At 31.6% G+C, this 137,123-nt stretch overlaps 7 protein-coding genes across 17 annotated transcripts; 4 read left to right on the top strand and 3 right to left on the bottom strand.

Annotated features, from left to right (window-relative positions):
* Window positions 1-16,498: 16,498 nt before the first annotated feature.
* Window positions 16,499-18,596, bottom strand: LOC119610587 (tripeptidyl-peptidase 2; the record flags this gene model as incomplete). Its single annotated transcript, XM_037965880.1, has 5 exons — window positions 18,158-18,596; window positions 17,933-18,067; window positions 16,946-17,147; window positions 16,707-16,876; window positions 16,499-16,631 (listed from the first exon to the last, which is right to left on the bottom strand). Coding segments are annotated over exons 1-5 (823 nt in total), but the record flags the coding sequence as incomplete, so codon positions are not given.
* A 2,354-nt stretch (window positions 18,597-20,950) lies between these two features.
* Window positions 20,951-26,444, top strand: LOC119610588. Its single transcript, XM_037965881.1, has 3 exons — window positions 20,951-21,192; window positions 21,411-21,497; window positions 26,290-26,444. Exons 1-3 carry the CDS (start codon window positions 21,094-21,096, stop codon window positions 26,317-26,319), a joined length of 216 nt encoding a protein of 71 aa, XP_037821809.1. The 5' UTR covers window positions 20,951-21,093; the 3' UTR covers window positions 26,320-26,444.
* A 583-nt stretch (window positions 26,445-27,027) lies between these two features.
* On the top strand, window positions 27,028-33,984 carry LOC119610589 (tyrosine-protein kinase transmembrane receptor Ror2). Its single transcript, XM_037965882.1, has 6 exons — window positions 27,028-27,232; window positions 28,136-28,431; window positions 28,507-28,786; window positions 30,891-31,133; window positions 31,202-31,680; window positions 32,666-33,984. The coding sequence occupies exons 1-6, from the start codon at window positions 27,205-27,207 to the stop codon at window positions 33,473-33,475; spliced, it is 2,136 nt and encodes a 711-aa protein (XP_037821810.1). The 5' UTR covers window positions 27,028-27,204; the 3' UTR covers window positions 33,476-33,984.
* A 2,548-nt stretch (window positions 33,985-36,532) lies between these two features.
* On the top strand, window positions 36,533-51,032 carry LOC119610590 (apolipoprotein D). Of its 2 annotated transcripts, XM_037965885.1 has the most exons (5): window positions 36,533-36,606; window positions 40,177-40,517; window positions 50,200-50,354; window positions 50,417-50,489; window positions 50,557-51,029. In XM_037965885.1, exons 2-5 carry the CDS (start codon window positions 40,347-40,349, stop codon window positions 50,827-50,829), a joined length of 672 nt encoding a protein of 223 aa, XP_037821813.1. In that variant the 5' UTR covers window positions 36,533-36,606; window positions 40,177-40,346; the 3' UTR covers window positions 50,830-51,029. The 2 variants fall into 2 exon arrangements, with proteins under 2 accessions (XP_037821813.1, XP_037821811.1); XM_037965883.1 differs by lacking the exon at window positions 36,533-36,606 and having other exon boundaries at window positions 40,159-40,517; window positions 50,557-51,032.
* A 345-nt stretch (window positions 51,033-51,377) lies between these two features.
* On the top strand, window positions 51,378-54,750 carry LOC119610586 (odorant receptor 45a-like). The gene is made up of 5 exons (XM_037965879.1): window positions 51,378-51,705; window positions 53,736-53,916; window positions 53,975-54,425; window positions 54,481-54,636; window positions 54,694-54,750. Exons 1-5 carry the CDS (start codon window positions 51,378-51,380, stop codon window positions 54,748-54,750), a joined length of 1,173 nt encoding a protein of 390 aa, XP_037821807.1.
* A 7,695-nt stretch (window positions 54,751-62,445) lies between these two features.
* On the bottom strand, window positions 62,446-111,584 carry LOC119610585 (probable ascorbate-specific transmembrane electron transporter 2). Of its 10 annotated transcripts, none has more exons than XM_037965869.1 (6): window positions 110,442-111,584; window positions 94,964-95,155; window positions 65,632-65,855; window positions 65,330-65,558; window positions 64,983-65,159; window positions 62,819-63,243 (listed from the first exon to the last, which is right to left on the bottom strand). In XM_037965869.1, the coding sequence occupies exons 2-6, from the start codon at window positions 95,077-95,079 to the stop codon at window positions 63,102-63,104; spliced, it is 888 nt and encodes a 295-aa protein (XP_037821797.1). In that variant the 5' UTR covers window positions 95,080-95,155; window positions 110,442-111,584; the 3' UTR covers window positions 62,819-63,101. The 10 variants fall into 10 exon arrangements, with proteins under 10 accessions (XP_037821806.1, XP_037821805.1, XP_037821797.1 ...); XM_037965874.1 differs by lacking the exons at window positions 94,964-95,155; window positions 110,442-111,584 and adding exons at window positions 84,269-84,436; window positions 87,603-87,707; XM_037965871.1 differs by lacking the exons at window positions 94,964-95,155; window positions 110,442-111,584 and adding exons at window positions 84,269-84,436; window positions 87,537-87,706.
* Window positions 111,585-115,836: 4,252 nt separating this feature from the next.
* On the bottom strand, window positions 115,837-126,045 carry LOC119610584 (glutaminase liver isoform, mitochondrial). Its single transcript, XM_037965867.1, is given in 8 exon segments — window positions 115,837-116,158; window positions 116,221-116,967; window positions 119,003-119,283; window positions 119,350-119,465; window positions 119,948-120,205; window positions 120,270-120,294; window positions 120,297-120,508; window positions 125,597-126,045. Coding segments are annotated over 8 exon segments (2,100 nt in total). The 5' UTR covers window positions 125,941-126,045; the 3' UTR covers window positions 115,837-116,041.
* Window positions 126,046-137,123: the final 11,078 nt, after the last annotated feature.

The following is a 137,123-nucleotide window of genomic DNA, read 5'->3' as shown; positions in this document are numbered from 1 at the left end:
GAGTGAAAACATAAAAGTCCATTTTCTGGCTAAACTAGAGGCCCAGGGCAAAAAAGCTTTAAAATCTGTGATCACTTTTATTTCCTACCAAAAATGTTTTTTGATGAAAACATAAAAGTCCATTTTCTGGCTAACTAAGGCCCCAGGACAAAAAAGCTTAAAATCTGTGATCACTTTTATTTCTTACCAAAAATGATTTTTGAGTGAAAACTAAAAGTCCATTTTCTGGCTAAACTAGAGGCCCCAGGACAAAAAGCTTTAAAATCTGTGATCACTTTTATTTCCTCCAAAAATGATTTTTAGTAAAACACAAAGTCCATTTTCTGGCTAAACTAGGCCCAGGGCAAAAAGTTAAAATCTGTGATCACTTTTATTTCCTACAAAATGTTTTGAGTGAAAACATAAAAGTCCATTTTCTGGCTAACTAAGGCCAGGGCAAAAAGCTTTAAAATCTGTGATCACTTTATTTCCTCAAAAATCGATTTTTTGAGTGAAAACATAAAAGTCCATTTTCTGGCTAACTAGAGGCCCCAGGCAAAAGCTTTAAAATCTGTGATCACTTTTATTTCCTACCAAAATCAATTTTTGAGTAAAACATAAAAGTCCATTTTCTGGCTATAACTAGAGGCCCCAGGCAAAAAAGCTTTAAAATCTGTGATCACTTTTATTTCTACCAAAAATCGATTTTTGTAAAACATAAAAGTCCATTTTCTGGCTAAAACTAGAGGCCCAGGGCAAAAACTTGAAATCTGTGATCACTTTATTTCCTTCCAAAAATCGAGTTTTTAGTATAAAATATAAAAGTCCATTTTCTGGCTAAACTAGAGGCCCCAGGGGCAAAAAGCTTTAAAATCTGTGATCACTTTTATTTCCTACCAAAAATCGATTTTTGAGTGAAAACATAAAAGTCCTATTTCTGGTTAAACTAGAGGCCCCAGGGCAAAAAGCTTTAAAATCTGTGATCACTTTATTTCCTTACCCAAAAATCGATTTTTGAGTGAAAACATAAAAGTCCCATTTTCTGGCTAAACCAAAGGCCCCAGGGCAAAAAGCTTTAAAATCTGTGATCACTTTTATTTCCTACCGAAAATCAATTTATGAGTGAAAACATAAAAGTCCATTTTCTGGCTGAACTAGAGGCCCCAGGACAAAAAGCTTAAAATCTGTGATCACTTTTATTTCCAATCAAAAAATCGATTTTGAGTGAAAACATAAAAGTCCATTTTCTGGCTAAACTAGAGGTCCCAGGGCAAAAAACATTGAAATCTGTGATCACTTACATTTCCTTCCAAAAATCGAGTTTTTAGTAAAACATAAAAGTCCTTTTTCTGGCTAAACTAGAGGCCCCAGGGCAAAAAGCTTTAAAATCTGTGATCACTTTATTTCTTACCAAAAATTGATTTTTGAGTGAAAACATAAAAGTCCATTTTCTGGCTAAACTAGAGGCCCCAGGACAAAAAGCTTTAAAATCTGTGATCACTTTATTTCCTTCCAAAAATTGAGTTTTTAGTAAAAACATAAAAGTCCATTTTCTGGCTAAACTAGAGGCCCCAGGGCAAAAAGCTTTAAAATCTGTGATCACTTTTATTTCCTTCCAAAATCGATTTTTGAGTGAAAACATAAAAGTCCATTTTCTGGCTAAACTAGAGGCCCCAGGACAAAAACCTTTAAAATCTGTGATCACTTTTATTTCCTACCAAAAATCGATTTTTGAGTGAAAACATAAAAGTCCATTTTCTGGCTAAACTAGAGGGCCCACGGCAAAAAGCATTGAAATATGTGATCACTTTTATTTCCTTCCAAAATCGAGTTTTTAGTAAAAACATAAAAGTCCATTTTCTGGCTGAACTAGAGGCCCCAGGACAAAAAGCTTTAAAATCTGTGATCACTTTTATTTCCTACCAAAAATCGATTTTTGAGTGAAAATATAAAAGTCCATTTTCTGGCTAAACTAGAGGCCCCAGGACAAAAAGCTTTAAAATCTGTGATCACTTTTATTTCCTTCCAAAAATCGATTTTTTAGTGAAAATATAAAAGTCCATTTTCTGGCTAAACTAGAGGTCCCAGGGCAAAAAACATTGAAATCTGTGATCACTTTCATTTCCTTCCAAAAATCGAGTTTTTAGTAAAAATATAAAAGTCCATTTTCTGGCTAAACTAGAGGCCCCAGGGCAAAAAGCTTTAAAATCTGCGATCACTTTTATTCCTACCAAAAATCGATTTTTGAGTGAAAACATAAAAGTCCATTTTCTGGCTAAACTAGAGGCCCCAGGGCAAAAAGCTTTAAAATCTGTGATCACTTTTATTTCCTTCCAAAAATCGATTTTTTAGTGAAAACATAAAAGTCCATTTTCTGGCTAAACTAGTGATCCCAGGGCGAAAAACTTTAAAATCTGTGATCACTTTTATTTCTTACCAAAAATTGATTTTTGAGTGAAAACATAAAAGTCCATTTTCTGGCTAAACTAGAGGCCCCAGGACAAAAAGCTTTTAAATCTGTGATCTCTTTTATTTGCTACCAAAAATCGAGTTTTTAGTAAAAACATAAAAGTCCTTTTTCTGGCTAAACTAGAGGCCCCAGGGCAAAAAGCCTTAAAATCTGTGATCACTTTTATTTCTTACCAAAAATTGATTTTGAGTGAAAACATAAAAGTCCATTTTCTGGCTAAACTAGAGGCCCCAGGACAAAAAGCTTTAAAATCTGTGATCACTTTTATTTCCTTCCAAAAATTGAGTTTTTAGTAAAAACATAAAAGTCCATTTTCTGGCTAAACTAGAGGCCCCAGGGCAAAAAGCTTTAAAATCTGTGATCACTTTTATTTCCTAACAAAAATCAATTTTTGAGTGAAAACATAAAAGTCCATTTTCTGGCTAAACTAGAGGCCCCAGGACAAAAAGCTTTAAAACCTGTGATCACTTTTATTTCCTACCAAAAATCGATATTTGAGTGAAAACATAAAAGTCCATTTTCTGGCTAAACTAGAGGCCCCAGGGCAAAAAGCTTTAAAATATGTGATCACTTTTATTTCCTACCAAAAATCAATTTTTGAGTGAAAACATAAAAGTCCATTTTCTGGCTGAACTAGAGGCCCCAGGACAAAAAGCTTTAAAATCTGTGATCACTTCTATTTCCTACCAAAAATCGATTTTGAGTGAAAACATAAACGTCCATTTTCTGGCTAAACTAGAGGTCCCAGGGCAAAAAGCTTTAAAATCTGTGATCACTTTTATTTCCTACCAAAAATCAATTTTTGAGTGAAAACATAAAAGTCCATTTTCTGGCTGAACTAGAGGCCCCAGGACAAAAAGCTTTAAAATCTGTGATCACTTTTATTTCCTACCAAAAATCGATTTTTGAGTGAAAACATAAAAGTCCATTTTCTGGCTAAACTAGAGGCCCCAGGACAAAAAGCTTTAAAATCTGTGATCACTTTTATTTCCTACCAAAAATCAAGTTTTTAGTAAAAACATAAAAGTCCATTTTCTGGCTAAACTAGTGATCCCAGGGCGAAAAGCTTTAAAATCTGTGATCACTTTTATTTCTTACCAAAAATTGATTTTTGAGTGAAAACATAAAAGTCCATTTTCTGGCTAAACTAGAGGCCCCAGGACAAAAAGCTTTAAAATCTGTGATCACTTCTATTTCCTTCCAAAAATTGAGTTTTTAGTAAAAACATAAAAGTCCATTTTCTGGCTAAACTAGAGGCCCCAGGGCAAAAAGCTTTAAAATCTGTGATCACTTTTATTTCCTAACAAAAATCAATTTTTGAGTGAAAACATAAAAGTCCATTTTCTGGCTAAACTAGAGGCCCCAGGACAAAAAGCTTTAAAATCTGTGATCACTTTTATTTCCTTCCAAAAATCGATTTTTTAGTGAAAACATAAAAGTCCATTTTCTGGCTAAACTAGAGGCCCCAGGGCAAAAAGCCTTAAAATCTGTGATCACTTTTACTTCTCATCAAAAATCGATTTTTGAGTGAAAACATAAAAGTCCATTTTCTGGCTAAACTAGAGGCCCCAGAACAAAAAGATTTAAAATCTGTGATCACTTTTATTTCCTTCCAAAAATCGATTTTTTAGTGAAAACATAAAAGTCCATTTTCTGGCTAAACTAGAGGCCCCAGAGCAAAAAGCTTTAAAATCTGTGATCACTTTTATTTCCTACAAAAAATCGATTTTTAATTGAAAACATAAAAGTCCATTTTCTAGCTAAACTAGAGGCCCCAGGGCAAAAAGCCTTAAAATCTGTGATCACTTTTATTTCCTACCAAAAATCGATTTTTGAGTGAAAACATAAAAGTCCATTTTCTGGCTAAACTAGATGCCCCAGGGCAAAAAGCTTTAAAATCTGTGATCACTTTTATTTCCTTCCAAAAATCGAGTTTTTAGTAAAAACATAAAGGTCCATTTTCTGGCTATACTAGAGGCCCCAGGACAAAAAGCTTTTAAATCTGTGATCACTTTTATTCGATTTTTGAGTGAAAACATAAAAGTCCATTTTCTGGCTAAACTAGAGGTCCCAGGGCGAAAAGCTTTAAAATCTGTGATCACTTTTATTTCCTACCAAAAATCAAATTTTTAGTAAAAACATAAAAGTCCATTTTCTGGCTAAACTAGAGACCCCAGGCCAAAAAGCCTTAAAATCTGTGATCACTTTTACTTCTCATCAAAAATAGATTTTTGAGTGAAAACATAAAAGTCCATTTTCTGGCTAAACTAGAGGCCCCAGGACAAAAAGCTTTTAAATCTGTGATCTCTTTTATTTGCTACCAAAAATCGAGTTTTTAGTAAAAACATAAAAGTCCTTTTTCTGGCTAAACTAGAGGCCCCAGGGCAAAAAGCCTTAAAATCTGTGATCACTTTTATTTCTTACCAAAAATTGATTTTTGAGTGAAAACATAAAAGTCCATTTTCTGGCTAAACTAGAGGCCGCAGGGCAAAAAGCTTTAAAATCTGTGATCACTTTTATTTCCTAACAAAAATCAATTTTTGAGTGAAAACATAAAAGTCCATTTTCTGGCTAAACTAGAGGCCCCAGCACAAAAAGCTTTAAAATCTGTGATCACTTTTATTTCCTACCAAAAATCGATTTTTGAGTGAAAACATAAAAGTCCATTTTCTGGCTAAACTAGAGGCCCCAGGACAAAAAGCTTTAAAATCTGTGATCACTTTTATTTCCTACCAAAAATCAAGTTTTTAGTAAAAACATAAAAGTCCATTTTCTGGCTAAACTAGTGATCCCAGGGCGAAAAGCTTTAAAATCTGTGATCACTTTTATTTCTTACCAAAAATTGATTTTTGAGTGAAAACATAAAAGTCCATTTTCTGGCTAAACTAGAGGCCCCAGGACAAAAAGCTTTAAAATCTGTGATCACTTCTATTTCCTTCCAAAAATTGAGTTTTTAGTAAAAACATAAAAGTCCATTTTCTGGCTAAACTAGAGGCCCCAGGGCAAAAAGCTTTAAAATCTGTGATCACTTTTATTTCCTAACAAAAATCAATTTTTGAGTGAAAACATAAAAGTCCATTTTCTGGCTAAACTAGAGGCCCCAGGGCAAAAAGCTTTAAAATCTGTGATCACTTTTATTTCCTTCCAAAAATCGAGTTTTTAGTAAAAACATAAAAGTCCATTTTCTGGCTAAACTAGAGGCCCCAGGGCAAAAAGCCTTAAAATCTGTGATCACTTTTATTTCCTACCAAAAATCGATTTTTGAGTGAAAACATAAAAGTCCATTTTCTGGCTAAACTAGAGGGCCCACGGCAAAAAGCATTGAAATATGTGATCACTTTTATTTCCTTCCAAAAATCGAGTTTTTAGTAAAAACATAAAAGTCCATTTTCTGGCTGAACTAGAGGCCCCAGGACAAAAAGCTTTAAAATCTGTGATCACTTTTATTTCCTACCAAAAATCGATTTTTGAGTGAAAATATAAAAGTCCATTTTCTGGCTAAACTAGAGGCCCCAGGACAAAAAGCTTTAAAATCTGTGATCACTTTTATTTCCTTCCAAAAATCGATTTTTTAGTGAAAATATAAAAGTCCATTTTCTGGCTAAACTAGAGGTCCCAGGGCAAAAAACATTGAAATCTGTGATCACTTTCATTTCCTTCCAAAAATCGAGTTTTTAGTAAAAATATAAAAGTCCATTTTCTGGCTAAACTAGAGGCCCCAGGGCAAAAAGCTTTAAAATCTGCGATCACTTTTATTCCTACCAAAAATCGATTTTTGAGTGAAAACATAAAAGTCCATTTTCTGGCTAAACTAGAGGCCCCAGGGCAAAAAGCTTTAAAATCTGTGATCACTTTTATTTCCTTCCAAAAATCGATTTTTTAGTGAAAACATAAAAGTCCATTTTCTGGCTAAACTAGTGATCCCAGGGCGAAAAACTTTAAAATCTGTGATCACTTTTATTTCCTATCAAAAATCGATTTTTGAGTGAAAACATAAAAGTCCATTTTCTGGCTAAACTAGAGGCCCCAGGACAAAAAGCTTTTAAATCTGTGATCTCTTTTATTTGCTACCAAAAATCGAGTTTTTAGTAAAAACATAAAAGTCCTTTTTCTGGCTAAACTAGAGGCCCCAGGGCAAAAAGCCTTAAAATCTGTGATCACTTTTATTTCTTACCAAAAATTGATTTTTGAGTGAAAACATAAAAGTCCATTTTCTGGCTAAACTAGAGGCCCCAGGACAAAAAGCTTTAAAATCTGTGATCACTTTTATTTCCTTCCAAAAATTGAGTTTTTAGTAAAAACATAAAAGTCCATTTTCTGGCTAAACTAGAGGCCCCAGGGCAAAAAGCTTTAAAATCTGTGATCACTTTTATTTCCTAACAAAAATCAATTTTTGAGTGAAAACATAAAAGTCCATTTTCTGGCTAAACTAGAGGCCCCAGGACAAAAGCTTTAAAACCTGTGATCACTTTTATTTCCTACCAAAAATCGATATTTGAGTGAAAACATAAAAGTCCATTTTCTGGCTAAACTAGAGGCCCCAGGGCAAAAAGCTTTAAAATATGTGATCACTTTTATTTCCTACCAAAAATCAATTTTTGAGTGAAAACATAAAAGTCCATTTTCTGGCTGAACTAGAGGCCCCAGGACAAAAAGCTTTAAAATCTGTGATCACTTCTATTTCCTACCAAAAATCGATTTTTGAGTGAAAACATAAACGTCCATTTTCTGGCTAAACTAGAGGTCCCAGGGCAAAAAGCTTTAAAATCTGTGATCACTTTTATTTCCTACCAAAAATCAATTTTTGAGTGAAAACATAAAAGTCCATTTTCTGGCTGAACTAGAGGCCCCAGGACAAAAAGCTTTAAAATCTGTGATCACTTTTATTTCCTACCAAAAATCGATTTTTGAGTGAAAACATAAAAGTCCATTTTCTGGCTAAACTAGAGGCCCCAGGACAAAAAGCTTTAAAATCTGTGATCACTTTTATTTCCTACCAAAAATCAAGTTTTTAGTAAAAACATAAAAGTCCATTTTCTGGCTAAACTAGTGATCCCAGGGCGAAAAGCTTTAAAATCTGTGATCACTTTTATTTCTTACCAAAAATTGATTTTTGAGTGAAAACATAAAAGTCCATTTTCTGGCTAAACTAGAGGCCCCAGGACAAAAAGCTTTAAAATCTGTGATCACTTCTATTTCCTTCCAAAAATTGAGTTTTTAGTAAAAACATAAAAGTCCATTTTCTGGCTAAACTAGAGGCCCCAGGGCAAAAAGCTTTAAAATCTGTGATCACTTTTATTTCCTAACAAAAATCAATTTTTGAGTGAAAACATAAAAGTCCATTTTCTGGCTAAACTAGAGGCCCCAGGGCAAAAAGCTTTAAAATCTGTGATCACTTTTATTTCCTTCCAAAAATCGAGTTTTTAGTAAAAACATAAAAGTCCATTTTCTGGCTAAACTAGAGGCCCCAGGGCAAAAAGCCTTAAAATCTGTGATCACTTTTACTTCTCATCAAAAATCGATTTTTGAGTGAAAACATAAAAGTCCATTTTCTGGCTAAACTAGAGGCCCCAGAACAAAAAGATTTAAAATCTGTGATCACTTTTATTTCCTTCCAAAAATCGATTTTTTAGTGAAAACATAAAAGTCCATTTTCTGGCTAAACTAGAGGCCCCAGAGCAAAAAGCTTTAAAATCTGTGATCACTTTTATTTCCTACAAAAAATCGATTTTTAATTGAAAACATAAAAGTCCATTTTCTAGCTAAACTAGAGGCCCCAGGGCAAAAAGCCTTAAAATCTGTGATCACTTTTATTTCCTACCAAAAATCGATTTTTGAGTGAAAACATAAAAGTCCATTTTCTGGCTAAACTAGATGCCCCAGGGCAAAAAGCTTTAAAATCTGTGATCACTTTTATTTCCTTCCAAAAATCGAGTTTTTAGTAAAAACATAAAGGTCCATTTTCTGGCTATACTAGAGGCCCCAGGACAAAAAGCTTTTAAATCTGTGATCACTTTTATTCGATTTTTGAGTGAAAACATAAAAGTCCATTTTCTGGCTAAACTAGAGGTCCCAGGGCGAAAAGCTTTAAAATCTGTGATCACTTTTATTTCCTACCAAAAATCAAATTTTTAGTAAAAACATAAAAGTCCATTTTCTGGCTAAACTAGAGACCCCAGGCCAAAAAGCCTTAAAATCTGTGATCACTTTTACTTCTCATCAAAAATAGATTTTTGAGTGAAAACATAAAAGTCCATTTTCTGGCTAAACTAGAGGCCCCAGGACAAAAAGCTTTTAAATCTGTGATCTCTTTTATTTGCTACCAAAAATCGAGTTTTTAGTAAAAACATAAAAGTCCTTTTTCTGGCTAAACTAGAGGCCCCAGGGCAAAAAGCCTTAAAATCTGTGATCACTTTTATTTCTTACCAAAAATTGATTTTTGAGTGAAAACATAAAAGTCCATTTTCTGGCTAAACTAGAGGCCGCAGGGCAAAAAGCTTTAAAATCTGTGATCACTTTTATTTCCTAACAAAAATCAATTTTTGAGTGAAAACATAAAAGTCCATTTTCTGGCTAAACTAGAGGCCCCAGGACAAAAAGCTTTAAAACCTGTGATCACTTTTATTTCCTACCAAAAATCGATATTTGAGTGAAAACATAAAAGTCCATTTTCTGGCTAAACTAGAGGTCCCAGGGCAAAAAGCTTTAAAATCTGTGATCACTTTTATTTCCTTCCAAAAATTGAGTTTTTAGTAAAACCATAAAAGTCCATTTTCTGGCTAAACTAGAGGCCCCAGGGCAAAAAGCTTTAAAATCTGTGATCACTTTTATTTCCTACCAAAAATCAATTTTTGAGTGAAAACATAAAAGTCCATTTTCTGGCTGAACTAGAGGCCCCAGGACAAAAAGCTTTAAAATCTGTGATCACTTTTATTTCCTACCAAAAATCGATTTTTGAGTGAAAACATAAAAGTCCATTTTCTGGCTAAACTAGAGGCCGCAGGGCAAAAAGCTTTAAAATCCGTGATCACTTTTATTTCCTTCCAAAAATCGAGTTTTTAGTACAAACATAAAAGTCCATTTTCTGGCTAAACTAGAGGCTCCAGAGCAAAAAGCTTTAAAATCTGTGATCACTTTTATTTCCTTTTTCTAGCTAAACTAGAGGTCCCAGGGCAAAAAGCTTTAAAATCTGTGATCACTTTTATTTCCTTCCAAAAATCGAGCTTTTAGTACAAACATAAAACTCCATTTTCTGGCTAAACTAGAGGCCCCAGGACAAAAAGCTTTAAAATCTGTGATTACTTTTATTTCCTACCAAAAACCGATTTTTGAGTGAAAACATAAAAGTCCATTTTCTGGCTAAACTAGAGGCCCCAGGGCAAAAAGCTTTAAAATCTGTGATCACTTTTATTTCCTAACAAAAATCAATTTTTGAGTGAAAACATAAAAGTCCATTTTCTGGCTAAACTAGAGGCCCCAGGACAAAAAGCTTTAAAACCTGTGATCACTTTTATTTCCTACCAAAAATCGATATTTGAGTGAAAACATAAAAGTCCATTTTCTGGCTAAACTAGAGGTCCCAGGGCAAAAAGCTTTAAAATCTGTGATCACTTTTATTTCCTTCCAAAAATTGAGTTTTTAGTAAAACCATAAAAGTCCATTTTCTGGCTAAACTAGAGGCCCCAGGGCAAAAAGCTTTAAAATCTGTGATCACTTTTAATTCCTACCAAAAATCGAGTTTTTAGTACAAACAGAGGCCCCAGGGCAAAAAGCTTTAAAATCTGTGATCACTTGTATTTCCTACCAAAAATCGTTTTTTGAGTAAAAACATAAAAGTCCATTTTCTGGCTAAACTATAGGCCCCAGGACAAAAAGCTTTAAAATCTGTGATCACTTTTATTTCTTACCAAAAATTGATTTTTGAGTGAAAACATAAAAGTCCATTTTCTGGCTAAACTAGAGGCTCCAGGGCAAAAAGCTTTAAAATCTGTGATCACTTTTATTTCCTACCAAAAATGGTTTTTTGAGTAAAAACATAAAAGTCCATTTTCTGGCTACACTATAGGCCCCAGGACAAAAAGCTTTAAAATCTGTGATCACTTTTATTTCTTACCAAAAATTGATTTTTGAGTGAAAACATAAAAGTCCATTTTCTAGCTAAACTAGAGGCCCCAGGACAAAAAGCTTTAAAATCTGTGATCACTTTTATTTCCTTCCAAAAATTGAGTTTTTAGTAAAAACACAAAAGTCCATTTTCTGGCTAAACTAGAGGCCCCAGGGCAAAAAGCTTTAAAATCTGTGATCACTTTTATTTCCTACCAAAAATGGTTTTTTGAGTAAAAACATAAAAGTCCATTTTCTGGCTACACTATAGGCCCCAGGGCAAAAAGCTTTAAAATCTGTGATCACTTTTATTTCCTACCAAAAATCCATTTTTGAGTGAAAACATAAAAGTCCATTTTCTGGCTGAACTAGAGGCCCCAGGACAAAAAGCTTTAAAATCTGTGATCACTTTTATTTCCTACCAAAAATCAATTTTTGAGTGAAATCATAAAAGTCCATTTTCTGGCTGAACTAGAGGCCCCAGGACAAAAAGCTTTAAAATCTGTGATCACTTTTATTTCTTACCAAAAATCGAGTTTTTAGTACAAACATAAAAGTCCATTTTCTGGCTAAACTAGAGGTCCCAGGGCAAAAAACATTGAAATCTGTGATCACTTTCATTTCCTTCCAAAAATCGAGTTTTTAGTAAAAATATAAAAGTCCATTTTCTGGCTAAACTAGAGGCCCCAGGGCAAAAAGCTTTAAAATCTGTGATCACTTTTATTTCCTACCAAAAATCGATTTTTGAGTGAAAACATAAAAGTCCTATTTCTGGTTAAACTAGAGGCCCCAGGGCAAAAAGCTTTAAAATCTGTGATCACTTTTATTTCCTACCAAAAATCGATTTTTGAGTGAAAACATAAAAGTCCATTTTCTGGCTAAACCAAAGGCCCCAGGGCAAAAAGCTTTAAAATCTGTGATCACTTTTATTTCCTACCGAAAATCAATTTTTGAGTGAAAACATAAAAGTCCATTTTCTGGCTGAACTAGAGGCCCCAGGACAAAAAGCTTTAAAATCTGTGATCACTTTTATTTCCAATCAAAAATCGATTTTTGAGTGAAAACATAAAAGTCCATTTTCTGGCTAAACTAGAGGTCCCAGGGCAAAAAACATTGAAATCTGTGATCACTTACATTTCCTTCCAAAAATCGAGTTTTTAGTAAAAACATAAAAGTCCTTTTTCTGGCTAAACTAGAGGCCCCAGGGCAAAAAGCTTTAAAATCTGTGATCACTTTTATTTCTTACCAAAAATTGATTTTTGAGTGAAAACATAAAAGTCCATTTTCTGGCTAAACTAGAGGCCCCAGGACAAAAAGCTTTAAAATCTGTGATCACTTTTATTTCCTTCCAAAAATTGAGTTTTTAGTAAAAACATAAAAGTCCATTTTCTGGCTAAACTAGAGGCCCCAGGGCAAAAAGCTTTAAAATCTGTGATCACTTTTATTTCTTACCAAAAATTGATTTTTGAGTGAAAACATAAAAGTCCATTTTCTGGCTAAACTAGAGGCCCCAGGACAAAAAGCTTTAAAATCTGTGATCACTTTTATTTCCTTCCAAAAATTGAGTTTTTAGTAAAAACATAAAAGTCCATTTTCTGGCTAAACTAGAGGCCCCAGGGCAAAAAGCTTTAAAATCTGTGATCACTTTTATTTCCTACCAAAAATCGATTTTTGAGTGAAAACATAAAAGTCCATTTTCTGGCTAAACTAGAGGCCCCAGGGCAAAAAGCTTTAAAACCTGTGATCACTTTTATTTCCTACCAAAAATCGATTTTTGAGTGAAAACATAAAAGTCCATTTTCTGGCTAAACTAGAGGCCCCAGGACAAAAACCTTTAAAATCTGTGATCACTTTTATTTCCTACCAAAAATCGATTTTTGAGTGAAAACATAAAAGTCCATTTTCTGGCTAAACTAGAGGGCCCACGGCAAAAAGCATTGAAATATGTGATCACTTTTATTTCCTTCCAAAAATCGAGTTTTTAGTAAAAACATAAAAGTCCATTTTCTGGCTGAACTAGAGGCCCCAGGACAAAAAGCTTTAAAATCTGTGATCACTTTTATTTCCTACCAAAAATCGATTTTTGAGTGAAAATATAAAAGTCCATTTTCTGGCTAAACTAGAGGCCCCAGGACAAAAAGCTTTAAAATCTGTGATCACTTTTATTTCCTTCCAAAAATCGATTTTTTAGTGAAAATATAAAAGTCCATTTTCTGGCTAAACTAGAGGTCCCAGGGCAAAAAACATTGAAATCTGTGATCACTTTCATTTCCTTCCAAAAATCGAGTTTTTAGTAAAAATATAAAAGTCCATTTTCTGGCTAAACTAGAGGCCCCAGGGCAAAAAGCTTTAAAATCTGCGATCACTTTTATTCCTACCAAAAATCGATTTTTGAGTGAAAACATAAAAGTCCATTTTCTGGCTAAACTAGAGGCCCCAGGGCAAAAAGCTTTAAAATCTGTGATCACTTTTATTTCCTTCCAAAAATCGATTTTTTAGTGAAAACATAAAAGTCCATTTTCTGGCTAAACTAGTGATCCCAGGGCGAAAAACTTTAAAATCTGTGATCACTTTTATTTCCTATCAAAAATCGATTTTTGAGTGAAAACATAAAAGTCCATTTTCTGGCTAAACTAGAGGCCCCAGGACAAAAAGCTTTTAAATCTGTGATCTCTTTTATTTGCTACCAAAAATCGAGTTTTTAGTAAAAACATAAAAGTCCTTTTTCTGGCTAAACTAGAGGCCCCAGGGCAAAAAGCCTTAAAATCTGTGATCACTTTTATTTCTTACCAAAAATTGATTTTTGAGTGAAAACATAAAAGTCCATTTTCTGGCTAAACTAGAGGCCCCAGGACAAAAAGCTTTAAAATCTGTGATCACTTTTATTTCCTTCCAAAAATTGAGTTTTTAGTAAAAACATAAAAGTCCATTTTCTGGCTAAACTAGAGGCCCCAGGGCAAAAAGCTTTAAAATCTGTGATCACTTTTATTTCCTAACAAAAATCAATTTTTGAGTGAAAACATAAAAGTCCATTTTCTGGCTAAACTAGAGGCCCCAGGACAAAAAGCTTTAAAACCTGTGATCACTTTTATTTCCTACCAAAAATCGATATTTGAGTGAAAACATAAAAGTCCATTTTCTGGCTAAACTAGAGGCCCCAGGGCAAAAAGCTTTAAAATATGTGATCACTTTTATTTCCTACCAAAAATCAATTTTTGAGTGAAAACATAAAAGTCCATTTTCTGGCTGAACTAGAGGCCCCAGGACAAAAAGCTTTAAAATCTGTGATCACTTCTATTTCCTACCAAAAATCGATTTTTGAGTGAAAACATAAACGTCCATTTTCTGGCTAAACTAGAGGTCCCAGGGCAAAAAGCTTTAAAATCTGTGATCACTTTTATTTCCTACCAAAAATCAATTTTTGAGTGAAAACATAAAAGTCCATTTTCTGGCTGAACTAGAGGCCCCAGGACAAAAAGCTTTAAAATCTGTGATCACTTTTATTTCCTACCAAAAATCGATTTTTGAGTGAAAACATAAAAGTCCATTTTCTGGCTAAACTAGAGGCCCCAGGACAAAAAGCTTTAAAATCTGTGATCACTTTTATTTCCTACCAAAAATCAAGTTTTTAGTAAAAACATAAAAGTCCATTTTCTGGCTAAACTAGTGATCCCAGGGCGAAAAGCTTTAAAATCTGTGATCACTTTTATTTCCTAACAAAAATCAATTTTTGAGTGAAAACATAAAAGTCCATTTTCTGGCTAAACTAGAGGCCCCAGGGCAAAAAGCTTTAAAATCTGTGATCACTTTTATTTCCTTCCAAAAATCGAGTTTTTAGTAAAAACATAAAAGTCCATTTTCTGGCTAAACTAGAGGCCCCAGGGCAAAAAGCCTTAAAATCTGTGATCACTTTTACTTCTCATCAAAAATCGATTTTTGAGTGAAAACATAAAAGTCCATTTTCTGGCTAAACTAGAGGCCCCAGAACAAAAAGATTTAAAATCTGTGATCACTTTTATTTCCTTCCAAAAATCGATTTTTTAGTGAAAACATAAAAGTCCATTTTCTGGCTAAACTAGAGGCCCCAGAGCAAAAAGCTTTAAAATCTGTGATCACTTTTATTTCCTACAAAAAATCGATTTTTAATTGAAAACATAAAAGTCCATTTTCTAGCTAAACTAGAGGCCCCAGGGCAAAAAGCCTTAAAATCTGTGATCACTTTTATTTCCTACCAAAAATCGATTTTTGAGTGAAAACATAAAAGTCCATTTTCTGGCTAAACTAGATGCCCCAGGGCAAAAAGCTTTAAAATCTGTGATCACTTTTATTTCCTTCCAAAAATCGAGTTTTTAGTAAAAACATAAAGGTCCATTTTCTGGCTATACTAGAGGCCCCAGGACAAAAAGCTTTTAAATCTGTGATCACTTTTATTCGATTTTTGAGTGAAAACATAAAAGTCCATTTTCTGGCTAAACTAGAGGTCCCAGGGCGAAAAGCTTTAAAATCTGTGATCACTTTTATTTCCTACCAAAAATCAAATTTTTAGTAAAAACATAAAAGTCCATTTTCTGGCTAAACTAGAGACCCCAGGCCAAAAAGCCTTAAAATCTGTGATCACTTTTACTTCTCATCAAAAATAGATTTTTGAGTGAAAACATAAAAGTCCATTTTCTGGCTAAACTAGAGGCCCCAGGACAAAAAGCTTTTAAATCTGTGATCTCTTTTATTTGCTACCAAAAATCGAGTTTTTAGTAAAAACATAAAAGTCCTTTTTCTGGCTAAACTAGAGGCCCCAGGGCAAAAAGCCTTAAAATCTGTGATCACTTTTATTTCTTACCAAAAATTGATTTTTGAGTGAAAACATAAAAGTCCATTTTCTGGCTAAACTAGAGGCCCCAGGACAAAAAGCTTTAAAATCTGTGATCACTTTTATTTCCTTCCAAAAATTGAGTTTTTAGTAAAAACATAAAAGTCCATTTTCTGGCTAAACTAGAGGCCCCAGGGCAAAAAGCTTTAAAATCTGTGATCACTTTTATTTCCTAACAAAAATCAATTTTTGAGTGAAAACATAAAAGTTCATTTTCTGGCTAAACTAGAGGCCCCAGGACAAAAAGCTTTAAAATCTGTGATCACTTTTATTTCCTACCAAAAATCCATTTTTGAGTGAAAACATAAAAGTCCATTTTCTGCCTAAACTAGAGGCCCCAGGACAAAAAGCTCTAAAATCTGTGATCACTTTTATTTCCTACCAAAAATCGATTTTTGAGTGAAAACATAAAAGTCCATTTTCTGGCTAAACTAGAGGCCCCAGGGCAAAACGCTTTAAAATCTGTGATCACTTTTATTTCCTATCAAAAATCGATTTTTGAGTGAAAACATAAAAGTCCATTTTCTGGCTAAACTAGAGGTCCCAGGGCAAAAAGCATTGAAATCTGTGATCACTTTTATTTCCTTCCAAAAATCGAGTTTTTAGTAAAAACATAAAGGTCCATTTTCTGGCTAAACTAGAGGCACCAGGGCAAAAAGTTTTAAAATCTGTGATCACTTTTATTTCCTTTCAAAAATCGATTTTTAGTGAAAACATAAAAGTCCATTTTCTGGCTAAACTAGAGGCTCCAGGGCAAAAAGCTTTAAAATCTGTGATCGATTTTTAATTGAAAAAATAAAAGTCCATTTTCTGGCTAAACTAGAGGCCCCAGGGCAAAAAGCTTTAAAATCTGTGATCACTTTTATTTCCTAGTGAAAACAGGACAAAAAGCTTTAAAATCGGTGAGGTCCCAGGGCAAAAAGGACAGGACTAGGCTTAAACTAGTCTATAGTCTAGTTTATAGTCCAGTTTATAGTCTAGTCTATGGTCTATAGTCTAATTCATAATCTAGTCTGTAGTGTAATATACAGTTTTACAGTTATTTAACTTGAATTTTGTAAAATTATTTTATTACTTACAACACATTCCAACAATTTCCAAAACATTGCCCTCATCATGAACATTAATGGAGACGGATAAATAGTCATCAACATTTTTGATTTCATATGTTTTGCTGTATTCACCGATATGTAAGGCATTCTCTAAATCACCCTAAACATAGAAAAGTTTCAAACAAAATTAATTATAATTTATAATAAAAATCACACTATTAATACAATTTTTTACCTTCTCTGTAATATCAATTACAGCTTGCCAACTATTATCCGTAGGATAAAGTATACAATCGTAAGCAGTCTTTATATCTGGATAATACTTTTCATAAGTATTGAGCAATTCTAAAGTGTTGTCCAAGTCTTCCTTAATTAGTTTCTTGTCCCAGCTCAATTTGGAATTATCTGAAATTTTAAAAATGAAAAAATCCCATTTATACTGATTGGGAATCAATGAAGCATATTTTTCTTTACCTGGATTTTGTGCTTCAAATTCATTAATTTTTCTTGAGACTTCAGCAATAGCTGTTTTATGAGGACCATCCCATTCTTTAAGCTTACGAGCATTAGTAAGATTTTCACGTACTTTAGAGGGACATAAATCATAAAATCGCTTGAGGCCTAAACGGAACTCCTTATTAGGGGCAGTGTTGTTATCAAGCATTTGTTGCGTTACCTATAATTTGAAAAATGTCATAAAATGATCGCATATAAACAAAAAGGATTTAAAATCCTAAATAATACTTTATTTTTCGTATTTTTAAACATGTTTACGTTCTTTTGAAAGTATTTAGTTTTACCTCAAAAATTACTGACCTACAACAAACATAACTTGAAATCTTATAAGAACATAAAAGAATCACAAAATTTGTCGAATTGGATGAAGATTTCCCTAATTGGCATGAAGTTATTACTACGGACAACTTCCAGTTCAGATCTGGTTCAGTTCTAGTTCAGTTCTAGTTCAGTTCTAGTTCAGTTCTAGTTCAGTTCTAGTTCAGTTCTAGTTCAGTTCTAGTTGAGTTCTAGTTCAGTTCTAGTTCAGTTCTAGTTCTAGTTCAGTTCTAGTTCAGTTCTAGTTCAGTTCTAGTTCAGTTCTAGTTCAGTTCTAGTTCAGTTCTAGTTCAGTTCTAGTTCAGTTCTAGTTCAGTTCTAGTTCAGTTCTAGTTCAGTTCTAGTTCAGTTCTAGTTCAGTTCTAGTTCAGTTCTAGTTCAGTTCTAGTTCAGTTCTAGTTCAGTTCTAGTTCAGTTCTAGTTCAGTTCTAGTTCAGTTCTAGTTCAGTTCTAGTTCAGTTCTAGTTTATTTTCAATTCTAGTTCCTAACCTCTGGTCACCCTAAAATATAAACAATAAAGTACTTGACATTGTAAAGCATTAATTTGCATACAATTTGCAAAATGATTTAACAAAACAAACATTATAAAGATAAAATTAAGTATGATCTAAACTAAATCCACATACCTTCAATTGCCTGCCAGAGAGTCCGGTTATAAAACCCTTATCATCGGCTACAACCTTTTTGGTAACACTCACATCGCCACAGCCGGTGCAGTCGAAACGTTCAACAACCTTTACGGTTTTGCCATCACACAGAGTCTAAATTTAGAGAAACCGCAAAAAAGGCGCATTTTTTAGTAAAAACACTTGAAAACATAAACAAAATGGAGCTAAAAAGCAAAAACTAACCTCTAGACCGGTGGCACGGGGATCGACACCAGAATCAAAAATTGCTATAGTAACATCACGTCCATCAAATTCGGGATACTTTTGCAAGAAATTCAAAACATTAGTTTCGGCTTTAGGTACTAGAGCGCCAGCAGGGAAGGAATTCTCCACAATACCGCCATCGTTCAATTGATGAATAGTCATTGTTGTTTGGTTAGCTTTTTCACAATTAGAGGAAAATTCTTGTAAACGCTAAGTCAATAATGGCTTTTGTGCACTTAAAGTTGTGTTCAAACGTTTGGGCGAAGCTAAAATATTAAAATTTAACTATAGAAGTTTTCTGGAGAGAAAATACGTAGATATTAATTTAAAATAAATTCCACTAGCAAAATTTCGCACAAAATAATAAATTGTCCAACTGTCATGACAAGCGGAATTAATGCACTTGTCAATGGGAACTGTTTTTGTCAAGGCGAATTCAGATAAGGTGGTGTTATTCAAACAGCTGACTATTTTTTTCTTCACTTGACTGGTACGCACTGATGTCAGAGTTTGTTATTGTTTACATTTTTATATTTAAAAATATTTATTATAATATTTTCCTTAAAAATATTTAAGATATCTTCCAAAAATACATACAAAACAAATAGCTTGAACCAATGAAACATGGTTTTCGTATCATCGAATTTGCATTGGTTCGATTATTCGAAATTCTCGCATAAACACATGATCTCCAATGTATGTATTTATCCGCCCGGCGGCAGGTGACTACAATGTGTAAATCTTAAAAATTACTCCGCCGGAATAGAATTTTCCATTCACAACAAAGATTCTTTCATTCGGTATATACTTTTTCCATAAGGTTTTACATTTTTATGTTTATTTTTCACAAAAATATTAATTTTACATAATTTTGGGCAAAAACTTAAGTTTTGTAAAATTAATCTGCCGGAGTAGAATTTTTCATTTGGAACAAACATTATTCCACTCACAAATTTAAGTATTTTTATGTGTATTTTTTATAAAATGTAAAAATTTCACAAAATATTTTCATTAAATGAATTCGCCGCAATTATTGTTTTTGACATCAGTTCGTACCAAGGCGAATTCAGATAAGGTGGTGGCCAAGGCGAATAGACTATAATGTGAAGTCATTTCATTTTGCGGCGAATTCATGAAATTTTTTATATATGTAGTTTGGCAGCATCGGGTTTGAGAGAGAATTTTTTTTATATTGAGTTTGACAACTTCGGGCTAAATTTCCATGGACAAAAAAACAATCAGCTGTTGAAATAACTTCACCTTATTAGTTTCGCCATGGTGGTGGCAGTTCTGCAACAACAACATTTTACATGTATTTTGTTTTTGCATTTGGTTTACGTAGATGTCAAAAACCATAAGTACGGCGAATTCATTTCATGAAAAATTGTTGTAAAATTTTGATATTTTATTAAAGATAAAGATATTAAAATTTGTGAAGAAAATATATTCTGAATTGAATAATGTTTGTTTCAAACGAAAAATTCTATTCCGGCAGATTAATTTGCAAAATGTAAGTGAGTGCCTGAAGTTAAGTAAAACTTATTTTTTTGTGAAAAATTAACATAAAAAAGTACATATTCATGAAAATATTATATTACGAATGAATGAATATTTGTTGCGAATGGATAATTCTACTCCGGCGCAGTAATTTTCAATATTTGGCCATAATGTAGCAGCCGCCGGACGGGTAAATACTTCATATGGGTTTTGTTATATAAAGCGTTCCGGAACAGATTTTTTTAGTTAATCTCTTTATCTACATAGTGTATATATAAAACAATATTGTTTAATTTATTAACATATAATAGATTTCAAAATTAAGCCATAACGTAGAAGTCAGCTGCCGCCAGCCGGGTAAATACTTCTATGCCTTTCTTTATATAAAGTGTTCCGGAAGAGATTTTTTTAGTTAATCACGTTATCTTCACAATGTTAATAAAAAATATAAAACAATATTGTTTAATATGTTAACATAATAGAAAAAAATATATTTCCTAAATAACATATTTGTATACATACCAATTATGCCACTATTTCAATAAAATGGTATTTTTTTACGAGATGCTTGGTATTTTTAGATTTTTTACATAAATAATTCAAAATATTAACGAAGTTTTTCTCCGTTTAACGGAAATTTTTAAATATAAAAATGTAAACAATAACAAACTTTGACAGCCAAGTAAACCAGGCGAATTAAGAAAAAAAATTATCAGCTGATTGAATAACACCACCTTATCTGAATTCGCCTTGGTTCGTAACAAATTAAAAAATTTGTTGTTGCCGAACTGCCACCACCTTATCTGAATTCGCCTTGTTCTAGCCTTTTACGGTATGACATACCAGCAATGTAAAAAGGTGCAGCTTGGTTGACGTCAACGAAGCTGGTTGGAAGTAATAGCAGCGACTCGAATTAGGCGCGTAAACACGAAAATATGAAAGGCGAATCATATACATCGAACGTTGAGAAAAGAAAACATGCTTAAATGAAAACAAATTAATTTTATATTGTAAAATTCCATAAATTTTTCGAAAGTGTTCTGTAAATTTTACAAAATGCGAAATTTTTAAGCAGTAGTATTAAGATGAAAAAGTTCGGTGGCGGTGGTTTTGACATTTTGTTCGGAGGCTAGGCTTAGTCGTCCTAAAGCCGAATCGGCGTTTGTCTCCGTATACAAAAGCTATTTAATTTCTAATAGGAAATATTTTTAATATCATTTAAACATAAGCTGTTTTTTATGAAAACCTTATAAAAGTATACATTGGCAACTCTATTATTTGTTATTGTATGAAACAGCTGTACAATTCTGACATTTTGATTGTCAAATAGTTTTTTTCAGCCAAACCACTCTTGTTTTTGGCCATACGAATAAATTTTTGTTATTTTTTGTGGAATTTAACAAACTTTTTCCTCTAAAATGTGGTTTGAAGTCTTACCCTCGGCTGTTATCATCACTGTGGCTTTGTCCATACCCACATATGCCATGTATGGCCTGCATAAACTCACTTTGGGCAATGTAAGTTTCAGCGTTTCTTCGATTGCCAACAATTGTTGGCGATTTCCAAAATTCTTATATAATCCCACTTTATAATGGATAATTTTACATTTTCTTAACATAATTTTAAGGAATTGACAAAAAAACAATTGAAATTTACAAAAACACTGTTTAAATTAATGGTTACTTTGTAAGTTTCCTACTTTTAACAAACTTTCTTTTTATTATTTCACTTTTAGGCCTACCGCCGCAACTTGGATGAACGTTTTGATCGTGTTATGTATTTGCGCGACAGACGACTAACCGACAATCCCTATCTCATGAATGTAAGTGTTAAATGAATTTGTTTATAAACAATAATAGCACATTTAAGTTTGGTGCAGTTTTTAAGAAAATCATAATTGTGTCGAAATATCAAAATTAATGTTTAAGCAATAATTTTTTTTTAGTTTAGTGGGATTTGTTATTATTAATATATTCTGAAAGTATGTTATAAATACATGTTTAATTATTATTAATTATTGTTTAATATTTAATAATCAAATACTTATTATTAATATATTCTGAAAATATGTTACAAAGTATGTTATAAATTCATGCATAATTATTATTAATTTTTGTTTAATACTTAATAATCAAATACTCGTATAACCTAATTAAGCCGGGTGCAAATTACTGGGAAATAGCGAATTATACTCCTTCAATTAAAGTGATCATAAATTATTATTGTTTTCTACTTTGATCTCTCTCTCTGAATTGGGTCTTACTAATAGAGTCGATTTCAGCGCACGTAAAACACAATGCACAGTGGTATAGGAAAAAAAAAGAGGGAAATAATTCGGTAACTTCTAAACGGTTAATCCGATTTTAATGAAATTTGGTATGCACAAAGAGGAGGTGTTGTCGAGTTTAGGTTTTAAATTTGGACCTTATAGGCCAACCAGGGGCCCGGCGGGGGGGTCCTCAAATTAGGACACCTCGGCTATGTTAAATTTTTAAAATTATCCTATTTCTTCATTTGAGTTCCGATCGAGCACTATAAATTAGCAGTAAATTATCTCTTATAGCAGTAAATTATCTCTTATAGTTTAGGAGATATTCCCATTTGAAAATTAAAATTTTAAAATTTTTACCGTCCTTACTTTAGTTTTTTTGATAATAGCGAGTCCAAATATTCCCGATTTTCGCCATTTTTATTCGCTTAACAACAAGTTTATATATCAAGCAGTGAAAGAATTATGTAAAAATTATGACTGAGTCCAAGGTTATAGGCATTTTAATTTAAAAAATAAAAAAAGGCGATTTTTTGTCATTTTTTTGGGAAAAAAGTATCTTTTTCTTTTTAAGTTATCTAAAAAGTTTCTAAGAAGATGTATATAGAATTTATACTTTTTGGAAAGCTGACTTTACATAAAGTACGATAAATGAAACAAAACCTAAAAATTTTTGATACCGAGGGGACCAGGTCCATCCAAAAAAACCCAATTTTTTATGGAAAATTCAATTTTGAGCAAAAATTCTCAAATCGCATAGTCGATATCAAATTATAGTGACCTGTTTTATATGACCCAATATGTTCTTAATCATTTTGTAACGGGTTTCGATAACCCCGCCCCTGGTATGGATATAATAGGCAAAAAACCAAAAAATCCCATTTTTGGGATTTTTTAAAACTTTTTTTGGGAATTCCTGGACTTCTAATAAGAAAATTCGAAATTTTTATTTAATTTTGGATTTTGATTAAAAAAATCTACCTAACTGTAAAATTTCATCAAAAAATATTCATAAATAAAATTTTTATTGCAATTTGAAAAATTTGTATCTTCGCAAAAACTGAATAAAAAACATTTTTTAATTTTTTTTAAAAAAAGTATTCCGCGAATTTTTTAATTTTCAAAAATTATATACAGTTTTGAAAAATAGACAAAATTACCTTTCCATTGATATATAACATGCCTACCTAATGTTTTTTAAGTGACAAATTAATTAGGGAAAACTCAACATCTTTTAGAAAATTTACATAGCACTATTATTTTCATCCATAAGGTTAACTCTTAAATTTGTTACATATATGGATGAAAATAATAGTGCTAGGTAAATTTTCTAAAAGATGTGTACATACATATTTCAAGTGTCAAAAGAAGTTTGTCGGTTTTCTTAAACGGTTTAAAACATATTTACTCCCTCCGACCTCTTTACTATCTACACCACTTATATCCGCCCTAAAATAGAATACAATTCTAATGTATGGGCCGGCGCTTCAAAGTCTATTTTGGATCTACTTGACCGCTTACAGGAGAGGGCGAAAGTACTTATCGGTAACAGTAGGGTATCCAACTCTATTGTCTGAAATTAGGGAACTTGTTCCCGAGACCCGCATATTCACACGTAGCACACGTCATACAGCTAAAGCACACCACTTTGTGGTCAAATGGCCAGTGGATCGCACAATGCACTACAGAGAGAATTCCTTCTTTAGTCATGCTGTCCTGTCGCTTGCAATGTGGTGTTAAATCGAATGTCCTCAAACACTACTCCCTCTATTTCCTAGTTCCAACTCAAAAAACTCCATAATGTCGACTAAAGTATATATTATAGGCACTAGCCTAAACTACGGTCCCTGGTCTACACTAAAGAAAACCTCATAGTCTAGACTAGATACTAGTTTGTAGTATAGAACAGAAAGTAATCTATAGTTTAGAACTGACCTAGAGCTGAACTAGAACTGAACTAGAACTGAACTAGAACTGAACTAGAACTGAACTAGAACTGAACTAGAACTGAACTAGAACTGAACTAGAACTGAACTAGAACTGAACTAGAACTGAACTAGAACTGAACTAGACTAGAACTGAACTAGAACTGAACTAGAACTGAACTAGAACTGAACTAGAACTGAAATAGAACTGAACTAGAACTGAACTAGAACTGAACTAGAACTGAACTAGAACTGAACTAGAACTGAACTAGAACTGAACTAGAACTGAACTTGAACTGAACTTGAACTGAACTTGAACTGAACTTGAACTGAACTTGAACTGAACTTGAACTGAACTGAACTTGAACTGAACTTGAACTAGAACTGAAATAGAACTGAACTAGAACTGAACTAGAACTGAACTAGAACTGAACTAGAACTGAACTAGAACTGAACTAGAACTGAACTAGAACTGAACTAGAACTGAACTAGAACTGAACTTGAACTGAACTTGAACTGAAATAGAACTGAACTAGAAACTGAACTAGAACTGAACTAGAACTGAACTAGAACTGAACTAGAACTGAACTAGAACTGAACTAGAACTGAACTAGAACTGAACTAGAACTGAACTAGAACTGAACTAAACTGAACTAGAAACTGAACTAGAACTGAACTAGAACTGAACTAGAACTGAACTAGAACTGAACTAGAACTGAACTAGAACTGAACTAGAACTGAACTAGAACTGAACTAGAACTGAACTAGAACTGAACTAGAACTGAACTAGAACTGAACTAGAACTGAACTAGAACTGAACTAGAACTGAACTAGAACTGAACTAGAACTGAACTAGAACTGAACTAGAACTGAACTAGAACTGAACTAGAACTGAACTAGAACTGAACTAGAACTGAACTAGAACTGAACTAGAACTGAACTAGAACTGAACTAGAACTGAACTAGAACTGAACTAGAACTGACTAGAACTGAACTAGAACTGAACTAGAACTGAACTAGAACTGAACTAGAACTGAACTAGAACTGAACTAGAACTGAACTAGAACTGAACTAGAACTGAACTAGAACTGAACTAGAACTGAACTAGAACTGAACTAGAACTGAACTAGAACTGAACTAGAACTGAACTAGAACTGAACTAGAACTGAACTAGAACTGAACTAGAACTGAACTAGAACTGACTAGAACTGAACTAGAACTGAACTAGAACTGAACTAGAACTGAACTAGAACTGAACTAGAACTGAACTAGAACTGAACTAGAACTGAACTAGAACTGAACTAGAACTGAACTAGAACTGAACTAGAACTGAACTAGAACTGAACTAGAACTGAACTGGAACTGAACTAGAACTGAACTAGAACTGAACTAGAACTGAACTAGAACTGAACTAGAACTGAACTAGAACTGAACTAGAACTGAACTAGAACTGAACTAGAACTGAACTAGAACTGAACTAGAACTGAACTAGAACTGAACTAGAACTGAACTAGAACTGAACTAGAACTGAACTAAAACTGAACTAGAGCTGATTTAGAACTGAACTAGAAACTGAACTAGAACTGAACTAGAACTGAACTAGAACTGAACTAGAACTGAACTAGAACTGAACTAGAACTGAACTAGAACTGAACTAGAACTGAACTAGAACTGAACTAGAACTGAATTAGAACTGAACTAAAACTGAACTAGAACTGAACTAAAACTGAACTAGAACTGAACTAGAACTGAACTAGAACTGAACTAGAACTGAACTAGAACTGAACTAGAACTGAACTAGAACTGAACTAGAACTGAACTAGAACTGAACTAGAACTGAACTAGAACTGAACTAGAACTGAACTAGAACTGAACTAGAACTGAACTAGAACTGAACTAGAACTGAACTAGAACTAATCTAGAACTAAACTAGAACTGAACTAGAACTGAAATAGAACTGAACTAGAACTGAACTAGAACTGAATTAGAACTGAACTAAAACTGAACTAGAACTGAACTAAAACTGAACTAGAACTGAACTAGAAATGAGCTAGAACTGTTTGTTTTTCATCAAACAGTTTCTTATTGGATTCGTGATCTATTAAAATTCTCCTATTTACAATAAAATTAACTTCATTTCCACTTTCCTAAGAGGATTTAACTAAGAGATTTGAATGAATATCAAATGATTACAAATTACAGAATTCGAATGGAAGCTTTTTATCTAAATTTTAATCCAAGTTGAAAAATTAAAACTGTTTTAAAGTAAGAAAAGTTTTGAAATGTATTTCAGTGTAGCATTAAAGTTCTATTTTTAATTCCCCACCCATTTTGTTTACAACAAAATTTCCCTTAAGAATCATTAATTTTAATGCGTATTAATTAACTAAATGTGTTTTTCCTTGTTTTTTTTTTTCTAGGGTTTGGAACAAATTCCCGATGAGAAGTAAATTCAAACATTATTCGTATGCCGCCAAATAAATTTGGAAAATAATAGTTTAAAAAACGATAATGTAAAGTTTTGAAATAATTAAATTAATAAAATAAAACAATATAAATTCCAAAAAAAAAAAAACAAAATTTATTTTCATAAACAATGTGAAAGAAGAGTAACAACAACATTTGCATGTAATAATAATGAAAACTCTAGAGGAAATAAGAAACAGGCAGTAAACTAAAGGAATGCAGTTTTGATTTAAAGTTTAAAATATAAGTAATTTAGGGATTAAACGGAGTTAATTGAACACCTTTTAAGGATTTCTTCTTTAAGTTAAGTTGAAAATTATTTAAAAAAGTTATTTTTAGTAAAATCAAGCATTTTAGTCTTTAATAATTTCAAAATTTCATTGTTTTCGAAACTGTAATAATACTTTATAAATATAGCTGTATATACTTTAGAGTCCTGCCACCATACGAACAACAAAAACAACCCTGTTTTGTTTTATTCCTAGTTTACAATAAGTAATGTTACTTTTCGTGGCAAAAACCACCCTTATGCAAAGAATGAGTTATAGTTTATGGCTTATTTTTGCTCCCATATATAAATATATAACAACAGCTCCTACAACAACTACTGACTGCCGCTACTCATACTACTGAATCGCAGCCACAAAATAATGTCAATTTTGCAAAAACTCTAAAAAGAAATACAACAAAAGGCGTCGTCGGTCGGTGGTTAGATGTTTATTTGGTCGTTTTTGCGTTGTTTAGATTACTTTTGCCATGAAAATAAACTAAAAGTGAAATGTTTTGCTAAGAAATTTTAAGATTTTATAGCATTTTTTAAACAATTATAATGGAAATTTTATTAAATACCAATTTTATTTCAACAACAAATGCAAATTGAAAGTGTTTATCTAATGTGTATGTAGTGGCGTGTTAAAATCATTAAAACCGAAGCAGAATAATAAAAATATAATGATTTGCGGTTGGAGGAGTGTCAAGATGAAAGACAGCTTAAATTTATTTGATCCAGTTTCAAGTTCTAGCTCTAAAATTAAGTTAAACCGTTTCTGCCCTAGACTGCATTTAAACTCCCAGCAAAAAAAGACGTGCAAAAAAAGTAGTAAATGCATGGGTTGAACTGATAATGAACTGGTTCATATTTAGGGGAAACATGCATGATTTTAACATTAGCGTGTCATTGGCATGCATGGGTTCGTATTTGCAAAAATAGTTCGTCATTTAATTGAGTTCTTGTAACCAATGAATATTCGATGATTCTCAAGCGAATTTTCATTGGTGCACTATATTTATTTAAAAATGCATTATTGGTACTTCGATTTAATTATCAATATTTAAATAATTTGTTTGAGTGATATTGACAAAAATAGAATAAGATAAAACATAACTAACTGATTTTGATTGGATTTAAATTCATGCAGAGGAAAAATACCCATTGTGTTTTAAAATCCGTTAAGCAGTCTTGGTTTTTTCCTTCTCTTATTAATGGACTTAATATTACTAATTTTAACAAAAATCTAATAAAAAAAATTAATGTCATTTTTAATCTTTATTGTATGAAATGCACGTTTTCGTTAAATCTCCTAAGAGAATACCAAATTACAGTAAAATATTACAATTCCTATAGTGGAGTTACATGAGTGAATTTGGGTGCATTTTTCATGCCTTCACTGATGACAAATTTATTAGAATTTAGGCATGTATTTAAAACGCATTAAATAGAATACTTACTAAAGAAATCATGAAAATATCCCTTCTTCTTTAACAACTTCAAAATTTTTTTGCTGGGCTATATTATATTAGTGCTTTTTATATGGTCCTTCGCCACTACCACTAGCGCCAAGACATATCATCCGGAAGATTTTAATACCGTCCGTCATCATCATCAGCATTTAAGTCGACAGCCCAGACAGCAAAGAGATTCCCTTAACGAGGAAAAAGGTTACTGTGCTCCTTACAATGGAAAAATTTGTAAACATTTCATAAATCATAATGTGTGGTATAGTCGTGAGGATCCTTGGAAAAATGAACAGATTACCACTGCCTTGTGGGAGGAATTAATTGGTGACCTGACGGGTTTGTGTCGTGCAGCAGCAGAGGTGTGTTTGTTTCTGCGGACTCTTAATAACGACGTTTTTATTTAAATCATCTTCCTTTTCTTTCTATGTATCTAGAAACTTCTTTGTGCTTATGCCTTTCCTAGTTGTTTAATGGAAAATGGTTTAACTATTAAATTGCCTCTCTGCTATGAGGACTGCACTGCTATTCATTTACAATACTGCTACAATGATTGGGTTCTAATCGAGGAAAAGAAAGAACGTAATATTTATATTAAAAGTCGTGGTCATTTTCGTCTACCCAACTGCTCAATATTGCCCAAATACAATAGTACTTTGAAGCGACCGAACTGTTCGTATGTGGGCTTAACGGAAATTAAAGAGGATGAAGTTAGCTGTAAGTATAACATTTTAAATGGAAAGTTCTAGTTCTGTTCTAGTTCAGTTCTAGTTCAGTTCTAGTTCAGTTCTAGTTCAGTTCTAGTTCAGTTCTAGTTCAGTTCTAGTTCAGTTCTAGTTCAGTTCTAGTTCAGTTCTAGTTCAGTTCTAGTTCAGTTCTAGTTCAGTTCTAGTCAGTTCTAGTTCAGTTCTAGTTCAGTTCTAGTTCAGTTCTAGTTCAGTTTCTAGTTCAGTTCTAGTTCAGTTCTAGTTCAGTTCTAGTTCAGTTCTAGTTCAGTTCTAGTTCAGTTCTAGTTCAGTTCTAGTTCAGTTCTAGTTCAGTTCTAGTTCAGTTCTAGTTCAGTTCTAGTTCAGTTTCTAGTTCAGTTCTAGTTCAGTTCTAGTTCAGTTCTAGTTCAGTTCTAGTTCAGTTTCTAGTTCAGTTCTAGTTCAGTTCTTAGTTCAGTTCTAGTTCAGTTCTAGTTCAGTTCTAGTTCAGTTCTAGTTCAGTTCTAGTTTCAGTTCTAGTTCAGTTTCTAGTTTAGTTCTAGTTCAGTTCTAGTTTCAGTTCTAGTTTCAGTTCTAGTTCAGTTCAGTTAGTTCTAGTTCAGTTCTAGTTCAGTTCTAGTTCAGTTTCTAGTTCAGTTTAGTTGAGTTCTAGTTTGAGTTCTAGTTCAGTACTAGTTCAGTTAGTTGAGTCTAGTTCAGTTCTAGTTCAGTTCTAGTTCAGTTCTAGTTCAGTTCTATTTCAGTTCTAGTTCAGTTCTATTTCAGTTCTAGTCAGTTCTAGTTCAGTTCTAGTTCAGTTCTAGTTCAGTTCTAGTTCAGTTCTAGTTCAGTTTCTAGTTCAGTTCTAGTTCAGTTCTAGTTCAGTTCTAGTTCAGTTCTAGTTCAGTTCTAGTTCAGTTCTAGTTCAGTTCTAGTTCAGTTCTAGTTCAGTTCTAGTTCAGTTCTAGTTCAGTTCTAGTTCAGTCTAGTTAGTTCTAGTTCAGTTCTAGTTTGTTAGTAGTTCTAGTTCAGTTCTAGTTCAGTTCTAGTTCAGTTCTAGTTCAGTTCTAGTTCAGTTCTAGTTCAGTTCTAGTTTCAGTTCTAGTTCAGTTCTAGTTCAGTTCTAGTTCAGTTCTAGTTCAGTTCTAGTTCAGTTCTAGTTCAGTTCTAGTTCAGTTCTAGTTCAGTTCTAGTTCAGTTCTAGGTCAGTTCTAGTTTCATTTCTAGTTCAGTTCTAGTTCAGTTCTAGTTCAGTCTAGTTCAGTTCTAGTTCAGTTCTAGTTCAGTTCTAGTTCAGTTCTAGTTCAGTTCTAGTTCAGTTCTAGTTTCAGTTCTAGTTCAGTTCTAGTTCAGTTCTAGTTCAGTTCTAGTTCAGTTCTAGTTCAGTTCTAGTTCAGTTCTAGTTCAGTTCTAGTTCAGTTCTAGTTCAGTTCTAGTTCAGTTCTAGTTCAGTTCTAGTTCAGTTCTAGTTCAGTTCTAGTTCAGTTCTAGTTCAGTTCTAGTTCAGTTCTAGTTCAGTTCTAGTTCAGTTCTAGTTCAGTTCTTCAGTTAGTTCAGTTCTAGTTCAGTTCTGGTTCAGTTCTAGTTCAGTTCTAGTTCAGTTCTAGTTCAGTTCTAGTTCAGTTCTAGTTCAGTTCTAGTTCAGTTCTAGTTCAGTTCTAGTTCAGTTCTAGTTCAGTTCTAGTTCAGTTCTAGTTCAGTTCTAGTTCAGTTCTAGTTCAGTTCTAGTTCAGTTAAGTTCAGTTCTAGTTCTAGTTCTAGTTCAGTTCTAGTTCAGTTCTAGTTCAGTTCAGTTCTAGTTCAGTTCTAGTTCAGTTCTAGTTCAGTTCTAGTTCAGTTCTAGTTCAGTTCTAGTTCAGTTCTAGTTCAGTTCTAGTTCAGTTCTAGTTCAGTTCTAGTTCAGTTCTAGTTCAGTTCTAGTTCAGTTCTAGTTCAGTTCTAGTTTCAGTTCTAGTTCAGTTCTAGTTCAGTTCTAGTTCAGTTCTAGTTCAGTTCTAGTTCAGTTCTAGTTCAGTTCTAGTTCAGTTCTAGTTCAGTTCTTGTTCTAGTTCAGTTCTAGTTCAATTCTACTTCAGTTCTCGCACAGTTGTAGTTCAGTTCCACTTCAGTTTAAATTCATTTATTTTCTTTCCCAGATGACTGTCGCAATGGTAACGGCCGTTACTATTTGGGCACCATGAATGTTACAAAATCGGGTATACCCTGTCAGAGATGGGACACACAACATCCGCATAAACATATACAACCTCCTCTAGTGTTTCCACAAATCAAAAATGGTGAAAATTATTGTCGCAATGCTGGAGGAGAGGAACCCTTTCCCTGGTGTTATACAGTAGATGAATCAGTGCGTTGGCAACATTGTGATATACCCATGTGTCGTAAGTAGTCCATTATGAAATGTTTTTGTAATTAATTCACATAATTTTGTATTCATTTAAACTTTCAGCCGACTATATAGATCATTCACTGAAGGATTTGGATCCCATACAAATGGAAACTTTCTTTACACCCTATGTTATCTTCATGTTGGCCGGATTTGGTTTCATAGCCATTGTTGCTTTACATCTTCTCGTCTTATTATTGTATAAAATTTCCAAAACTAAAGAATACCATCAGCAACAACAATCCAATCAGAATCCCACTTCGGAATGTAATATTTCATCGAGGGGGGTAAATGCCGTTAATACTACACCCGGCAATAATATGGACTGTAATAATCTTACATCAAGTCGCGAAACTTTAGGTTCTCATCAGACTATGGCTCATAATAAATTTGGTACTATTAAAAGTACGGTTACAGTACACAATGTTGTGGAGCCTCCGAAAACTGCTTTAAATACAAAATTGGAAAAATTGGAATACCCTCGTGGGGATGTGGTCTATGTGAGATCTTTGGGTCAGGGAGCATTTGGAAGAGTGTTTCAGGTAAGGTTCACGTAGTTCAGTTCCAGTTCAGTTCTAGTTCAGTTCTAGTTCAGTTCTAGTTCAGTTCTAGTTCAGTTCTAGTTCAGTTCTAGTTCAGTTCTAGTTCAGTTCTAGTTCAGTTCTAGTTCAGTTCTAGTTCAGTTCTAGTTCAGTTCTAGTTCAGTTCTAGTTCAGTTCTAGTTCAGTTCTAGTTCAGTTCTAGTTCAGTTCTAGTTCAGTTCTAGTTCAGTTCTAGTTCAGTTCTAGTTCAGTTCTAGTTCAGTTCTAGTTCAGTTCTAGTTCAGTTCTAGTTCAGTTCTAGTTCAGTTCTAGTTCAGTTCTAGTTCAGTTCTAGTTCAGTTCTAGTTCAGTTCTAGTTCAGTTCTAGTTCAGTTCTAGTTCAGTTCTAGTTCAGTTCTGGTTCAGTTTTATTTCAGTTCTATTTCAGTTCTAGTTCAGTTCTAGTTCAATTCTAGTTCGGTTCTAGTTCAGTTCTAGTTCAGTTCTAGTTCAGTTCTATTTCATTTCTAGTTCAGTTCTAATTCAGTTCTAGTTCAGTTCTAGTTCAGTTCTAGTTCAGTTCTAGTTCAGTTCTAGTTCAGTTCTGGTTCAGTTCTATTTCAGTTCTAGTTCAGTTCTAGTTCTGTTCTAGTTCAGTTCTAGTTCAGTTCTAGTTCAGTTCTAGTTCAGTTCTAGTTCAGTTCTAGTTCAGTTCTAGTTCCGTTCTAGTTCAGTTCTAGTTCAGTTCTAGTTCAGTTCTAGTTCAATTCTAGTTCGGTTCTAGTTCAATTCTAGTTCAGTTCTACTTCTGATCATTCTAGACTATAATATAGACGGGAGTCTGTAGCCTAGACGATTGAATAGACTAGACCCTAGACAAAGGGTTGATTATAGTCCTTGAGACTATATTATAGTCTCAGGGTCTTCAGTCTTAACTACTATTAAAAGTTAAAATAAAAGTTACAAACTCACATCTTTTATTAACATATGATTACACCTCTTTCAGGCCAAAGCCCCCGGTCTGGTGCCCGGTTACGATGATCTTATGGTGGCAGTTAAAATGCTCAAAGATGATGCCAGCGATCAAATGCAAATGGATTTTGAGAGAGAAGCTTGTCTGCTTGCCGAATTCGATCATCCCAATATAGTCAAGCTATTAGGAGTATGTGCTCTGGGTCGGCCCATGTGTTTACTCTTCGAATTTATGTCTCCCGGTGATCTTAGTGAATTTTTAAGATCTTGTTCTCCTTATGCCACTCACACACTGCAACAAAGAGAGACCCTGCATGAGGGTCATCTATTACATATCGGAGCTCAGGTGGCAGCGGGTATGGTTTATTTATCGGAACGTAAATTTGTTCATCGTGATTTGGCCACCCGAAATTGTTTGATTAATGAACAAATGGTTGTAAAAATTGCCGATTTCGGTTTATCGCATAAAATCTATTTGCAGGACTATTATAAAGGAGATGAAAATGATGTTATACCCATACGTTGGATGCCCTTGGAAAGTATATTGTATAATAAGTTTTCCATAGAATCAGATGTCTGGGCTTATGGCATTTGTTTATGGGAAATATTCTCTTTCGCTTTACAACCCTATTACGGATTAACGCATGAAGAAGTTATTAAATTCATTAAAGAGGGCAATGTTTTAAGTTGTCCCGATAATACACCCATGTCGGTGTATGCTCTCATGCGTCGCTGCTGGAATCGTAAGCCCAGTGAAAGACCCAGTTTTCATGAAATCAATCATTGTATACAGCACAGTATAGCGGAATATGAGTGTAAAACGGCATTAGATATGGGAAATTAATTTAAGTTTTATTTAAAATATCTATTGAGAAAATTAATTTTCTTTTAAATTTTGGTTCCTTATTTTTATTATAAACAAAAAGCAGAAGAAACTTCCATAGGATGTAATTTGTGGGGCGATTTCAACGAAAAGCAACTAAAACATCTTGTAAAATATACTGGCCAGATAGTTTTAAACGACTCTCATATATACATAATCATTTATGAATCCAAAAAAAAATATTTACTCTTTATACTCAAAAATTTCAAATCTTAACATTTTTAATTTTCAAAATTTTAAATTGAAAACCATTTTATGGCAACATGTTTTTAAATCTAATTTTACAATCTCGGTAACAATAAAGTGTCTCTTTAAGAATTGAAATCAAACAAATAATAATAAATTAATAAAATACAAAATAAAAACAACCATTTTTTATCACACTCTAATGTTGTGAAATTTACGAAACGAAATGAAAATATCTGAAAAAAAGCATTTACAAAATTTACGAAATAATATTTAACAAAAACAAAAAAAAAATATTTATCATTAGTCTGTAAAATTGTATTTTGTAAGTTCAAAAAATATAAATTTTTTAGTAGAGAACATTTTTCATATAAATGTATTTATAATTCTACTGTAATAAATAAAATAAAAGTCCATTAATGTGTAAAATTTTGAACGTGAATGTAGTTTTACTTGAAATCTTCGATTATTATATAAACACCAAAGCAGAAGTTTAAAAATTTTGATTGTATTAGGGCACAACTTTTCACCATTGAACATTAATTAATTTTAGTTCTAGTTAAGTTCTAGTTTAGTTCTAGTTCTGTTCTAGTTCAGTTCTAGTTCAGTTCTAGTTCAGTTCTAGTTCAGTTCTAGTTCAGTTCTAGTTCAGTTCTAGTTCAGTTCTAGTTCAGTTCTAGTTCAGTTTCTAGTTCAGTTCTAGTTCAGTTCTAGTTCAGTTCTACTCAGTTCTACTTCAGTTCTACTTCAGTTCTAGTTCAGTTCTAGTTCAGTTCTAGTTCAGTTCTAGTTCAGTTCTAGTTCAGTTCTAGTTCAGTTCTAGTTCAGTTCTAGTTCAGTTCTAGTTCAGTTCTACTTCAGTTCTACTTCAGTTCTAGTTCAGTTCTAGTTCAGTTCTAGTTCAGTTCAGTTCTAGTTCAGTATCTAGTTCAGTTCTAGTTTCAGTTCCTAGTCAGTTCTAGTTCAGTTCTAGTTCAGTTCTAGTTTCAGTTCTAGTCAGTTCTAGTTCAGTTCTAGTTTCAGTTCTAGTTCAGTTCTAGTTCAGTTCTAGCTTCAGTTCTAGTTCAGTTCTAGTTCAGTTCTAGTTCAGTTCTGTTCAGTTCTAGTTCAGTCAGTTCTAGTTCAGTTCTAGTTCAGTTCTAGTTCAGTTCTAGTTCAGTTCTAGTTCAGTTCTAGTTCCGTTCTAGTTCAGTTCTAGTTCAGTTCTAGTTCAGTTCTAGTTCAGTTCTAGTTCAGTTTAGTTCAGTTCTAGTTCAGTTCTAGTTCAGTTCTAGTTCAGTTCTAGTTCAGTTCTAGTTCAGTTCTAGTTCAGTTGTCTTAGTTCAGTTCTAGTTCAGTTCTAGTTCAGTTCTAGTTCAGTTCTAGTTCAGTTCTAGGTCAGTTCTAGTTCAGTTCTAGTTCAGTTCTAGTTCAGTTCAGTTCATTCTAGTTCTAGTTCAGTTCTAGTTCAGTTCTAGTTCAGTTCTAGTTCAGTTCTAGTTTCAGTTCTAGTTCAGTTCTAGTTCAGTTCTAGTTCAGTTCTAGTTCAGTTCTAGTTCAGTTCTAGTTCAGTTCTAGTTCAGTTCTAGTTCAGTTCTAGTTCAGTTCTAGTTCAGTTCTAGTTCAGTTCTAGTTCAGTTCTAGTTCAGTTCTAGTTCAGTTCTAGTTCAGTTCTAGTTCAGTTCTAGTTCAGTTCTAGTTCAGTTCTAGTTCAGTTCTAGTTCAGTTCTAGTTCAGTTCTAGTTCAGTTCTAGTTCAGTTCTAGTTCAGTTCTAGTTCAGTTCTAGTTCAGTTCTAGTTCAGTTCTAGTTCAGTTCTAGTTCAGTTCTAGTTCAGTTCTAGTTCAGTTCTAGTTCAGTTCTAGTTCAGTTCTAGTTCAGTTCTAGTTCAGTTCTAGTTCAGTTCTAGTTCAGTTCTAGTTCAGTTCTAGTTTCAGTTCTAGTTCAGTTCTAGTTCAGTTCTAGTTCAGTTCTAGTTCAGTTCTAGTTCAGTTCTAGTTCAGTTCTAGTTCAGTTCTAGTTCAGTTCTAGTTCAGTTCTAGTTCAGTTCTAGTTCAGTTCTAGTTCAGTTCTAGTTCAGTTCTACTTCAGTTCTACTTCAGTTCTAGTTCAGTTCTAGTTCAGTTCTCTTTCAGTTCTAGTTCAGTTTCTAGTTCAGTTCTAGTTCAGTTCTACTTCAGTTCTACTTCAGTTCTACTTCAGTTCAGTTCTAGTTCAGTTCTAGTTCAGTTCTAGTTCAGTTCGAGTTCAGTCCCAGTTCAGTTCTAGTTCAGTTCTATTTCAGTTCTAGTTCAGTTCTAATTCAGTTCTAATTCAGTTCTAGTTCAGTTCTAGTTCAGTTCTGATTCAGTTCTAATTCAGTTCTAATTCAGTTCTAGTTCAGTTTTAATTCAGTTCCAGTTCTGTTCTAGTTCAGTTCAACATCATCTTTAGTTTGGTTCAAGTTTTTGATGGTTTCTCAAAAAATGTTGTAGTATAAGGCGAAACTGCAAGATAAAAATGTGAATTTGAGAGTTTATCATTTAATAAATGGAGAATAAAGAGCAATAAAATAAACTACAGCTGAATATTAATTGTAAAATTTAAAATATTAAAAGACTTTCTTTTGCCTCTACACCAAAAACATCTAAACAACAAAAGAATTAATTTGCATTTTCCTAACAAAAACATACAAATGCATACATTCACGATCTATATAGTAGTTATGCTCGAAAAATTAAGACTTCACTCTACACCGGCAGAGAGTTTGAACAAGTAAACAAGTGTTTTGTTTTCTTTTTGTGATCTTCATGAAATCCCAGCTTAGATTCACTGCTCAAAACAGGCACGCAGTCAGTACTCTTTGGGCATTCATTGCGACAACTAGACGGTAATAAGCTACGGAAACGTTACGTAGTCATACAATTCAATCCAGTTAATTACTTGCTGGTATTATTTTAGATTTTGTAAAGCTTGTTTTTTTAAGTAAATAATTTAAGTGAATTGAAAAAATAAACATTTTAGAGTGTGTTTTTTTACAAAGAAATCGGTGTTTTTTCTTTAATTTTTTTTTTGAACAAAAAGCACTATTAAACAGCCAGTCTTGTCGAACATAAAATTAAAGAAATAACCCACTAATTGGCTGTGCAAATACATATACCATACTATGCCAAAATAATATTAAAAAAAGTTTATGCATTTCGATATTATTGCAGTTAGTGTTAATAAATAAAACTTTAAACAACTTATTTAAACAAATTAGTTTCTTTAAAAACAAAAATAAATTGTTAAAAATATAAATTTAAACTTGTGGTTACTTAAGAGAAATTTTCCTAAAAAAAAATAATAATAAAGAAAAGAAAACAAAAACCTTTATTTTTAACTCGATATTGATTGCAAAACGGAAATATTATTTATTCAAGTAGAAAATCAATACAAACAATGAAAGTAGTTGTTAAATAAAGTGTCTTTATAATAAATTATTTGAAACCATACGAAACGTATAAAAATGGTTAGACGAGTTACAAAAATAAAATAGAAAATAATTTAGAAATTGTTTAAAAGTTATGCCATCACTGTAAAACCAAAGCTAATTGGTTTAGTTAAACTAATAAGCTTCTTCGTTTAAAGTACTTTAAACTAAGTTTAACTAAACTAGCATGTCGGAAATTAATATTCGAGTGACAAACAAATATTAAAAAAATTTCAAAATTTTATGCACAACTTTTTGATGAAGCATCGGCGAATTTTTTTTGCAGTAACTGAAGTTTTTTGGGCATTTGTATTACTTTTTGGAAAAAAGAAGAGTTTTTTTTGTTTTGGTTTAACTCACGATACATGGATTTTTTGTAAAAGTTACTGACCCTTTTTTTGGTTAATATTAAATCTTTTAGATTTCTTTATGAATGCAAATCCAAAATATTTTTGTCATTTTAAGTAGATGAGCTAGTGTTTGGCTAATCTAAGGACTATTGATTAGTCTATAAGGTACTTTCTGGAATAGTTTATAGATTAGTGTACTGACTAGTCTACTAACCATTTTGTGCATTAGTCCATTGACTATTTCTACTTGTGGACTGGTGCATAAACTTGTCCATGGACTTACCTACTGATTTGTCTATCCAAAACTGATTTCGAACTGAACTAGAACTGAAACTGGATCTAGAACTGAACTAGAACTGAACTAGAACTGAACTAGAACTGAACTAGAACTGAACTAGAACTGAACTAGAACTGAACTAGAACTGAACTAGAACTGAACTAGAACTGAACTAGAACTGAACTAGAACTGAACTAGAACTGAACTAGAACTGAACTAGAACTGAACTAGAACTGAACTAGAACTGAACTAGAACTGAACTAGAACTGAACTAGAACTGAACTAGAACTGAACTAGAACTGAACTAGAACTGAACTAGAACTGAACTAGAAGTGAACTAGAACTGAACTAGAACTAGAACTGAACTAGAACTGAACTAGAACTAGAACTGAACTAGAACTGAACTAGAACTGAACTAGAACTGAACTAGAACTGAACTAGAACTGAACTAGAACTGAACTAGAACTGAACTAGAACTGAACTAGAACTGAACTAGAACTGAACTAGAACTGAACTAGAACTGAACTAGAACTGAACTAGAACTAAACTAGAACTGAACTAGAACTGAACTAGAACTGAACTAGAACTAAACTAGAACTAAACTAGAACTGAACTAGAACTGAACTAGAACTGAACTAGAACTGAACTAGAACTGAACTAGAACTGAACTAGAACTGAACTAGAACTGAACTAGAACTGAACTAGAACTGAACTAGAACTGAAATAGAACTGAAATAGAACTGAACTAGAACTGAATTCCCAAGAGTATTGAATATCATGGTGCTCTTAACTGCAAAAGACCAAGTTATTTTATAACCCCAATGGAAGGGGAACTGTCACAAAACTAGACCCAAAACAGGTTCCTTAATAGTATGGAATAGTTGTAAATCTAACCATTTATTACTTGCAATCTATTTATTATAGATTTTTAGTGGACCACTTAACGAACATTAGAGCTTTTGTTATTCAATGTACTGATCTAAATCAGATGTGGATCCGGTAACTCAGTTGTCTCAATTTTCTTTTTCTAAAAAATTGATTAGTCCAATATTATGGTCAAATATTTTATAAATAATTCATATTAATTGCAAGGGTTTTATAAGAAAGTTTATTTTTAAGAGAATATTTTCTGTCAAAGTCGTTAAAGTCTGCCTCTCAGTGGCTCATTTTGACAGTTACTTGTTTTATTTGCAAACGAATAATTGTTTACTCTAAGCTTTCCAATAGGCGTTATTGCACTTGTTGCCTCATTCACCAAATAGTTTAAAAGTATTAGCTCTTTTGCAATTTCTTGTTCCATATGTGTATATGGAAGCCATAGCTGCCCCAGCACTTCCTGCTTTTCTTCATATTTTCTTTTGTTTTTATTAACAATGTATCTGTCGGTTGCACTTCATTAAATTTTGCGTGTGAGATATATTTTAATTACAGTTGGCAAGTGTCTAGGAGTAATTAAATATGAACGTACGATTTTTATATTATAAACATATTGTATAAATAATATAAATAATATTGAACTTGAGCTTAAAATAAAATATGTGCTAGTGGAAAGAAAATTTGGTGAAAAAAAAAAAATTGTATATGAAGATAACACTTTTAAAGAAAAGTTTATGAAAGAAGAAAATGTAGATCAATAGAGAGTAACGGTTTTTTACCTGAGACAAATTGCGGCGATCGAAAATTTTCTGTAAAAAGAAGATTTATCAAAAATATTTTCTATAAAATGATAAATTATCGAAAATATTTTCTATAAGATAGGAAAATTTATCAAAAACTTTCTATAAAATTTTCGAAAAATTTCGATTTTTACGTTTAACTTTTCGCATACTTCCCCTCTTTTCAAAAAATTGCAGTTAATAGTTTTTTACATAACACTACGCGCATGCGCACCTAAATTATAAACCAACGAGAAGACCCCATAGGAAATATTAAACAGACAAAAAAATAAACAACTTCCTTATAGGTTTGTAGCACAAGTGTAGGAGTACGATTAAAAAATATTAATAATTTATTTTACAAAAAGTGAAAAAGGCATAAAAGACACCCCAACTCCAGTTTACGCACATGGAACCATGCTACTAAACCGACAAATACTACATTCAAACCAACAAATACTTTGTATACATTCATCTATGAGTCGTATATAAACCCCGAGCTGTATGAGGAAATAGTTTAATATTAATTTCCAAACCTCTTTATTTGGTCAATCACGTAGTTTGCCAACTTTTTTTTTGTTTTCCATTAATTTGTTTGTATTGAAAACTGATCATAATAATATTTACATAGTTTATTTAATTTTTACGAATATTAAAATAAATTTTGTTGTATTTATTTGTCACTTGGAATTATTAATTAACTTATATATGCAATTTGTTAGTGTTTTTTTCCCCACAATTCCAAAATTTAAAACATTTTTATAGTAAATTTTATTTATATACATTATAAAAGATATAATCCCAAAAAAAAAAAAAAAAGACTACAAAAAAATTCGCAATAAACTATTTTACAATATTTAAATCGGAAATACCACTACAGTGAATTATAATTTAAATTGTTGTAAACAAATATCGGCCTAAATTTAACCAGCATTATGTTAAATTGTTTGTCATCATCATCATCATCGTCATCGACAACAAATACTTTTTTGAAAACCTGTCTCTCGGTCATCTGTTTGTTTTTACTCTTAATGGATAGTGCTTATGCTGTTGGCTTTGGTCGTTGTCCCAAATATCCTTCAATGCCTAAATTTAATATGAGCAGGGTAAGTAACAATAGAAATAACGAAAAAACAACTATTGAAAATTTCCTCTGAAAAAAATAAATTTTTTCTAAAAGTGAACTAAAACTGAAAAGAAAGTGGTTTGGGATTGAAGAGGAACTGAATTAGATCTGAACTAGAACTAAACTAGAACTAAACTAAACTCAACTAGAACTGAACTAGAACTAAACTAAAACTGAACTAGAACTGATCTAGAACTGAACTAGAACTGAACTAGAACTGAACTAGAACTGAACTAGAACTGAACTAGAACTGAACTAGAACTGAACTGAAACTGAACTAGAAGAACTAGAACTCAACTAGAACTGAACTAGAACTAAACTAACTAGAACTAAACTAGAATCAACTGAACTGAACTGAACTAAACTAAAACTGAACTAGAACTGACTAGAACTGAACTAGAACTGAACTAGAACTGAACTAGAACTGAACTAGAAACTGAACTAGAGAACTAGAACAACTAGAACTGAACTAGAACTGAACTAGAACTGAACTAGAACTGAACTAGAACTGAACTAGAACTGAACTAGAACTGAACTAGAACTGAACTAGAACTGAACTAGAACTGAACTAGAACTGAACTAGAACTGAACTAGAACTGAACTAGAACTGAACTAGAACTGAACTAGAACTGAACTAGAACTGAACTAGAACTGAACTAGAACTGAACTAGAACTGAACTAGAACTGAACTAGAACTGAACTAGAACTGAACTAGAACTGAACTAGAACTGAACTAGAACTGAACTAGAACTGAACTAGAACTGAACTAGAACTGAACTAGAACTGAACTAGAACTGAACTAGAACTGAACTAGAACTGAACTAGAACTGAACTAGAACTGAACTAGAACTGAACTAGAACTGAACTAGAAATGAACTGAACTAGAACGAACTAACGAAACAACTGAACTAGAACTGAACTAGAACTGAACTAGAACTGAACTAGAACTGAACTAGAACTGAACTAGAACTGAACTAGAAACTGAACTAGAACTGAACTAGAAACTGAACTAGAACTGAACTAGAACTGAACTAGAACTGAACTAGAACTGAACTAGAACTGAACTAGAACTGAACTAGAACTGAACTAGAACTGAACTAGAACTGAACTAGAACTGAATACTAGAACTGAACTAGAACTGAACTAGACTGAACTAGAACTGAACTAGAACTGAACTAGAACTGAACTAGAACTGAACTAGAACTGAACTAGAACTGAACTAGAACTGAACTAGAACTGAACTAGAACTGACTAGAACTGAACTAGAACTGAACTAGAACTGAACTAGAACTGAACTAGAACTGAACTAGAACTGAACTAGAACTGAACTATAACTGAACTAGAACTGAACTATGAACTGACTAGAACTGAACTAGACTGAACTAGAACTGAACTAGAACTGAACTAGAACTGAACTAGAACTGAACTAGAACTGAACTAGAACTGAAACTAGAACTGAACTAGAACTGAACTAGAACTGAACTAGAACTGAACTAGAACTGAACTAGAACTACTGAACTAGAACTGAACTAGAACTGAACTAGAACTGAACTAGAACTGAAACTAGAACTGAACTAGAACTGAACTAGAACTGAACCTAGAACTGAACTAGAACTGAACTAGAACTGAACTAGAACTGAACTAGATCCTGAACTAGAAACTGAACTAGAAACTGAACTAGAACTGAACTAGAACTGAACTAGAACTGAACTAGAACTGAACTAGAACTGAACTAGAACTGAACTAGAAGAACTAGAACTGAACTAGAAACTGAACTAGAATGAACTAGAACTGAACTAGAACTGAACTAGAACTGAACTAGAACTGAACTAGAACTGAACTAGAACTGAACTAGAACTGAACTAGAACTGAACTAGAACTTAACTAGAACTGAACTAGAACTGAACTAGACCTGAACTAGAACATGAACTAGAATGAAATAGAACTGAACAGAACTGAACTAGAACTGAACTAGAACTGACTAGAACTGAACTAGAACTGAACTAGAACTGAACTAGAACTGAACTAGAACTGAACTAGAACTGAACTAGAACTGAACTAGAACTGAACTAGAACTGAACTAGAACTGAACTAGAACGAACTAGAACTGAACTAGAACGACTAGAACTGAACTAGAACTGAACTAGAACTGAACTAGAACTGAACTAGAACTGAACTAGAACTGAACTAGAACTGAACTAGAACTGAACTAGAACTGAACTAGAACTGAACTAGAACTGAACTAGAACTGAACTAGAACTGAACTAGAACTGACACTAGAACTGGAATTCGAACTGAACTAGAACCTGAACTAGAACTGAACTAGAACTGCACTAGAACTGAACTAGAACTGAACTCGAACTGAACTAGAACTGAACTAGCACTAGAACTTTAAAAATAAATTTTATTAAAAAGGAAGATTTATAGAAAATTTCCTAAAAAATTTAATTCATCCAAAATTTTCCTTAAACAAAAGGTTTTGAAAAATTTAATTTATCTTTGCCTCTTGATTTTAAAAATTGTTTAATAATAACTACTAAAACTAAGAAGGTCTATTCAAACAGAAATCATTAATTTAAGAAAACATACCGAAACTAAGAGCATTGACCCTTATAGGTTTTTTAGACATTAATTGTATATTCTTCTTCTTATTCTTTCAAAAAGTCATGCTTAATCTTTAAAATGCATTTTAATGTTTTATTTTAATGTTTATTTTCATTAATGATAAATTTATCTGTTTTATAAACAGCAGCTGCTAAATATCTATGCCCAGTAAACAATTAAGCATGAATAATAGTCAAGGACCAGATATTCGTAAAAAAAAAATAATAATTATTAAATAAAAAAAAAAAAAAAAAATAAAATACAAAAACACATGTTGTGCTGCTTCTAAAATAAGTTTATAAAGATCATTTAATAAACTGGTTTAAAAAATCTGTTTTATTATTATTTTATGTGTCTGTTTTTATTTAATTTTCTGTTAAACTTTGTTCTCAATTGAATTTTCACTTTCTCAGAATTGGATTTAAAATGTGAATGCATTAAAAATTGTGTTCCCATTTGATAAATAAGTTGTAATGCTAGCGAGAATACCCTACATAAGGTGTTGTTTTATTGATTAAACTATGGACTGTGTATAAAGAATCTATAGACTTATGTATCTATCTATTATCTATTGTCTAGTATACATATGTATATGTATACTCGTATATTGAATAACGTATGTACTAATCTATTAACTAACAAGTCTCATGACTAGTCCACTAGTTATTCACTAGTTTATTGGCTAGTCTATTGAATTAACTAGCCTATTGATTTATCTATTAACTAGTCTAGGAACTTTTGTAGACTTTTGACTACTGTAGTAGTGATAGTCTATCGACTAGTCGATTGGCTAGTTCTACTGACTAGTATATTGATCAGTTTTTTGACCAGGATACTTATTATTTTATTGACTAGTTAATGGTCCAGTCTATTAACTGAGCTGTTGACTAGCATACTGACTAGTCTATTGATTAGTCTTTTGACTAGGATACTTATTACTCTATTGCATAGTTAATGGTCCAGTCTATTAACTGGGCAATTGATTACTCCATTGACTAGTTTATTGACTAGTTAGTTAGTTAGTTAGTTAGTTAGTTAGTAGTTAGTTAGTTAGTTACTTAGTTAGTTAGTAGTTACTTAGTTAGTTAGTTAGTTAGTTAGTTAGTTAGTTAGTAGTTAGTTAGTTAGTTAGTAGTTAGTTAGTTAGTAGTTAGTTAGTTAGTTAGTTAGGGTTAGTTAGTTAGTTAGTAGTTAGTTAGTTAGTTAGTTAGTTAGTTAGTTAGTTAGTTAGTAGTTAGTTAGTTAGTTAGTTAGTTAGTTAGTTAGTTAGTTAGTAGTTAGTTAGTTAGTTAGTTAGTAGTAGTTAGTTAGTTAGTTAGTAGTTAGTTAGTTAGTTAGTTAGTTAGTTAGTTAGTAGTTAGTTAGTTAGTTAGTAGTTAGTAGTTAGTTAGTTAGTTAGTTAGTTAGTTAGTTAGTTAGTTAGTTAGTAGTTAGTTAGTTAGTTAGTTAGTTAGTTAGTTAGTTAGTTAGTTAGTTAGTTAGTTAGTTAGTTTAGTTAGTTAGTTAGTTAGTTAGTTAGTTAGTTAGTTAGTTAGTTAGTTAGTTAGTTAGTAGTTAGTTAGTTAGTTAGTAGTTAGTTAGTTAGTTAGTTAGTTAGTTAGTTAGTTAGTTAGTTAGTTAGTTAGTTAGTTAGTTAGTTAGTAGTTAGTTAGTTAGTTAGTTAGTTAGTTAGTTAGTTAGTTAGTAGTTAGTTAGTTAGTTAGTTAGTAGTTAGTAGTTAGTTAGTTAGTTAGTTAGTTAGTTAGTTAGTTAGTTAGTTAGTTAGTTAGTTAGTTAGTTAGTTAGTTAGTAGTTAGTTAGTTAGTTAGTTAGTTAGTTAGTTAGTTAGTTAGTTAGTTAGTTAGTTAGTTAGTTAGTTAGTTAGTTAGTTAGTTAGTTAGTTAGTTAGTTAGTTAGTTAGTTAGTTAGTTAGTTAGTTAGTTAGTTAGTTAGTTAGTTAGTTAGTTAGTTAGTTAGTTAGTTAGTTAGTTAGTTAGTTAGTTAGTTAGTTAGTTAGTTAGTAGTTAGTTAGTTAGTTAGTTAGTTAGTTAGTTAGTTAGTTAGTTAGTTAGTTAGTTAGTAGTTAGTTAGTTAGTTAGTTAGTTAGTTAGTTAGTTAGTTAGTTAGTTAGTTAGTTAGTTAGTTAGTTAGTTAGTTAGTTAGTTAGTTAGTTAGTTAGTTAGTAGTTAGTTAGTTAGTTAGTTAGTTAGTTAGTTAGTTAGTTAGTTAGTTAGTTAGTTAGTTAGTTAGTTAGTTAGTTAGTTAGTTAGTTAGTTAGTTAGTTAGTTAGTTAGTTAGTTAGTTAGTTAGTTGTTAGTTAGTTAGTTAGTTAGTTAGTTAGTTAGTTAGTTAGTTAGTTAGTTAGTTAGTTAGTTAGTTAGTAGTTAGTTAGTTAGTTAGTTAGTTAGTTAGTTAGTTAGTTAGTTAGTTAGTTAGTTAGTTAGTTAGTAGTTAGTTAGTTAGTTAGTTAGTTAGTTAGTTAGTTAGTTAGTTAGTTAGTTAGTTAGTTAGTTAGTTAGTTAGTTAGTTAGTTAGTTAGTTAGTTAGTTAGTTAGTTAGTTAGTTAGTAGTTAGTTAGTTAGTTAGTTAGTTAGTTAGTTAGTTAGTTTAGTTAGTTAGTTAGTTAGTTAGTAGTTAGTTAGTTAGTTAGTTAGTTAGTTAGTTAGTTAGTTAGTTAGTTTAGTTAGTTAGTTAGTAGTTAGTTAGTAGTTAGTTAGTTAGTTAGTTAGTTAGTTAGTTAGTTAGTTAGTTAGTTAGTTAGTTAGTAGTTAGTTAGTTAGTTAGTTAGTTAGTTAGTAGTTAGTTAGTTAGTTAGTTAGTTAGTAGTTAGTTAGTTAGTAGTTAGTTAGTAGTTAGTTAGTTAGTTAGTTAGTTAGTTAGTTAGTTAGTTAGTTAGTTAGTTAGTTAGTTAGTTAGTTAGTTAGTTAGTTAGTTAGTAGTTAGTTAGTTAGTTAGTTAGTTAGTTAGTTAGTAGTTAGTTAGTAGTTAGTTAGTTAGTTAGTTAGTTAGTTAGTTAGTTAGTTAGTTAGTTAGTTAGTTAGTTAGTTAGTTAGTTAGTTAGTAGTAGTTAGTTAGTAGTTAGTTAGTTAGTTAGTTAGTTAGTTAGTTAGTTAGTAGTTAGTTAGTTAGTTAGTTAGTTAGTTAGTTAGTTAGTTAGTTAGTTAGTTAGTTAGTTAGTTAGTTAGTTAGTTAGTTAGTAGTTAGTTAGTTAGTTAGTAGTTAGTTAGTTAGTTAGTTAGTTAGTTAGTTAGTAGTTAGTTAGTTAGTTAGTAGTTAGTTAGTTAGTTAGTTAGTTAGTTAGTTAGTTAGTAGTTAGTTAGTTAGTTAGTTAGTTAGTTAGTTAGTAGTTAGTTAGTTAGTTAGTTAGTTAGTTAGTTAGTTAGTTAGTTAGTTAGTTAGTTAGTTAGTTAGTAGTTAGTAGTTAGTTAGTTAGTTAGTTAGTTAGTTAGTTAGTAGTTAGTTAGTTAGTTAGTTAGTTAGTTAGTTAGTTAGTAGTTAGTTAGTTAGTTAGTTAGTTAGTTAGTTAGTTAGTTAGTTAGTTAGTTAGTTAGTTAGTTAGTTAGTAGTTAGTTAGTTAGTTAGTTAGTAGTTAGTTAGTTAGTTAGTTAGTTAGTTAGTTAGTTAGTTAGTTAGTTAGTTAGTTAGTTAGTTAGTTAGTTAGTTAGTTAGTTAGTAGTTAGTTAGTTAGTAGTTAGTTAGTTAGTAGTAGTTAGTTAGTTAGTTAGTTAGTTAGTTAGTTAGTTAGTTAGTAGTTAGTTAGTTAGTTAGTAGTTAGTTAGTTAGTTAGTTAGTTATGTTAGTTAGTTAGTTAGTTAGTAGTTAGTTAGTTAGTTAGTTAGTTAGTTAGTTAGTTAGTTAGTTAGTTAGTTAGTTAGTTAGTAGTTAGTTAGTTAGTTAGTAGTTAGTTAGTTAGTTAGTTAGTTAGTTAGTTAGTAGTTAGTTAGTTAGTAGTTAGTTAGTTAGTTAGTTAGTTAGTTAGTTAGTTAGTTAGTTAGTTAGTTAGTTAGTTAGTTAGTTAGTTAGTTAGTTAGTTAGTTAGTTAGTTAGTTAGTTAGTTAGTTAGTTAGTTAGTTAGTTAGTTAGTTAGTTAGTAGTTAGTTATACATATAAAGAAAAGTTAACGAACATTTTATTCTTCAAATGTGTAGGGTATTCTAAGAATTCCTAGTTGCTTATCAATTAACTAACTTGATATTGTTATTTTCGATTAAAACTGTAGCGAACAAAGTCAAAAAGTCGTTTAATATTATGATCATATTAAGTAGTCGTTAAATATATAAACTCGCATTCCAGTACATTTCTATAAAAATTGTATTTACAATTCTGAACTAATTCAATTTAGTCCCATTTATGGCATTAAGCCTGCAGATATGTTTATTTACTAATACATATAACTACAGGGTCCATAAAGCTAAAATAATCTGCATAAATTATGTGCGTGTCTCAAAAGGCGGATCTATGCATTGAATTCAATTTACTGAGATAAAAATTGACAAGACAATTAAGATATAACAAAGAGAAACATAAAAGGGAAAGAAAAGAAGATTAGTTTAAAATTTAAATAAATAGTTTCAAATGTATACATATTTGTAGGTTAGTATCCAAAGTTCTTTAACCCTCTGAGAACTTTTATTAAGTATACTCACATTAAAGTTAATTAAAATAAACTTGATTATTAATTTCAGTTTATTATTTCTTTTAAGTATTTATGCTACGACAGTTTTATTAATGACTTTGAACTATATTTATTGATTTCATTATTTTTATTCATTCATTCAATTTTGTTTAATCGTTATCGTTTTTTTATAAAATTGAAACTGGTTTCTTCTAATAACAAATATTTGTTTTCAACTGTGCATAAATTCAAAATAATTAAAATATTTTTACCGGCATTTTTTGTGATTTTTTTTTTTTATATTCGAATGTATTTACTTGACCTTAAACTACACCTTTCTATAGTGAGTGGTCTAACAATTAAAAATTCAATTATTTTAATGCAAAATAGTTTTTTGTGTATTTAGTATAAAACGTTATAATTTTGTACTAATAACCTGCATTTTTATCAAAATATATATTTTAGTACATATTTCTCTTTGGCAACTACTTAATTGAGTTAACTATATGTTACCAATGCATTACTTAGTAATAAGTGAAGTTGGCAAGTCTGTAGTGGTCTATTAACTAGCTTTCGGACTAGGTAATGGACTAGTCTATAAACTATATTGACTTATCTATGCTCCAGTTATTGGTTTATCTACTTTTTAGTCTATGAACGAATCTTCGAATTGGTTTTTTTGCATAGTCTATGGACTCGTTTCCTGACTAGTCTGTTGGACTAAAATTTAGTAATACATTGGCTAATCTTTGGACTAGTCTTTTCAATATTCTACGGACTTTGAAGTATTTAGTCTATGATTAGTCTATGATCTAATCAATGGATTATTCCTATTGACTAGACAATTGACTATCCTATTGGTAAGTCTGTTGACTAGTCTATTACCTAGTCCACGGACTATGGACTAATCTCTGGACTAGTCTGTTGACTATTCTATGTACTAGTCTGTTGACTATTCTATGGACTAGTCTGTTGACTATTCTATGTACTAGTCTGTTGACTTTTGAATAGTTTATGTCTATATACTGGTTTGTTGACTAGTTTATGGACAAGTCCGTTGGCTAGTCTATGGATTAGTCTGGTGGCTAGTCTATTACCTAGTCCATGGACTAGTCTATGGATTAGTCTATGAACAATTTTATGGAGTAATCTATGGACTAGTCTGTGGATTATTATATGGACTAGTATGTTGACTATTCTATGGACTGGTCTGTTAACTATTCTATGGACTAGTCTGTTGAATATTCTATGGATTAGTCTGTTGACTTTTGAATAGTTTATGGACCTAGTCTATATACTGGTTTGTGAATAAACTATGGACTAGTCTATTAACTATTCTATGGACTAGTCTGTTAAATATTCTATGGACTAGTCTGTTGACTATTCTATGGAATAGTCTGTTGACTTTTGAATAGTTTATAGACCTATGGACTAGTCTGTTGGCTGATCTATGGACTAGTCTGTTGGCTAGTCTATGGACTAGTCTGTTGGCTAGTCTATGGATAAGTCTGTTGGCTAGTCTATGAACTAGTCTGGTGGCTAGTCTATGGACTAGTCAGTTAGCTAGTCTATGTTGACTAGTCTGGTGGCTAGTCTATGGATTAGTCTGTTGAGTAGTCTATGAACTAGTCTAGTTAATTGACTACTTTATTGATTAGGCTAGCCTGGAATAGTCTAAGAACTATAGACTAGTTTATATACCAGGCTATTGACTAATCTACAAACTAATCTTTGAACTAAAGTTTTGAATAGTCTATGGTCCCCCTCCCACTAGTCTATTAACTAATTGGCAACGTTTTTAATACAAAAGGTTCAAAAAGTACAGTAGGACTGGAATCGTTAAAAACATACATGTGTTAGAACCAAAAATACAATTTATGACCTTCTAAAAGTGTTGCGAACTTTAGATCCGACACAAAATTCCCATGGAATAAAATTACTCCTAATTAATAAAGCTTTTCACCATTAAAAAAATGTCCTTTTAATAGAAATAAGGACCCACCACTTTAAGCAATAAAAGCCTACAATAGCTCTAAAGGACATAATTCTTTTATTATATTGGAAGGACATTTTATCATACAGGAATAAATTCTATAATAAAACTACCCCGTCGTTTTATAGTCACATTTTATAGATGTATGGAACTTATTTTAAAGTGTATAATATCGTTTAAAAGTCCTAAAGTTTGGGTTGTTATTAGTAATATATAATTAAAAAAAGTCCCAACATTTCGATTTGGTATTATTTATATATTTTAAGGGAATACTTTTACTTTATAGTGAAATAAAGATGGTGTTTTAGCAACCTAAAAATAAGAGTTGCTTTTTTGGATTTGGTATTATATTGACTTAGGAAATAATAGTATTTTTTAGCTATAAACATATATCATAATATTAGTGCCTTAAAATCGGACTTCTATTAGTAAAATACTAATAATTTTATATAAAAATGTTTCTCTTTACAGGTCTTGGGACAATGGTACGAAGTAGAGAGATCTTTCTATTTGCCCGAAATTGCCTCCGGTTGTACCACCTTAGAATTTCAGCCGTTACATCAAGAAGAACTGTCACGTTTCAATAATTTCAGATTAGAAGTGGCCATTAAAACCATCAACAGAATGTAAGTTCAATATTTAAATATATGTAAAAACCTTAAAAACTATATTAAACTTGTTATTACAGTACGGGAAATCCCACAGTGAACTTGGGTTATGCCACACCGGAAAGTCGAAAATCTTCCATAATGGATTTCAAGGTAAAATTTTACCTCTATAATAAATAAAAATCCATTAAACTAAAGTTAATTTTTTTTAAATTTACAGTTCAGCACACGTTTTCCCGATGTTATAGCCCGTTTACTGCCCGGTTCGGGAAAATATCAAGTACTCTACACAGACTATGATAATTTTGCCATTTTATGGTCTTGTGGTTCGTTGGGCTCTTTGGGTTATTCCGATCAGATATGGGTGTTTGGTCGGGAACGTGATTTTAATGTAGAGGTGCGTACAAAGATCTATGATGCACTAAAGAAATTGGGTTTGGAACCGGATCGTTTGGTTTTAAGTAAAAATAGAAATTGTCCCAAAACTTTGTAAGGACGAACCGTCTTAAGATGTTTTCGAAGATGATTTGTGTAATATTTTATTATTTTGTAAACGTGTGTATTATTAAGATTTATATGTATTTGTACAGATATTATTTGTTTATATTATAATATAATATAGAATATATATAGAATAGGTTTCTGTGATACTCCTCCTCAGACAATAAAAAAAGAAGGATGATTTTAAAAATTAAACAAATGATTTTGTAAAATTATTTTGATGGGGAATTTTAAAAAACAGGAACTTTAAAAGTTTTAAAATTCGAAAATTTTGGAACTAATGAATGGTTTGTTTGCGCTTGAGGAGTTCTTGACTGCCTTCGTGTTAAATAAAAACTGTAAGACTCACAAATGTTCTAAACTTTTTCAAAAAAAGTTTTATTCAACCTAATTATTAATTCATTAACTTTGATTGAGTTATTAAATCACATTTAAAATAACTTTTTAACACCAAACTTTTAACCACCAATAAATCCCCTATAAATACTCCAAAACAAAACAAAATTTCAATTGTTTTTTCTTACAAGTACACCCTTAACAATGTCCCAGGACATAAAGTTAAAACAGAAAAAGTTTTTCAATATACCAAAGAAAACATTTGCTGTTGTTGGTATTGATCCTTTGGCGGATAAGAAGGAGCGCATTATTAAAAATCCCATTATCTGCTGTGGCTACTATGTATTGACCTTCATCTTCGTCTTGGCTTGTATTGATTTTAGTGTTAAGAATTTGGATAATATGAATGAATATACTACAATATCGGTTCTAAATCAATTGATTATAGTTTTATGGAAAATTGCCGTATTTTGGATAAAACGTCAGAGGATTTGTAAATTAATCAAGGACATTTGGCAGTGGAATGAAAATGGTGAGACAAGGATCTTGAATTTATATCTCTTCTAATACAGAATTTCACTTTGATCGAAAGATGTATTATTTCGGTTTTTGACTGTTTTAAAAAAAGTAAAATCGCAATTTTCTAAATAGATCAAGGTTCTTGGACCGTAAATCTTCGCGAGAAGGGTATTTTTTTGTTATCAAATTAACTAACTAACTAACTAACTAACTAACTAACTAACTAACTAACTAACTACTAACTAACTAACTAACTAACTACTAACTAACTAACTACTAACTAACTAACTAACTAACTAACTAACTAACTAACTAACTAACTAACTAACTAACTAACTAACTAACTAACTAACTAACTAACTAACTAACTAACTAACTAACTAACGAACTAACTAACTACTAACTAACTAACTAACTAACTAACTAACTAACTAACTAACTAACTACTAACTAACTAACTAACTAACTAACTACTAACTAACTAACTAACTAACTAACTAACTAACTAACTACTACTAAGTACTACTAACTAACTAACTACTAACTAACTAACTAACTAACTCACTAACTAACTATACTAACTAACTAACTAACTAACTAACTAACTAACTAACTAACTAACTAACTAACTAACTAACTAACTACTAACTAACTAACTAACTAACTAACTAACTAACTAACTAACTACTAACTACTAACTAACTAACTAACTAACTACTAACTAACTAACTAACTAACTAACTAACTAACTAACTAACTAACTAACTAACTAACTAACTAACTAACTAACTAACTAACTAACTACTAACTAACTAACTAACTAACTAACTACTAACTAACTAACTAACTAACTAACTAACTAACTAACTAACTAACTAACTAACTAACTAACTAACTAACTAACTAACTAACTAACTAACTAACTAACTAACTAACTAACTAACTAACTAACTAACTAACTAACTAACTAACTAACTAACTAACTAACTAACTAACTAACTAACTAACTAACTAACTAACTAACTAACTAACTAACTAACTAACTAACTAACTAACTAACTAACTAACTAACTAACTAACTAACTAACTAACTAACTACTAACTAACTAACTAACTAACTAACTAACTAACTAACTAACTAACTAACTAACTACTAACTAACTAACTAACTAACTAACTACGAACTAACTAACTAACTAACTAACTAACTAACTAACTAACTAACTAACTAACTAACTAACTAACTAACTAACTAACTAACTAACTAACTAACTAACTAACTAACTAACTACTAACTAACTAACTAACTAACTAACTAACTAACTAACTAACTAACTAACTACTACTAACTAACTAACTAACTAACTAACTAACTAACTAACTAACTAACTAACTAACTAACTAACTAACTAACTAACTAACTAACTAACTAACTAACTAACTAACTAACTAACTAACTAACTAACTAACTAACTACTAACTACCTAACTAACTAACTAACTAACTAACTACTAACTAACTAACTAACTAACTAACTAACTAACTAACTAACTAACTACTACTAACTAACTAACTAACTAACTAAGGCGTCTTTATATGAGGACCAGGACCAAGTGAGGACCGATCATTACAAACGGGAGCTAGTTGAAATAATGGACTGATCTTAACCAATTTCAATAGGCTTCGTTCCTGGGATAATGGAAGATCGTGTGTCTAATTTGATTGAATTATCTTCAAAATTGTGACCTGCGGTTTAAGAGGACAGACGGACGGACATAGCTACAATAATCAACTCTGAGCCGATTGGTATACTTTACGGTGGGTGTAGGACCAATATTATTGTGCGTTACAAACATCAGCACAAACCCAATATACCCTCCCCACTAAAATGGTGTAGGGTATAACAATTCAAAATATAACAATAACAAAATCCTTGGAACTTGAGTGATAAGTCCAAACAGTTAAATAAAAATCAACCGCAATAATATTTACTGATATTGTACCTTTTCGAAATTCCGAAAATTTAATTTACCTTTATTGCAGTAAATGCCGAAGAATTTCGCATAATAGAGAAAATAGGCACTAAAACCGCTATGATTAGTAAATGGTATTATTTAGCAGTGGGAGCTGCTGGTCTCATTAGTTTATTAAGTCCTCTGATAACAAAACTTATAAGACTTTTGCAAGGAGTAGAGGGAGATATGGAATTACCACATCAAGCCACGTATGTTAAAACTTATCTAGATGATAACAAAAATCCAATATTTTCCTATATCTCACAGCTACTTGTGGAACATCTCTACACCGTGGGGCTACATTATAGCTTTTCTGTGGGATTATATAATTGTAAATTTTCTATTTAATGCTTCGGTGGCCATTGATACACTATTCATATGGCTGGCGTCCAATATAATCGTGCGTTTTGGCATCTTAAAGGAACGTTTTAAAAGGGCGGCCCAACAAGATGTACAAACTATAACGAGTGTTATTATTATAGAGAATATAAAGTTTCATTCTTCTATCTTGGACATGGCTCAAGAGTTGGATGCAATATTTGGTGAAATTATTTTCGTCAAGTCTATAGTTAGTTGTACACAAATTTGCTTTTTGGTTTTTCGTTTTATGGGTAAAGATAATTCCTTGATTACTATCAGCTACAATTTTGTATTTTTGATAGCAGTGGCTATGCAATTATTTTTATACTGCTACAGTGGTGAATTGATAAAAGAAGAGGTGAGTTTAAGGGAGATTCAGAAACTTCTTTATATACACTTTTTTATATATCTAGAGCCTTAACGTGTCCATTAATGTTTACGAATCCTTTACTTGGTGTAAGTTAACATTGGAATGTCAGAAAATGCTACAAATGATAATGTTACGTTCCCAGAGATGTGCTAATATACAGGGATTATTTTTCAATCTAAACTTGAGTTTATATTTATGGGTGAGTATTATTTGTAAATATTTTATAGTTCTACTCTAATTAATGCCCTTATTACAGTTTTTTAAAACTGCCGGTTCTTTGATAGCTGTGCTTCAGACCATAGAAGACGTTTGAGGACCTCACCCTATACACCAATTGTTACTACCGATCAAAGTTTTTGATATTATATAATGAATTTCAAAATATATAGTTTTGTTTTTGATTTTGTATAAAAATTTGCTTATTTCTTAATAAATTGGCGGATTAAGACCTAGTATAGACCGATCGATCAAAAAAAAAAAAAAAATACAGTATGTAAATAATTGGGTCTTAGATTTATGTTTATCTCTTGGTGTTACATATGGAATGACAAACTTATATGTATACCCTCCACACCATCAGTGATGATAAAGGGTAAAGGGGTTTTTATTTTGTTTCTAGGGTTGCGAAGCACACAGGGTTTAGCACTCACCTTATTTAAAACTACCTTTTTTTCTTGTTTCCTTTCTGCAAACAACTTCAGTTATTTTATTTTTTCACAACATTTTTCTTTATATTTTTTCTTTTCTTATTTACAGATTTTTTATTCGCTTTTATTATTTATTTTCTCATTATTTTAGTTTTTTTTCTTTAAAAGATCAACATTTTATTTCCTTCGCTACATTTCATTCATTCATTTCCTTTACTCATACACTTATAAAACCTTTTTTCCTCTTCTTTGCTTCACACAAAACTTTATCACTTCCCCCTATACCAATTGTTGCACTTAACACACATTCCACGCACATTCATACTAACATATTTATTAACAACAAGTGGCCAAACTAAAGCAACACATGGACCGGCACAACATTTCATATTTTTCCAAACAATGTGCCCACGCTATTTTCTCTAATTTACAAGTTATTTTTTAACAATATTTTTACACACAACGATTAACAAACATTTAAATTTTATATTTATGCAAAAATATTAACAATTTATTAACTTTTAACCCGATTTATTAATTAACTAAACGACCACTAATCACCAAACAACCGAACACTTGCAAAATTTCTAGAAAACTAAAAGAGAAAAATGCAAGTAATGATTCTGTTGCTATTGTTGTTGTTGTTACTGCTACTGTCATTTGATTTGTACTAAATTGTATGCAGGTGTTTGTTGTAATTTGATTGTGTTGGGTGGTGGGGTAGAATATTTTAGAGTGCGTAAATAGATTAGGAGAGTTTTTAGTTATGGTCAAACTCGATCTTTTATTGCAAAAAGTCGATGTCGACTTTTTTGTCCTAACGAAGTCGAAAAGTCGACAAACTATCGAAACAAGTCGACGAGTCGAAAAAAAGTCGACCTTCTTTACGTAAGACTAGACTATAGACTAGACTATAGACTAGACTATAGACTAGACTATAGACTAGACTATAGACTAGACTATAGACTAGACTATAGACTAGACTATAGACTAGACTATAGACTAGACTATAGACTAGACTATAGACTAGACTATAGACTAGACTATAGACTAGACTATAGACTAGACTATAGACTAGACTATAGACTAGACTATAGACTAGACTATAGACTAGACCATAGACTAGACTATAGACTAGACTATAGACTAGACTACAGTCTATAGACTAGACTAGACTAGACTACTATAGACTAGACTATAGACTAGACTATAGACTAGACTATAGACTAGACTATAGACTAGACTATAGACTAGACTATAGACTAGACTATAGACTAGACTATAGACTAGACTATAGACTAGACTATAGACTAGACTATAGACTAGACTATAGACTAGACTATAGACTAGACTATAGACTAGACTATAGACTAGACTATAGACCTAGACTATAGACTAGACTATAGACTAGACTATAGACAGACTATAGACTAGACTATAGACTAGACTATAGACTAGACTATAGACTAGACTAGACTAGACTATAGACTAGACTATAGACTAGACTATAGACTATAGACTATAGACTAGACTATAGACTAGACTATAGACTATAGACTAGACTATAGACTAGACTATAGACTAGACTATAGACTAACTATAGACTAGACTATAGACCTAGACTATAGACTAGACTATAGACTAGACTATAGACTAGACTATAGACTAGACTATAGACTAGACTATAGACTAGACTATAGACTAGACTATAGACTAAGACTAGACTATAGACTAGACTATAGACTAGACTATAGACTAGACTATAGACTAGACTATAGACTATAGACTAGACTATAGACTAGACTATAGACTAGACTATAGACTATAGACTAGACTATAGACTAGACTATAGACTATAGACTAGACTATAGACCAGACTATAGACTAGACTATAGACTAGACTATAGACTAGACTATAGACTAGACTATAGACTAGACTATAGACTAGACTATAGGCTAGACTATAGACTAGACTATAGACTAGACTATAGACTAGACTATAGACTAGACTATAGACTAGACTATAGACTAGACTATAGACTAGACTATAGACTAGACTATAGACTAGACTATAGACTAGACTATAGACTAGACTATAGACTAGACTATAGACTAGACTATAGACTAGACTATAGACTAGACTATAGACTAGACTATAGACTAGACTATAGACTAGACTATAGACTAGACTATAGACTAGACTATAGACTAGACTATAGACTAGACTATAGACTAGACTATAGACTAGACTAGACTATAGACTAGACTATAGACTAGACTATAGACTAGACTATAGACTAGACTATAGACAGACTATAGACTAGACTTAGACTAGACTATAGACTAGACTATAGACTAGACTATAGACTAGACATAGACTAGACTATAGACTAGACTATAGACTAGACTATAGACTAGACTATAGACTAGACTTAGACTAGACTATAGACTAGACTATAGACTAGACTATAGACTAGACTATAGACTAGACTATAGACTAGACTATAGACTAGACTATAGACTAGACTATAGACTAGACTATAGACTAGACTATAGACTAGACTATAGACTAGACTATAGACTAGACTATAGACTAGACTATAGACTAGACTATAGACTAGACTATAGACTAGACTATAGACTAGACTATAGACTAGACTATAGACTAGACTATAGACTAGACTATAGACTAGACTATAGACTAGACTATAGACTAGACTATAGACTAGACTATAGACTAGACTAGACTAGACTATAGACTAGACTATAGACTAGACTATAGACTAGACTATAGACTAGTCTATAGACTAGACATAGACTAGACTATAGACTAGACTATAGACTAGACATAAACTAGACTATAGACTAGACTGTAGACTAGACTATAGACTAGACTATAGACTAGACTATAGACTAGACTATAGACTAGACTATAGACTGGACTATAGACTAGACTATAGACTGGACTATAGACTAGACTATAGACTAGACTATAGACTAGACTATAGACTAGACTATAGACTAGACTATAGACTAGACTATAGACTAGACTATAGACTAGACTATAGACTAGACTATAGACTAGACTATAGACTAGACTATAGACTAGACTATAGACTAGACTATAGACTAGACTATAGACTAGACTATAGACTAGACTATAGACTAGACTATAGACTAGACTATAGACTAGACTATAGACTAGACTATAGACTAGTCTATAGACTAGACTATAGACTAGACTATAGACTAGACTATAGACTAGACTATAGACTAGACTATAGACTAGACTATAGACTAGACTATAGACTAGACTATAGACTAGACTATAGACTAGACTATAGACTAGACTATAGACTAGACTATAGACTAGACTATAGACTAGACAATAGACTAGACTATACACTATGGGGATACTGCGGTATTTTTTGTCATAAAGAAATTACTGAAGTATTGAATTTTCCATGCCTGATTTAGATCATATAAAAAATGTCAATTTAGTAAACACTTTCAGCGAATAAGAATTAACATTTCCTGCGCTGTATTGGTGTTTTATTTGTTTATGAAGAAAGTTCTTACAACTTGATTTTTCATCAATATTAATTATGTAATTTTATCATTTTCACTTTATTTCAAATTAACAAAGTCCCAACCCTGTCATAATTCCTTTATTATCATTATAACTTAATATTACCGATTTGACATTCACTAATAAATCTCCTTAACATCTTGCTCTTAATCCATTTACGCATACAATTTAGTACAAATCAAATAATGACAGCTGCAGCAGAAACAACAACAATAGCAGTAGAGAACATTACTTGCATTTTTCTTTTTTAGTTTTCTAGAAATTTCGCAAGTGTTCGGTTGTTTGGTGATTAGTGGTCGTTTAATTGTTTAATAAATCCGGTTAAAAGTTAATAAATTGTTAATATTTTGGCATAAATATTAAATTTAAATGTTTGTTAATCGTTGTGTGTAAAAATATTGTTAAAAAGTAACTTGTAAATTAGTAAAAATAGTGTTTGGAAAATGATAAAATGCATGTTGCTTTAGGTTGCACATTCGTTTGTTAAGAATTGTGTGTTGGTGTGTGGGTAGGGTAGTGCGTTAAGTTCATTGCTTAGTTGGTTGGTTGGAGAGTGGAAAAGAAGTGTTAAATAAGGTGAGTGGTTTTTTAAATTTATTTTTTTTTATGAGATATATTCCTGGAGGACTTTGCTTCCTCTTCTAAAACGTTACTTTGTTTTTAGCTGTCAAAGTTTTTTGATTTTATTCTATATAAATACTTTATATCTTAGAGCCTACTATTGTCTACGAATATTTTTGCTATATTTAACCGTTATAAACTACCCCTTACCTATTAATAACCAATTCCGCAATTGCTTATGTTACGTTCCCCACAAGGTTGTACCATAAAAGGGATATTTTTCAATTCGGATTAAAGTAATTTTTTATGGACCAATGGTAGGCATTAATTAAAGGAAATTATATTCTTTATTATAAATTTCTGTTATACATTATTTACTGTTATTGTAAAATTACTGCCTTTTTCGATAGCCTTGCCCTAGACCCTAAAATACAAAGTATACGAATCAATCTGTTCTCGATTGGTTCAACTACTGTACACTAGATGGCAGCAACAATACCAAAACTACAGAATAACTCATATAAAGAGAAAATATTGATTTCGTCATTAGATGGCGCCATAAAAAATGTACAGGGATGATGTCTTCAATAAATAGTTTGATTCAGATAAAAATTACTGTATAACGGAAATTAATTTCAAATATGTATTTCACCAGTTCGTAAAAATTGTATGTGAATACAAATGTTGTAGCCATCGCAGATTTATTAGCTTTTTATATCTTCCACCTTCGTGAGAAGGTATAAGTTTGTCATTCCGTTTGAAATTTCTATAATATAATTTTCCGACCCTATAAAGTGTGTATATATATTCTAGATTCATATAGATTGCGGAGTCGATTTAGCCATGTCCGTCTGTCTGTCTTTATGACTGTGTGTATGTTTAAATCAGTTTTGTAGCAGACCCCAGCTATCTGCGAGATCCGAATCTTCCATAATTCTTCAGACATACGATCGGGAAGAACGCTTTTTAAAATCAGCAAAATCGGTCTATAAATACACGAGATATGAGGAAAAATTTCGAGACTACCTCTGAAAATTTCATCAAAAATTTAGATTTTTTATTCATGCTCAGACATAAACTGTAAACAACAACAACAAAACACATAATCATACGGTAAATTTTTTTATTGTACTTGTTTATAAAAAAACAAAGCTGAGCATGACGTCACGTTACGAACGAAAAGTGGATTTTTTGGTACTTTTTCGTTCTTCAAAACGTACTTTTTGAAATTTCTATAATATTGAACCTAGAAACATAAAATTAAGCATGTAGCGCCCAGCTTAGGTGCGAACACATAAATGGGGATTTTTTGGTACTTTTTCGTTCTACAAAAGGTATTTTTTGAATTTTTTTGAACCTAGGAACATGAAATTAAGTATGTAGAGCCCGGATTAGGTGAGAACACATGAGTTTTTTATAATATTGAACCTAGAAACATGAAATTTAGCATGTAGGGCCCGGATTAGGTGAGAACCTATAAAAGGCGACTTTTTGATACTTTTTCGTTCTACATAAGATACTTTTTGAATTTTCTATAATATTTAACCTAGAAACATGAAATTGACTAGTCTATAGTCTAGTCTATAGTCTAGTCTATAGTCTATAGACTAGACTATAGACTAGACTATAGACTAGACTACAGACTAGACTATAGACTAGACTATAGACTAGACTATAGACTAGACTATAGACTAGACTATAGACTAGACTATAGACTAGACTATAGACTAGACTATAGACTAGATTATAGACTAGATTATAGACTAGATTATAGACTAGGCTATAGACTAGACTATAGACTAGACTATAGACTAGACTATAGACTAGACTATAGACTAGACTATAGACTAGACTATAGTCTAGTCTATAGTCTAGCCTATAGTCTAGCCTATAGTCTAGTCTATAGTCTAGTCTATAGTCTAGTCTATAGTCTAGTCTATAGTCTAGTCTATAGTCTAGTCTATAGTCTAGTCTATAGTCTAGTCTATAGTCTAGTCTATAGTCTAGTCTATAGTCTAGTCTATAGTCTAGTCTATAGTCTAGTCTATAGTCTAGTCTATAGTCTAGTCTATAGTCTAGTCTATAATCTAGTCTATAGTCTAGTCTATAGTCTAGTCTATAGTCTAGTCTATAGTCTAGTCTATAGTCTAGCCTATAGTCTAGCCTATAATCTAGCCTATAGTCTAGCCTATAATCTAGTCTATAGTCTAGTCTATAGTCTAGTCTATAGTCTAGTCTATAGTCTAGTCTATAGTCTAGTCTATAGTCTAGTCTATAGCCTAGTCTATAGTCTAGTCTATAGTCTAGTCTATAGTCTAGTCTATAATCTAGTCTATAATCTAGTCTATAGTCTAGTCTATAGTCTAGTCTATAGTCTAGTCTATAGTCTAGTCTATAGTCTAGCCTATAGTCTAGCCTATAATCTAGTCTATAGTCTAGTCTATAGTCTAGCCTATAGTCTAGCCTATAATCTAGTCTATAGTCTAGTCTATAGTCTAGTCTATAGTCTAGCCTATAGTCTAGTCTATAGCCTAGTCTATAATCTAGTCTATAATCTAGTCTATAGTCTAGTCTATAGTCTAGTCTAGTCTAGTCTATAGTCTAGTCTATAGTCTAGTCTATAGTCTAGTCTATAGTCTAGTCTATAGTCTAGTCTGTAGTCTAGTCTATAGTCTAGTCTATAGTCTAGTCTATAGTCTAGTCTATAGTCTAGCCTATATTCTAGTCTATAGTCTAGTCTATAGTCTAGTCTATAGTCTAGTCTATAATCTAGTCGATAGTCTAGTCTATAGTCTATAGTATAGTCTATAGTCTAGTCTATAGTCTATAGTCTAGTCTATAGTCTAGTCGTTATTCTAGTATTTAGCCTAGTCTTTAGTCTAGTTTATAGTGTAATCTATAGTCTGTCTGTACAACTACTTACCAGAAAAATATATTTTCTTTTAAAATTGTTCCATTTATTAAAATTATCTTACAAAAGTTCCATTTAAAATAAATAATTGTTTATTATTAATAATTGTATAATAATTATTTATGATTTTGTTTTAATAATGTCTTAGCAAATATTTTGTTGTTGTAGATTGTTTTACAAAAATTAATAAAAATGAAAACACATAATAAAATCATAAAAATCAACTACAATTATTTCTTAAATATTAGTAATAATTTGTGGCAATTTTTTGTTATAATATTATTATAATAATTTTTGAACTGGTTTTGTTTTTATTTTGGTTTTTTTGATTTAAATTTTTTGGGAAAAGTGTTTTTTTTTTTTGCTATGTATACAAAAAAATATGAGATTAAAGAGATTCTAGTTAAATAACACATCTAGATACAAACTACTTAAGACAAATCTATTTAATAGAAATTTAAAAAAAAACATTTTAAAACCAAATAGAGAAAAGATAACATAATATTCTATATATAAACTTTATATTCATGTATATTTATTATTTACTAGTTATATAATATTTTGATTATAATTTATGTAAAAATTTTCCAATTTTCTTTTAAATTTTTTGGCATAATTTTTTTGATTATTATTTTTTTTTAATTGTTTAGATATGCGTTTTAACTTATTTTCTTGTAATATTTTATTTATTTAGTTTGGAAATAATAAAAAACAAAATTACATTATATTTTCTTTTTATTATTATGTAAAAAACACATTTAAATAAAATCATACAATAACAAAATATTTTCTTTTTTAAATTTTTAATCAACAAAAAACATTCTTTTGATTCTGATTCAAATCAAAGAATGGGGTGGTGATGGTGGTATTAGAAGTATAATTGGTTGTTGGTTCATAGGAGTTAGTCCTTGAAGTTGTTGATAATCATGTCTTTTTTGTTGTTGCGGTCGATGAACTTAAATTCGTTCAGTTACATAGACTTTGGCAGTGGCTGGAGCATTTGATCGTCTAACAGCTACGGAAACTATAATGCCTAAGGCCACCAAAACAATGCCCAGAGAATTCATAATATAATGTTCGATTTCGGAATTTCGAGTACTGAAAACAATGAGAAGAGATTTAAATAACAAAGTTTGGTTTTTGTGTATTCCTAATTCAGTTCTACTTCAAGTTCAGTTCTAGTTCAGTTCTAGTTCAGTTCTAGTTCAGTTCTAGTTTCAGTTCTAGTTCTAGTTCAGTTCTAGTTCCGTTCTAAGTTCAGTTCTAGTTCAGTTCTAGTTCAGGTTTTCTAGTTCAGTTCTATTCAGTCTAGTTCAGTTTCTAGTTCAGTTCTAGTTCCAGTTCTAGTTCAGTTCCTAGTTCCAGTTCTAGTTCAGTTCTAGTTCAGTTTCGTTCAGATAGTTCAGTTCTAGTTTTCAGATCTAAGTTCAGTTCTAGTTCAGTCTCGTTTCAGTTCAGTTCTAGTTCTAGTTCAGTTCTAGTTCAGTTCTAGTTCAGTTCTAGTTCAGTCTAGATTCAGTTCTAGTTCAGTTCTAGTTCAGTTCTAGTTTCAGTTCTATTTTCAGTTCTAGTTCGTTCTAGTTTCAGTTTTCTAGTTCAGTTCTAGTTCAGTTCTAGTTCAGTTCTAGTTCCGTTCTAGTTCAGTTCTAGTTCAGTTCTAGTTCAGTTCTAGTTCAGTTCTAGTTCAGTTCTAGTTCAGTTCTAGTTCAGTTCTAGTTCAGTTCTAGTTCAGTTCTAGTTCAGTTCTAGTTCAGTTCTAGTTCAGTTCTAGTTCAGTTCTAGTTCAGTTCTAGTTCAGTTCTAGTTCAGTTCTAGTTCAGTTCTAGTTCAGTTCTAGTTCAGTTCTAGTTCAGTTCTAGTTCTCAGTTCAGTTCTAGTTCAGTTCTAGTTCAGTTCTAGTTCAGTTCTACAGTTCTAGTTCAGTTCTAGTTCAGTTCTAGTTCAGTTCTAGTTCAGTTCTAGTTCAGTTCTAGTTCAGTTCTAGTTCAGTTCTAGTTCAGTTCTAGTTCAGTTCTAGTTCAGTTCTAGTTCAGTTCTAGTTCAGTTCTAGTTCAGTTCTAGTTCAGTTCTAGTTCAGTTCTAGTTCAGTTCTAGTTCAGTTCTAGTTCAGTTCTAGTTCAGTTCAGTTCTAGTTCAGTTCAGTTCAGTTCAGTTCAGTTCAGTTCAGTTCAGTTCTAGTTCAGTTCTAGTTCAGTTCAGTTCTAGTTCAGTTCTAGTTCAGTTCTAGTTCAGTTCTAGTTCAGTTCAGTTCTAGTTCAGTTCTAGTTCAGTTCTAGTTCAGTTCTAGTTCAGTTCTAGTTCAGTTCTAGTTCAGTTCTAGTTCAGTTCTAGTTCAGTTGTAGTTCAGTTCTAGTTCAGTTCTAGTTCAGTTCTAGTTCAGTTCTAGTTCAGTTCTAGTTCAGTTCTAGTTCAGTTCTAGTTCAGTTCTAGTTCAGTTCTAGTTCAGTTCTAGTTCAGTTCTAGTTCAGTTCTAGTTCAGTTCTAGTTCAGTTCTAGTTCAGTTCTAGTTCAGTTCTAGTTCAGTTCTAGTTCAGTTCTAGTTCAGTTCTAGTTCAGTTCTAGTTCAGTTCTAGTTCAGTTCTAGTTCAGTTCTAGTTCAGTTCTAGTTCAGTTCTAGTTCAGTTCTAGTTCAGTTCTAGTTCAGTTCTAGTTCAGTTCTAGTTCAGTTCTAGTTCAGTTCTAGTTCAGTTCTAGTTCAGTTCTAGTTCAGTTCCAGTTCAGTTCTAGTTCAGTTCTAGTTCAGTTCTAGTTCAGTTCAGTTTAAGTTATAGATCCATGATTCTCGTATACAAATATGCCGATTGAAAATAATATTCAGTTTGACTTGGATCACATACCTTAGTGCATTTTCACCATTTTCACCGCTCACCAGTTGACGTTCCTTTTCTACCAGACCAGTAACACAGGTGGCAATTGCCATCATAAAATTGGCCAAACCAAAACTGGCATGTATGGGTACCATGGTGGCACGACAATTGTAAGTGCGATTCTCACAGCATAATAAAATCAAAAAGCTATAATAAAATCCAAAAAAAAAATTAAGCGAAAAAATTCAATATTACACAAAATAAAAACAACAATAGAATGACAACATCTTCAACATCATAATCATCAATAAAGATCAAGTCAAAAAATGATTTAACAATCGTTCGTTTTTCAACTAGATTAAAATAAATAAACCAACCTGAAGAAACCGATGACAAATTGCATTACGAACATGCCCATTGTCACGAAACCCAACCATGTGTGCAAACTATAGAAGTTGGGCTTGGGAGGCTCTGATAGATTGTGCGAATCGAACACAGACAAAAATCCCAAAGCAATACATGGTATGGCACAGGCATGGAACAGCATGTGAACCAGTTTAACATAAATGTGTTTCAAACAACGACACAGACGATACAAAAGAATGGCTGAAATTTGAGAATAATTATAAATAAATAACAATTGTCTATTCAGTTATTATATTAGTTAATTATAACTTACAAAATCCAGAGAATGTTATGAAACCAGCAACCATTAAAACAGGATGTAAATTAAATTGCAATTCAGGATTTTCCGACCAAGCAAAGCCACCCCTATAGAATATAACCCAAAATAAAGTCAACACCAATACGCCCACCAACAGTATGGTGGACAAGATGACAATTAAGAGATATTCAAACCAGGAACCACAATGCCAGGCATTTTCGGGATCTTCTTCATAGCGTCTGAAATGAGAGAAAATAATGATTTTGAAAATTTTGTATTTAAATTTGATATTTGTAAATGGGCCTACATGGGACTTCTTCTTCGCTGGCCCTGTCTCATGACGGTATTTAATTCTTTAACAAAATCTTGATTAAAAGACATGTTACGATCATAATCCTTGCTGTAGCGAGAAGTTCTTCTAAAAATATTGAGACTTTTTAAACAAGTCATTTCGTTTACAGGAGAAAAATATATTTTGTTTTTATAAATTTCTTCAAAACAAATTTGAAATTTTTTTAATAAAAGCAGAGATTCTTAATTGAATTTAATAAAGGGGGTTTTAGTTAAAATTTTACCAATATCTTTAACTTTCTTAAAATTTCTAGAATTTCTTTAACAACATTATCTTCCTTAATATTTGATTTATTCTCTAATATCTCCTATATAAACATATAAATCTTTTTTTTCAAATTTTAATTGCCTTAATTATTTTGAACCATTCACCTCCATTATAAATAGTCTGTAACTTACACATTTAATCAAAATGTTAATGAAAAGTTTTCTTCATTTTTATATTTACGTAAATATGCATTTCTTAAAAATTCATTCAACCCAGAATCTTAATTAACATTATAATGCAAATATGCAATAAATTTAAAACTAATTTCACTTTCAAATGGAGAAAATTCATACGTTTTTTTTTGCATAATTTAGAAACAGAAAAATAAACAAATTACAATAATAATGGACAAATTAAACATACAAATAATTACTTCATTTAAAAAATGTCATGATTTTGCTTAAAAAAAGAAATTGAAAAAAAAAACGCTTGACTTTACAGTTGCTAATTGAATTAAATAAGTTTGAACTTTAGAGGTTTTAAATAAATAACAAAAAATTGTATATAACAGATTGCAATGGAAAATTATGACTAAAAGAGAAAAGTTTAAAAGAAATGAATTTAAAAACAAGATAACTACGATTTTGTAACGGTTTTGTTTTTGTCAACAAATTAAGACGGTGCTTATTCTGTAATACACTTTCTTTACTAAGCTTATTGTAAATTATTCCATACTTAATTGCAGTATATTTATGTTTTCAACTGGCGAATATGATTTGTAACTTCACTCGTCGATGTTTCCATGTGTAAAAGTTGCAGTATGTATTCGAATTAGTCTAAATTTCCAGTTGTGGAGTCTGTAAAGTCAACAAATCAACCAGCCGACCGACCAAGGAACCAAACCAACCGACCAATCCAACCATACAACCAACCGATCAACCAAGCGACCACCAAACCTAACTACTAACTAACTAACTAACTACTAAATAACTACGACTAACTAACTACTAACTACTAACTAACTAACTAACTAACTAACTAACTAACTAACTAACTAACTAACTAACCTAACTAACTAACTACTAACTACGAACTAACTAACTAACTAACTAACTAACTAACTACTAACTAACTACTAAATAACTAACTAACTACTACTAACTAACTAACTAACTACTAACTAACTAACTAACTAACTAACTAACTAACTAACTAACTAACTAACTAACTAACTAACTAACTAACTAACTAACTAACACTAACTAACTAACTAACTAACTAACTAACTAACTAACTAACTAACTAACTAACTAACTAACTAACTAACTAACTAACTAACTAACTAACTAACTAACTAACTAACTAACTAACTACTAACTAACTAACTAACTAACTAACTAACTAACTAACTAACTACTAACTAACTAACTAACTAACTAACTAACTAACTAACTAACTAACTAACTAACTAACTAACTAACTAACTAACTAACTAACTAACTAACTAACTAACTAACTAACTAACTAACTAACTAACTAACTAACTAACTAACTACTAACTAACTAACTACTAACTAACTAACTAACTAACTAACTAACTAACTAACTAACTAACTAACTAACTAACTAACTAACTAACTAACTAACTAACTAACTAACTAACTAACTAACTAACTAACTAACTAACTAACTAACTAACTAACTAACTAACTACTAACTAACTAACTAACTACTAACTAACTAACTAACTAACTAACTAACTAACTAACTAACTAACTAACTAACCTAACTAACTAACTAACTAACTAACTACTAACTAACTAACTAACTAACTAACTAACTACTAACTAACTAACTAACTAACTAACTAACTAACTAACTAACTAACTACCTAACTAACTAACTAACTAACTAACTAACTAACTAACTAACTAACTACTACTAACTAACTAACTAACTAACTAACTAACTAACTAACTAACTAACTACTAACTAACTAACTACTAACTACTAACTAACTAACTAACTAACTAACACTAACTAACTAACTAACTAACTAACTACTAAACTAACTAACACTAACTAACTAACTAACTAACTAACTAACTACTAACTACTAACTAACTAACTAACTAACTAACTAACACTAACTAAACTAACTAACTAACTAACTAACTAACTAACTAACTAACTAACTAACTAACTAACTAACTAACTAACTAACTAACTAACTAACTACTAACTAACTAACTAACTAACTAACTAACTAACTAACTAACTAACTAACTACTAACTAACTACTAACTAACTAACTAACTAACTAACTAACTAACTAACTAACTAACTAACTAACTAACTAACTAACTAACTACTAACTACTACTAACTAACTAACTAACTAACTAACTAACTAACTAACTAACTAACTAACTAACTAACTAACTAAATAACTATTGCATATTTGCCAAATCAGGAACATTTTTGAAAAACTTCGAAACGAAACTGTTTCCAACTGTTCTGGTTTGAGCTTCGGGTTTTTGTTGTAAAAAATTTCATTAATTTCGGTTTCAATAAGGGATTGGTCTCATGCAACCTAGTTTGGTGATAGGGCTGGATGTGTGGTAGATTTGTGTTTTAGTCTTGTAGACCGAAGGTCGTGAGTTCCATAACCACCTGAGGCACTGGTAAAAGAGCGTGCAGAAAGCTCTGCTCCTTTATAAGTAGTAAACCCAAGTAATTACGGGAAGATGGAAGATTAACATTTTCTCTCCAAAAAAATAAAAAGATTTTACCATTCGGAACTGCCTTATATTTAAGTAAAGTAAAATACAATGCAAATAATACAATCGAAAAATCTCCATACAATAACCATTCAATAACCAAACAAAATTTTAACTTAAAGCTTCCGTGATTTCACTTTCATTTCAAACCGAGTTTAGCGCTTAAACATAAATCTTTACCCATTGACAGCCATACATTTTTTGAACAAACACAACCAACACAACTCGTGTGTGCAAATAGTTGTTGCAATCAATCTGTAAACAATTTGCAACTAACAACAAACCAAAACTCTAAAACTAACTTTTGAACTTTAAACAATTGAGACGACAATGGTTTAACTGAAAAAATTAAGAAATTGCCACTTTTTTAAACCAAGTTCAAAAATTTTACTCAAACAAAAACAACAACAACAACGTATTACACAGGTGGTGGTTATGACCTTAACACATGAACTTCCAAAATAAACAAATATCGAAACCTGTTCCCTGTCTGCAGAAAATCATTTAAAATACTTTCTACCAATAAATATAAAATACATTTACATTACAACAACAAATGTGTTTATAAGTTTTTGTTGTCGCTGCTTTTAGACCCGGCCAATACTTGCGAACTGGCAAAATTTTTCGCACGAGTCTTGATTTGTTTTTTTAAATTTGTTTTCGTAACCGTAACCAAAACATTAAATGTTCGATGATGTTGCGCTGTTGCTGATGATTATGACGACACTGGTAGAGAGTGGTGGCAATGTTGGTTGTTGTTGTTGTTGCTGCTGCTGCTATTTTGTAGCCCCACTCGATTGTGAAAAGTGAAAGAAAAGGCGGCATTGTTTTCGCTGATGCAAAAAATTAAAAAAAAAGAAAATATTGAACGAGGAAAAGCATAAAAAAACAAATTTTGAAAACAGTGCAGCATAAACAAAACAGTGGTTCCCAAATGTTGATCAGATAGGATCAGCTGTGGGTGTAAGTTTAAATAAACTTTGCGAATGTTTAAATCTGTTGAAATACTATTAAAAAAAAGATGATCATCATTATTTAAAAAAAAATGTCAATAATTATTTTTGACTCTCTGCCTTAATATTAATCATGATTATAGTTTGTTAACCAAAAAAAAAAAAAAGACTAAATAAACAAATAAAATGTAATCCTACTAAATCAACATTTTCGTTTATAAATATAATAATTTAACTAAAATTAAAAACAGTTCATTGACTTCGAACACTATGTAGTATGATGATCAACGTAGTCGTCGTCGTCGTCGTTATCATCATCAATGCACATATTGTTGATGACGATCATAACGTGATGGTGATCATCATCATTAATCTGATGTAAAACTATTAAATCACTTGCAAATTATTTTGTATATCTTTCTTTAATATTTTCTTCTTTCTTTTTATTCAATTACATACAAATATACAATGTTTTTCGTTTATTTAACGAAAAATGTTATACAAGGATTTTTTTTTGTATGAGGAAATCAATTTAAAGTAAATCACAACAATATAAACAAATTGTAATTGTTGTATATATCTTTGTAAAGTTTATGATCTCATTTTATTTGATCATTTTTCTCACTCACCCAGTAATTTTTTTCGTGTTTTCCTTGTTATGAAATACATACGAAATAATTGTGAAATTTTTGTCTATATAGTTTTGTGTTTGGTAATATAGAGCAAAGGTTTGTAGCGTATATAGCTTCACAGATCCCTCTATAGTCTTTCGATATAGTTTCTTGAATGTAGAGAGTAGGGTCTGTCGACATAGAGACTCTGGACACTCGACTAAATAGAATATAATCACTAGTGTATAGAGACTGTATACAGTCTCAACTGTAGAAATTATAGTCTCACGATACAGGTCGAGAGACTAAAGAGACTGTAGTCACTCGACAATAGAGACTAGATTGACTCGACTATGGAGGCTATATTCACTAGACTATAGTCGTTCGACTATAGAGACTATAGTCACTTGACTATATAGACTATAGTAACTCGACTATAGAGAATATCGTCACTATAGTCTATCGACTATAGAGACTATAGTCTATCGACTATAGACACTAGACTATAGAGACTATAGTTACTTGACAATAGAGACTATAGTCACTCGATTATAGAAACTATAGTCTAACGACTATAGAGACTGTAGTCATTCGACTATATAGACTGTAGTCATTCGACTATAGAGACTATAGTCACTCGACTATATGGACTATAGTTACTTGACAATAGAGACTATAGTCACTCGACTATAGATACTATAGCCACTCGACTATACAGACTGTAGTCCCCTTACTATAGAGACTATAGTCACTCGATTATAGAAACTATAGTCTAACGACTATAGAGACTGTAGTCACTCGACTATTGAGACTATAGCCACTCGACTATAGAGACTATAGCCCCTCGACTATAAAGACTATAGTCACTCGACTATAGATACTATAGCCACTCGACTATACAGACTACAGTCACTTGACTATAGAGACTATAGTCACACGACTCTAGAACTATAGTCATTCGACTGTAGAGCCTGTAGTCACTCGGATATAGAGACTATTGTCATTGGACTATAGATGCTATAGTCCTTCGACTATACAAACTTTAGCCACTCGACTATAAAGACTATAGTCCCTCGACGTAGATACTAGAGTCACTCGACCATAGATATTATTGTCTCTATAGTCACTCGACAGTAGAGACTAGATTGACTCGACTATAGAGATTATCGTCACTATAGTCTATCGACTATAGAGACTTTAGTCACTCGATTATAGAGACTATAGTTACTCGACTATAGAGAAAATAGTTACCCGAATATAGAGACTACATTTACGAGACTATAGAGAATATAGTCATTTGACTATAGATACTATAGTTATTCGTCTATACAGACTATAGTCACTCAACTATAGCCACTCGACTATACTGACTATAGTCACTCGACCATACAGACTATAGTCACTCAACTATAGATAATATAGTCATTCAACTATAGATAATATGATACTACAGATACTACAATCACTCGATTGTATATATACAGTCTATAGACTATGGAGACTACATTTACTAGACCATCTAGACTATAGTCATTCGACTATAAAGACTAGACACTCGATTATCCAGACCATTGTCACTCGACTATAGAGAATATAGAATATTAGACTATAGTCACACGACTATAGAGACTATATTTACTAGTTTATAGAGAAAATAGTCATTCGACTATAGAGAATATGTCACTGACTATAGTCACTGGACTATAGAGACTGTAAACACTCGACTATTGATACTATAGTTATTCGACTATAGTCATTCGACTATACAGACTATAGTGACTCGACTATACAGACCATAGTTACTCGACTATGGAGACTATAGTCACTCGACTGTATATACTATAGAGGCTACATTTACTAGAATATAGAGAATATACTCATTCGACTATACAGGCTAAAGTCACTCGACTATACAGACTATAGCCACTCAACTATAGAAAATATATTCAATCGGCTATAGAGACTATAGTCACTCGACTGTACATTCAACTATAGAGACTGTAGACTCGACTATACAGAATATACTCGAGTCACTCGAATATAGACTATAGTCATTCGACAAACAGACTATATGAAGTCACTTGACTATAGATCCAATAGTCATTCGACTATAGAGACTATAGTCATTTGACAAACAGACTATATATGTAGTCACTCAACCATAGAGACTATAGTCATTCGACTATAGAGACTATAGTGACTCTACTAAATAGACTATAGTCACTCGACAGTACATACTATAGTCACTCGACTATAGAGTCTACATTTACTATACTATAGAAAATATAGTCATTCGACTATAGAGACTATAATCACTCGACTATACAGACTTTAGTCACTCGACTATAGAGACTGTAGTCACTTGACTATAGAGAATATAGTCATACGACTATAAAGACTATAGTCACTCAACTATAGAGACTATAGTCACTCGACTATAGATACTATAGTCACTCGACTATGGATACTATAGTCATTCGACTATAGAGACTATAGTCACTCGACTGTACAGAATATAGTCTCTCGACTATACAGACTATAGTCACACTATTGGGACTATAGTCACTCGATTACAGAGACTATTGTTTGTCGACGAAAATTTTACCAAGAACTAAGAAGAATTTTTTCCAAAATCAGTAAAAAAACGAATTTAAACATCAAATAGACTAAAAGTTTAGACAAAAACCCTGTGACCCCTTATCCAAATATAACTTATTCATAGAGTACTTTCAGTTACATGCTGATCCACTTCACATTTAGAACTTTTCCTTGTTCTTTTTCAATTATTTAAATTATGCCATTCACACACGCACTTTTTTTTACTCATAAAATACAACAAATTCACATGTTTTTTTTTTTTTATTATTTTAATAAAATATTCTTTGTTTTTAAAATTGCCCATCTTGCCTTGTCTGTCTGATGTGGCTGTCATTTAAATTTAAAATATCTTTTAGTTTTTTTTTGTAGTTGTTTTTTTTTTTTTATTATAACATGAAATGATATCATTTGAAATTGTAATCGTAGACAATGGTTGGATACATACCCGTAAGTACTTGTATTTAAATGTGTGTGCACCATAATAATATTTCTATTATTCGACCATAATTTTTGTATGTCCAAAGGGAACACTTTATTCAACTACAATTGTACAGTTGTATCTGTTAAATTTATTAGAGGATTCAAAACAAGTACTATATAGTGCAGACATGTGTGAGTGTGTGTGTGTGTGTTTTGCATTTAGTTTTGTGGTATTGTAGTTGGGGGGTTTTCGCCCCAACCCCCCCCACAATCCCTCTCAGAATTGCAGTTTAACATGTGTTTAATTATTTGCTTTGTTAATATAGTAAATATATGTATAATAAAAAAAAGATAAAGTACTTAACACATTATCATTGTTAATGATCATAGTGAATGGTATCATATGATCAGAGACTTTTGCATCATTAGCGCCATTTGTTAACAAAAACAAATTTAAATTCTTAGTGAAATGAATTTTCGAAAAAAAAAACAAACAAAAAAAAAATGTTCTCACGAGAGGGTGCTGATAAGTGTGTTTGTATGTCGGTGTTCGATTCTAGAATGATTAATTTGTTTAATTGGTTTTTAGGTTCAATTTCTTGAGAATGTCAATCAAACTATTTAACCCATTTAATAGATTTCTTCTCTCGCTCTCTAACTTTAAAATATTTAAATTTATTTGTTTTGTTATAGAAGTGTGACGAATTTTGTAGCTTAACAATTTAAGTACTTTTCTGGGTCGAATATTATGTATCCGAAATTTATGGGGATTTCCTTAGAGAGTGGCACCAGTTTTTCCTCGATTAACAAGAGTAACCTTGACTACTAACTAATTATTTTTGTTAGAACAAGATTATAGACACTTATATAAGCTATGTGCTAACATTTGTAAATGGGCGTTAAAATGGGCGTGGCCAAAATCTTAATACAACGTTCACAATTTAACTTTTATCTCTGTAAAATATTTGCAATTCATTGTTCTGCATCAATTATTAAAATTGCATGTTTTTTTTTATGAATAAAACAAATTCATAAATGACTCGACTGCATAATTGATATGGTGGTTTATGCGTGCCGCAACTACATGCCACAGGCAATTTTTATGAGGCAAACAAAGAAACTACAAATACGCATGCAATTCGTATTTAGTTATTTTAAATTGTTAAATATCAGTTAAAATTCAAATAAACAAACTCAATAATTTCATTTGATTTTCTTGATTTATCTAGTAGACATTCTGCAGCTGAATATAATGAAGCGTACAGTTGGGGGTAGTAAACTAGGTGTGTGTGTGGAGGGATGAGATTGGTTCGACAAAGATTGTTGGTTCGAGATTGGCGACTATAGTCTCTCGACTATAATCTCTACACTATAGAGACTATAGTCTAGAGACTATAGATACTATAGTCTGTCGACTGTATATACTATAGTCTGTCGACTGTATATACTATAGTCTGTCGACTATATACCATAGTCTGTTGACTATAGATACTTTAGTCTGTCATCTATACGCTCAATAGTCTTTTGACTATAGAGACTATGTATAGTCTCTCGACTATAAAGAGTATAATTTCTTAACTATAGAGACTATAGTCTGTCGACTATAGATACTATAATTTGTCGACTATGATTACTATAGTCTGTCGACTAAAGATACTATATAGACACTATAGTCTCTCGACTATTGCAACTATTGTCTCTCGACTATAGAGACTATAGTCTCTCGAGTATAGGACTATGGTCTCTCGACTATAGAGACTATAATCTATGCACTATAGAGACTATAGTCTCAGGACTATTGTCTCTGGGCTATAGAAACTGGAGTCTCTCGACTACAGAGGCTAGAGTTTCCCGACTATAACGGCAATAGTCTTTCGACTATAGAGACTATAGTCGCTGGACTATAGAGACTATAGTCGCTGGACTAGAGAGACTATAATCTCTCAACTATAGACTATATATACTATATAAATGTACACTATAGATATTATAGTCTGCCGACTATAGATACTATAGTCTGCCGACTATAAAAACTGTAGTCTCTGGACTATTGAGGCTATAATCTACCGACTATAGAGACTATAGTCTCTCGACTATAGAGACTATAGTCTTTCGACTATAGAGACTATAGTCTTTCGACTATAGAGACTATAGTCTTTCGACTATAGAGACTATAGTCTTTCGACTATAGAGACTATAGTCTTTCGACTATAGAGACTATAGTCTTTCGACTATAGAGACTATTGTCTCTCGATTTTAGAGACTATAGTCTCTAGACTATAGAGACTAGAGTCTCCTGACCATAAAGACTATAGTCCCTCGACTGTAGAGACTAGAGGTTCTCAACTATAGAGACTAGAGTCTTTCGTCTATAGAGGCTCGAGGCTATAGCGACTATATTCTCTCGACTATGGAGACAAAAGTATCTCGACTATAGAGACTGGTGGTTCTCAACTATAGATACTATAGTCTGTCGTCTATAGATACTATAGTTTGTCCACTATAGATACTATAGTATGTCCAATATAGTTAATATAGTCTGTCGACTATAGATACTATAGTCTATCTGCTATAGACACTATAGTCTCTTAACTATAAAGACTATTGACTCTCGACTATGGAGAATATAGTCAGTCTCTCTACTATAGAGACTATAGTCTCTCGACTTTAGAGACTGTAAACTCTAGACTATAAAGAGTAAAGTCTTTCGACTATAGGGGCTAGAGTCTCCCCACTATATAGACTAAATACTCTCAACTATAAAGAATATAGTCTCTCGACTATAGAAACTGTAGTTCCTCAACTATGGAGACTTTAGTCTCCCGACTATTGAGCCACTCATCGGTGGAACTATAAAAATTTTTCTTAATTTTTTTTCATTTGTTATATTATTGCAACTATAAAACTTGCACCTATTTTTCTAACCACACGTATATGCAATGCTCCTACCACAGTGTAGGAGCTGCTGAAGCAATTGCTCCATCTAAGTATAAAATTGCGTGCCACATATTTCGTTTTTCGCTCAATTGTGTGTAAATTGTTAAGAGGCATAGAAGGGGGAAAAAAACAATAACGCAACAAATGAAATATCAAGTAAATAATTGTATCTTAAAGATAGAAATCAAATTCACAACACATTATGAATTGTGTATAACACTCATATGTACAACATGCTGCTTGCTATATTAAGAAAATATGTCTAATTTTAAAGATTTTTTTCTTTCACGTTTTTATATTCATTTTAATTTTATTAAATGATTGGTGTCTGTGTGTGTTTTTGCTAGTAAGTATCTCAAGTGAGTGTTGCGTTTAAGTACAGAACTTGTAGATACAAATAAGTTCTGGTCTGTGCTTTTTTATTTTATCACAATTTTCATTTTTTTTTGTTGTTGTTGTTGGTATTTTGGTTGTTTAAGTTGCAATTTATTCATTGAATTTAATTTTCAATTTTATTTACATTTTGATGATTGTAAATTAACTCTGACGACAAGTTTATAAAAGAATGAAAAGTGAAAAAGAACGATAATAAAAACTAGCTCAGTAAATGTTTAGAACTGAAAATGTAGACGTTTTGTGAAGGAGGTCTCTTTTTTTATGCATAAATGTGAAAAAAAAAACTTAGAAACTTATTAGAAATTCACTTATTTAGTTAGTGACTTAAAGTTGAATGTAAACGTTGCTCACTTTTGTTGTTGTTGTACAAATGGTTTGTCACTTAAAGTTAAACTTAAATAAATTAGGATTAAAAACCCAGACAATTAAGCAAAAGTTTAGAAAATTAAGCTCAACTAGTAATGTACCTTTTAATTAGTCCATTTCATTAATTGTCTGAGTATTTACACTGCAAGAAAAGTTATTGACCCAAATTAAAGCAGCTGAGAAGCTGTTTTTAAAGCGTCTATACTTAGGGACTATTAAAGCTTTACTAAAGGGACTATATATATGTAGTTGCTTAACTCTAGACTCGTAGCCACTCGATTATTGAGACTATAGACTTTCATCGTCAAAAGCTATATACAATAACTATTGACTAGAGAGGCTCTATTTCCAGTTATACAGTTTACATTCATTTTAGATTAATATTCTATTCGATTGTATTGACCACGTATATCTAATCCTATGTGCCCTATATGTTAGTTATCTTAACTAAAAACATCTATCGGACAGCATTTTTTCTTTATCATAACAACTCATCCAGAGAATACAAATTCTATTTATATATTGTTCCTTATTATTTTTCAAAATCATTTCAAAACACGTACAAATCTTTTAAACACAATTAGATTATTAATATAAAAATCTATAGATATTTTACATATAAAGGTGCGATTTTAGAAAAGGGCGTAGAAACTAAAAAAAAAATATAATCCTATTATAGTCATACATAATTAAATAGAAAATTGTTTATATTTTGCCACTATTAATTAAGAATATATGATGCAAGTATCTAAAAATAGTTGTTTTTTAATCGTAGAATCAAATATGGTTGAAATAAATAGTTTTCTTTAATGAGTACATCACTCGACTAAGGAAACTTTAGTTGCCCGACTGTAGAGACAATATTCTCTAGACTCTTGAGACAAAACTCGACTATAGACACTAAAGTATCTCGATTATAAACGCTATAGCATCTTGACTATACAGACTAATCTTTAGATATTACAGACACTATAGTCACTCGACTATATACTCCGTAGTATCTCGACTATAGACACTATAGTATCTCAACTAAAGAGAGTTCTAGTTAATTTCTAGTTCAGTTTTAGTTCAGTTCTAGTTCAGTTCTAGTTCAGTTCTAGTTCAGTTCTAGTTCAGTTCTAGTTCAGTTCTAGTTCTAGTTCAGTTCTAGTTCAGTTCTAGTTCAGTTCTAGTTCAAGTTCAGTTCTAGTTCAGTTTTAGTTCAGTTCTAGTTCAGTTCTAGTTCAGTTCTAGTTCAGTTCTAGTTCAGTTCTAGTTCAGTTCTAGTTCAGTTCTAGTTCAGTTCTAGTTCAGTTCTAGTTCAGTTCTAGTTCAGTTCTAGTCAGTTCTAGTTCAGTTCTTTAGTCTGTCAGTTCTAGTTCAGTTCTAGTTCAGTTCTAGTTCAGTTCTAGTTCAGTTCTAGTTCAGTTCTAGTTCAGTTCTAGTTCAGTTCTAGTTCAGTTCTAGTTCAGTTCTAGTTTCAGTTCTAGTTCAGTTCTAGTTCAGTTCTAGTTCAAGTTCTAGTTCAGTTCTAGTTCAGTTCTAGTTCAGTTCTAGTTCAGTTCTAGTTCAGTTCTAGTTAAGTTCTAGTCAGTTCTAGTTCAGTTCTAGTTCAGTTCTAGTTCAGTTCTAGTTCAGTTCTAGTTCAGTTTCTAGTTCAGTTCTAGTTCAGTTCTAGTTCAGTTCTAGTTCAGTTCTAGTTCAGTTCTAGTTCAGTTCTAGTTCAGTTCTAGTTCAGTTCTAGTTCAGTTCTAGTTCAGTTCTAGTTCAGTTGTTCTAGTTCAGTTAGTCGTTCAGTTCTAGTTAAGTTCTAGTCAGTTCTAGTTCCTTTCGTTCAGTGTCTAGTCAGTCAGTTTCTAGTTCAGTTCTAGTTCAGTTCTAGTTCAGTTCTAGTTCAGTTCTAGTTCAGTTCTAGTTCAGTTCTAGTCAGTCAGTTCTAGTTCAGTTCTAGTTCAGTTCTAGTTCAGTTCTAGTTCAGTTCTAGTTCAGTTTGTTCAGTTCTAGTTCAGTTCTAGTTCAGTTCTAGTTCAGTTCTAGTTCAGTTCTAGTTCAGTTCTAGTTCAGTTCTAGTTCAGTTCTAGTTCAGTTCTAGTTCAGTTCTAGTTCAGTTTAGTTCAGTACTAGTTCACTCTTTTTAGTTCTAGGTCAGTTCTAGTTCAGTTCTACTTCAGTTCTAGTTAGAAACTGTAGTCTCTCGATATACTCACTGAACTACTGGAAACTATAGTCACTCGACTGCAGAGGACTATAGTCACTTGATTATAGAGGCCTAGTTCAGTTATAGTTAAAAACTGTAGTCTCTCGACTATTGATGCTATAGTCATTGAACTACTGGGACTATATTCACTCGACTGCAGAGAGTATAGTCACTTGATTGTAGACGCCATAACGACTTGATTATAGAGGCGAAAGTCACATGACTATGCTCACTATAATTAATCGACTTTAGAGACCATAGTCATTTAACTAATAAGATTATAGTCACTTGTCTATAGAGACTATAGCCTTTTGACTGCGGAGACTATAGTCTCTCAACTAAAGAGACTATGGTTAATCGACTATAGAAACTATAGTCACTCGACTATTGAGTTTATAGTCAAGAGACTATATAGGAAGACTATATTATAAGTAGCAAACAATAATATAAAAATTAAGTTTTAACAACATTTTGACTATGCATTCTTAACTACAAGTTTTTAAAACTTATTCAAATATATTTCAGCAATAAAATTTCTTTTGAAAAAAGTACTAAACAGCTGTAACAACAATTACTTGACAAATAATAACTTGTTGTAAAAAATGCATAACAATTTCTTAAGCTTTTTTTAAAACTGTAGGACCAATTGTATTTTCCTTTCTTTTTTCTTATTTGCAATTTTTTACAAAAAAAGAAAGAAAGATTTAACGTTGTTTATTTCAATCTTGTCAAGTTGCATTTGTCCATCTGTATTTTTTTTTATTATATTTGGCCCCACCGCCCCTTTTTAAAACAGACATCAACGAAAAAAGTACTTATTTCAACTGGTTTCTGTTATTACTATCTGTTGTTGTTATATGTATTATTGCAGTTGTTGTATTTTCTGTTATTTTTTTGGATTTAAGTAGTTACTAAAAAGACATCTTCGGAGAAATTTTTATATAGATTTTTACTGCCCAAAAGGAGAAACTTCATGCCACAAACGTTCAATCAAGATGCGTTGCATAGAGAAACATTGATGCTGCTGAGCAGTAATATTTCTCAATGCTTTACAGCATAATGAATCCAAAAAAAGCTGACAGATAAACCGCCCGACCGACCGACCGACCAACTGAAAAAACTCTTTAATGTTTCCATAAAAAGTTGTTAAACATAAACATTTGTACTTAATATGTATTGAAATGTTTGTCTGAGTGTTTAGTAACTTTTGAAATTATTATAAAGATTTTTTTCTTATTTTTCCCCGTACAAGAAAAGATACAAGTTGCAGATACACCTGATTTATATTCACATAAACAAATACTGATTCAAACCCTGCGGTCTTGGGCAAGGGTCTTCTTTGCGATTTTGCAATATAACGAACTATTTATAACTAAATCGAGTTTTAGGGAAAATGAATTGACTTTATACAGGATCTTTCCAAATTAAGGAACACCATACAATCTATCTTATTGATTACTAAGGAACACTAAAGTGACATCATGCATATATAAAACATATTATCAGAAATTAGTCCAACGGATCTATTGACTTCTTTTAAAACTACCGGGGTATATGTATGTAAATTCCACAAACATAAAAATTGTTGTTTTGAAATTGTTTTTCGATGAAATTTGTATAATAACTTATGTATCATGTAGTATTTCGCATTATTATTCTTTTGAAATCCAATGGACCTTAAAGTTTATAATCATCGAAGTTAAATTATGTTTATGCTAAATGATCTCTACATTTACATTAACCCTTTAACGAAAAAGAAAGTAAAAATATGACCCTTAGGGCAAAATGAATACACATTGTTTATTACATTGATTAGTAAAAATTTAATGATCTGTTACTAATATTTACAATTTCTAGTTAAGAAAGTTAAACCGTAAGAAATTTTTACTGGGTACATTAACAACAAAGTTAAAAAAACTTTCGGAAAACTTTCTTGTTTACTTGTGGATCAATTCTAGTACCATTCCAGTTCAGTTCTAGTTCAGTTCTAGTTCAGTTCTAGTTCAGTTCTAGTTCAGTTCTAGTACAGTTCTAGTTCAGTTCTAGTTCAGTTCTAGTTCAGTTCTAGTTCAGTTCTTAGTTTACAGTTCTAGTTCAGTTCTAGTTCAGTTCTAGTTCAGTCTAGTTCAGTTCTAGTTCAGTTCTAGTTCAGTTCTAGTTCAGTTCTAGTTCAGTTTCTAGTTCAGTTCTAGTTCAATTCTAGGTCAGTTCCAGTTCAGTTCTAGTTCATTCTAGTTCATTCCTAGTTCAGTTTCTAGTTCAGTTCTAGTTCAGTTCTAGTTCAGTTCTAGTCAGTTCTAGTTCAGTTCTAGTTCAGTTCTAGTTCAGTTTCTAGTTCAGTTCTAGTTCAGTTCTAGTTCAGTTCTAGTTCAGTTCTAGTTCAGTTCTAGTTCAGTTCTAGTTCAGTTCTAGTTCAGTTCTAGTTCAGTTCTAGTTCAGTTCTAGTTCAGTTCTAGTTCAGTTCTAGTTCAGTTCTAGTTCAGTTCTAGTTCAGTTTAGTTCAGTTCTAGTTCAGTTCTAGTTCAGTTTCTAGTTCAGTTCTAGTTTCAGTTCTAGTTCAAGTTCTAGCTTCAGTAATTCTAGTTCAGTTCTAGTTCAGTTCTAGTTCAGTTCTAGTTCAGTTCTAGTTCAGTTCTAGTTCAGTTCTAGTTCAGTTCTAGTTCAGTTCTAGTCAGTTCTAGTTCTAGTTCAGTTCTAGTTCAGTTCTAGTTCAGTTCTAGTTCAGTTCTAGTTCAGTTCTAGTTCAGTTCTAGTTCAGTTCTAGTTCAGTTCTAGTTCAGTTCTAGTTCAGTTCTAGTTCAGTTCTAGTTCAGTTCTAGTTCAGTTCTAGTTCAGTTCTAATTCAGTTCTAGTTCAGTTCTAGTCCAGTTCTAGTTCAGTTCTAGTTCAGTTCTAGTTCAGTTCTAGTTCAGTTCTAGTTCAGTTCTAGTTCAGTTCTAGTTCAGTTCTAGTTCAGTTCTAGTTCAGTTCTAGTTCAGTTCTAGTTCAGTTCTAGTTCAGTTCTAGTTCAGTTCTAGTTCAGTTCTAGTTCAGTTTCTAGTTCAGTTCTAGTTCAGTTCTAGTTCAGTTCTAGTTCAGTTCTAGTTCAGTTCTAGTTCAGTTCTAGTTCAGTTCTAGTTCAGTTCTAGTTCAGTTCTAGTTCAGTTCTAGTTCAGTTCTAGTTCAGTTCTAGTTCAGTTCTAGTTCAGTTCTAGTTCAGTTTCAGTTGAGTTCAGTTCAGTTTCTAGTTCAGTTCTAGTTTCATTTCTAGTTCAGTGCTAATTCATTCTAGTTCAGTTCTAGTTTCATTCTAGTTCAGTTCTAGTTCAGTTCTAGTTCAGTCTAGTTCAGTTCTAGTTCAGTTCTAGTTCAGTCTAGCTCCAGTTCTAGGTCAGTTCGATTCAGTTATAGTTCATTTCTAGTTCATTTCTAGTTCAGTTCAGTTCAGTTTCTAGGTCAGTTCTCGTTTCAGTTTCAGTTCAGTTCTAGTTCAGTTCTAGTTCAGTTCTAGTTCAGTTTTCTCGTTCAGTTCTATTCAGTTTACGTTCATTCTAGTTCAGTTCTATTTCCGTTCTAGTTCAGTTCTATTTTAGTGTCAGTTCTGAGTTCAGTTCGAGTTCAGTTCTAGTCAGTTCTAGTTTCATTTCTAGTTCAGTTTCTAGTTCGTTGTCTAGTTTCAGTTTTAGTTCATTCTAGTTCAGTTCTAGTTCAGTTCCTAGTTCAGTTCTAGTTCAGGTTCTAAGTTCAGTTCTAGTTCAGTTCTAGTTTCAGTTCTAGTTCAGTTCTAGTTCAGTTCTAGTTCAGTTCTAGTTCAGTTCTAGTTCAGTTCTAGTTCAGTTCTAGTTCAGTTCTAGTTCAGTTCTAGTTCAGTTCTAGTTCAGTTCTAGTTCAGTTCTAGTTCAGTTCTAGTTCAGTTCTAGTTCAGTTCTAGTTCAGTTCTAGTTCAGTTCTAGTTCAGTTCTAGTTCAGTTCTAGTTCAGTTCTAGTTCAGTTCTAGTTCAGTTCTAGTTCAGTTCTAGTTCAGTTCTAGTTCAGTTCTAGTTCAGTTCTAGTTCTAGTTCAGTTCTAGTTCAGTTCTAGTTCAGTTCTAGTTCAGTTCTAGTTCAGTTCTAGTTCAGTTCTAGTTCAGTTCTAGTTCAGTTTTCAGTTCTAGTTCAGTTCTAGTTCAGTTCTAGTTCAGTTCTAGTTCAGTTCTAGTTCAGTTCTAGTTCAGTTCTAGTTCAGTTCTAGTTCAGTTCTAGTTCAGTTCTAGTTCAGTTCTAGTTCAGTTCTAGTTCAGTTCTAGTTCTAGTTCAGTTCTAGTTCAGTTCTAGTTCAGTTCTAGTTCAGTTCTAGTTCAGTTCTAGTTCAGTTCTAGTTCAGTTCTAGTTCAGTTCTAGTTCAGTTCTAGTTCAGTTCTAGTTCAGTTCTAGTTCAGTTCTAGTTCAGTTCTAGTTCAGTTCTAGTTCAGTTCTAGTACAGTTTTAGTTCAGTTTTAGTTCAGTTCTAGTTCAGTTCTAGTTCAGTTCTAGTTCAGTTCTAGATCAGTTCTAGTTCAGTTCTAGTTCAGTTTAGTTCAGTTCTAGTTCAGTTCTAGTTCAGTTCTAGTTCAGTTCTAGTTCAGTTCTAGTTCAGTTCTAGTTCAGTTCTAGTTCAGTTCTAGTTCAGTTCTAGTTCAGTGCTTTATTTTCTTATTCAAATATAAATTCGTATTAATATGATCTTAACTGTTTATGATTGGCTGTGAAGTGATCGTAAATAACCATTACGTTTTGTAAAATTTAAAAACATTTGTAGAAAATCATATTCAAATTAAATTAAATTTATTTTTTTTTTTTTAGACTTAAAAACACTGATAAGAAAATGTTTGAATAAATAATTGAAAATTTTAAAACTTACGCTGTTGCTGAACCACCACGCGGCATTTTGTTGAGATGACGATCGCGCATTTACACAAAACAAAATAATGTTTTTTTTTTGATAAATTGATTTTTATGTTTTTCTGTTAAATTTCTTTTAAACAATTTTCTTAGATATTTTTGCTCAAATACGTTTTGACAAGATTTTCTAGTATTAAATTAAGAAAAGTTGGCAAAATTAGTGAAAAACACAAACACTGTCTCTCGCTCAATAATAAAAAAACTGAAAATTTTAAAAAGAAAACTGTTGTATAGACGTCATAAAGTTAATGATGTTGACGTTGATGATGATTATGATTATTTAACTAAAATTATATATATTTTGGCATCATTTAAATAAAAAATATTTTCAAACACATAGAATTGAAAAAAAAAAGGAAATTCCACGACTTTTGTTGATTTTCTTTCATAAATAAATGTTAGGCGTTTTTATTTTCTTAATTTCTTTGACGTTTTATTTGTTTTTTTGTTATTTTATTAATTTTAATTTAAACACACTTAACTAATAATTTCCGTTAGTGAAATATTTTTGTGTTAAATACCCGTAGTTAACAAAAATTTGTTTAAATAATTTGTATCTGTAGCATCACGAAAATTAATAAATTTTATTCATGAGAGTGTAAGTGTTTGAGTAAGTTTTAACTAATAAAAAACAATAAATGAAACTACCACAATAACAACAACACAAAATGGAAATTATAACAAATTAACAAAAGAATTATTAGCATGTACTTGTATCTATCAGATACATTTGTTTATTTCTCTATGTATTTTTATATCTATGTTGTGCCTTTGAGAACTTGCATGTTACGAATGGCGAATAATTTCATTTAGTAGTTGTTGCTGATCACCACACTGCTGCTACTGTAGCAATTTCAGTTGTTGTTTCAAAGGAGGTGACAGACAATGTTTTGGGCGTCTGTGTGAGGGATGAAGAATGTGGTGGTGGCTGTTTGTTCGGTTATAGATAGAAAAACTTTAGGCGCGTCAAATAAACAATAACAATTGATAAACGTAAAAAATACTGTGAGACAAAACTAATCAATGATCATGATAATGATGATACCAATGATTACTTTCTGTTTTACCCACATACTCTTCTCACAATTGCTAATTGTTAAACAGTTATTGGTTGGAGGAAGAAGTAGTTTCTAGAAAAAGAATTCAACTAGAACTGAACTAGAACTCAACTAGAACTAGAACTGAACCAGAACTGAACTAGAACTGAACTAGAACTGAACTAGAACTGAACTAGAACTGAACTAGAACTGAACTAGAACTGCACTAGAACTGAACTAGAACTGAACTAGATCTGAACTAGAACTGAACTAGAACTGAACTAGAACTGAACTAGAACTGAACTAGAACTGAACTAGAACTGAACTAGAACTGAACTAGAACTGAACTAGAACTGAACTAGAACTGAACTAGAACTGAACTAGTACTGAACTAGAACTGAACTAGAACTGAACTAGAACTGAACTAGAACTGAACTAGAACTGAACTAGAACTGAACTAGAACTGAACTAGAACTGAACTAGAACTGAACTAGAACTGAACTAGAACTGAACTAGAACTGAACTAGTACTGAACTAGAACTGAACTAGAACTAAACTAGAACTGAACTAGAACTGAACTAGAACTGAACTAGAACTGAACTAGAACTGAACTAGAACTGAACTAGAACTGAACTAGAACTGAACTAGAACTGAACTAGAACTGAACTAGAACTGAACTAGAACTGAACTAGAACTGAACTAGAACTGAACTAGAACTGAACTAGAAACTGAACTAGAACTGAACTAGAACTGAACTAGAACTGAACTAGAACTGAACTAGAACTGAACTAGAACTGAACTAGAACTGAACTAGAACTGAACTAGAACTGAACTAGAACTGAACTAGAATGAACTAGAACTGAACTAGAACTGAACTAGAACTGAACTAGAACTGAACTAGAACTGAACTAGAACTGAACTAGAACTGAACTAGAACTGAACTAGAACTGAACTAGAACTGAACTAGAACTGAACTAGAACTGAACTAGAACTGAACTAGAACTGAACTAGAACTGAACTAGACCTGAACTAGAACTGAACTAGAACTGAACTAGAACTGAACTAGAACTGAACTAGAACTGAACTAGAACTGAACTAGAACTGAACTAGAACTGAACTAGAACTGAACTAGAACTGAACTAGAACTGAACTAGAACTGAACTAGAACTGAACTAGAACTGAACTAGAACTGAACTAGAACTGAACTAGAACTGAAACTAGAACTGAACTAGAACTGAACTAGAACTGAACTAGAACTGAACTTAGAACTGAACTAGAACTGAACTAGAACCTGAACTAGAACTGAACTAGAATTGAACTAGAACTGAACTAGAACTGAACTAGAACTGAACTAGAACGGAACTAGAACTGAACTAGAACTGAACTAGAACTGAACTAGAACTGAACTAGAACAGAACTAGAACTGAACTAGAACTGAACTAGAACTGAACTAGAACTGAACTAGAACTGAACTAGAACTGAACTAGAACTGAACTAGAACTGAACTAGAACTGAACTAGAACTGAACTAGAACTCAACTAGAACTGAACTAGAATTAGAAATGAACTAGAACTAGATATGAACTAGAACTGAACTAGAGTTTTTTGAAATAACTTCTACCCTTAACCAATAATATGATTTTCATTCCCGCATTTATATGTATGTAAAACATTCACAGCCACTGATATCGTTAATGTTAATTTGTTTTTGCAAATAACAAATAAAAAACTAAAAACAATTTCTTTATTTCACAAGAAATTAGAAATTTAAATTTATCAATTGATACAGCTCTCAAATCACAACTTCTTGGGAAATTATTAAAAAAAATTACAATATTAATTAAAATCATTTGCCATTCATTATTCGCACTGTTCAAGTGAAAACTTCCTCCCTGCCACCAACTACTCCAAACCGTTATAAAATTAACTGAGGCATCAGCTTTAAATTTATTTATCTAACTGCTACACATACAGAGTTAAATTTGCAAATAATTACTAAAAACATTAAAAGTATCAGGTGAATTTATTTTATTTATTTTCACAATAATTATTAGAAAAGATGTGTGTATATAATTTAGTAACACAACACTTGAATCCGCAGGTTGTTGTTTTTTTATTTGTGTTTCTTAAAAAATTAAAAAAAACACACACTCTGTCTCAACAAATAAATAATATTTAATTATTTGTTTACGTTTTGTGTTTCCAGTAGATTAGTTTTTCAAATAAATTAAACGAAAGTATAAACGTACGAACGCACCAATAACGTTGTTATTTGAAAATATTTCAAAATTAAATTAAAATTTCTTTTCTCCCGTTTAAGCGATCATTACTGCACGAACTTCACTAGCTAACTGAATCGATACTAATGCCTTGCCATGGATAAAGTACTTGACAAATTAACAGTGATCGTAAGCTACTGCTGGGTCTGATCAATAGTATTTCTTCTCATATTCAGCAGCTAAAAATCGTTTTTAAAATTGTTGTGTTTGTTTATTTGATTGCTTTTCTTGTATTATGTTGAGGTTTTCACTACGTCTTCAGTTGTTTATTTTTCTGTGATCGTGGAAGCTGGAGGAGATGTTACTAAATTTTAACAGTACAAATCTTTACATTTTTCACTTTGCTGTTAAGTTGACAGTTCTCTGTTAACCGTAAGAAAGATAGAGATAGTATGATAAAGTAAAATGGTTGGGTTATGTGGTGCTTAAGGTTTGTGTCTTCACTAAGTAATTGAGTTGTGTACCGTAAAAGAGCATTGAAATAAAAATAAATTATTCACTTGAGAAGAAAAAACTATATGTATGAGAGTGAAGTTAATTAATTAATTAATGCATAGATTAAGTAATTTCTAGGGTGATCGATTATTCGACATTTTCCAAAAACCGGTTTTCGAATAGTTGACATTTAAAAAAAACCGGTTGATATTTTTCAAATTCTGAAAAAACCGGTTAACCGGTTTTTCATTATAAATAAAAAAAAATATTTTAATTTGAAAAACTTAATGTTTATGTTTAAATTTGATTAATAAAACATGGCCCGAAATGATTTTTAACAGTTTAAAAGATTATAACTAGATAGATCTAGTCGTCTGATTTACATTATTTCTTTAATATAAAAAATTAGGAAAAAAGTGGGACACTTCTGTTAAATAATCCTAGCTTATTTTAAAAGTCCTGTTTACGAAATTTGCATAGGCATTCCATCACTTCCATAAAATTTCAGCCGTAAATTAATTATTGTAATCGGAATATAATCTTAAGATTGATATCAAACAGTTATCAATTTTACAAATACATTTTTTTAATTAATTAGGAAAATCAAAAAAGTTTAACCAAAGGAGCTGTAGAAAAATATGTATACGCTAGTTCCTCGACTCGAATATTTTTAAAATTTAGACGGGCTGTATTATTATTTACTTAAAAATTTAATTAAAATAATCTTTGAACACAAAGCCAATAAAAGTATTCGAAACCGGTTTTTAAAAAGTGAAAAAACCGGGTTATTCGATATTCGAAAAATCAACATTAAGAAAAAACCGACACTGGTAAAGCAGAAAAAACCGGTTTTAAAACCGGTTGAAAAATCGAGTCGATCACCCTAGTAATTTCTGAACTATAACTGAACTAGAACTGAATGGGAACTGAACTAGAACTGAACTAGAACTGAACTATAACTGAGAACTAGAACTGAACTAGAACTGAACTAGAACTGAACTAGAACTGAACTAGAACTGAACTAGAACTGAACTAGAACTGAACTAGAACGGAACTAGAACTGAACTACTGAACTAGAACTGAACTAGAACTGAAGAACTGAACTAGAACTGAACTAGAACTGAACATAAACTGATACCTGAACTGAACTGAACTGACCTAGAACTGAACTAGAACTGAACTAGATACTGAACTAGAACTGAACTAGAACTGAACTAGAACTGAACTAGAACTGAACTCGAACTGAACTAGAATTGAACTAGACTGAAACTAGAACTGAACTAGAACTGAACTAGAACTGAACTAGAACTGAACTAGAACTTGAACTAGAACACTGAACTAGAACTGAACTAGAACGAACTAGAACGACTAGAACTGAACTAGAACTGAACTAGAACTGAACTAGAACTGAACTAGAACTGAACTAGAACTGCAACTCGAACTGAACTAGAAACTGAACTCGAACTGAACTAGAACTGAACTAGAACTGAACTAGAACTAACTAGAACTGAACTAGAACTGAACTAGAACTGAACTAGAACTGAACTAGAACTGAACTAGAACTGAACTAGAACTGAACTAGAACTGAACTGAAGAAATGAACTAGAACTGAACTAGAACTGAACTAGAACTGAACTAGCACTGAACTAGAACTGAACTAGAACTGAACTAGAACTGAACTAGAACTGAACTAGAACTGAACTAGAACTGAAAACTAGAACTGAACTAGAACTGAACTAGAACTGAACTAGAACTGAACTAGAACTGAACTAGAAACTGAACTAGAACTGAACTAGAACTGAACTAGAACTGAACTAGAACTGAACTAGAACTGAACTAGAACTGAACTAGAACTGAACTAGAACTGAACTAGAACTGAACTAGAACTGAACTAGAACTGAACTAGAACTGAACTAGAACTGAACTAGAACTGAACTAGAACTGAACTAGAACTGAACTAGAACTGAACTAGAACTGAACTAGAACTGAACTAGAACTGAACTAGAACTGAACTAGAACTGAACTAGAACTGAACTAGAACTGAACTAGAACTGAACTAGAACTGAACTAGAACTGAACTAGAACTGAACTAGAACTGAACTAGAACTGAACTAGAACTGAACTAGAACTGAACTAGAACTGAACTAGAACTGAACTAGAACTGAACTAGAACTGAACTAGAACTGAACTAGAACTGAACTAGAACTGAACTAGAACTGAACTAGAACTGAACTAGAACTGAACTAGAACTGAACTAGAACTGAACTAGAACTGAACTAGAACTGAACTAGAACTGAACTAGAACTGAACTAGAACTGAACTAGAACTGAACTAGAACTGAACTAGAACTGAACTAGAACTGAACCTAGAACTGAACTAGAACTGAACTAGAACTGAACTAGAACTGAACTAGAACTGAACTAGAACTGAACTAGAACTGAACTAGAACTGAACTAGAACTGAACTAGAACTGAACTAGAACTGAACTAGAACTGAACTAGAACTGAACTAGAACTGAACTAGAACTGAACTAGAACTGAACTAGAACTGAACTAGAACTGAACTAGAACTGAACTAGAACTGAACTAGAACTGACTAGAACTGAACTAAGAACTGAACTAGAACTGAACTAGAACTGAACTAATGATTTTATTAAATAGTTTAATATATTCTTAAATCGAAAAAAACTTTCAAATTCAATCACTACATATTTTCAAATTAATTTTCTAGTACACCACATGTGTGAAAGTTTGAATTTCCCGCCATAAATTGTGCTAATCAGATTTTCTTAAACCTTTCACCTTTTATACAGCTCATCAAGCGGTAATACACACACATACACATGCAACCGCAAATATTGAAATATCATTTCCGGTTTGAATCCGTTTTATAGCATGTTTCTTGTGTAAGTTTGTCAACATAAATATGGTGCGGGAGGGAGAGGTAGGTAGAGCGTAAGTGAACGAGTGTGTGTAAAGGTATAAATTGTAATATTTTCTTGTGATTATTTAAACATGATGTGTATTTAAGTTACTTATTTTTATAACAACATTGTATTCAATACGTTATTTTTTCTTCTTGCAAACACTTCCCTTAATGGTTTCCTCCACAAGTTACCGACCGGATTCAACAGTTTATCGCGTGCCAAAGTAATGAGTCGGCCTTAATACCAACAGGAGGTTGGGAAATTTGTTTTCATTTTCTGTTGCTCGTCCTTTTGTTTGATTTTAAGAATCAAAGACATGAAGAAGGCAAATCAAGCAGGTGTGTGTGTAACCCATTAAATAAACACAAAGAATTATTTGAAATCAATTTTTATTATATTTAAGGTTTTCTTCGTTGAGGAGTTTTTAAGTTAGTGGTCATAGGAAGAGGACACCAAGTTTGGTGTAATTTTCTACTTGTTTATACACTTTATAGTTTTTCGTTTTATACTGAAGGGAAAGGAAATTACATGTATAGAAGCGAATTGTATGAGTTGTATGGTTTGTGACCTAATCAATATGTAGTTCAAACCAATATAAAAGTTATTAAAACTACTAATTGAACAGGGACAGTGTGTAGTTTGTTTAATTTTTAGTTATTGGTCTTGTTGTGTGTCTGCATGTTAAATTTGTTAAGTTAATTAAAATAATTTAATTTTCTTTTTGATCTAAAGGGTTTGCTTTTTACACTGAGTAAAGCAATCATGTTTGAATTAATTAAAATCCTTTTAAAATTTATAATTAAACATTTATAATAGACTATAGACCTTACAATAGACTATAGACTAGACTAGGCTATAGAATAGACTATAGACTAGAATATACACTAGAATATAGACTATGGACTCGACTATAAACTAGACTATAGACTAGACTAGACTATAGACTAGACAATACAGTAGACTATAGACTAGACTATGGACTCGACTATAAACTAGACTATAGACTAGACTATAGACTAGACTATAGACTAAACTATAGACTAGACTATAGACTAAACTATAGACTAAACTATAGACTAGACTATAGACTAGACTAGAGACTAGACTATAGACTAGACTATAGACTATAGATTAGACTATAGACTAGACTAGAGACTAGACTATAGACTAGACTATAGACTAGACTATAGACTAGACTATAGACCAGACTATAGACTAGACTATAGACTAGACTATAGACTAGACTATAGACTAGAAAATAGACTAGACTATAGACTAGACTATAGACTAGACTATAGACTAGACTATAGACTAGACTATAGACTAGACTATAGACTAGACTATAGACTAGACTATAGACTAGACTATAGACTAGACTATAGACTAGACTATAGACTAGACTATAGACTAGACTATAGACTAGACTATAGACTAGACTATAGACTAGACTATAGACTAGACTATAGACTAGACTATAGACTAGACTATAAACTAGACTATAGACTAGACCATGGACTAGACTATGGGCTAGACTATAGACTAGACTATAGACTAGACTATGGACTAGACTATGGGCTAGACTATAGACTAGACTATAAACTAGACTATAGACTAGACTATGGACTAGACTATGGGCTAGACTGTAGACTAGACTATAGACTAGACTTTAGACTAGACTATAGACTAGACTATAGACTAGACTATAGACTAGACTATAGACTAGACTATAGACTAGACTATAGACTAGACTATAGATTAGACTATAGACTAGACTATAGATTAGACTATAGACTAGACTATAGACTAGACTATAGACTGACTATAGACTAGACTATAGACTAGACTATAGACTAGACTATAGACTAGACTATAGACTAGACTATAGACTAGACTATAGACTAGACTATAGACTAGACTATAGACTAGACTATAGACTAGACTATAGACTAGACTATAGACTAGACTATAGACTAGACTATAGGCTAGACTATAGACTAGACTATAGACTAGACTATAGACTAGACTATTGACTAGACTATAGGCTAGACTATAGACTAGACTATTGACTAGACTATAGGCTAGACTATAGACTAGACTATAGACTAGACTATAGACTAGACTATAGACTAGACTAGACTAGACTAGACTAGACTAGACTAGACTATAGACTAGACTATAGACTAGACTATAGACTAGACTATAGACTAGACTATAGACTAGACTATAGACTAGACTATAGACTAGACTATAGACTAGACTATAGACTAGACTATAGACTAGACTATAGACTAGACTATAGACTAGACTATAGACTAGACTATAGACTAGACTATAGACTAGACTATAGACTAGACTATAGACTAGACTATAGACTAGACTATAGACTAGACTATAGACTAGACTATAGACTAGACTATAGACTAGACTATAGACTAGACTATAGACTAGACTATAGACTAGACTATAGACTAGACTATAGACTAGACTATAGACTAGACTAGAGACTAGACTAGAGACTAGACTAGAGACTAGACTAGAGACTAGACTAGAGACTAGACTAGAGACTAGACTAGAGACTAGACTAGAGACTAGACTAGAGACTAGACTAGAGACTAGACTAGAGACTAGACTAGAGACTAGACTAGAGACTAGACTATAGACTAGACTACAGACTAGACTAGAGACTAGACTAGAGACTAGACTAGACTAGACTAGAGACTAGACTAGAGACTAGACTAGAGACTAGACTAGAGACTAGACTAGAGACTAGACTAGAGACTAGACTAGAGACTAGACTAGAGACTAGACTAGAGACTAGACTAGAGACTAGACTAGAGACTAGACTAGAGACTAGACTAGAGACTAGACTAGAGACTAGACTAGAGACGACTAGAGACTAGACTAGAGACTAGACTAGAGACTAGACTAGAGACTAGACTAGAGACTAGACTAGAGACTAGACTAGAGACTAGGCTAGAGACTAGACTAGAGACTATACTAGAGACTAGACTAGACTATAGACTAGAATAGAGACTAGACTATAGACTAGACTGGAGACTAGACTAGACTAGAGACTAGACTATAGACTAGACTAGAGACTAGACTAGAGGCTAGACTAGAGACTATACTAGAGACTAGACTAGAGACTAGACTATAGACTAGAATAGAGACTAGACTAGATACTAGACTAGAGACTAGACTGGAGACTAGGCTAGAGACTAGACTAGACTAGAGACTAGGCTAGAGACTAGACTAGAGACTAGACTAGACTATAGACTAGAATAGAGACTAGACTATAGACTAGACTATTATACAGACTAGTTTATAACTATTCTCGGGAGTTTAAATTTAAAAATCTCTCGAATTATTACCTCAAATCGTGGTAAGTTGGCATCAACCTTAAGTAGCACTTCAGTCACTGTTCTGCACTTGTTTGTTATTGTTATTTGTTACTTTTTTATTAAAAATTTACTTAAGCAATTTAAACAGTTTCTGTTTTATTTTCTTAAATCATCTTATAAATTAATATTTAAATGAACTTGTATATCGTCTCCACTTAGTGGAATGAGCAAAAAAGAAAACAAACACACAATCATTTTGATAAGATGTTTTTACTGCAATTTAGGTGCAAATTTTTATCAACATCAACATTTTAATAAAACAAAACCTAAAGCAAATAAATCGTATAAATTCGTATCTTTTAAACCGCAGACTCAAAAAACAACACTAAGTAGATGCCACAACTACCGCAGGTTTTTTTCACTCGTTTTTTTTTTTAAAGCGATTTAACAATTTATTTTTATAATATTAAAAAAATAATGATGATTTGACGCAAAAAAAAAGTGGACGGAAAAAATCTAAAAAGTACATTTGGGTTAAACGACTACAGGGAATCAAATCAAAAAGGAAATTGAATAAATGTTTAAACGCAAAAAAAATGATTATGTAGACTAACTGCAAATGCATTTCTGTACTTACTTTTCATCGGGAGGTGGTGGCATATCATTGGCCGAGGGTGTACCCGGTGGTGTCTTCTCATTTTCCATCATGGCCAAGGGAGCATCGGGCAAAGGACTCACTGAATTCGTATCCATTTTAAAGCAGTAAATTTTGTTTAGAAATTTAATTTAAACTTTTACTTTAAAGGCCAAAAGTGGTAGACAAAATTAGCTGGAAAAAAAGAGGAAGAGAAAGGAAATTTTAAAAAAAATATTATGAATAAAGATTGTTGAACTATTTTTCTGGCAGAGAAATTAAAACTCTTTACGAGCCATTTGAGTGAGCAACTACACAAAAAAAGGATAAAAAATCTCTTTTTATGCAACAACAATTTTAGCTTTGAAAGCATTTTATTTTTAAAACATTTTTTTCTAATATTATTTTCTAACAGCAAAGTAGCAGGAATAGTGAACAAAAAAATTTTGTTTGGAGTAGAGTTTTAATGTCGGGAAATTTTTAAATTACAGGGGATTTTATTGAAATTTCTTTTTATAACAAAATTTTAGTTAAATCTTTACAGACAATGTTTGTACATACAAATATAGTCGGGACTGTATTATGAACTGTAGTAGGAACTGTAATCTGGACTGTACTCGGTACTACATTCTGGACTATAGTTTGGACTATAATCTGGTCTATAGTCTGGACTATTGTCTGGACTATAGTCTGGACTCTAGTTGGGAATGTAATCTGGAATGTAGTCAGGACTGAAGTCGGGACGGTAGTCAGGACAATTGTCTGGACCGTAATAGGTACTATATTCTGGACTATAGTCTGCACTATAACCTGGTCTATAGTCTGGACAATAGCCTTGTCCATAGTCTGGAGTATTGCCTGGTCCATAGTATGGACTACAGTCTGATCTATAGTCTGGACTATAGTTTGGAATACAAACTGGACTATAGTCTTGTTTATAGTATGGACTGTAGTCTGGTTTAAAGTCTGGACAATAGTCTAGACTATAGTCTGGTCTATAGTCTGGACTATAGTCTGGTCTATAGTCTGGACTATAGTCTGGTCTATAGTCTAGACTATAGTCTGGTCTATAGTATGGACAATAGTCCAGTCTATAGTCTGGACTATAGTCCGGTCTATAGTCTGGTCTATAGTTTGGACTATAGTCTGGTCTATAGTCTGGACTATAGTATGGTCTATAGTCTGCACTATATTCTGGTCTATAGTCTGGACTATAGTCTGGACTATAGTCTGGACTATAGTCTGGACTATAGTCTGGTCTATCGTTTGGACTATAGTCTGGTCTATAGTTTGGATTATAGTCTGGTCTATAGTCTAGATTATAGTCTCGACTATAGTATGGTCTATAGTCTGGACTATAGTCTGGTCTATAATCTAGACTATAGTCAGGTCTATAGTCTGGACTATTGTCCGGTCTATAGTCTGGACTATAGTCTGGTCCATAGTCTGCACTATAGTCTGGACTATAGTCTGGTCTATAGTTTGGTTAATAGTCTGGTCTATGGTATAAACAATAGTCCGGACTATAGTCTGGTCTATAGTCTGAACTATAGTTGGTCTATAGTTTGGTCTATAGTCTGGACTATAGTATGGTCTATAGTCTAGACTATAATCTGGTCTATAGTCTGGACTAACGACTTTTCTATAGTCTGGGCTATTGTCTAGTCTTTTCTATAGCCTAGTCTTTATTCTAGACTTTAGTCTACTCTATAGTCTGGACTATAGTCTAGACTTGAGTTTGGACTACAGTCTATAGTCTGGACTATATTCTAGTCTATAGTCTGGACTATAGTCTGGTCAATAGTCTGCACTATAGTCTGGACTATAGTTTGGACTATAGTCTGTTCTATAGTTTGGATTATAGTCTGGTCTATAGTCTAGATTATAGTCTCGACTATAGTATGGTCTATAGTCTGGACTATAGTCTGGTCTATAATCTAGACTGTAGTCTGGTCTATAGTCTGGACTACAGTCCGGTCTATAGTCTGGACTATAGTCTGGTCAATAGTCTGCACTATAGTCTGGACTATAGTCTGGTCTATAGTTTGGTTAATAGTCTGGTCTATAGTATAAACTATAGTCCGGACTATAGTCTGAACTATAGTTGGTCTATAGTTTGGTCTATAATCTGGACTATAATATGGTCTATAGTCTGGACTATAATCTGGTCTATAGTCTGGACTATAATCTGGTCTATAGTATATACTATAGTTTGGTCTATATTCTTGACTATAGTCTGGACTAACGACTTTTCAATAGTCTGGGCTATTGTCTAGTCTTTTCTATAGCCTAGTCTCTATTCTAGACTTTAGTCTACTCTATAGTCTGGACTATAGTCTAGACTTAAGTTTGGACTACAGTCTATAGTCTGGACTATATTCTAGTCTATAGTCTGGACTATAGTCCGGTCTATAGTCTGGACTATAGTCCGGTCTATAGTCTGGACTATAGTCTGGACTATAGTCTGGTCAATAGTCTGCACTATAGTCTGGACTATAGTCTGGTCTATAGTTTGGTTAATAGTCTGGTCTATAGTATAAACTATAGTCCGGACTATAGTCTGGTTTATAGTCTGAACTATAGTTGGTCTATAGTTTGGTCTATAGTCTGGACTATAGTATGGTCTACAGTCTGGACTATAATCTGGTCTATAGTCTGGACTATAATCTGGTCTATAGTATATACTATAGTCTGGTCTATATTCTTGACTATAGTCTGGACTAACGACTTTTCAATAGTCTGGGCTATTGTCTAGTCTTTTCTATAGCCTAGTCTTTATTCTAGACTTTAGTCTACTCTATAGTCTGGACTATAGTCTAGACTTAAGTTTGGACTACAGTCTATAGTCTGGACTATATTCTAGTCTATAGTCTGGACTATAGCCTAGTCTAGACTATTGTCTAGTCTATAGTCTGGACTAAAGTTTAGTCTATGGTCTGGACTGTAGTATCGTCTATAGTCTGGACTATAGTCTCTTCTATAGTCTGGACAATAGCCTAGTCTATAGTGTGGACAATAGTCTAGTCAATAGTCTGGAGTATAGAAGATTTTTTTCTTTTCCGGAAACTGAGAAAGAAGTTCGGAAATTGAAACCCTTATTTGGAGGAAAAAAAACTGTATTATGCTGTAATTTTTTATTCATAAAAACTTTGTTTATGAATTACACACAAATTTAATGCACATACACTCCTAGAACTAAATACAGGGTACAACCTGAACATGGCGAATAAAACGCATAAACGTTAAATTTTCTGTAAAAATTTGGAGTTAAAGTTGTTAGACAATCTTTTGTTTCAAATTCTATAACAATATTCTTAGACACTTGTTCATCATAACTTCTCTCCTTGCAGCCTCTTAAAAACCAAGCATTTTCTGTCTTTGTTTTATTTATGTACTTATTGTTACAAATTTTGCCGCTAATAACAAAAACATCGTCATTATCATAAACATCGACATCATCAGCCTTAATATATAAATTGTAAATTTGCAACATTGTAAAACATGTTCTATTTATTTAGTTGTAAGTATTTTCCAGATAATACACTCTAACATAAGTAATCCAACATAAATACTCTGACAATGTTTCAAAACTTTTTTTTGTACTAGTTGTTCCAATTTAAAATGAAGCTTTTTTCTATATGGATTTTTTTGCAAGTTTGCCAATGTATTTGTACTTATAATGTCTTAAAATTAGCATCAATTCAAATTATATGTATATTTCTATATATAATTGTATGAGTAAATCATCTTTAACATTATTAACATTTTCTTCATTAAAGATTATTTGAAGTTTATTGGCTTAATGATAAGAGAACTATGTCAACATTATGATTGCACTTGCATTTAAATTTAGTTTTATAATTGCTAATTGCAATTAAAATTAGGTTTGGATTTTATTTAGTTCAAAAGTTTTGCAGAAAATAAAAATTTAATATTACTAAGGATTAAGTTTAATTTATTTGATTGTAGTCATTAAAAATTCTTTAAATGTAAATAGAATCTATAATGCTTAATTTCGAAATACAGAGATAAAAATTAAAGTTTATAGTCTGGACTATAGCCTAGTCTTTAGTTTGGACTATAGTCTAGTCTACAGTCTCTAGTTTATAGTCTAGTCAACAGTCTGGTCTGTAGTAGATTAAAAAAAAGTACTAGTCTATAGTCTAGTCTATAGTCTAGTCTATAGTCTAGTCAATAGTCTAGTCTATAGTCTAGTCTATAGTCTAGTCTATAGTCTAGTCTATAGTCTAGTCTAGTCTATAGTCTAGTCTAGTCTATAGTCTAGTCTAGTCTATAGTCTAGTCTAGTCTAGTCTATAGTCTAGTCTAGTCTAGTCTATAGTCTAGTCTAGTCTATAGTCTAGTCTATAGTCTAGTCTAGTCTATAGTCTAGTCTATAGTCTAGTCTATAGTCTAGTCTATAGTCTAGTCTATAGTCTAGTCTATAGTCTAGTCTATAGTCTAGTCTATAGTCTAGTCTATAGTCTAGTCTATAGTCTTGTCTATAGTCTAGTCTATAGTCTAGTCTATAGTCTAGTCTATAGTCTAGTCTATAGTCTAGTCTAGTCTAGTCTATAGTCTTGTCTATAGTCTAGTCTATAGTCTAGTCTATAGTCTAGTCTATAGTCTAGTCTATAGTCTAGTCTATAGTCTAGTCTATAGTCTAGTCTATAGTCTAGTCTATAGTCTAGTCTATAGTCTAGTCTATAGTCTAGTCTATAGTCTAGTCTATAGTCTAGTCTATAGTCTAGTCTATAGTCTAGTCTATAGTCTAGTCAACAGTCTGGTCTGTAGTAGATTAAAAAAAGTCTATAGTCTAGTCTATAGTCTAGTCTATAGTCTAGTCTATAGTCTAGTCTATAGTCTAGTCTATAGTCTAGTCTATAGTCTAGTCTATAGTCTAGTCTATAGTCTAGTCTATAGTCTAGTCTATAGTCTAGTCTATAGTCTAGTCTATAGTCTAGTCTATAGTCTAGTCTATAGTCTAGTCTATAGTCTAGTCTATAGTCTAGTCTATAGTCTAGTCTATAGTCTAGTCTATAGTCTAGTCTATAGTCTAGTCTATAGTCTAGTCTATAGTCTAGTCTATAGTCTAGTCTATAGTCTAGTCTATAGTCTAGTCTATAGTCTAGTCTATAGTCTAGTCTATAGTCTAGTCTATAGTCTAGTCTATAGTCTAGTCTATAGTCTAGTCTATAGTCTAGTCTATAGTCTAGTCTGTAGTCAATAGTGTGGGCTATAGTCAAGTTTATAGTCTAGTATATAATATAGTCTATACTCTGGACTATAGTCTGGACTAAAATCTAGTCTATAGTCTAGACTACAGTCTGGTTTATACTCTAGACTATAGTCTAGTCTATAGTATAGACTACAGTCTATAATATAGTCTGGTGTATAGTCTAGACTATAGTCGGGTCAATTGTCTGGACTATAGTCTAGGCTATAGTTCAGTCTATAGTCCAGTCTATAGTCTAGACTATAGCCTAGTCTATATTATAGTCTAGTCTATATTCTGGACTGTAGTCTAGTCTATAGTCTGAACTATGGTCTAGTCTATAGTCTGGACTATAGTCTAGTCTACAGTCTGGACTATAGTCTCTCTAGTTTAGATTGGACTATATTTAAGTCAATAGTCTGAACAATAACCTAGTCTATAGTCTGAACAGTAGTCTGGTCGATAATCTGGTCTATTGTGTGGACTATAGCCTAGTCTATAGACTGGACTATATGTAGTCTTGCCTAAAGGCTGGTCTATTGTCTTATATATAATAAAGTCTATAGGAGTTTAATCTAGGATTATAGTTTAGTCTTGTGTAAAGTATGGAATTGAGTCTAATCTATAGTCTGGTCTATAGAAAATTTCCTATCGAGATTTTATTTATAGACATTTTTATGACTAAGTAGTTTTCTATTTAAAGAAAAGGTTTGTATTAATAGAAAATTTAGTAAACAATTTTCGACGGTTATTCAATAAATTAAATAATCGATTAAATGTCATCGAATTATAATTATTAAAACGAAAACCATTCACATATTTAGTACATTTGAATACATTTGAGGCAACATCAATCAAATAGTGCTTTTTGCTAAAGTAAAAGTTTTCCTTTTTTTCATATGTGTGCAACACACATTTGTCAAACTAAAAGCCAAATTGTCTTTCAGCCATTTAGTTCATTAATGGTAGTCATAATATTTTGACTATTATTTACTACGTATAAGGAAATTATAGCATTTGTTGCTGTTTATATATTTTTGGCTTGAATTTTAACTTTAACGTTTAACTACTTATTACTACGTTGCCGGTGATGGTGGTGGTAGTGGTGACAGTAGGGGGAAATGTGCGTAATTTATAGTACGATTAAGCAAACAAAAAATAAACCAACCAAACAAATCATCTAAATGAAATAAATAAATATTTTCCGTTTTGGCTTGTTGCATTTACCAGTTCAACAACAACAATTTTCCATCAGTATGACGAAAATATTGGTCGGTTGCCTCTAAAATGGAAGTGCTCTACTGGTCTTCATTGCCAAAAATATAAAAAATAAAACAAAACAACAACACCAACATGTAGTAATTGTTTTAGTTCAATTCACTTCTTTATTTCAGTTAAAATTTCATTAGTATTTTTGCGTGTCAATTGTCAATATTTTTTTGTATTTTTTTTTTCGTTTTCAATTTCATTTGTATTCAAGTTAGGAATGTATAATAAACTTTAATTATATAATAATTACAACAACTACAAGAAAACCTTAAGTCGTATAGCAGAAATATAAACAGAAGTGCAAAGAAGTCTTGCTGTCTTGTATCTGGATATATGTAAGTTCTTTTTGTCTAAGTTTAATTATAGAACGAAAAAAAGGGGCGTGTTTGTTGTGCTGTTTATTAGAAATTATACTATTCAATGCAGGTTCATTAAATTGTTCGATTTTTCTAAGAATATTGTAGTTTTATGACCAAAGAAAACTAATAAAATGGACAATAAAGAAAGGAGTTGTTACCATGAAAGAGAAACTGAAACAAAAAGTCATATACCATAAAAGTACTTTAAGAAAATTATCTAGGAAAAAAATTTTTAAAAATTTATCAAAAATGTTCTATTAAAATAAAATCGAAAGAATATAGAATAGATTTTATATCCAGAATATAGACTCGACTAAAGTCCTGGCTATAGACTAGGGTTGCAGACTAAACTATAGTTCAGAATTCAGACTAAACTAGACTCGGGCTAAACTATAGTTCGGATAATAGACTCGACTACAGACTTATTTATAATCAAAACTACAGACTTGTATACAGTCAAGATTATATAATACATTATAGTTGAGAATATGGTCCAGTCTAGTCTCTAGTCGTGACATTATACAAGACTATAGACTAAATTATAGTCCAGGCTATAGACTATTTTCTTGACTTTAGGTCAGATTATAGACTAGACTATAGGTGAGACTATGACTAGACTATGGGCCATACTATAGAATAGACTATAGTCCAGGCTATGGTCTAATCTAGAGTACAGACTATAGTCTAGTCTATAGTCCAGACTTTACTTTAGTCTATAGTCCGTAACATAGACTAGACTATAGTCCAGACTATAGTATAATCTATAGCCCAGACTGTAGTCTGGTCTATAGCCCAGACTATAGTCCAGACTATAGTCCAGACTATAGTCCAGTATGTAGTCCAGACTACAGTCCAGTCTATAGTCTAGACTATAGTCTAGTCGATAGTCCAGACTATAGTGTAGTCTACCGTCTAGACCATAGACCAGATATTAGTCCAGACCATAGACTAGACTATAGTACAGACGACAGACTGGACAATAGTCAAAACCATAGACTACATCTTAGTCTAGTCTATAGACTACAATATAGCCTAAAGGCTATACTATACACCAGACTGCAGACTAGACTATAGGCCAGACTAAAGGCCAGACTATAGACTAGACTATGGGTCAGATTATAGGCTAGATTGTAGTCTAGACCATAATCTAATCTATAGTTTAGTCTATAGTCCAGACCATAGACCAGACTTTAGTCCAGATCATCGACTACAATATAGTCTAAAGGCTTTACTATAGGCCAGACTAACGACTAGACTATAGTCCAGACCATATAGTTGACAATAGTCCAGACCATAGACTTGACTATAGTCCAGTCTGTAGACTATCATATAATCTAAAGGCTATATTATAGGCCAGGCTAGCGACTAGACTATAGGCCACACTATAGGCCACACTAAAGGCCAGACTATATACTACACTATATACTAGACTATATATTCTAGACTATAGACTAGACTATAGACTAGACTATAGACTAGACTATAGACTAGACTATAGACTAGACTATAGACTAGACTATAGACTATACTATAGACTAGACTATAGACTAGACTATAGACTAGACTATAGACTAGACTATAGACTAGACTATAGACTAGACTATAGACTAGACTATAGACTAGACTATAGACTAGACTATAGACTAGACTATAGACTAGACTATAGACTAGACTATAGACTAGACTATAGACTAGACTATAGACTAGACTATAGACTAGACTATAGACTAGACTATAGACTAGATTATAGACTAGACTATAGACTAGACTATATAGACTTAGACTACTAGACTATAGCATAGACTATAGACTAGACTATAGACTAGACTATAGACTAGACTATAGACTAGACTATAGACTAGACTATAGACTAGACTATAGACTAGACTATAGACTAGACTATAGACTAGACTATAGACTAGACTATAGACTAGACTATAGACTAGACTATAGACTAGACTATAGACTAGACTATAGACTAGACTATAGACTAGACTATAGACTAGACTATAGACTAGACTATAGACTAGACTATAGACTAGACTATAGACTAGACTATAGACTAGACTATAGACTAGACTAGACTAGACTATAGACTAGACTAGACTATAGACTAGACTAGACTATAGACTAGACTAGACTATAGACTAGACTAGACTAGACTAGACTAGACTAGACTAGACTAGACTAGACTAGACTAGACTGACTAGACTATAGACTAGACAGACTATAGACTAGACTAGACTATAGACTAGACTATAGACTAGACTATAGACTAGACTATAGACTAGACTATAGACTAGACTATAGACTAGACTATAGACTAGACTATAGACTAGACTATAGACTAGACTATAGACTAGACTATAGACTAGACTATGGACTAGACTATAGACTAGACTATAGACTAGACTATAGACTAGACTACAGACTAGACTATAGACTAGACTATAGACTAGACTATAGACTAGACTATAGACTAGACTATAGACTAGACTATAGACTAGACTATAGACTAGACTATAGACTAGACTATAGACTAGACTGTAGACTAGACTATAGACTAGACTATAGACTAGACTATAGACTAGACTATAGACTAGACTATAGACTAGACTATAGACTAGACTATAGACTAGACTATAGACTAGACTATAGACTAGACTATAGACTAGACTATAGACTAGACTATAGACTAGACTATAGACTAGACTATAGACTAGACTATAGACTAGACTATAGACTAGACTATAGACTAGACTAGACTAGACTATAGACTAGACTATAGACTAGACTATAGACTAGACTATAGACTAGACTATAGACTAGACTATAGACTATAGACTAGACTATAGACTAGACTATAGACTAGACTATAGACTAGACTATAGACTAGACTATAGACTAGACTATAGACTAGACTATAGACTAGACTATAGACTAGACTATAGACTTGACTATAGACTAGACTATAGACTAGACTATAGACTAGACTATAGGCCAGATTATAGGCCAGACTATAGATGGAATTATAGTCCAGTTTAGACTATAGGCCAGACTATAGCCCAGATTATAGACTAGACTATACTCCAGAATATAGAGTAGACTATATGCCAGACTATAGACTAGACTGTAGACTAGACTATAGGCGAGACCATAGGCGAGACTATAGACCAAACTCTAGGCCAGACTATAGATCGTATTTTTTAGACAATTTTCGATAAATCTTCTTTTTATAGACAATTTTCGAAAATCGTCTTTTTATAGACAATTTTCGAAAATCGTCTTTTTATAGACAGTTTTCATAAAATCGTCCTTTATAGAGAATTTTCGATAACTCGTCTTTTAATTCGCCTTTTATAGAAAATTCTCCTTTTTATTGAAAATTCGTCTTTTTATAAACAAAATTCGACTTTTTGTTAATTTGTAAAAAATTTTTGCAATATTTGTTTTTGTGTTACATACCAAATAAGCTTATTAAACTAACCTCCTCTTTCTAATAGTGGTTAATAAAAAGAAAACCACCCATTCAATCACTATTTTACACTCTAGTTCCTTTATTTCCCCTACAAAACTCCCTCGAAATATTCGAATAATTATTAACACTTGCCTTATTTTCTATTTTGTTTACTTATTGTTTTTGTTGTTTTTATCGCTGCTGTTGTTGTTGTATATTACGTTTATTGACCTCACCCATGTCTTGTATACCATCAACGGTACTTGTACGTTTCAAAAAATATTGTTGCTTTTTTATCGTGTGCTGCGTTTTCTACATGCAGCATTTTTTTCGCCACAGAAAAAAATATAAAAAGTTGTAATAAAAACAGCAACAACAACAAATTGCACACAGTAAAGTGTCTCTGTCAGCAGAAAAAAGTGAATTGGAAATTATAAAAATGGAAAAAAATTGCAAAACGAATCAAAATTCATTTATTACCTAGAAATTCACACAAATGCAAACTTACACATGAAATTGGCGGAATATTTCGTTTTATTTTTTTAATTGAATAGAAATGCGCAAAAAGAATGAAGTTTTTACAAAACAAAATTGTGTGGAAGAGGGAACTAAGAAACGAATAGTTAATACTATACAAATTGTCCAATTCAAGAAGTTTTAAGAAGTTTTAATATAAAAAATATTTCTTACAAAATGTTCATTATTAGTATTACTTTGCCATATGTATTACTCTCTAATAAATATGGTAATGAGCTGTCATTACAATATTAATATAACTTCACCATCATTCAATTTGTACTACACTTTCATGTCGTTGTTAACAAAATCTATTTTTTCAAACTATTATTTCATTTAATTTACGTGATAGTAGATGTGTGTCAGTATTAAAACTACCACTACATTGACAGATGTCACATTCCCAGGAAATTTGCTGGACATTCGTTTAATTCATTAAGCGAAAAACAAGCCAAACTCATATACTCTCTCATATTTACGACAGTTTCTGTAGCGGATGTTTAGTAAACCTGCCCTTCGTTGTATGAGACGTTATCAGAATTATTGTATTATTTATACGTATGGTACCCTACATTACAATAGTAAAGCTTGAAATATAATTTGTGACGAGAAAATATATCACTCTCTGACACGATTTAACTATGTCTGTCCCTACCTAACCAGCAGATGTTTAGCTAATAATCAGGCTACAATTTGCAATGCCCTAGACTTTAGACTAGATTATAGACTAGACTAAAAGCCACACTATAGACTAGACTATTGACTAGACTAAAGACCAGACCATAGTCTGGCCTATAGCTTAGACTATAGACTAGACTTAAGAATAGACTATAGACTACAGACTAGACTATAGACTAGACTATAGACTAGTCTATAAACTAGACTATATAGACTAGACTATAGACTAGACTATAGACTAGACTATAAACTAGACTATAGACTAGACTATAGACTAGACTATAGACTAGACTATAGACTAGACTATAGACTAGACTATAGACTAGACTATAGACTAGACTATAGACTAGACTATAGACTAGACTATAGACTAGACTATAGACTAGACTATAAACTAGACTATAGACTAGACTATAGACTAGACTATAGACTAGACTATAACTAGACTATAGACTAGACTATAGACTAGACTATAGACTAGACTATAGACTAGACTATAGACTAGACTATAGACTAGACTATAGAAAGACTAGACTATAGACTAGACTATAGACTAGACTATAGACTAGACTATCGACTAGACTATAGACTAGACTATAGACTAGAACTATAGACTATACTATAGACTAGACTATAGACTAGACTATAGCTAGACTATAAGCTAGACTATAGACTAGACTATAGACTAGACTATAGACTAGACTATAGGACTAGACTATAGACTAGACTATAGACTAGACTATAGACTAGACTATAGGCTAGACTATAGACTAGACTATAGACTAGACTATAGACTAGACTATAGACTAGACTATAGACTAGACTATAGACTAGACTATAGACTAGACTATAGACTAGACTATAGACTAGACTATAGACTAGACTATAGACTAGACTATAGACTAGACTATAGACTAGACTATAGACTAGACTATAGACTAGACTATAGACTAGACTATAGACTAGACTATAGACTAGACTATAGACTAGACTATAGACTAGACTATAGACTAGACTATAGACTAGACTATAGACTAGACTATAGACTAGACTATAGACTAGACTATAGACTAGACTATAGACTAGACTATAGACTAGACTATAGACTAGACTATAGACTAGACTATAGACTAGACTATAGACTAGACTATAGACTAGACTATAGACTAGACTATAGACTAGACTATAGACTAGACTATAGACTAGACTATAGACTAGACTATAGACTAGACTATAGACTAGACTATAGACTAGACTATAGACTAGACTATAGACTAGACTATAGACTAGACTATAGACTAGACTATAGACTAGACTATAGACTAGACTATAGACTAGACTATAGACTAGACTATATAGACATAGACTAGACTATAGACTAGACTATAGACTAGACTATAGACTAGACTATAGACTAGACTATAGACTAGACTATAGACTAGACTATAGACTAGACTATAGACTAGACTATAGACTAGACTATAGACTAGACTATAGACTAGACTATAGACTAGACTATAGACTAGACTATAGACTAGACTATAGACTAGACTATAGACTAGACTATAGACTAGACTATAGACTAGACTATAGACTAGACTATAGACTAGACTATAGACTAGACTATAGACTAGACTATAGACTAGACTATAGACTAGACTATAGACTAGACTATAGACTAGACTATAGACTAGACTATAGACTATAGACTATAGACTAGACTATAGACTAGACTATAGACTAGACTATAGACTAGACTATAGACTAGACTATAGACTAGACTATAGACTAGACTATAGACTAGACTATAGACTAGACTATAGACTAGACTATAGACTAGACTATAGACTAGACTATAGACTAGACTATATACTAGACTATAGACTAGACTATAGACTAGACTATATACTAGACTATAGACTAGACTATAGACTCGACTATAGACTAGACTATAGACTAGACTATAGACTGGACTATAGACTAGACTATAGACTAGACTATAGACTAGACTATAGACTGGACTATAGACTAGACTATAGACTAGACTATAGACTAGACTATAGACTAGACTATAGACTAGACTATAGACTAGACTATAGACTAGACTATAGACTAGACTATAGACTAGACTATAGACTAGACTATAGACTAGACTATAGACTAGACTATAGACTAGACTATAGACTAGACTATAGACTAGACTATAGACTAGACTATAGACTAGACTATAGACTAGACTATAGACTAGACTATAGACTAGACTATAGACTAGACTATAGACTAGACTATAGACTAGACTATAGACTAGACTATAGACTAGACTATAGACTAACTATAGACTAGACTATAGACTAGACTATAGACTAGACTATAGACTAGACTATAGACTAGACTATAGACTAGACTATAGACTAGACTATAGACTAGACTATAGACTAGACTAGAGACTAGATTAGAGACTAGGACTATAGACTAGACTATAGACTAGACTATAACTAGACTATAGACTAGACTATAGACTAGACTATAGACTAGACATAGACTAGCTATAGACTAGACTATAGACTAGCTATGACTAGACTATAGACTAGACTAGACTATATACTAGACTATAACTAGACTTACTATAGACTAGACTATAGACTAGACTATAGACTAGACTATAGACTAGACTATAGACTAGACTATAGACTAGACTATAGACTAGACTATAGACTAGACTATAGACTAGACTATAGACTAGACTATAGACTAGACTATAGACTAGACTATAGACTAGACTATAGACTAGACTATAGACTAGACTATAGACTAGACTATAGACTAGACTATAGACTAGACTATAGACTAGACTATAGACTAGACTATAGACTAGACTATAGACTAGACTATAGACTAGACTATAGACTAGACTATAGACTAGACTATAGACTAGACTATAGACTAGACTATAGACTAGACTATAGACTAGACTATAGACTAGACTATAGACTAGACTAGACTATAGACTAGACTAGACTATAGACTAGACTAGACTATAGACTAGACTATAGTCTAGTCTATAGACTAGACTATAGACTAGACTATAGACTAGAATATAGACTAGACTAGACTAGACTATAACTAGACTAATAGTCTAGACTATAGACTAGACTATAGACTAGACTGTAGACTAGACTATAGACTAGACTGTAGACTAGACTATAGACTAGACTATAGACTAGACTATAGACTAGACTATAGACTAGACTATAGACTAGAATATAGACTAGACTAGACTATAGACTAGACTATAGACTAGACTATAGACTAGAATATAGACTAGACTAGACTATAGACTAGACTATAGTCTAGACTATAGACTAGACTATAGACTAGACTATAGACTAGACTATAGACTACACTATAGACTACACTATAGACTAGACTATAGACTAGACGATAGACTAGACTATAGACTAGACTGTAGACTAGACTATAGACTAGACTATAGACTAGACTAGAGACTAGACTAGAGACTAGACTAGAGACTAGACTATAGACTAGACTATAGAGACTAGACTATAGACTAGACTAGACTAGACTAGACTATAGACTAGACTATAGACTACTATAGACTAGACTATAGACTAGACTATAGACTAGACTATAGACTAGACTATAGACTAGACTATAGACTAGACTATAGACTAGACTATAGACTAGACTATAGACTGGATTATAGACTAAACTATGGACTATACTATAGACTGGCATTGCAATGGCATTTTAAATCGAAATAATAATATAATTCAGTGTCAATTTTAAAAGCCCTTCATAAATTGCAATTAAATGTAGTTCCTTTAATAAACGTTAAATTTTTTATGTAGCACTCCTAATGTACAGTCAAACAACATACATTCTTAACTATTGACACGATTTAAGGTGAAATTCTAAATATTTATAAATAATTTCTATTATACTCGTATTAAAATATAAAAGAACTTACCCTTAATATTTGAATAATGTTAGAGTTATTTAACGATGCTTCTTTTTTTATTACATTCAATAGACAACGGTGGGTGGGAAGGAGCAACGACACAAAAAAGGGCGGCAACTTTTATTTGTATGTGCGATTTAATTATTTTTTTTTTTTTTTGTGGTTTTTCGTTGGTAACGTTTTGGCAGTTGTATAAATTAAGTTTTTTATTTAGTTTAGTTTAAATGCAAATTTTTAAAGATATTTAAAGTGAATTGTTTTAGTTGTTTCTTTAAATTTTTTGTTGTTAAAAGAGGCTTAGCAAGTACTTTTTTCGTAATTATAAAAGTTGTGTATATTTTTCAAAAAACAAACAATGATTTTGCACTTCTTCCGGTTTTATGTTTTTCACTTTTTTCTTTCGGTTTTTTGTTGCAATTGTCAACTTTGACACTGTTTTAATTACACTTTTAACTTTAGAACTTATATTTCCGTTTGAAGTTGTTGGTTTTCCATATGCAAATGTATTTGTGCATAAATACAAAAGATTCTCACTCACTCCTCCGGGGGGAAAACTGTAGTTATTTTCTATAAATGTTTGTTTGTGTATATTTATGGAAATGTTGCAAGTATCTATCTATACGTTGACACCCTTATACTGACTGCTTGCTGTTTTTTTTTTTCATATGCAATACGAGAAACTCATTATGAGATTTTATGTTGTTGATGATGTTGCTGCCAAGAGATGCTGCTGCTACGAATGCTGTTGCTACATTGCTTGCAACATACAACCACTGAATGAATGAATAAATACTGGATACAAAACAACACTAACCTACCCCAAGTAGAAAATTCTTTAACTATACCGGCAAAATCATCAACAATACGTTTTCTTCTTTGTATTTGTAGTTTCAAACTTTAATGAAAAATCTTTTTTTCTCCACCATAGAAAACTCTCTTTAATTCCCTTTAGTTTCTCAAATAAAATTTTCCAATTTAAATTAATATTTTCGTTTATTAAATAAAAAAAATATATCCGTTTATTTCCACTTTATATTTGATTTTTTCTCATATTTATTCTATGATTTTATTTATTTTCAAAAATGAATTTTCTTTTGATTTTTTTCCGCGCCTCAATTATTTCGAGTTCTTTATGGGAATCACAACGTTCGTATACTGTTTCGCTTTGTATATGAAACACAATAACTTATAGATACAGTCAAGCAACCTGCTGCCAGCAAACCAACAGAACCAACAACTAGTCCACCAGTTTGCCCGTAAACACTACTGTAGTAAAGTACGCCAAGTAATTGAAGCTTTAGTATTCTTCTCTAAATGGCTGTGATTGCATTAATGTTGGCGATATATTCCGAAGAGGGTAAAAATAAAAATTTGAAACATACAATTCACATACTTACATACATACATATAAGCAATATGTTTATACGTATAGTTCGTTAAAAAGTACATAAGAATGTTAAAAGTTTTGGAGTACTGTAAAGATAAGTTACAAAACTTAACAGAGAGCAAAGCTTTTATGTTAACAGTTATTGAAGACATAAACCTTAAAGTGGTTTAGAGATGAACTAAACGACGGTCGTATTAAATGAGAAAATGTCACTAACTAACTAACTAACTAACTAACTAACTAACTAACTAACTAACTAACTAACTAACTAACTACTAACTAACTAACTAACTAACTACTAACTAACTAACTAACTAACTAACTAACTAACTAACTAACTACTAACTAACTAACTAACTAACTAACTAACTAACTAACTAACTAACTAACTACTACTAACTAACTAACTAACTAACTAACTAACTAACTACTAACTAACTAACTAACTAACTAACTAACTAACTAACTAACTAACTAACTAACTAACTAACTAACTAACTAACTAACTAACTAACTACTAACTAACTAACTACTAACTAACTAACTAACTAACTAACTAACTAACTAACTAACTAACTAACTAACTAACTAACTACTAACTAACTAACTAACTAACTAACTAACTAACTAACTAACTAACTAACTAACTAACTAACTAACTAACTAACTAACTAACTAACTAACTAACTAACTAACTAACTAACTAACTAACTAACTAACTAACTAACTAACTAACTAACTAACTAACTAACTAACTAACTAACTAACTAACTAACTAACTAACTAACTACTAACTAACTAACTAACTAACTAACTAACTAACTAACTAACTAACTAACTAACTAACTAACTAACTAACTAACTACTAACTAACTAACTACTAACTAACTAACTAACTAACTAACTAACTAACTAACTAACTACTAACTAACTAACTAACTAACTAACTAACTAACTAACTAACTACTAACTAACTAACTAACTACTAACTAACTAACTAACTAACTAACTAACTAACTAACTAACTAACTAACTAACTAACTAACTAACTAACTAACTAACTAACTAACTAACTACTAACTAACTAACTAACTAACTAACTAACTACTAACTAACTAACTAACTAACTAACTAACTAACTAACTAACTAACTAACTAACTAACTACTAACTAACTAACTAACTAACTAACTAACTAACTAACTAACTAACTAACTAACTAACTAACTAACTAACTAACTAACTAACTAACTACTAACTAACTAACTAACTAACTAACTAACTAACTAACTAACTACTAACTAACTAACTAACTAACTAACTAACTTAACTAACTAACTAACTAACTAACTAACTAACTAACTAACTAACTACTAACTAACTAACTAACTAACTAACTAACTACTAACTACTAATAACTAACTAGCCTATAGTCTAGTCTATAGTCTAGTCTATAGTCTAGTCTATAGTCTAGTCTATAGTCTAGTCTATAGTCTAGTCTATAGTCTAGTCTATAGTCTAGTCTATAGTCTAGTCTATAGTCTAGTCTATAGTCTAGTCTATAGTCTAGTCTATAGTCTAGTCTATAGTCAGTCTATAGTCTAGTCTATAGTCTAGTCTATAGTCTAGTCTATTATAGTCTAGTCTATAGTCTAGTCTATAGTCTAGTCTATAGTCTAGTCTATAGTCTAGTCTATAGTCTATAGTCTAGTCTATAGTCTAGTCTATAGTCTAGTCTATAGTCTAGTCTATAGTCTAGTCTATAGTCTAGTCTATAGTCTAGTCTATAGTCCTAGTCTATAGTCTAGTCTATATCTAGTCTATAGTCTAGTCTATAGTCTAGTCTATAGTCTAGTCTATAGTCTAGTCTATAGTCTAGTCTATAGTCTAGTTATAGTCTAGTCTATAGTCTAGTCTATAGTCTAGTCTATAGTCTATAGCCTAGTCTATAGTCTAGTCTATAGTCTAGTCTATAGTCTAGTCTATAGTCTAGTCTATAGTCTAGTCTATAGTCTAGTCTATAGTCTAGTCTATAGTCTAGTCTAGTCTATAGTCTAGTCTATAGTCTAGTCTATAGTCTAGTCTATAGTCTAGTCTATAGTCTGGTCTATAGTCTAGTCTATAGTCTAGTCTATAGTCTAGTCTATAGTCTAGTCTATAGTCTAGTCTATATTCTAGTCTATAGTCTAGTCTATAGTCTAGTCTAATCTAGTCTATAGTCTAGTCTATAGTCTAGTCTAGTCTATAGTCTAATCTATACTCTAGTTTATAGTCTAGTCTATAGTCTGGTCTATAGTCTAGTCTATAGTCTAGTCTATAGTCTAGTCTAGTCTATAGTCTAGTCTATAGTCTAGTCTATAGTATAGTCTATAGTCTAATCTATACTCTAGTTTATAGTCTAGTCTATAGTCTAGTCTATAGTCTAGTCTATACTCTAGTTTATAGTATAGTTTATAGTCTAGTCTATAGTCTAGGGACTAGTTTTGAGATTACTCCGACGTAATGTATTCATGAATTACGTGGTCCACACCTAGGACATCACAATGATAAATTGGAATTGGAGTTTTTTCCATGTATATGGATTAGTTTTAGACCAGTCCTTTGAGCAATACCCCTTACACGCGTTTGCGTAGTAGTCTCAATTTTTGCACGAAATTTAGTAATATGTGTATCAAAATTAAAATTTTTCATTCCTCTAGTCTATATTTGTAATCTAGTCTAGTTTATAATCTAGTTAAGAATCTGGACTATTTTGCAGGCTATAGTCTGGTATGTACTTTCTATTGTCTGGACTTTATTCGAATATATTAATATCATGACTATACATAGTTTAAGATACAGTCTATAGTCTGGAATATAGCCTTGTCTGTAGTTTATATTTTAATATATTATCTAGCCTATAGCCTCTTCTAGAGTTAAGACTATAGTCTGGTATATATTTATGAAGGAAAATTGAAATGTTATCGGATTTTCCTTATTTATTTAATTGAATATTTATTTATATTCAATATCTGCCTTGATATTCTCACGAATTATAGAAAAACTGCAAGTTTTTTTTTTTTAGTTGTTTTAATTTTATTTTATTTGATTTAATTTTATATATCGTTTCTGAAACACAATTACATACTTAGGACATCTATTTATATAGGTTAACTTATGGGTTTAAATAATTGTAATTTTTTGTTCTCTAAAATGGAGACTTAATAAATAATTAAATACATATATATGGAAAATATTGTAGTATTTTCAAAAAAAAAAAAAAATCTTACGAGCAAAAAAAAAAACACAAAGTGATTATAAGTTATAAAATTATATAAAATTAAAAAAAAAGGAATCAAAAACCAGTTTTTAAATTAACATTAAAGTATTTAAGTAGGAAAATTATTAAAAAAAAATAAAATTATAATAATAAACAAAACCCTAATAAAATAATAATAATACAAGAGTATAAAAACTATTTAAGTTATTAGACCAGAAAAACGAATAAAATACAAATAAAAATTTCGAATAATCACAGGTGTTTTACACAGAACAAAAATATAGAATAGTTAAATTAAACTTAAAATATTTAAACTTTTTTTTTGCGATTTATAGCTAAAAAGTAAATGGAACTACATATAAGTATGAAATTATTAAGATAACTATTTAAAAAAAAGGGGGCGACCGAAAAGAGGTTGTGTTGCGATTGAGTTTTATATATATAAAGAAAATGAAATTGATGAAGAAATATTGCTATATAAAGTGATATATTTTATATGGAGTGATAGATTTTGTTTTTTTGGAAATTATATATTTTTTGTATATAGTTTTGTTTTTAGATAAATATTATTGTCATTTCATAATCTTATATATATATATATATATTTTTCTATAAATCAACACTGGTTACAATATCTTTGGAGTTTTTTTTTTACCTTCATTTTTAAAAAATATATATACTTAAGTACTCTTTTCTTTCTCTAAGTAGCGGGGCTTTAGACTTTTTTCTTTTAATTCGAGAGCTTGTTTTGTTTTTCTCTTTTTTTGTTTAAATTCTGTTAAAGCTTAAAGCTAAAAACAAGGAAAAGTTTTTAGGCAAATAATTTCTAAACTAGTTACGTTTTTAAATTATAAAATATGAATATAAAAAAAAATTAAAGCATATTATTAAATAATCTAGTCAGAGATTCCTTTTCTCACAAAATGTCTCTATGTTTAAACTAACTGTGTTGTAAAACAAGTCTTTACAAGCCAGGACGGGTAGTATCATCGGGACCACTGCTGGAGCTACCTTCGGAGGGCATAGGACTAGCGGTAGCACTGCGATCATAAGCGGGATCGATTTCATCGGTTATAAGTTCCTGTCAAAGAGAGGAAATTTGTTATATACAAAGCCTACCTTAAAAGCAAACCGTTTTCTTACCTCATCCGCCTCGGTTTTTGTTACAACTGCCTCGTTCTTGGCCTCTTCTGTACTTTGAGCCTTCTCCGCCCACTGTTTCAAATAGTCCACAACATTTTGATGACCAAAATTTTCGGCCTCATCTACAGGCATATTACCCCAACGATCCTTGGGATTGTGAGGAACATGACATTGTTCCAACAAGAATTTTACACAATCCAAATGTCCCTCAGAAGCGGCTAAATGCAAAGCGGTACGACCATCATAATCGGCTAAAGTTATATCCATACCCGACAATCTATGTCTACGTAAAGCGGTAACATCACCACTAGCCGCCGAAAACAATAAATTGACTATAGATAAACCTTTCGTTTCGTAACGATGTTTACGTGGATCTTTCTTATTCGAAGCATGTTTTAAATTATCATAACGATGGAAATTGAAAACATTAACCAATTCCTCACAGAATTGTACACCTCTAACAGAGTTGCCCAATTGATCGAGTGGTGGTGACCAGGCAAAAATACCCATAACATTAGGAATAACCAACATCATGCCACCACTAACACCAGACTTGGCCGGCAAACCCACCTTGAAGGCAAATTGACCGGAATAATCGTAGGTGCCGCACGAGTGCATAATGGAAAGTACATCACGTACAACTTCGGGTTGGAATACTTTTTCTTCAGTGGTGGGACAAATACCACCATTAGCTAGGGTGGCAGCAATTACGGACATGGCTTCACAGGTAGTCTCCATGGAACAGCACTGGAAATAGATAAAAAGAACAAAAGTTACAGAGATTTCAAATCAATTGTTTAACAGAAATTTGGAATATAGGTTCGACTATAGTCTACACTTTAAAATAGACTAATATCAGGACTATAGTATAGTCTTAAGTCTGGGCTATAGAACAGACTAAATACTATTGACTGGACTATAGAAAACACTACGCTATAGTCTGGACTATAGAGTAGACTATAGTCTGGACTACAGAGTAGCCTATAGTCTGGACTACAGAGTAGCCTATAGTCTGGACTATAGAGTAACCTATAGTCTGGACTATAGAGTAGACTATAGTTTGGACTATATAGTAGACTGTAGTCTGGACTATAGAGTAGACTGTAGTCTGGACTATAGAGTAGACTATAGCCTGGACTATAGAGTAGACTATAGTTTGGACTATAGAATAGACTATAGTCTGGACTATAGAATATACTATAGTCTGGACTATAGAATAGACTATAGTCTGGACTATAGAATAGACTATAGTCTGGACTATAGAATAGATTATAGTCTGAACTATAGAATAGACTATAGTCTGGACTATAGAGTAGACTATAGTCTGGACTATAGAGTAGACTATAGTCTGGACTATAGAGTAGACTATAGTCTGGACTATAGAGTAGACTATAGTCTGGACTATATAGAGTAGACTATAGTTTGGACTATAGAGTAGACTATAGTTTGGACTATAGAGTAGACTATAGTTTGGACTATAGAGTAGACTATAGTTGGGACTGTAGAATGGATTATAGTTTGGACTATAGAATAGACTATAGTCTGGACTATAGAATGGATTATAGTTTGGACTATAGAATATACTATAGTCTGGACTATAGTCTGGACTATAGAATATACTATAGTCTGGACTATAGAATATACTATAGTCTGGACTATAGAATAGACTATAGTCTGGACTATAGAATAGACTATAGTCTGGACTATAGAATAGACTATAGTCTGGACTATAGAATAGACTATAGTCTGGACTATAGAATAGACTATAGTCTGGACTATAGAATAGACTATAGTCTGGACTATAGAATAGACTATAGTCTGGACTATAGAATAGACTACAGTCTGGACTATAGAATAGACTATAGTCTGGACTATAGAATAGACTATAGTCTAGTCTGGACTATAGAATAGACTATAGTCTGGACTATAGAATAGACTATAGTCTGGACTATAGAATAGACTATAGTCTGGACTATAGAATAGACTATAGTCTGGACTATAGAGTAGACTATAGTTTGGACTATAGAGTAGACTATAGTTGGGACTGTAGAATGGATTATAGTTTGGACTATAGAATATACTTTAGTCTGGACTATAGAATAGACTATAGTCTGAACTATAGAATAGACTATAGTCTGGACTATAGAATAGACTATAGTCTGGACTATAGAATAGAATGGACTATAAAATAGACTATAGAATGGACTATAAAATAGACTATAGAATGGACTATAGTCTGGACTATAGAATGGACTATAGTCTGGACTATAGAATGGACTATAGTCTGGACTATAGAATAGACTATAGAATGGACTATAGTCTGAACTATAGAATAGACTATGTCTGGACTATAGAATAGACTATAGTCTGGACTATAGAATAGACTATATTCTGGACTATAGAATAGACTATATTCTGGACTATAGAATAGACTATAGACTGGACTATAGAATAGGCTATAGACTGGACTATAGAATAGACTATAGACTGGACTATAGAATAGACTATAGACTGGACTATAGAATAGATTATAGGCTGGACTATAGAATAGGTATAGTCTGGATTATAGTGTGGACTATAGAACAGACCATAGAGTAGACTATATAACAGACTATAGTGTAGACTATAGAACAAACTATAGTCTGGACTATAGAATAGACTATAGTCTGGACTATAGAATGGACTATTGAATAGCATATAGTCTGGACTATAGAATATTCTATTGTCGGGACTATAGAATAGTCTATATCTATTATTAGAATAATTCCAATTTTCCTCTTACCTGGAAATAAAAGTCCATACACTCCTTCAGATTTGTGCGTTTTGGATAGCATTTATTTTCACGCATATAGAAACCCAAAGCATAATTACGATCGGCAGCTTCACGTTCCGACAAGAAGACAGCATTATTAAAGCCAATATTATCGCCACCGGACAAACGTTTAAACCACGACATAACATAATCGAACTTTTCCGCCTGAGTCATTTCGGGTTTGATTAAAGCATGAATTAAGGAACAGGTTAAAATGGCACCAGCATTAATCATGGGATTATGGGGTTTATCTGCAATAAGGAAAGATAATTATAAGTTAAATATTTTTTAAAATAAAGTTTAAATAATAAACTTACTATTATAATCCAAAATCAATTCATTGAAATTACGACCACTAGGCTCTTGACCCACATACGAGTGCACAACTTTGGCGCCCAACTTCTCCAAGGCAATGGCATAAGTCAAAGGTTTGCTAATAGTTTGCAGGGAAAAAATTATAAAGTAAAATTTGTTCGTAATTAGTAAAATGAACAGACCTTCGGGAACAGCATTCGTCAACAATTTTGATTTAGACTTTACAATTAAAGTCCAACAAAATTAAGGCGTTTCTAATACAACAACAACAACAAAACGGATGAAAGTTTCTTATGGTAGGAGTGCTTTAGTTTTTCAGTTTTTATTTGAAAAGAAGTGACTGAGCAAAGCTTCGGCTTTTCTAAACATGTAAAAGCTTATGTTTTACTTTAAGCAAACGCTCTCATTCACTCTCTCTCAAGGGACCAAACTGCAATTATTACAATTAATGAACGAAAGAAAGAGATATATAAAGCATGATAATGAAAAGATCTTTTAATTTTAGACAAGATCTTTTGACAACAACAAACCTGCGAGTGGCTTTCTAAGTTTTATGAAATGAGCAGAACACACATAAAGAAGTTTTATGTAAAAATTTACCTGCAACTTTGTAGAGTGAAGGGAACTTCAACATCGCCTATAGAATAACGTTGACCATCTATGGTGCAAATACTAACACCCCAGGACTCGGGACTATAGCGGGCCAATTGAGGAATATAATCGGCCACTTTGCCATCGGTATTACTTTTGCATTTCCAATAAATATCCTCCACATCCTTGACGAAACCCACAAAGTCGGGTATAACGAATTGTTGACGGAAAGCCTTGGCAATCAAGACAATATTTTGGGCCACCACACTGAAAAGAAAAAAGCACACAGTTCCTTTAAAGTGCTCTTAAGCATTTTAAATTTTCCACTTACGCTTTAAAGGTCTCCCTATTAAGATTTGTGTTTCAGCAGACGAACCCGATTCATAGTTGGTTAATTTATGTACTTTCTTTAAGTTATCCATAAGCTCCTTAATACGGGGATCAGACCTTCTAATACCGGTGGTCTTAAGGGCAGCCAAGAATTTGCCCATGGATATGAGACCCGTCTCCTCATTATAGAACATATCGAATAAAACATCTTCGGCATTACGTTGCTCCTGTTCACGGTGGCTAAAGTTAAAAACAAATTTAAAATTTATTATAAGTTATCAGTTATCGCTCAAAAAACTATATATACATGCTACAAATATATTTACACCAAGAAATCTAAATAGTTTAAAAGGAAGTTAAGAAAGGATTTAAACGAAAACTAAATTTAAAAAAAAAATCACATAAAATGTCTAGTGTTTTCGTAAATAAAACTGAAATAATAAATATGTTTTCACTTATTACCGATTCACTATGGGCAAACATCTCAAACAATAATGTTCAAACATTTTCTCGTACATTTTTCAAAATAAGGTCCTTTTTTTTAATATATTTTTAAAGAAATCCTTGTTATGTTAACTTTTGCCCCAACACTTTTTTTTTCCCGAAGACAACCGTTTCTTAGCTCTTAACTTGCGAAACTGTTATAAAAAGTATCAGGGTTCTATTGATATGTATAGTGTCGCAAATCACTGCCAATTAAAATCAATTAACTAAAAGTTTACAAATCAATTTGTATTCTAGTAGAAAATTTAAAAATAGTTGGGCGCCTAAAATAAAACAATCAAAAAGACGTAACATTTTGTTGTTATTCGTCTTTGATTTCTTTTTCTGTTAATTGATACACAATGATCGTATAAGAATCGTAAGAATTATGCGGAAGGTTTTTTTTTGTTAGTTTTAGTTCAAAATTCATTAAAAGAACATGAAAATTAAATAATTGACACGTTTTGTCAAAAAGAGGGGCCAACATCTGTTCAAGGAGTTTATGCATGTTTGCAAAATTAATTGCAAGAAAAGATATGACGTAATTTTGGTTTTAAATAAAATAATGTGGACTTTGTTATTTACAGTATAGTATTTAGCCTGGAGTATAGAAAAGTATAAAATCGGGAATATAGAATAGTCTATAGTCGGGACTGAAGAATAGTCTATAGTCTGGACAATAGAATAGTTTATAGTCTGGGCTATAGAATAGTCTATAGATTGGACTATAGAATAGTCTATAGACTGGACTATATAATAGTCTATAGTCCAGATTATAGAATAGTCTATAGACTGGACTATAAAATAGTCTATAATCTGGACTATAGAATAGTCTCTAGTTTGGACTATAGAATAGTCTATAGTCTGGACTATAGAATAGTCTGTAGTCTGGACTATAGAATAGTCTAAAGTATAGGCTATAGAATAGTCTATAGTCTGGACTATAGAACAGTCTATAGTCTGGACTATAGAATAGTCCAGTCTAATCTCTAGTCTAGTCTAAAGACTATACTTCAGACTAGTCTAAAGTCTAGTCTAAAGTCTAGTCTAAAGTCTAGTCTAAAGTCTAGTCTAAAGTCTAGTCTAAAGTCTAGTCTTAACTCTAGTCTAAATTCTAGTCTACAGTCTAGTCTATAGTCTAGTCTATAGTCTAGTCTATAGTCTAGTCTATAGTCTAGTCTATAGTCTAGTCTATAGTCTAGTCTATAGTCTAGTCTATAGTCTAGTCTATAGTCTAGTCTATAGTCTAGTCTATAGTCTAGTCTATAGTCTAGTCTATAGTCTAGTCTATAGTCTAGTCTATAGTCTAGTCTATAGTCTAGTCTATAGTCTAGTCTATAGTCTAGTCTATAGTCTAGTCTATAGTCTAGTCTATAGTCTAGTCTATAGTCTAGTCTATAGTCTAGTCTATAGTCTAGTCTATAGTCTAGTCTATAGTCTAGTCTATAGTCTAGTCTATAGTCTAGTCTATAGTCTAGTCTATAGTCTAGTCTAGTCTATAGTCTAGTCTATAGTCTAGTCTATAGTCTAGTCTATAGTCTAGTCTATAGTCTAGTCTACAGTCTAGTCTACAGTCTAGTCTATAGTCTAGTCTATAGTCTAGTCTATAGTCTAGTCTATAGTCTATAGTCTAGTCTATAGTCTAGTCTATAGTCTAGTCTATAGTCTAGTCTATAGTCTAGTCTATAGTCTAGTCTATAGTCTAGTCTATAGTCTAGTCTATAGTCTAGTCTATAGTCTAGTCTATAGTCTAGTCTATAGTCTAGTCTATAGTCTAGTCTATAGTCTAGTCTATAGTCTAGTCTATAGTCTAGTCTATAGTCTAGTCTATAGTCTAGTCTATAGTCTAGTCTATAGTCTAGTCTATAGTCTAGTCTATAGTCTAGTCTATAGTCGTCTATAGTCTAGCTATAGTCTAGTCTATAGTCTAGTCTATAGTCTAGTCTATAGTCTAGTCTATAGTCTAGTCTATAGTCTAGTCTATAGTCTAGTCTATAGTCTAGTCTATAGTCTAGTCTATAGTCTAGTCCTATAGTCTAGTCTATAGTCTAGTCTAAGTAGTCTAGTCTCTAGTCTAGTCTCTATAGTCTAGTCTATAGTCTAGTCTATAGTCTAGTCTATAGTCTAGTCTATAGTCTAGTCTATAGTCTAGTCTATAGTCTAGTCTATAGTCTAGTCTATAGTCTAGTCTATAGTCTAGTCTATAGTCTAGTCTATAGTCTAGTCTATAGTCTAGTCTATAGTCTAGTCTATAGTCTAGTCTATAGTCTAGTCTATAGTCTAGTCTATAGTCTAGTCTATAGTCTAGTCTATAGTCTAGTCTATAGTCTAGTCTATAGTCTAGTTCTATAGTCTATAGTCTAGTCTATAGTCTAGTCTATAGTCTAGTCTATAGTCTAGTCTATAGTCTAGTCTATAGTCTAGTCTATAGTCTAGTCTATAGTCTAGTCTATAGTCTAGTCTATAGTCTAGTCTATAGTCTAGTCTATAGTCTAGTCTATAGTCTAGTCTATAGTCTAGTCTATAGTCTAGTCTATAGTCTAGTCTATAGTCTAGTCTATAGTCTAGTCTATAGTCTAGTCTATAGTCTAGTCTATAGTCTAGTCTATAGTCTAGTCTATAGTCTAGTCTATAGTCTAGTCTATAGTCTAGTCTATAGTCTAGTCTATAGTCTAGTCTATAGTCTAGTCTATAGTCTAGTCTATAGTCTAGTCTATAGTTTAGTCTATAGTCTAGTCTATAGTCAAGTCTATAGTCTAGTCTATAGTCTAGTCTATAGTCTAGTCTATAGTCAAGTCTATAGTCTAGTCTATAGTCTAGTCTATAGTCTAGTCTATAGTCTAGTCTATAGTCTAGTCTATAGTCTAGTCTATAGTCTAGTCTATAGTCTAGTCTATAGTCTAGTCTATAGTCTAGTCTATAGTCTAGTCTATAGTCTAGTCTATAGTCTAGTCTATAGTCTAGTCTATAGTCTAGTCTATAGTCTAGTCTATAGTCTAGTCTATAGTCTAGTCTATAGTCTAGTCTATAGTCTAGTCTATAGTCTAGTCTATAGTCTAGTCTATAGTCTAGTCTATAGTCTAGTCTATAGTCTAGTCTATAGTCTAGTCTATGGTCTAGTCTATAGTCTAGTCTATGGTCTAGTCTATAGTCTAGTCTATAGTCTAGTCTATAGTCTAGTCTATAGTCTAGTCTATAGTCTAGTCTATGGTCTAGTCTATAGTCTAGTCTATAGTCTAGTCTATAGTCTAGTCTATGGTCTAGTCTATAGTCTAGTCTATGGTCTAGTCTATAGTCTAGTCTATAGTCTAGTCTATAGTCTAGTCTATAGTCTAGTCTATAGTCTAGTCTATAGTCTAGTCTATAGTCTAGTCTATAGTCTAGTCTATAGTCTAGTCTATAGTCTAGTCTATGGTCTAGTCTATAGTCTAGTCTATGGTCTAGTCTATAGTCTAGTCTATAGTCTAGTCTATAGTCTAGTCTATAGTCTAGTCTATAGTCTAGTGTATAGTCTAGTCTATAGTCTAGTTTATAGTATAGTCTAGATTCTAGTCTATAGTCTTGTTTATAGTTTAGTTTAGTATAAGTTTATAAATATTTAAGAATTTTTTTTTTTTTTTTGCAGGACTTTAGACTCAATTCCAATGACGCAAAAGAGTTAATCACTTGTGCTAATAAGTAAAGGGGTTTTTTTAAATTCTACTTTTTAAATTATAATAAAAAAAGGTGTCAATAAATTTAATTTTAAAAAAGATACATATATTAACAAAAAATCAAAATAATTTGTATTCGGATTTTATGAATATTATTACGTTTTAGCACGTGTTTATTGTTAAATACATATTTACTAATTAAATGTACCAAATAATGATAATAAGTATGATTTAATTAAATTTAAATAAACCAAAAAAAAATATGGAACTTGTTTTTAGGAGTATTATTAAAAAATCAAATTTAACCAATATTACTCACGGTCTTATGGAGTAGTAGCGCTTCTGTAAGCTTTTGGATCCATAAAAAAGTAAGAGTAATATTTAGTTTGTTTTGAATAAAAAAACAATTAATAGAAATATTTATAGGGATTCACAAAATTTATATTTAGATTTTAACTTAGAATTGACAATTGTTACAATATCAAAAGCTTTAAAACTTTCGTTATGAAGAACTGTCATAAATTGAGGATTTTCAAATGGAAATAGCAATAAATTTCTGAGATGAACTTTAAGTTTATTTTAATTAAATTGAACTTTTGCTTTTGTAGCTTTTTAAATTAAAAAGCTTTAATATAAAAAGTTTTTTTAATTTGAAAAGCTTTTAAGAGCTTTCTATATAGTTTAGTTTAAAGCTTTGAAAAGAATATAAATTACATAAAAAACAAACTTCGAATTATAAAATAAATGCATATTTTCCGAAAGCTTTGTTTTTAAATTTTTCAAATTTAATTTTTATTAAAGCTTTTGTTTTAAAAATCCAATTTATTGTAAAGATTTCAAATATTTTCATCATCCAAAGTAAAATGTTTACAATTCAATCATCAAATCTTAATTTGAAAACAATTTGAACAAAATTAGACTTTAATTTAAGTCAAAAAGGTTAAACATATTTTCCTAAAATAAATTGATAAGAAATTCGTATTTGTTTGTCTACAAAAGCAAAATAAGACTAATTAAGTGTTATAACTAAGACAAATTAACTAAAACAAACACCCTCATCTTATAATTATTAGACGAAAATAAAACAATAATGATGAGAATAATAATAATAAATCATTTTCATTATCTGTTGAACTGTTTAAGAACAAACATGAGACCATTTTTCAAAATCTTCATTTCAAATTTCTTTTACCTTAAAACAGCTGATATGGTGCGTACTAATGTACCGCGTCTGCCTTGCAAAGAAATACCCTCAATTATCTCTTCGATAATTTGGGCAGTTTCAGAATTTTCTAAATCTCTAGCATTTTTAGTATTTTCCTCTTTTTTACGTTGTGCCTCATGAATGCCCTCTTCCTGTTTAAGTTTTTCTATATTCGGATGAAGTTTAACCAAATCGGGCACTTTTAAATGAACATTAACTTCTTCTATATCAGTATTACAATCTTCATAATTATTATTATCACAGTTAGTTTCCGATTTTAGAGATTGTTGTTCTTGTAACTTTAATTGTTCAATATCTTCACTTAGCACCATGTTGCGTATGAGTAATATTAATACAAAATATTTTTATTTTAAATCTTTAATTTTCTTTTACTAATTATCTTTAAATATCTTTCTATTCAATTTCACTGTTGTTTAACGACTGTTAACCAAACTTTCGAAGTTTAATGAATTTATAGAAATTTCATTTAAAGCTAAATTGCAACCAATACTTTCAAAACCCCTTTTATTTTCATAACATTTCTTTCTATGTATTTCGATTTTATTCTATTTTAAATTTAAGTTAAATTATTATTAAGGGGTGTGTGTATTTGCTTTTTTATGTCTTGGTGTTATAACGTTTTAATATGTTATTAACAAAATTGTGTTAAATATTAGTTGTTTAATATAAGTTTTTTTTCTTTATTTGTATTTTATACAATTAAATATTTATTCTTGTATTGTATTTGCTTTAAATACTCTCTCATTTAAGTAAAATGTGCTAATTATTTCGATCATGTTACTGTAACTTGTTTGTTGTTGTTGTCGCTGGTTGGATAAAATATAGAACGCTCCTAGCAAACGTCACGCTTCTTTATAAAATTAGTATTAGCAACACACTTTTGCTAACTCCTCAAAATATTTGCTAATTAATTGTGAGCCTGTTGATGTGTAATTTACAAATTTGTTTTATTTTTATAAAATAATTTTGATTTAAGAGGAAATAACAACAATATTACTTAATTATGACTTATGATTTTTTTTTAGAAAATTGTATTGTTAATACTAAATTTGATATAATTTTATAAATTTTAAAGTGAAAAATCCTAAAAATTTTGCTGAATTCTTTGGATTTTAACTGTTTTAAACTATTTTGTTTTGAATTTAGTTTTTCATCCCATATATTGTATGTTATACGAATACGTACCAACATGACGTATGATTAATATTAATTAAGAGTTACTTTGTTAAATTAGGTATAACTTCATCAAAAGAGAATGAATTTTTATAAATTTCACTTTATTGGAAAGATAAAGGTTGAGACTTTCTTTAAATAATAGTAATTAACTACCTAACTAACTAACTAACTAACTAACTAACTAACTAACTAACTAACTAACTAACTAACTACTACTAACTAACTAACTACTAACTAACTAACTAACTAACTAACTAACTAACTAACTACTAACTAACTAACTAACTAACTAACTACTAACTAACTAACTAACTAACTAACTAACTAACTAACTAACTAACTAACTAACTAACTAACTAACTAACTAACTAACTAACTAACTAACTACTAACTAACTAACTAACTAACTAACTAACTAACTAACTAACTAACTAACTAACTAACTAACTAACTAACTAACTAACTAACTACTAACTAACTAACTAACTAACTAACTACTAACTAACTAACTAACTAACTAACTAACTAACTAACTAACTAACTAACTAACTAACTAACTAACTAACTAACTAACTAACTAACTAACTAACTAACTAACTAACTAACTAACTAACTAACTAACTAACTAACTAACTAACTAACTACTAACTAACTAACTAACTAACTAACTAACTAACTAACTACTAACTAACTAACTAACTAACTAACTAACTACTAACTAACTAACTACTAACTAACTAACTAACTAACTAACTAACTAACTAACTAACTAACTAACTAACTAACTAACTAACTAACTAACTAACTAACTAACTAACTAACTAACTAACTAACTAACTAACTAACTAACTAACTAACTAACTAACTACTAACTAACTAACTAACTACTAACTAACTAACTAACTAACTAACTAACTAACTACTACTAACTAACTAACTAACTAACTAACTAACTAACTAACAACTAACTAACTAACTAACTAACTAACTAACTACTACTAACTAACTAACTAACTAACTAACTAACTAACTAACTAACTAACTAACTAACTAACTAACTAACGAACTAACTAACTAACTAACTAACTAACTAACTAACTAACTAACTAACTAACTAACTAACTAACTAAACTAACTACTACTAACTAACTAACTAACTAACTAACTAACTAACTAACTAACTAACTAACTAACTAACTAACTAACTAACTAACTAACTAACTAACTAACTAACTAACTAACTAACTAACTAACTAACTAACTAACTAACTAACAACTACTAACTAACTAACTACTAACTAACTAACTAACTACTAACTAACTAACTAACTAACTAACTAACTAACTACTAACTAACTAACTACTAACTACTAACTAACTAACTAACCTACTATACTAACTAACTAACTAACTAACTAACTAACTAACTAACTAACTAACTAACTAACTACTAACTAACTAACTAACTAACTAACTAACTACTAACTAACTAACTAACTACTAACTAACTAACTAACTAACTAACTAACTAACTACTAACTAACTAACTAACTAACTAACTAACTAACTAACTAACTAATACTAACTAACTAACTAACTAACTACTAACTAACTAACTAACTAACTAACTAACTAACTAACTAACTAACTACACTAACTAACTAACTAACTAACTAACTAACTAACTAACTACGAACTACTAACTAACTAACTAACTACTAACTACCTACCTAACTAACTAACTAACTAAAACTAGACTGTAGACTAGAGTATAGACTAGACTATAGACTACACTATATACTAGGCTATAGACTAGACTATTGACTAGACTATTGACTAGACTACAGACTAGACTATAGACTAGACTATAGACTAGACTATAGACTAGACTATTGACTAGACTATTGACTAGACTATAGACTAGACTATTGACTAGACTATTGACTAGACTATTGACTAGACTATAGACTGGACTATAGCCTAGACTATGGACTAGACTATAGACTAGACTATAGCCTAGACTATAGACTAGACTATAGACTAGACTATGGACTAGACTATTGACTAGACTATAGACTAGAATATAGACTAGACTATAGACTAGACTATAGACTAGACTATAGACTAGACTATAGACTAGACTATAGACTAGACTATAGACTAGACTATAGACTAGACCAACGGTTCCCAAAAGGGGGTCCGCGGACCCCTAGTGGTCCGTAGCAAAATCCTAGGGGGTCCGCGAAGACGAACGAAAAAAATCATGAATAAAAAATATTCTCTATATGTTAGAAAATATTAAAAATATCTCCAAATTTTTCATAAATACTAAAATACACAATTTTTATTCAATAATCCCAGATTTGTTGGTGACTCTTTGAATTTTATTGTTTCGGTCGTTTATCAGGATGAAGCTAGGCCCTACAAATTTATTGTTTCACTTTTATAAAGTAAAGTATTATGTGATTTGTAATTTTTATAAATGTATATGAATCGAAATAAGTGTTTTTATAGCAGACGGATAATGATTTGCCTTAGAATTAAATACTGATACTGGTATCCCGGAATATGAAGTTAGGTCACATTTCATATTTTTTTTAAATTGTAAGCAAAAGTGTTAATCTAGTTAATTTTAAATATAAATATTCCATTCCGACGTGATACACAGATTTTAACTTAATTTTGTTGTTCAATATTATTAAATCAACATCAGAAAATTCATAGCGTTATGCGTAAATAGTCAAAACCACGCAGTAAAATAATTCGTAGGTATTTTAAAATTCAAATTTAAGATCCAAATTCACAGTACATTCGCAAAGAGTTCAGGTCATATTTTATGTGGGTAACGCATTCCGCAACAACATCGAAGAAGTCTAACTTTCACATATTTTCCCGAAAACTTAGCTTACATACTCAGCTCACTCCTATGCAATCGCAAAAAAAATTTAGAAACATGACTCTTTAAGCACATGTCGACAATACTTGATAAAGAAACCTTTTCGCTACCTTGACGAGAAATGAACATGAAAGCTCTCACGATCATAAAATTAAACATCATGTTAGAAGTCATTCTATATTTAAAACCATGCAATTGAAAACATCTCCGAAATACTAAATATTCTCAATGTACGGGAATATTTTATAGGGTTTATGAACCAGGACTAAGACAATTTTCGGACGAACAATTACACAGTGATACAGCAAAAAAATGCAGGGGTTCTCATATACCAATTCCATTTCGTTATAGTCCATAGAGTAGGAATATATTTTTAATTTCTCCCGATCACTTCGTTTAGTTCCTCTTTAAGAGCAAAAGATGTGAAAAAGAGCTATTTTTGAAGTTTTAACTTTAAAACAATATATGTTTGGTAGTTTGCAACCGATTTTCAAATTGGATATTTTGTTTTAAAGATACAAGTGTTGTCTTTCAACCCAAAAAAATAAATCCAAAATTTATGATTAATGTCTTGGTTACGGCCATTTAAGTAAAAAAACTCACACTTTTTCAACAATTTTTAATTTTCATACTGCTCTACGTTGGCCATGAAGCAGTAACTTTAGCTTTTATTACATTTGAAAAAAGGCACATTAAGTTGGGTTTCCAATGATGGTCAATTTATGATAATCGATGAAAAAGGTTATGAGTTGTGCTCAGTTTTATAAAAATATAGCATATTTCTTCCATACAAAAATGTTCATGTTTCTGGTTTTCTTTGTAACAAGTTTAAAAAATGTTTATAAACATTTTTATGCAAAAATTAATTTGTATGGAGAAAACCAAAAATTCGAGGAACATGCTATTAGAAAAATTGTCATAAATCATCCAGTTTTTCATAGATTTTTATGAAATAACAAGTTTTAGAAACCTTTCTTTATGTGATTCTTCAGGAAAGTAATAAAAGATGAACTCACTGCCTCATGGCCAAAGTAGAGCATGATGAAAATGAAAATTTTTTAAAAAAGTGTGAGTTTTTTACTTAAACGACCGTAACTCAGACATTTGACCATAAATTTTGGATTTCTTTTTTTGGATTAAAAGGCAACACTTGTATCATTAAAAAAAAATATCGGATTTGAAAATCGGATGAAAACTACTAAACTTATGATTTTTCAAATTTAAAATTTCAAAAATGGCTCTTTTTCGCATCTTTTGCTCTTAAAAAGTAAGTTAACGAAGTGATAGGGAAAAACTAAAAATATATTCGTACTCTATGGACCATAACGAAATAGAATTGGTATATGAGAACGACTGCATTTTATTTTTCTTCACTTTTGTATCACAGTGTTATTTATAACAATAAGATATCAAAATATGTATGGGGGTCCGTGAAATTAAATAAATTCCTCAAGGGGTCCGCGAAGTAAAAAACGGTGGGAACCGCTGGACTAGACTATAGACTAGACTATAGACTAGACTATAGACTAGACTATAGACTAGACTATGGACTAGACTATAGACTAGACTATAGACTAGACTATAGACTAGACTATGGACTAGACTATAGACAAGACTGTAGACTAGACTATAGACAAGACTATAGACTAGACTATAGACTAGACTATAGACTAGACTATAGACTAGACTATAGACTAGACTATAGACTAGACTATAGACTAGACTATAGACTAGACTATAGACTAGAATATACAAGACTATAGACTAGACTATAGACTAGACTATAGACTAGACTATAGACTAGACTATAGACTAGACTATAGACTAGACTATAGTATAGACTAGACTATAGACTAGACTATAGACTAGACTATAGACTAGACTATAGACTAGACTATAGACTAGACTATAGACTAGACTATAGACTAGACTATAGACTAGACTATAGACTAGACTATAGACTAGACTATAGACTAGACTATAGACTAGACTATAGACTAGACTATAGACTAGACTATAGACTAGACTATAGACTAGACTATAGACTAGACTATAGACTAGACTATAGACTAGACTATAGACTAGACTATAGACAAGACTATAGACTAGACTATAGACTAGACTATAGACTAGACTATAGACTAGACTATAGACTAGACTATAGACTAGACTATAGACTAGACTATAGACTAGACTATAGACTAGACTATAGACTAGACTATAGACTAGACTATAGACTAGACTATATACTAGACTATAGACTAGACTATAGACTAGACTATAAACTAAACCATAGACTACACTATAGACTATACTATAAACTAAACTATAGACTACACTATAGACTAGACTACAGACTGGCCTAGAAACTATTTATGTATCAAAAGTTTATAAGTTTGAATTTTGCATGCCTGATTTATGTATTTTTAAAACAAATGTTAATTTCCTTATTTTTAATGTCTTTTTTTAGTAAGTAATTTACAATTGCATAATATAAATCAATAGAAATGTTAATATTTTCATATTAATCATCCATATTCACACCGTACAAAGTTTAAATGGCAGAAAAAAATTTTGCTTGTTTGACGTTAAACATTTAACGGCTGATAACAACGACATACCGTTTATAAAAAAGGAGGGGGCTCGTATATTAAGCGTAATTAAATATTGTTTTATTAAACCCAACATGATTTTTTTTTTACCACAATAAATAGTAAATGATAAAAAGAGATAACAACAAGAATTCGCTATATAATAGGTAGAAACGAATTTTAAATACACTTCAAAGGCAATAGAAAAATGATTCAGGTGTGTTAGTGAATATTTCAGCACGAAAGAGACAGACGGACAAATAGTTCTCGAGAATTTATGCTGTAGAGTACTAACGCAAATGATGACAATAATTTTATCTAATCAATTAAATAATATTTGCGGAAAAATTACCCATAGACGGTTAGCAGCATTAAATGATTAATACAATTTTTTGTTATTGTTGTACGCATTACGTAGAAGTGGATAATGAATGAATAATTAAATAAATTTTTGTGTTAATCAAAAAAATTTGTATAAACGAGTAGATACTTACATATACAATTGTTTGGAATATTAATTTCTAAACTGTCGTACAACATATATTTACCTATAGATTAAACTCCGTTTTTTTTTTAATGTTTTTGACGTTTTTTCTTTAATATTTTTTTAGCAAAATTTTTATTTACCTTTAAGACAAGCTACAGTAACTTTTTGTTACTATTTGTTTTTTTTTTTTAATAGATATAATAAATCACGTGCTAAATGTTTTATAAACTAGGGGCTTTATTTTATGCAAAATTTACCGCGTGCTTTTTATTTAAAAATAAAAAAAACTAAAAGTGTAAAAATTGATAAGCTTGTTTTTTAAGAAAAAAATTCTAAAAATATATATTTTAACTAAAAGATTTGATATGCTTATGATTTTTTTTATAAATTTACACTTATTTATAAAAACTTTAAAAAATTAACACATTTTTAAGGTTAAATTTAAAAAAATAATGTTTAAATCAGTTCTTTTGTAAAACTGGGTCAGTTTTACAAGGAAAAAGTTCTATGACTTTATAACACTAATATATATATACATCTGTAAATACTAACTAAGTACTTGTACCCATCAAAATAACCTTTAACAGATAAAAACTATATTCGATTTAAGTTTCTTGTGGAATCTAAGGACTAGACTGTACTATTTGAATGACCTGTCTAGACCATGCACTATTCTCTATGCTATGGACTAGACTATTCACTAGTCTATAGTCTCGACTATGTACTAGTGTATGAACTAGTCTAGGGACTAGTGTATTAACTAGTTTATGGACTAGTGTATTAACTATTCTATGGACTAGACTATTGACTAGTCTAAAGACTAGACTATGGGCTGGTCTATTGACTATTCTATGGAACAGACTATGGACTAGTCTATTGACTAGTCCATAGACTAGACTATGGACTAGTGCATTAACTAGTCTACTATTGTATTAACTAGTCTATGGACTAGACTATTGACTAGTCTATAGACTAGACTATGGGCTGGTCTATTGACTAGTCTATAGAGTAGACTATGGACTATTTTATCGAATAGTCTATAGACTAGACTATGGACAAGACTATGGATTAGTCTATTGGCTAGTCTAGAAACTAGTCTACATATTGACTTGTTATAGATTAGACTACGGACTAGTCCATAGTCTATAGACTATACTATGGATGTATTAACTAATCTATGGACTAGACTATAGAATAGACTATTGACTAGTTTATGGACTAGACTATGGACTAGTCTATGGACTAATCTATAGACTAGACTATGAACTATTCTACTGACTAGACTATGGACTAGTCTATTGACTACACTTTGGACTAGACTATGGACTAGTCAATTGGCTAGTCTATACACCAGACTATGGACTAGTGTATTAAAAAGTCTATGGACTAGACTATAGACTAGACTATTGACTAGTCTATAGACTAGACTATGGACTTGACTATTGAATTTTCTATAGAACAGACTATAGAATAGTCTATTGACCAGTCTATAGACTAGACTGTGGACTAGGGTATTAACTAATCTATAGACTATACTATTGACTAGTTTATAGACAAGACTATGGACTAGTCTATAGACTAGACTATGGACAAGACTATGGATTAGTCTATTAACTAGTCTAGAAACTAGTCTATTGACATGTTATAGATTAGACTACGGACAAGTCTATTGACTAGACTATGGATTAGTCTAGACTAGACTACGGACTAGACTATAGACTATGGACTAGCCTATTGACTAGTCTATTGACTAGACTATAGACTAGACTATGGACTAGTCTAATGACTAGACTACGGACTCGTCTAATGACTATACTATGGAATAGTCTAATGACTAGTCTATAGACTAGACTATAGACTAGTCTATATAGGTTATACTATAGACTAGACAAGACTGTGGGTTAATCTATTAACCAGTCTAGAAACTAGTCTAACGACAAGTATATAGACTAGAATATAGACTAGTCTGTTAACTTGTTATAGATTAGACTATAGACTTGTCTATTGACTAGACCATGGACTAGTCTATTGACTAGTCTATAGACTCGACTATAGTCTATTGGCTATTCTATAGACTAGACTAGTTTATAGACTACATTATGGACTAGTCTATAGATTAGAATATGGATTATTCTATTGACTAGAATATGTACTAGACTATTGAGTAGTCTATAGATTAGACTAACGACTAGACTATTCACTAATCTATGTACTAGTTTATAAGATAGTCCATGGACGAGTCTTTTGACTAGTATTGTCCAGTCTATGGACTAGTCTATAGACTAGAGTATGGACTAGTCTATTGACGGGTTTAAAGACTAGACTATGGAAGATACTGTGGAATAGTCTATTGACTAAGCTATTTATGAAACTTTTCACTATACCATGGACGGGACTATAGACTAGTCTATTAAATTTGAAGCGGTCTGGCCCCGGCAGTAGTTCCAGGACTATAGTTACTAGGTTGAATTATTCCTTAGATAATTGTGCTTAAACATACAATCTGTAAACTGGACTTTTTAAACACTTTATTCACTACCTTCATGGATCCATAGTTTTAAAATTTATTTTATTAGTTTAAAAATAATTTCTCACATTATTTTGTAAAGATGTGGAACACAAATATTTCTAAAATTTTTTGATTTAACAATAAATTTTTTATTACTTATTAATTTACACTCATTTTAACTATTTTCACATATCGTTTTATTCTCATCTTCACGCACAATCACATGATAAAAGAAATTTACGGTTCATTTCTCGATTTTTCTCAATTACCTTATATATCTTGCTATAATTTTTACAAATGTAGTCTTTTGCTTTTTCGTACATAATCCCTGAACCATATCATTAATGACCGCTTCGTCGGGTGTTAAATCTGGTTCGGAGTTAAGTTCTTCATTTTCATCTGTTGTTTTAGTTAAAATCGTATTTAATTCATCGGTGGTCATTAATTCTAAATCTTTAACTAATTTCTCTTGAACACTGAGTATGGCAGAAGGATCGTGTTGTGTATGTATTTCCGGTAAAACCATATCGTCGGTCATATCGAGTAGATTTAAATTTTTGGAAGCCATTTTTTTTCTAATTTCTTTATTTCTTTAAATTGAGAGCGTTTTTAAGTATCCACCGTTACCTGGCAACCGTTTGGCAAGCATTAAGAGCCAAATATTTAAATTTCATATATTTATAAGCCAAAAATTAGAAAAATCGTTTAAAATTTGCCGAATTGTTGGCCGAAAAAAAGTGCTAATTTTCAATTAACACAAATAATTTTCTATTCATTTACAATTGTTGTACTTTTAAACGTTTATTTTTTTTTTCTTAAATTTTCTTTAAAATACTTATTAATACTATGTACCTAGTCCAACATAGCCAAAGGTTTTTATTTAATCATATTTGTATGTTTTTAAGTATTTGAAATCTTTTAATTTTTCTCAAAATTTACATTAATTTACACTTTTCTTTGTATTTTTGCTGGCGTCAAAACTCAACCATATGGAACGTGTATATTTGTAAAAGAAAAATCAACTAGATCTGAAAACCAAGACCAAACCCCTTTTTCCTATTTTCCACTTGTTTAAATAATTGTCGTTAATTTGGTAAAATATAAAATTCTTAATTGTAATTAATTTCTTAAAAATAAAAACAATTTTATAAATATGTCGCATTTTGTAGTGAAAATAATTTGTTTATTTAAAAAAATATTTTCGAAAGTGTATATTTTTATAACAAAATTACGTCAAAATATTAAGCGCTCTCATAGAGAGAAAGAAATCGAGTATAGACTTTATAGTCTAGTCTATAGTCTAGTCTATAGTCTAGTCTATAGTCTAGTCTATAGTCTAGTCTATAGTCTAGTCTATAGTCTAGTCTATAGTCTAGTCTATAGTCTAGTCTATAGTCTAGTCTATAGTCTAGTCTATAGTCTAGTCTATAGTCTAGTCTATAGTCTAGTCTATAGTCTAGTCTATAGTCTAGTCTTAGTCTAGTCTATAGTCTAGTCTATAGTCTAGTCTATAGTCTAGTCTATAGTCTAGTCTATAGTCTAGTCTATAGTCTATAGTCTATAGTCTAGTCTATAGTCTAGTCTATAGTCTAGTCTATAGTCTAGTCTATAGTCTAGTCTATAGTCTAGTCTATAGTCTAGTCTATAGTCTAGTCTATAGTCTAGTCTATAGTCTAGTCTATAGTCTAGTCTATAGTCTAGTCTATAGTCTAGTCTATAGTCTAGTCTATAGTCTAGTCTATAGTCTAGTCTATAGTCTAGTCTATAGTCTAGTCTATAGTCTAGTCTATAGTCTAGTCTATAGTCTAGTCTATAGTCTAGTCTATAGTCTAGTC

Source organism: Lucilia sericata, unplaced genomic scaffold (assembly GCF_015586225.1).
Source record: "Lucilia sericata isolate MDLA Ls3-8-SP2 unplaced genomic scaffold, ASM1558622v1 Contig001240F_arrow, whole genome shotgun sequence".
NCBI lineage: Eukaryota > Metazoa > Arthropoda > Insecta > Diptera > Calliphoridae > Lucilia > Lucilia sericata.
Note: the sequence above shows the minus strand (reverse complement) of the source record. Positions and strands in the feature narration are given on the sequence as shown.

Coding starts and splice junctions, on each gene's coding strand:
- LOC119610588 (XM_037965881.1), top strand. CDS start 21,094: ATGTGGTTTGAAGTCTTACCCTCGGCTGTTATCATCACTGTGGCTTTG. Junction 21,193..21,410: donor ATAAACTCACTTTGGGCAAT/GTAAGTTTCAGC, acceptor TTTCACTTTTAG/GCCTACCGCCGCAACTTGGA. Junction 21,498..26,289: donor ACAATCCCTATCTCATGAAT/GTAAGTGTTAAA, acceptor TTTTTTTTCTAG/GGTTTGGAACAAATTCCCGA.
- LOC119610589 (XM_037965882.1), top strand. CDS start 27,205: ATGCAAATTGAAAGTGTTTATCTAATGT. Junction 27,233..28,135: donor TGAAAGTGTTTATCTAATGT/GTATGTAGTGGC, acceptor ATATTATATTAG/TGCTTTTTATATGGTCCTTC. Junction 31,134..31,201: donor TTGTGATATACCCATGTGTC/GTAAGTAGTCCA, acceptor TTAAACTTTCAG/CCGACTATATAGATCATTCA.
- LOC119610590 (XM_037965883.1), top strand. CDS start 40,347: ATGTTAAATTGTTTGTCATCATCATCATCATCGTCATCGACAACAAAT. Junction 40,518..50,199: donor CTAAATTTAATATGAGCAGG/GTAAGTAACAAT, acceptor TTCTCTTTACAG/GTCTTGGGACAATGGTACGA. Junction 50,490..50,556: donor CTTCCATAATGGATTTCAAG/GTAAAATTTTAC, acceptor TTAAATTTACAG/TTCAGCACACGTTTTCCCGA.
- LOC119610586 (XM_037965879.1), top strand. CDS start 51,378: ATGTCCCAGGACATAAAGTTAAAACAGAAAAAGTTTTTCAATATACCA. Junction 54,426..54,480: donor GTGAATTGATAAAAGAAGAG/GTGAGTTTAAGG, acceptor TTATATATCTAG/AGCCTTAACGTGTCCATTAA. Junction 54,637..54,693: donor ACTTGAGTTTATATTTATGG/GTGAGTATTATT, acceptor CCCTTATTACAG/TTTTTTAAAACTGCCGGTTC.
- LOC119610585 (XM_037965868.1), bottom strand. CDS start 66,066: ATGACTTGTTTAAAAAGTCTCAATATTTTTAGAAGAACTTCTCGCTAC. Junction 65,856..65,923: donor CAGCGAAGAAGAAGTCCCAT/GTAGGCCCATTT, acceptor CTCTCATTTCAG/ACGCTATGAAGAAGATCCCG. Junction 65,160..65,329: donor TTTGTCATCGGTTTCTTCAG/GTTGGTTTATTT, acceptor ATTTTATTATAG/CTTTTTGATTTTATTATGCT.